General features: G+C 35.7%; 7 protein-coding genes and 4 pseudogenes across 10 annotated transcripts; 5 read left to right on the top strand and 6 right to left on the bottom strand.

Annotated features, from left to right (window-relative positions):
* Nucleotides 1-7,863: 7,863 nt before the first annotated feature.
* LOC142611280 (cytochrome P450 81Q32-like) lies at nt 7,864-10,153 on the bottom strand. Its single transcript, XM_075783370.1, has 2 exons — nt 9,260-10,153; nt 7,864-8,718 (listed from the first exon to the last, which is right to left on the bottom strand). The coding sequence occupies exons 1-2, from the start codon at nt 10,151-10,153 to the stop codon at nt 8,092-8,094; spliced, it is 1,521 nt and encodes a 506-aa protein (XP_075639485.1). The 3' UTR covers nt 7,864-8,091.
* A 1,965-nt stretch (nt 10,154-12,118) lies between these two features.
* LOC142609318 (uncharacterized) lies at nt 12,119-12,906 on the top strand. Its single transcript, XM_075780890.1, has 2 exons — nt 12,119-12,391; nt 12,517-12,906. Exons 1-2 carry the CDS (start codon nt 12,119-12,121, stop codon nt 12,904-12,906), a joined length of 663 nt encoding a protein of 220 aa, XP_075637005.1.
* A 1,138-nt stretch (nt 12,907-14,044) lies between these two features.
* LOC142609317 (uncharacterized) lies at nt 14,045-14,482 on the top strand. Its single transcript, XM_075780889.1, has one exon. It carries the CDS (start codon nt 14,045-14,047, stop codon nt 14,480-14,482), a length of 438 nt encoding a protein of 145 aa, XP_075637004.1.
* A 9,218-nt stretch (nt 14,483-23,700) lies between these two features.
* LOC142610776 (uncharacterized) lies at nt 23,701-28,264 on the bottom strand. Of its 4 annotated transcripts, none has more exons than XM_075782710.1 (9): nt 28,033-28,264; nt 27,402-27,583; nt 27,254-27,303; nt 27,078-27,147; nt 26,868-26,973; nt 26,021-26,087; nt 25,783-25,858; nt 24,654-24,949; nt 23,701-24,101 (listed from the first exon to the last, which is right to left on the bottom strand). In XM_075782710.1, the coding sequence occupies exons 2-9, from the start codon at nt 27,559-27,561 to the stop codon at nt 24,018-24,020; spliced, it is 909 nt and encodes a 302-aa protein (XP_075638825.1). In that variant the 5' UTR covers nt 27,562-27,583; nt 28,033-28,264; the 3' UTR covers nt 23,701-24,017. The 4 variants fall into 4 exon arrangements, with proteins under 4 accessions (XP_075638825.1, XP_075638824.1, XP_075638826.1 ...); XM_075782709.1 differs by having other exon boundaries at nt 27,402-27,589; nt 28,033-28,195; XM_075782711.1 differs by having other exon boundaries at nt 27,402-27,599; nt 28,033-28,172.
* A 1,721-nt stretch (nt 28,265-29,985) lies between these two features.
* Nucleotides 29,986-31,641, top strand: LOC142609997 (small ribosomal subunit protein mL103 (rPPR7)-like; annotated as a pseudogene).
* Nucleotides 31,642-57,150: 25,509 nt separating this feature from the next.
* On the bottom strand, nt 57,151-60,326 carry LOC142611281 (cytochrome P450 81E8-like). The gene is made up of 2 exons (XM_075783371.1): nt 59,403-60,326; nt 57,151-57,796 (listed from the first exon to the last, which is right to left on the bottom strand). The coding sequence occupies exons 1-2, from the start codon at nt 60,294-60,296 to the stop codon at nt 57,170-57,172; spliced, it is 1,521 nt and encodes a 506-aa protein (XP_075639486.1). The 5' UTR covers nt 60,297-60,326; the 3' UTR covers nt 57,151-57,169.
* Nucleotides 60,327-68,808: 8,482 nt separating this feature from the next.
* LOC142609316 (putative pentatricopeptide repeat-containing protein At5g36300) lies at nt 68,809-70,143 on the top strand (annotated as a pseudogene).
* Nucleotides 70,144-77,785: 7,642 nt separating this feature from the next.
* LOC142611022 (cytochrome P450 81Q32-like) lies at nt 77,786-81,989 on the bottom strand. Its single transcript, XM_075783020.1, has 2 exons — nt 81,017-81,989; nt 77,786-78,570 (listed from the first exon to the last, which is right to left on the bottom strand). Exons 1-2 carry the CDS (start codon nt 81,902-81,904, stop codon nt 77,944-77,946), a joined length of 1,515 nt encoding a protein of 504 aa, XP_075639135.1. The 5' UTR covers nt 81,905-81,989; the 3' UTR covers nt 77,786-77,943.
* Nucleotides 81,990-99,245: 17,256 nt separating this feature from the next.
* LOC142610900 (cytochrome P450 81E8-like) lies at nt 99,246-101,363 on the bottom strand (annotated as a pseudogene).
* A 5,618-nt stretch (nt 101,364-106,981) lies between these two features.
* LOC142609315 (uncharacterized) lies at nt 106,982-109,400 on the top strand (annotated as a pseudogene).
* Nucleotides 109,401-120,720: 11,320 nt separating this feature from the next.
* On the bottom strand, nt 120,721-125,305 carry LOC142609626 (cytochrome P450 81Q32-like). Its single transcript, XM_075781258.1, has 2 exons — nt 124,337-125,305; nt 120,721-121,557 (listed from the first exon to the last, which is right to left on the bottom strand). The coding sequence occupies exons 1-2, from the start codon at nt 125,222-125,224 to the stop codon at nt 120,931-120,933; spliced, it is 1,515 nt and encodes a 504-aa protein (XP_075637373.1). The 5' UTR covers nt 125,225-125,305; the 3' UTR covers nt 120,721-120,930.
* Nucleotides 125,306-125,676: the final 371 nt, after the last annotated feature.

Raw genomic sequence — 125,676 nt, 5'->3', positions numbered from 1 at the left:
ACTCGTGGGGATCAGAATTTGGAACTTCCACAAAATCTGCCTCCATATCAATATTTTCCTTATATGCTCTGTTCACTGTTTCTGTTGGTGGCACCGGGACGGGACCTGTCTTGTTAGCCTGTTGCTGTTGTGTCGAGATGTTTTCCTTCCTGTCATCTTAGAACCCCGATACATGGACAACATTTTTCCTTGGTGGACCAGTTAGGATCACCCGAATCCATGAACCAAATTGTTGGGATGTTACTTGGAGAGTACCTTTGCTCTGAATCTAAATATCACACTCCTTGTCTCCGTGGTCAAGACAACCACACCAATAACAGATATTAGGCAAGCGCTTATACTTGAAATTGACCCAAACCTTCTCACCTTCCTCTAGCTTAATAATCCTTCCTCGGCGGAGAGGTTGGAAAACGTCAAGAGTCACCCTTACACGAATGTAACTTCCACCCTCACTTTCCGAATTTGCAGTTGAACAATCTACCAAACCAATGGCTGCATAAACATCCTTTGCTACTGATCTGTTCCTATAACTTATGGGGATATTGTGCACTTGGACCCAGAAAGAGAATTTATTGAAACTTAGGTCTTTGAGGGGGGTATGTTTATCGTACCCTGGGATGCACGGACGCGGCACCGGAGGTGCTACACCCGCGTCCGACGCGGCGGGACTCGCCGACGCGCGAGGGACGCCGCCGCTCGCGCGTCGGTGCGGCGTTCGGCCGCGTCGGCCACGTGGCATCTGCCTTTTCGCGCCGACGTGGCATGGACTCGGCGCGATTCGCGCTGACTCGGGCGGAATCGCGCCGAATCGGTCAGTATCGGGCGAAACTGCCGAAATTTCCGGTTTAGCCCGATACAGCCGATTCAGGCTGAAATTCAAAAAAAAAAAAAAAAGGTGCGAAACGCACCGTATGAACTTAACCTAACCCTACTTCAACCAAAACAGAACACTTCATTCTCACTTCACCAAATAAAAAAAATTTCATCCATGCTCTTCATAGCTAAGCTCTCTGCCTCTCTGCTCTCAGCTGTGTGCTCTGCCCTCCATCTCTGCCTTCACTCTTTGGTCTTTGCCTTCGAGCTTCAGCCCTCCATCTCTGCCTTTACTCTCTCCATCTCCCCTGTTCAAGCTTCAGCCTTTCACTTTCAATCTCTCTCACGCATTCTCAACTCTCTCTCACGCATTCTCAAGTCTCAACTCAGGTATTGATATTAATAAAGCTTTCACTTTCAATCTTAGTTTGATTTAGTTTGTTTTGTGATTTGTGAATGCGATTTGTGAATCTTAGTTTGTGAATCTGTGAACTTGTGAATTTTCTCAAAGTATTCTCAACTCAAATTCTTAGTTTTATTTAGTTAATAGTTATCAAATAATAGTTTGAGTTGAGAATAATAGTTTGTGAATCTGTGAACTTGGTTAATATCATGAACTGTGAATCTATGAATCTGTGAATCTGTGAACTTGGTTTGATTTATTCTAAATTTATTTAGTTAATAGTTATTATTTGTAGGTTAAATTCAATCTATTAAATTTGCAATGGACGAAGTTACTAGCACAGAAACTTCACCTTCGTCTAATCAAGAAATGCCAAATGATGAATCTTCTCTTTGGCAGTATGTGACTAAAGTAGAAAAACCAAATTCGGTGCATCCGTTAAATCGTGGGAAACACATACTTTAAGTGCAATTATTGTGGTGTAGTTTATATGGGATCTTATTCTAGGGTTAAGGCTCATTTGTTAAAAATTCCTAATAAAGGAATTAAACCGTGCCCTAAGGTGACACCGAGTCATAGGCTAGAAATACAGCAAATGTATGATAAAATTGAGAATGATAAGTTAGAGAGAGAACGGAGAAGTCACCTCTTACCCCCACCTCCCAGGTGCCGTGGGCCTATACCTATTTCCCAACTTCGGAGACATGATAGGAGTGATAGTCCAAATCGGAGTGATGGTAAGACGAGGATGGTGGTCGGAATAATACTTTGGAGAAAGCATACCGAATAGTGCTAGACATGAGTTGGATAGTACAATTGCTAGGATGTTTTACACCGCCGGGCTTCCGTTTAACTTTGCAAGGAACCCATATTATCGTAATTCCTATGCATATCTTACTCATAAAGCATTAGGGTTATGTTCCTCCCGGATACAATGCTTTGAGAACAACACTTTTGCAAAAAGAAAGAGCTCATGTTGAAGGACTTTTTGAAACCAATTAAGGACTTTTGGCTTGAAAATAGTGTAAGTATAGTTTCGATGGATGGTCCGATCCACAAAGGAGGCCTCTTATTAATATTATGGTTGTATCGGATGGGGTCCAAAGGTGTTTATAAAGGCAATTGATGGGTCAGGTGAATTCAAAGACAAACATTATATTGCTGGGGTGTTGAAGGATGCTATAAAAGAGATTGGACATGAAAAAGTTGTCCAAGTCATCACTGATAATGCTAGTGTGATGAAGGCTGCTGGATCTCTTATTGAAAGTGAGTATCCTAAAATATTTTGGACACCCTGCGTTGTCCACACTCTCAATCTAGCTTTGAAGAATATTTGTGCAGCAAAAAACACTGAAAGCAGTAATATATCGGCACGAAGGCTTGGAAGATGATCAGCATTGCTCATTTTGGAGTGTGGTGTATGATATACTCATTGATTGATGGACTAAAAACTGTACACCACTACATTGCTTAGCTCATTCCTTAAATCCTAAGTAAGTACATTTATTTTTTATTTTCTTTAGTTCCCCTTTCTAGTAAAACACACCTTTTATTTATATTTGTTTTTTAATCTTTAACTCTAGGTATTACTCCATTGAATGGCTTTCGGAAAATCCAAAACGCGTTGCTCCACATCGAGATTATGAAATTTCTATGGAAAGGAGCAAGTGTTTAGATCGATACTTTGAAGATGGGAATGAATTAAGTGTGGTGAAGTTTGAGTTTGCAGCATTTTCAGGAGGGAGGTTTCCTTCACCAGCTGCCTTGACAGATAGGTGGATCTTACAACCTTTGGTTTGGTGGCAATACCATGGCACCGCATTTCCAGCTCTTCAAACCCTTGCCCTTAAGCTTCTTGGACAACCTTGTTCATCCTCATGTGCTGAGAGGAATTGGAGCACATACAATTTCATTCATTCCTTAAAAAGAAACAAAATGGCTCCTGCACGTGCTGATGATTTGGTATATGTGCATTCTAATCTTCGACTCTTGTCAAGGCGCAATGAGGAGTACATACATACAACAACAAAGATGTGGGACATTGGAGGAGACTCTTGGAATGAGAGCGACATACATGGAGGAGCTAGAATTCTTGAGAGTGCAACCCTTACTCTTGATGAGCCAGAGTTGGAGGCCATAGTTATTGGGAATGTTAGCACTAGTGCTACTACTAGTGAAAGTGAAGTTCGAAGTGAATCTATTGATCTTGATGATGAAGATGTTGGGATTTGATTGTCTTGTTGATTGTCTTTTATTTAGTTTTAGTTTCAAACTTATGAGTTGTATTCTAATTTCTGAACATCATGGAATGTTTTAGTTTCAATCTTGTGGGTTGTATTTAATTTATGAACATCATGTTTTAGTTATTATCTACTGTTGCTCTTAAATTTGGTATATATTTATATAATGTGAAAAAGTATGCTTAGTAATATATTAAAAATATAAATAAAAATATTTTTAATTGCCGAGTCCCGCCGCACCCGCACCCACCTTTTTCAAAAATTGCCGAGTCCCGCACCCGCATCCGCACCCGCACTCGTGCTTCATAGATCGTACCTCTGCAATACAATTAAGGATTTGTCAAAACTCCAAGGTTCACTAGCCAGAATTCTATCTACATCCTCTTTGTTATCAAAAACAAAAAGAACCTTGTGCTCACCTTCATTGCTGATTTTAAAACCATTTTGAGCTCGCCACAACGGTTTGAAAGTCCTGGCCACCGCATCCATATTGAGGGCATGTTGGGTTAAAAACATTGCTGCTATGACATGCTCTTTCGAATACCGATCTTTTCTGAAACAAATATCATCGCCTTCTCTTTTCGAAAGAGATAGACAGTTTCAGTGTTTTGTAAGATCATCCATGAAGTGCAATACTCGAAAGGAGCAGGAAAAAAGATCAACGTTTACTTGAAGAAAAAAGAAAAACAGGAGAAGAAAAAAGGAAAAAAACGGTTTCCCCAACCTCGAAAGAACAAAGAAAACCACTAGCCCTATAGATAACATTGTTACCTGAGGATAAAAAGCATTACTAGAAGGAACGACAGTTCTACAGCCTAAGAGAATGTGGAGGAGCACCTTTCTTAGTGACAAAGAAACTTTTTCAAAAAAAGTTTGGATTTAACAAATAAAAATAAAAATACCTCATTATGAATGCTCTAATTACCTAATTCTAAACTCAACTTTCAAAAGGCACAAATAAACAATTAATAAATGGCAGCCTTATAGTACTATATACAAACACTAAAACAGTGCAATACATTGCTGCATCCCAAAGTAGAATTTTTCCTTTATTTACCTTTTTCCTATGGAGGTAATGCAATTAAAAAGCAACATTTTGGTGTTAACCAAATAAAGAATAAATCATTTTGATGCAATTAAAAAAAGCATGTAAAAACCTGAACATGTTTTTTTTTGCCCTACACTTAAATTCTAGGGAATTAAAGAAAGTATTGAGATAAGGTAAGGCTAAAAATTTGAACTTTGTTTTATTTTCCTATCCTTTCTAGGCAATCAAACAAAGCATTAAGCATGAAATTTACATACCCTTAAATTAATTGATTTTTTTTAATGAAAACAATGGAAAGAAAGTAGTTGATCAGAAACAACAGCAGTTACCAAAGCAAAGAAGAGATGAGTTATTGTGGCAGCTGCAAATGCAAACGCAAAGGCAATAGCCATTGACAGTCGAAACGCACCGTATGTATGTATGTCTTTGGATCCACTCTTCTATTGCGCCTTGAAGCTTCATGCTTCTGACTTCATAGTTTATGAGCTAATGAAACACATTGTTTAAGCACCACAAGGAGACTGTGAGAGAGTTAGTTAATGTTCGATTTGGCCCACTACCCATGGGTCAATTTTTCCAAAATCTCAAACAAATTTTTTTTTTTGGGTTGCCAAATCAATCATACAAACAATGTTGTTTAAAAGAAAGCAAAAGCACTGCTGCCAGCTTCCAAAACGGTTTAGTTTTGCCTAAAATCAAAGTAGAAAACACAAAACATTTCCAATTCAACTCATTCCCAAAATCCTTAAAAAAAAATTTCACCAAAAACGCACACTGAGAGTTCCTTTGAAACATCTTCATTTTGTAGGGCAATTTCTCAAAGCATAAAAGAATGCGTCAACACATGAACGCATCACCTAACAACCTAAATTACCAAAATGTGTGGTTTGTAAACTGAACTAGCCCTTGTTTGGGAGGAGGGAATGAAATAAAATGGAAAGGAATAAAAAGAATAATTTTAGAATATTCTTTCCTTCCATTGTTTAGGAGTTTTAATGGAGGGAATGGAAAGTCCATTTCCTTATGTGGGAGTTTAAGTGGGAGGGAATGGAATATGTAGGAGGGAACACTCATTCCTCTTTATTTCTTTAAAATCTCAAATTTTTATTTCCCCGAAATTGGGAGGAATGGGAGGGAATGAAATTAGATTTAATGAATTTTTTACTAAAACTTCCAAAATACCTTATATATTCAACCCTTTATTTTAAAATAGGGGTCTAATAAAGTATTTTCATAAAATGATTTCATTCTATTCCCTCTAGGTTATTGTAGACACTCAATTTTGCATCCCATGATTTAATCCAGGAGAATAACTCGAATGACCATTCATGTACCAAAAAAAAAAAATCATAGTTGCATCACATGCATCATTCTATTCTTGCATTACATGCATCATGTCATTCATTACATATCATGAAAACGATCTTAAGATTCTAACAGTCGCAACGGTGTTTCTAATTTCTAAATCGGACCATCGGATCGAAAGATATCGCATGATCAAGTTCGCACGGTTCATATGCATTGTGTCTAGGAAAAGTTGACCACACACGATTAATTTAAATTAATTCTGATTGGTCAAACTATTAAAATTAATTAAATAATTTTGTGATTGGTTGATAATTAGTGTTTAAGATAGAGATGCATGCATAGGAATAAAAGGGATGATAAGATAATAATAAAATTGTGGATAATCTAAACTTTATAAAGATCTATTTTAAGGGATTTATCCACAAGATAATTGTTCAAGATAATGGTTTAAGATAATTGTTCTTAAAAAGCCTGAATTATTTAAAAAGGAGATAAAAAAATCATAGACGGAGGATGAAAACACGTCTAGATACAAGGATCAGCCAAAAAATCCTAGAAGATGAGTCCAAATGGCACCTGAACACAAAAGCACGTTTGGCCTCCAAGAGCCAATTCGGCACATTTGGAGTGCCGAATGACACTCTAAAATTGCCGAATTGCACTTGGATGGGCTTTGGCCCAACGGCCTTTGGGTGATGATAATGTACACCATTTTCTACCTTTTCGCAAAAGGATGTGTCCAAATTCAAACCCTAATCATCTGTTCCTATTTTTTAGAGTCTTTTGACCTCTATAAATAAAGGCTGAACCTCATACTTCAACACCTTTTTGTTTTAATGCTCTGAGGGCATACGTTTTGAGATTAAAAGAGTGTTGATATTCTTTGATCCTCTCTAAGAATTGCTACAAGAATTAGGGTTTTTAGGTTTCAAGAATAATTGAATAAGTTTCTTTGAACCCTAAAACATCCTCTTAAGAACAAAGAGTGCTCATGCAAGAGGTAGTTTCCTTTACCCTATCTTTTCTATGCTCCCTTTTATGTTGATGAATGTTTAATTCCATAACATAAATGATTCGTAATTGTTTCGTTTAGAGCATGATTGTTTTTTTTTGTATAATTGTTATAGTCTTTTTCTTAAATGTTAATAATTAGCATCTGAATAATACTTGTTCTTGAAAAAAAAAAAAAAAGATTTACATCTTTATAAGATGTAGATCTTACTTTTTTAATTAAAAAAAATGGATTTGCATCTTTCTAGATGTAGATCTGAATTTTTCTCAATATAAAAACAAATTTGCATATTTTCTAAATATAGATCTGATTTTTTCTCAATATAAAAATAGATCTACATCTTTTCTAAGATGTCGATCTGAACTTTTCTCAATATAAAAATAGATTTGCATCTTTTCTAGAGTTAGATCTAAGTTTTTCTCAATCGAATAATACTTGTTCTTGAAAAAAAAAAAAGATTTACATCTTTATAAGATGTAGATCTTACTTTTTTAATTAAAAAAAAATGGATTTGCATCTTTCTAGATGTAGATCTGAATTTTTCTCAATATAAAAACAAATTTGCATATTTTCTAAATATAGATTTGATTTTTTCTCAATATAAAAATAGATCTACATCTTTTCTAAGATGTCGATCTGAACTTTTCTTAATATAAAAATAGATCTGCATCTTTTCTAGAGTTAGATCTAAGTTTTTCTCAATCAAACTGATTTGTATCTTTCTTAAGATGCAAATCTCTAGCCTTCTTTAAAAAAGTTATTTCTCATTTATTTGCTTTTGGTAATATTGTTTTAAATAAGGAAAGATGTAACTGAATTTAATATTCAAGTAAAATCAATTTAAGAAGCAAATCATATATATATATATATATATATATATATATATATTATCTAAAAATATTTCTCAAATTTCTAGACATTCATCTTAAATAAACAAGTTTTTATTTTTTTCTTTTTTCAGACGACTTGATTTATTAATATCCTATAACAAAATATCCTAATTTAACATAAGAATTTGGAAATAAAAAGTAAAATTATCCAAATCCTTTCTTATTCCTTAAACACATATATAAATCACTATCTAGTACAAGCCAAAAAATACAACACCACACCAAAAAAAAAAACCCAAAAAAGGATACAACTTTATATAGATACAATAATTCAATTTTCAAATTGAATATGTAATTGTTTATTTTAGTTTATTAAATGATTAAAATTATTTGTGAATAACTAAGCAAGTCTCTAAAAAGTAACTCAAGGAGATTGTTCAAACATCATCCGTCGACTTAGAAAGAAGCTTATGCATGATTGGGCGTGCTTTGCACATGGCCTCCAATGGCATGGCTTTAGGCATAGTGATCCCACTACCTTCATTTATGTCAACTTCTTCTGTAGTAACCCTTTCCCACTCAAAACTTTGAATCAATGAACCCAAAGTCAGGCTCACCATACGTTGGGCGAGGCTCGCCCCAGGACAAGTCCTCCTCCCAATCCCAAATGGCATTAGCTTATGTCCATTAACCTCACTATTTTCAAACCTCTCAGGCTTAAAAGTAGTTGCATCATCCCACACCTTAGGATCTCTATGTATGGCCCATGCATTGACCAATAACATTGTGCCACTCGGTACATCATATCCTTCAATGGTGCAATCAGTGGAGGACATATGGGGTACTAACAATGGTGTTGCTGGATACAATCGAAGGGTTTCTGAGATAATACTTTGAAGGTAGTGTAATTTGGAAATATCTGATTCCTCAATCAATTTCTCTTCTCCAATTTGACTATCTATCTCATCTCTAGCCTTCTTCAATATATGAGGATGATTCAGTAGATTAGTCATTGCCCACTCTAATGTGGCTGCTGAAGTATCAGTCCCAGCCGATAACAATACCTGTGCATTATATGTGAGGTGTTTAGAATAGAACAATAATATATTAAATAAAAAAGGTTTGTTTATATATGTTATGGGACATTTAACGATGATGATATGTATGTAACTAGTTTTTATTTGATAAATTGTATGTGACTAGTTAGTCTAATGTTATTGTGGATTTTTCTTTCGGGACTAAGTGTCTGTTTGAGATTCACTTATTTTGTTGAAATTGAAATTTTTTAGTTGAAAATAGTGTAGATAAAGGTAAAAGTTAGCTGAAATAGTGTAATGGGACCCATAAATGGCACCAAAAAGTATAGTGAGACCCATAACTAATAGCAAAAATAAGTTGAATAGTGAAATAAACTGAGTTTTTAATTTGGAGCCAAACCATTCCTAAGAATGTCACCTTTTTGCACTAGACAACAATTTCGATGAAGCTACTAAAGAAAAATAAAATAGATAATTGCATGACTGCTTTTTAAGATGCCAGAATCAAACAAAACCTTGATTACCTAGTTTTCTCAATAGGAGATGAAGCACTATTGAGTGCACTTACCATTATAAGCCCCTTGATGAGTTGGTCTGTGTAGTAGTCTGGCTGCGATTTTTGCAAAGAAAGCATATGGTCAATCATAGTGTTACACTCTTCCTCCTTACGCCTTTGCTCATCAATAAGTGCTTGCAAGAGCTCATCCGCCCTCTTGGAGAGACTCTTCAACTTCTTCTCCAAACCTCCATAATCCATCCACCGCAAGAAGGGTACAAACTCTTCTGGATTTGATGCCCCTCCTAACCTTGTTATCTCTTTTATTATCCGCCTAAACTGTCTCGCTTCTTCCTCGTCCTTCACGTCCTCACCGTACCTGTAGTACCGTTTCCCTGCCACCATTCTCATTATGGTGTTAAATGTCATCTCCAAGAGCATTGATTGTAGCTCCACCTTGGCGAAACTGTGGCAAGAATTGCGTGACAAGCTTCGTAGCAAGTGCTTGATCTCGTCCCTTCGGATGTCTAAGAACTTGTTGAGGCGATAGTTTGAGAAGATTTCAAGGGTACTAATGCGACGGAGGTTGCGCCAGTGATCACCATATGGGGATTGGGATAAGGTGGTGTTGTTGTAGCCAAGGTACTTGCCTAATATGAAGGGAGGACGGTTGGCTAATATTATGTCATTCTTTGTAAAGCATTCTTCAACTGCTGATGGGGATGACACAATGACCACAAGTTGTGAACCAAATTTGAGTGAGAATATTTGACCATATTTTTGTGAGAGGGCAAGGAAAGTACGGTGGAGTGGTTTTTTAATGATATGCAGATGACCGATAATTGGAAGAGAAGGTGGGCTAGGTGGGAGGTGTTTTGGTCGAGTAGTTCTTGTTTTGACGATGAGCTTGATAGCAACAAGAAATACGAGAAGAGTGAGAGACAAATATACTAAAATGGCTACCATGTTTTTTGATACTGAAATGATTTCTAATGCACAGTGATTGACGATGCATGCATGTGATCGCCCATATTTATAGGCACTAGCTACTAGCTAGTTAGTCATTTGTATACGCCACTACTGAAGTCTGAAGATCACGTTTCACGTTTAAATGGAGTTTGGACAGATGTCCTTTGTGGCCCAAAACAAATATAATGAAACATCGATCCGATCCAGTGCCTCACGTTTCTCACGAGACGGTCTCACACATGATTGTTTTCTTTTCTCTCATTTGATTTGCGTCACCAATTACGTAAAACGTAATCGCATTCGGCTTTTTTTTGGTTAAATCGCATTTCGGCTTTGCATGCATGATTATGGTGGTTTTATTAAAATTTTCTTTTACAATTTAAACTAATTTAATAAAGAGTAATGTATTTTTTAATCATATTTTTATTTTTTATAGGAAAAATTATAATTGTAATATAGGAATAATTATAAATATAAATTTTTTCATACCAAAATAAAAACAATATAATTTTTCTCAGAAATTTAAAAGACAAGTTAATGAAAATTTTCATTTTTTAATAAAAGTTATTTATAACATTTTGTGAATTTTTAAAAAGAATATAAAATTTGGAAATTATTTTTTTAGTTTTAAATCTTTCTCAAACTTTTTTTTTTTTTGCCTACAATCCAAAATACTGAAAAATGTAACTAAGAAAATTAATAAAACTTAACAATGATTAATTGGACCAATTAGGAAAACAATTTTTTGTAATTTCATTCACTCAAAACATATTATCAAATAAAAAATTATTAGCAAAATCTAAGAATTAAATTTCTATATATGCATTTTTATAAATTATAAAATAATAATAATAAAAATAAAATTGCAAAAGCTAAAATTTGTCACCCATCGATTATTTTCGTTTGGTTAACCTTAGCTTTTCTCTAAATAAAGGACATTATAGTGTACTTCTAATACAACTATTAAGAGTACTTTGTCCACCATAAAGGATTAAAGAATAAACAAAAATTAGTAAGGTTTTATAGTTTAACATATAAATTGAGCACTATAAAAATCATGCTATGTAATAGAATAATATTATATTTTTATATGCTATATTTAATTCTTTATAACGCAAAAGGATAACATTTAATAATAAAAGAGAATAAAAAAGAAAATAGTTTAAAAAACAAAACTAAATCGCATTAACCCAAAGAAAAGTTTTAAAGAATATAAAAAATTATCAACCTAAAATAGATATGCAAGAAAAATAAAAAAATTCACCAAAAATTTGAGAGAGAGAGAGAGAGAGAGAGAGAGAGAGAGAGAAACAACCTTTTTGTTGTGATGGAAAATTATACATAGAATAGAAAAGATAGTGACAAATTTATAGTAAGAGGGTGTGAATAAGAAAAGAAAAAAATAAAGGAAGATGAAGGAAAATAGGATGAATGATATTAATTTAGAGGGTAGTGGGGAGATGAAAAGGCAAGGAAGGGAGAAAGGTTGGAGAAATAGTGGAGAGATGAAAATGTAAAGGAGGGAGAAAGGTTGGAGAAGTGTAAATATTAAAAAAATAAATGTTAAAAACAATTATAGGAAAATTGGAAAAAAAAAGAAAAAAAGAAAGAAAAAGATAATGATGTGGACGCTGATGTGGCTCAACTGGAGCGTAGCAACAATAAATGTTACGCTTCAGTTTTTTGAAATATATACATATGAAAAATGCTATGGACATAAAAAAATCTCACAATTATTGTCACAGCTTATCATATGACAAGTTGTGAATGGTGGAGGTCAAATAATGAGTCCACACCTCTACCACTCACAACTCACCACATGACGAGTTGTGACAAAAGTTATGAAACTTGAACACCTCTCCTCTACGTAGGAGTTCTCTTTCTCGTTCAATGAGTATTTTCTCTCCTTTAGGATATCCTAAGAGCTAGATTTTTCCTTTTTCCTTCCTTACACACACCATCATGGTAGACGATGTGATAAACAGTCTAGAGAACATGAAGTTGACCGCAGAAGAAGAAGAAGTGATCACAGTTTCAGATGAAGATCGAAAGGATGAGATAAAGAGTTGCAGCCTGAGTCTGATAGGGAAATTTCTTATGTGTAAACCTTTCAATAAGAGAGCGGCACAGATTACTTTGAGAAAAGCATGGGGCTTAGATGACAGGGTCCAAATTATGGAGGTTGGATCAAGTATGTTCCAATTCAAATTCCAAACTGGATTTGACTTAGAAAGGGTGATAGAAGAGGAGGGGGGGGGGGTCCCTGGACCTTTGACAATCAGGTGCTTATGTTGCATAAGTGGCAGAAAGGAATTACGGCAAATAATGTAAAGTTTGATTCAATGTCCTTATGGGGCCAGATTTGGGGAGCGCCCTTTGATATGTTCTCTTTTAAGGTGGCAACAAAAGTGGGAAGCAGGATGGGAGTAGTGGAAGTAGTTGAAAAAAGGCAAAAACAAGTGGCTCAAAGTCTTTTCATGCGAGTCAAAGTCTCTATTCCAATCTCAAAACCAATCAGGAGAGGGAGTTATATTGTAGGATCCGATAGGGGTCGTACTTGGGTTACATTCAAGTATGAGAGACTTCCTATGTTATGTCACTATTGCAGCTTACTAGGACATGATATTCGACATTGTGCAAACCATTACGCTGTGTCGAAGAATGGGAAAGAGGTGGTCTGTCAATATGGAGATTGGCTGAAAGCTTTGGGCACTCGTAATGGGTCATCTTCCAAGAGGAAGCCGAATTAGTCTACTCCAACTGATGAAGCCGTTAGGTAGAAGAAGAAGGGTACCAGCAACCCCACTCTGCTGTAAAGCCCAGCGGCGGCGGTGGTTGCTAACATTACAAACCTTATTGAAGGTGGAAGCCATGAGAAAGGAAAGTGCATTAATCAAGGAACCGTTACAAATCTCCAGGCGGTTACCAATCCGAGAGAAGGAGAAGATAGGCAATTGCGGAAAAAAAGCTACCTAATAATAAGGAATTTATTTCAGAGGATCCAGCTGCAAGTGAGGAATTGCTAACTGGAAGTGAACCAATTAAAACTAGGCTTATTGAGGGAACTTATACACCCAAGCCCAAGTGAACTAGGATACTTCAGATGGACTGTGGGCCTGAGGCTTCAAAGAAAGGTGAACTAAAGGAAATACTGGGGAAAAGGGCTTCATCGTAGATTAGTAAGGAGGAGGCAGTGGATGAAATGGAGGTGCATGTGGAGAAGAGAGGGCGAATCCAGGATGATTAACTTATCATTGAAGTGGTGGGGGTGTCTGAACACCCTTGCTGATCACAATAAGGCTGTTAAGTTGGAACTGCCAAGGGCTTGGGAACCCTTGGATAGTTCGAAACCTTTGCAATCTTGTGAAGGATCAAGCTACCATAGTGTGTTTTTTAATGGAAACGTGGTTGGACAAAAAGGGTTTTGAGAAGCACTGTAGAGAAATACCTTTTCTTAATAATTTTATTATTAAGAAGCTCGATTCAGGAGAAGGCTTGGCACTGTTATGGAAAGCGGAGGCAAAGGTAGATGTCATTAATTTTACAGAGAATCATATATTGGCAAAGGTATTTGAAGAAGACGGTTTTCAATGGTAGTTGACTTGCTTTTATGGATGGCCGAAACACAATCAAAAAGTTAAGTCCTGGGCTCTCTTACTCATCTTTCGACATTTGTCGACAGGTCGTGTCTATGTATAGGAGACTTTACTGCCATATTACACTCTATAGAGAAACAAAGTTTACGACCTCCCTTATATAATCAAATGGATGATTTCAGATTGCATTAGAGTGGTGCAACTTGGCTGACCTGGGTTTTTTGGCTACCCATTCACTTGGAACAATAAGCGACCTGGACAAGCAAACATAAGGCAGCGACTAGACTGGGCTATGACCAACACGGAGTGGAGTTTGAAATTCCCAGCTATCACGATCACGCACCTTTTCTCTCATGCCTCTTACCATTTGCCAATTATTCTTCAGACCAAGATTGATAGGCGCACAAACTCAAGGAGCAAAAAGGGATTTAAGTTTGAAGAAGCATGGCTACTTTGGGATGATTGTGAAGATGTGGTCCGTGAAGCGTGGAGTACACATGGAGATGCAACTTCGGCTCTATGTGATGTTAAGGAAAAAATCACATGGTGTGGGGCTGACTTGTATGCATGGGGTGCTGCTAGAATGACTCCTGAGATGGAAAGGATGAAAGTACTTCAAAAACAGGTGGAACTCTTCACCAAAAGTGAACTAATAGAAGCCACAAAAGCTGATTTTGTCTTAGTCAGTAAAGAGTTGGAGGACCTTTTGCTCAAACAGGAAATCTGTTAGGCACAACGCTCTCGCATTTCTTGGCTGACACATGGGGATAAGAATACCAAGTATTTCCATTCCAAAGCATCACAACGGTGGCGAAGAAATCTTATACAAGGGATCAAAAACCAAGAGAATATTTGGCTAGGGGAGATAGAAGATATTGCAAATGTGGCCATTCATTACTTTGAGAACTGTTCAAGTCAGGTGCATGTGACAGGTTGGAAGAATGCCTTGATGCAGTCCCTCACAAGGTGACTAACGATATGCAGACAACTTTTTCCAGGGAATATAGTGCATAAGAAATTAAAGAGGCATTGTTCCAAATGGGACCAACAAAGGCTCCAGGACCCGATGGTATGAGTGCTCTCTTTTACCAAAAATTTTGGCATATTGTTGGAAAAAATGTGATTAATGCAGTCCTGGAATTTTTGAATACTGGATATATGGAACCTGACCTCAACTACACTCATATTGTTCTTATCCCTAAAATAAAATCACTAGAGAAAATATCTGATTATAGACCCATAAGCCTTTGTAATGTTATCTACAAAATCATCTCTAAGGTCCTAGCAAACAAGCTAAACATATTCTCCCATAATTGATTGATCCATCCCAAAGTGCTTTTGTTCCAAGTCGTCTCATTACAGATAATGTACTTATTGCCTATGAAACTTCACATGCTATGCATTGCCGGAAAAAAGGTAAAAAAGGATCTCTTGCTTTGAAATTGGATATTGGTAAAGCCTACGACCGAGTTGAGTGAGATTTTCTTAGAGACATAATGGCCAAGATGGGTTTTCCTGAAATTTGGTTTGATTGAGTGATGTGTTGTGTATCTACTTCATCATTCTCGGTCTGTATCAATGGCAAAGCATATGGTAATATTAAACTTTCTAGAGGGCTTCGATAAGGAGACCCGTTATCCCCTTACTTGTTTCTTTTATGTGCAGAAGGTTTCACCTCCTTATTAGCAAGAGTGGAGGTAGAGGAGCAGTTACATGGAGTGTGTATATGCAGGAGAGCACTTAGCATCTCGCACTTATTATTTGCAGATGATTCCTTACTATTTTGTCAAGCAAGCAAAGAGGAAGTGCATGTGGTTAAGGAGATTTTGCAACTATATGCTACGGCATCAAAACAATGTATAAACTTTGAAAAGTCCTCCATTTACTTTAGTAGTAATATGGGGGCTGACCACAAGGAGTAGATAAAAAATTGCTTGGGAGTAAGGGAGATGGAGAGATTTGAGACATATTTGGGGTTACCTACATTAATTGGTTGCTCCAAAAATCAAGCTTTTTCTTTTCTTAAAGATAGGGTTTGGAAAATGCTATAGGATGGAAAGGAACAATGTTGTCAAGAGCGGGGAAGGAGGTACCTATTAAAGCTGTTGCTCAATCAATACCAACCTATACAATGGGAGTGTTTCAACTACCAGTGTAACTATGTGATGAACTTAATTCAATGTGTGCGAAATTCTGGTGGGGATAGGTGGGCAATGAAAGGAAAATATATTGGAAGAATTGGAGTTTTTTTTCTAGATCAAAGAAACAAGGGGGGTGTTTGAGACATCCGAAATTTTAATATTGCAATGTTAGCAAAGCAAGGTTGGCAGTTACTGAAAAATGAGGAATCTTTGGTTCACAAATGTTTCAAAGCCAAATACTTTCCCAGGTGTAGCTTTTTGGAAGCAAGAGATGTACCAAATAGTTCATATGTGTGGAAAAGCATACTTGTGGCTCAACCTATACTAAAACAGGGCTGTTGTTGGAGGGTGGGTAATGGGTCAGCAATTCGGGTTTTGAAAGACAAATGGATTCCCAATCATCCTACTAACAAGGTGCTTCATCCACCATTGGAGGAGGAGTGGGAATAGAGGGTCAGTGAGTTAATAGACTGGAATTACCACATATGAGATCGCAAAAAATTAAAAGGAGATTTCACAGAGAAGAGGCAGAGGCTATTATTCACATTCCTTTGAGCCACGACCATGCTACAGATATCCTCTTCTGGTTATACAATAAAAATGGAGAATATTCAATCAAGTCTGGTCATCAAACAGCCAGACATATTATGGGAGAGGAGAAGGAGCGAGGTGAGAGCTCCATGGCAGTTACTGGAGGTGCAGTGTGGAGGAAACTATGGAAATTGCACATTCCAAACAAAATAAAAGTCTTTGCGTGGCAAACTCTGCATGATATTCTTCCAACCTGTGAGAATCTAGTCGGTCAACGAATTGTTGAAGATGGTACTTGTGCACTCTATCAGAGAGAGAATGAATCAATCCTCCATGTTTTATGGGAATGTAGTGTGGCACAGGATGTGTGGGCTGGGTGCTTGAGGGGGTTACAGAAGCGTGTGGGTCGTCAAAAGGATCTCATGCAATTGATTGAAGAACTGTTGAACAAGCTGCCATTGGAAGTATTTGAGCTGTTTCATAGTGGAATGCAATTACTCATGGAGGTATTATCCAGGACCCATCTCGGCTAGGGTAGCAAGCTAGAGATTTCCTGGAGGAATATAGACAGGCGCAAACTTATTTGTCACTTCCAACACCAAACACTAGAAACCAACATTCATGGAGTCCACCACCCCGTTGTTACTTCAAACTAAACTTTGATGCTGCGGTCTTTAACGTCAATGCATCGGTAGTCGAGGTAGTAATTCGAAATGATTTGGGGGAGGTTATGGCGTCACTATCTACTAGAGGTCCACAAGTTTTCGACTGTGAGAAGGCATAGGTACTGGCTTACCGCAAAGCATTGGAGTTTGCTATTGACTCGAGGTTCTCAGAGCTGATAATTGAAGGAGACAATGAATCTATCATGAAGACCATTGCTGGATCACGACCAAGTTTATCTCGTCTGGGACACTTGTATGTGGACATTCATTGGATAGTCTCAGGTCTATATTCTGTGTTTATTACTTGCGTACACCGTGATGCAAATAGTGTTGCACACTCTCTAGCCCGACATGCTAGAAACACAGATGATGAAATTGTTTGGATGGAGGACTCCCCTCCACTTGCACTAGAAGCATTGTACTTGGATTCTTGTTAATTTAATCAATATATAAATGTTTCGGTTTTTTTTTTTATTTTTTTTATTTTTTATTTTTAAATGTGTGAATAAGGAGAAGTTATATCTGTATCGAGTATATGTTACCTCTCAGGCAGGTTAGAAATAGAAAAAAAGAGTACTTATTTTCTTGCCCAGTGTCTTAGGTGGCAATTGGGAAAGGCAATGTGTCAAACTCTCTAGTCTCTAAACTCTCAATAGCACTTCAAGCTAGGTATAGCATGCATCTAGTTCATGTATATTTACTAACATGTGTGAGATCTACCTCCATATGAGAGGGAGGAAATATACTTACACTCAATACATGATGTAATTTCTCCACTTTCTATAGGTATAAGTCTTTTGGACTATACATTTACTATGCATAAATTGTTTTACAAAGCCATTACAAGGTTGACATTTTATGTAAGAGTGAAGCTTATGGTTAATATAAATTTTATTATATATTTTTTATAAATTTATATGTTGAATTTCACATATAAAACTTAAAAAAATACATTAAAAAAAAATGTATTTATCATGTTATTGATGCATAACATCCATCAAATATATTTATTATCACCGCTATCTCTCTTCGTAGCCACCAACAGTCCACCACAAATCCTTCACTTCTCCATTGTTAGGTTTGAATTTCACTCTCGCTTCTTCTACCGGATTTGTTGCTGCAATTTGGGAGAGTTCAAACTCTGTGCTCTGAAGCAAATTCGTCCATTTATGGTTCAAACTTATCCTATTGGCTGTATCTTTTCATTTGTTTTCTATCACAAACCTATATGTCACACAATTATAGGAAGAGAGAGCCAATTTATATAATCATCACTATTTTCAGACCCGGACTAGACATGGAGGTCGGATTGTGAAAATCGAGAACCGAGATGAAAACCGGTTTTTTAAGCATAAAGAACCGGATTTTTTGTTAATTCCGTGAACCCCTAAAACCAGGGTTGGACTACACGAACCGGTGGCAAGAACCGTGCGGTCCAACCCTTTAGCAGTTATTTTTTTTATTCATAAAAACAGTTTAATACAATTTTATTCTACTTAATTAAATTATCCATCTCTTAGAAGGAATTAAAAAAAAAAAATTAAAATCCTTCAAAGATATTCAACTTTACTTCAAAAATTAATCATAAATTTTAATGTTTTCATGGTTATTAATTTATTTTATTAACTTTTTTGTTTAATTATTAAATATATGCTTGAAAATCATTAAATTTTCCTGACATATATAGATATATTAGTCAATTTTGCTATTTAATATCTATATCTATATTTAGGCTTTAATTAATTATTAAATTAATTATGACATCATTATGGTTCGACCCCAGTTCAACCTTGGTTCGACTTCAAAAACCTTGAACCTCTCATTTTTAGGGTTCAATGAACGGCCCGGGTTTCAAAACCATGATAATCATTCCTATACAAGTGAGACATATTTTTACAAATCTACCCAAAGAAATAAAAGAGTCATATTGACGAAGAGAAGTAATGATGCAGATTCCAAATTCCAGCGGGTCATTGAGAGAGAGAGAGCTTTAAATTTTATTGATGAAGATGAGTTCAAGAAGTAAAAAGTAGTCGTTTGATGAGAGATGAAAATCTGGGGATTTCCAGTGCGTAAAGAAGAGAGAGAGAAAAGTAATTGTGTTTTGTAATGTTAAATCCACTGACTATGTGTGGGTCTCATGGTATTTACAATATTACAATTGTGCCATTCAGAACTGTTATTTAAATGTTGAATACACCTCTTTAATGATTCTCTAAATACATGTTTTAAGCCACTTATATTGAGTATTGTTATCTAAATACCCATGAAATAGTATCCTTACCAAACAACGCACTCCAAAGTGGGACCCATTGTTTTGAGCATTTAAAATCATAGAAAACGCTCTTCAAAAGCCCTTATCAAATGGGCCTTGAGAATCATTGTTGGCTCCATGGGCTTTTGCTCTAAAGTTTTAGCTAGATGGGTAAAACGTGATTGACTTTGTTTTGAGCCGAAAGGAGAGTTTTATAGTAGCCTTTAGGTGTCCTTAATGACTGGTTTTTAGGCTAAAAGATGAGGCAATGGATATTTGATGTGCTAAATTGATCTTTAGTTTCTGATTTGATTTAATTAGGTAAACGAGTTAGCTTGTTTTTTGCATAAATTGGGAAAGATTTGACTAAGCCCTCATAGACTCCTCCTTTTTAGTTGTTTTAGACTCTTAATTGGGAGGCTCACCTAAAGTGAGGACTAGCAGCTGTAGTTGGCCAATAAGAGCTAACAATGTTTTAGAGACAAAAATGGGTTAGGGCCAAAACTTTGGGCCATAGATAGCGAGAGTATAAGACCTCTTTTGTGGTGAAAATTTTAGGTACAAGACCTTCTCCATGAGCTTGAGGTGCTACTAGCATCCCTTGACTACTTGATAGCACACTTGTATTAGGTATATGCAAAAGGTTTGAAAGGAACCAATCCATTACCTCCAAATCACACTTCTCAATTTCTCCAATATGTTCACATGAGCTTGAGCCATGCTTAAAAGAAAAAAATATAATACAATACAAAAATTAGGATTGTAAAAAATTGTGTCATGAAAATAGGTATCAACAGCTAGTAAACTTTAACTTTCACCTTTGAATTTATGTATTATTATTATTTCATCTCTCTCTCTCTCTCTCTCTCTCTCTCTCTCTCTCTCTCATAAATAAGTAAGTTTTATTGAGAAACAAAAATAACCTTATTTTCGTTTCTCTAATCTCTTATTTGTATTAAAAGAAAACAAAAAGAATATGCTCCTCATTTCTTTTATATTTCGTTATATTTGTCTGTGAAATAAAATATGAGTCATATTAGATTGATTCAACCTATCAAAGACTGGACAAAGATCATAAATATTTTACCACTTTTTTACCCAATCGAGTTGAATTCGCTTGATTTGACCTATTTTTCATGGTTACATGTGAAAATTTTTGAGTGTCGATTCAAATACTAGCCCATATGGGTATGAATCAAGTGCACTCAAGGAAATTGAGTAATGCTTTGTAGAGAGAGAAGAAAGGTGGTCAGCTTTGGAGGTTGGTAACGAAAATGGTGAAGATACTAAAGAAGCCATTTAAGAAAATTGAGTAAAGGGTTTCACTCTCAGTGTCTGTAAATGATAGTGGAGATAAAAGAGAAAGAGAGGAAGGGAGTGGTCTGTGTTTTAGTTTCGAATTCAGTGTTTCTTCCTCTTCTTTCTGTATTTTTTTTTTCTTTGGAAGGCTAAGGTCCTGGCTTTATATTTTTGTGTGTAAAGGTGTTGAGAAATGAAATAGTTGGTTTTTATGGTTAGTGGTGGAGTGAGGAACACGTGGCAAAATGGGTGGTGTAGGAGTCTATAGAGTGTGCGAGTTAATTTTGAGGTTGAGTTTGCTTTGCAGGATGTGAAGAGAGAGAGGCAATGCAATGGTGTGGTCTACTTGAATATCTATTAGTGCCTTTATGATGGAGTTTCCTGGATTTTGATTGGTTAGAGTGGATAACCCATGTACTGATGATAGAAGAGGAATTGGCAAGATTTTTCTTTCACTTCAACGGTGGGCCATTTCGGCCTTTGTTCGTAGAAAGATTCTTGTTTTTGAGTTTGTGCTTCTCATTGAAAAGGAATTTATATTTTTCTGTGATCCCATTGGGACCAGGTGCCTTGCTTTATGCCAAGCAATCTACGACCCTATAGATAGAGATATAATTATATAACACACTGTTTATGTTTCACTCTCTCTCTCTATCAGGGCCTCATACTCATAGAGATATAAAGAAGAGCATACTGTCATTGGGCTAAACAACAACATGGTACAGCCATGAGAAAGCCCACTAAAATTCGAGGCCGAAAAACAAACTACTAGCAAAATCTATGTGCCTTTTTCTGCTTGGACATTTCTCACATAGTTAGAACTTGGATCTTGCACGGATAGTTTGAATGCATGGCAGTGCGAGAACTTCCACAGACGGCCTCATTGACCAACAAATAAAAATATGGATTTTGTTAGCCAATGCACTAGGAGGAATCCATTGGTTTCACTGCATTGAAAAGTAAAACAAGCATCCAAAGCAAATAAGCATATACTATGCATCTTTAATTGACTTGTACCAGTTATTCTATGGACACAAATGTTGCAATACACTTTGACACAACTTGCATATTTGTCAATGTGTGATTGGATTACATTTTTTACATATGAAAATAAAACTGGTACTTGTGAAGATCAATCCAATCACCACTTAACATGTGTATTAGTTGTGATAAAGTGTGTGCAAGAGTGTCTCTAAATTTTTTGGACTTATATTATATGCAACCCAAAAAAAAAGCTAATTGATCACAATAAAAAATTCAACCTTAACCAATTTCTTAAGACACTTATTAACCAAACCCTTATAATTTCTTTAAATAAATGTTGTGAGACTCCAAAAAGAGCTAATCACTTACAATAAAAAATTTCAATCTTAACTAATGCATTAAGACACCCGTTAACCAAACCCCTTTATATATATTACTTGAAAAAAAGGGGTGAGAGGAGGCAAGGACTAAAAGTGAAAACACTTAAAAACACTTATGAAGAGGATATTAGAGCCCAAATTTTCTTCTATAATTCCGGGAAAGTGAAAAGGCTGTAACATGCATTTTTCGTAGGAACGAACATGCAATTTAACATTTTTAGAGACATGTTTTGCCTCATTAGGTTGCATCCATCCCTAGTCCCATTATCAGTCCAGCAAAAGAGGCATCAAACGTATAGTAGGCATTCTTCTTTCAATGAACTGCCAATTTGATAAGCTAAGAATATGAATCTCTACACACACAAAAAAGCAGAGCTAAAAACATTTTCTAACACATTATTCTATCACTTCTTTCTTCCAAATGCCTGGTAGGATAGCCAATGTCAAGATGTCCAAGCATGTGCCTACATGTTCGCCCAAAGACGTCCAAGATTTTAGTTTTATTTTCTTTCTTAGAATGTTTGCATTATGAGTGCATTTGATAAAAAAAAAAAAAAATTATTTAGGTTTTGTTTGGAAGTTCATAAGGGAATGAAATAGAATAATTATAAAGGAATGAAATGAAATGTATATAAATAGGAGAAATGAATGAAATAAAATAAAATTAAGTAACCTTGTTTGGATATTTAAAAGTAAATGAATGTAAATAAATGAAATGTAAGTAACTTTGTTTGAGAGTAACATAGAGAGAAATGAATAAAATCATTTTTTTTTATAATATTACTAGTAGACCCTTATTTTAAAATAAAAAGTTGAATATATCGGAATATCTTGAAAGTTTTAGTAAAAAATTCATTAAATCTAATTCCATTTCTTTTGATTCCTCTCATTCCCTCCCACTTAAACTCCCAAACAAGAAAATGGACTTTCTATTTCCTCTATTAAACTCACAAACAAGAAAAGAGAACAATACTCTAAAATTATTATTTTCATTTTATTCCATTCTCCCCTCCCAAACAGGAGCTTAAAGAACAAAAGACAAGAAAACAAGAATTTTGTGTGTGTGTGTGTGTGTTGTTTTTGTTGTTGTTGTTGTTGTTGAGAAAAAGGCGAACAAGAAGTTTAATCCCTTGGATATTTTATTTCTTATACTCTACATTTTTAAAATCATGTCTTACACATTAACTTATCAATTAATTCTTATATGCTACCATATCAATTAGTTCATAATTGCATCGGACATCAAGAAGTTTTAAATCATATTTAGACTGCAAACATTTCCATCTAGATCCAACAGTAAGAGATCTTTAACCTTATTGTTTTTTTCCTTTCTATGTTTTTTTTTTTAAATTTAATTTATTTAAGTTTTGACCCCAAGGCTGGAGGAAGAAGAGATTCAAATTAATATGATAATAAAAGGGAAGGAGCGCTAAATTTCACAACCCCAAAAAATAAGGTATCTATGGATTCTTTCATGGATTTCCAAGAGCCTTGAAGCTCAAGGGCTTTACTTGTTCTCTTTTATGAGAAGAAAGGTTTAAATCCCTCTTCTCCCACTTGCGAAAATTGAACTATAAAAAAAAAAAAAAAACCATTCAATTATGCAATTATTTATCGAGAGAGAGAGAGAGAGAGAGAGAGAGAGAGAGAGAGAGGAGAAGAAGAAGAAGAAGAAGAAGAAGAAGAAGAAGCCCTTAATGAAGTCGTTAACTCTAACATGGAAGTCAATGGCAATTAACTGAGTAGAATGGAAGAGATATTACAAGTGATAGGTGGACTTCTTTATGAAAGTCACATTTGATTTACCCTTCAGAATAAAAAAAATGTTACACGATATCTCTCAAAATGCAAAGAACAAACTCTTCCACTTGTGCAACCAAGATAAAAAAAATAAAGACACCTTTAAATTTTTTTTTTTTTTGCAATTTTATAAATTTAACAATGTCACTATAGAAAACAAAGAATAAATAGATATAGCAGCGAAAGAGAACAGCCAAACTCATTAACTACACTAATCAACCTCCATACCAGAATTGGCTTCATCTAAAATCTTTTGTAGTTCCTTCATTCTTTGCCTTGTCAATGCAACACAATCCTGAAACAACAGCAACTCTTCATCATCAGCATTCAGCTAATAACTTTCTTTGTATTTGCACAGGTCATTGTTGAAAGGGCATTGGCTAATATCTACTGATATATGCTCCTTAGAACAATTGTGCATAGATTGGATAAACCAGTATAAAAATGGTCCCCACTGAGTCTTTTCTCTTCTTTTTTTGGTAGGGGGGTGGGGGGTGATTAGTTCAGAATTTGATCAAGTATAACGCCATCATAACTTTTTTCCCAGCCATTTCAAAATTTTAATTCCTTTTCTGCACAAAGGTCTAATAATTCAAAATTTCCAACAACGTATCGAGTCCTGGGTTTTGATTCCACAAAAGGATGGAATCAACGTCAACCACTTTTTACAATCTTAGTTTCAGATATATTATGATCATATAACCAACAATCAAAAAGCATTCTGCTATAATTGTTATGGTTTAACTGAGTATATTGTAGGACCAAAGTTTGGAACATACTAAGATTGATCAACACATTGGCACTTTTGATGGATCCTTTAAATGTGTTTTTAAGGGTGAAATCTAACCTGGATAGCAGATGTATAGGCGAGAACTGGTCCACCTGGCTTGTAAAGAGAAACAAGTTGACTTGAAGAATCCAAAACCACAGTAACAATAGTTTCCATGATGGACTCTTCCTCTGCAGTGGGGTCTGCCAAGATATAATTCTTGTGAAGTACGCATGTTAGTGAGAAAGGAATGCTTTTCAGCGTCAGTTTCATCCTCTCTTTATTAACAGCATCCTTTTCCAGCTTTCCTCCATTTTCCTCAGACACAACAACTATTTTACCATCATCATTTAGGGAAACTGCAGGTATTTGTACTGCAAGGCATGGACAATTTTATATCAAATAAGGTACTGCAGGTATAGTTAAAGATTTGGAGTTATATCTGCATTCATATGTATGCAAACATATGAATTGACAAATTTATGTAGTTATAAAAACTTGAAACTGAGAAACAAATCTTTAACAAACACTCAATCTATCAGTGGAACTCCTAGTGAGAATCGAGCCCCGGATGTTTGGATTTACAGCTCATCCCAAGCTTCCAACCACTAGATTTTGATGGGGTAAAAATTTGTTCTTATAATGATAGTAGATAATATTTGAGCTGGAGCTCATTGGCTTGGACAATGAAAATATTTTTGGGAGATCATGTGACAGAAAATTCTCAAATTAAAATAGTCTAGAACTATCCAAAAATTTCAACCACTAAATTGGTGGAGGTCTAATACATGGTTGGCCTTGTGCCATACAATCAGAAGCTTTCTACAGTGCTTGTACGATAAGATAAATAAAAAAACTGATGTGCATTTACCCAGTTTCTCCAAGTAAACCAAAAAATAAAACACAACCAACAGAAACATTGTAAAACTTGCAACATATATTTGAATGGGGAAAAGAAGACGTAATTTCATATATATAACCTAGTATGACCAATGCTACATACATAGGGTAAGAACCAGAGTCATGCCTCTCTTCACCATCAAAACATCAAGAAAGGTAAGGAAACAGTATAATTGAGGTTCAAATTTTTGGGGTGAGTTGTGTTGTGTGCAAGTATGATGAATTTTCTAGGCTTCTGTTAGGCCCGTTGCTAGCATCTAAATAGGTCACAGACAATACCAAATGACAGAAAGAATGTAAATCTTACAATGAGAAAAGGCAGCAACAGCTGATAGTAAAGCAGCATCGAAGAGAGCACCATCAGCATCCAAACAGTATATGTCCTGCAAGATATGATTTTGAGTCCTTCTTTATTATCCAATAGAGAAAAAGGACCATTATAATTAACAATTTGTCCAAAAGAAAATGCTGAAAGCATCAAAAGGAAGACTTCTAAATTCAAACATATAAAGATGATAATGATGCAGACAATAAAAAACCATTACCAAGTATGCCATCCAAGCAGCTTTTCCACTGACCAAGGATAACTCTTTCAAGTTGATCATGCCAGAACTGCAACAGCACATATAACTAGTCACTACAGTAAAGTTACACTCAAGTGAAATAAGCTAAGAAAGTAACATTAGATAAGATAATTGACCACCAAATAGAAGTCTTGATCAACCCTACAAATAATCGTATAAAAAAAGGTGATGCTTCAGACTTCAAGGCACAACAAGTGCAAGATAAGGAACAAGTAAGTACCAAAGAGAAAGTTATGGAGATGTGCCTACATGTGTAATTTGATAACAAATTCTGAAGTTTTATTATTATTTTTTTTTTAATTCTATCTGAAACAATAAATTCATTGGGCATCATGATCCTATCCCAAATGACTAGACTAACTGGCATATGTGAACATATAATGCCCTGGTACAGACACAATAAAGGCCTCCAAATATGCATACTTATGGATGTAGACACAAGAAGAAGGTTGCCTCACCGGTGGCATTATGAATGAAGCCTGCTATTAGTTGGGCCTAAGGCCTAAACAATTAATGTCTAGGATTTATTTTATTTTATAATTAATTAAACCTTATTTTCTTTTCCTACTTGTTTCAGGAATTTAATTCCTTTTCTTCCTAGGTTAGTGGAGCCATTTTCTATTCCTACAATCCTACAAGGATAATAGGTTTGGAACTCTATATAAAGGAACCCTAGTTACAATTTTCTTGATCAATGAAATTTCTGTTGAAGTTTTGTCAAGGGTTTGGTGCTCATTGTTCCAACTTAAAAGGATTTCAGAAAGAAAATTCAGCCAGAAAGAAGTAGCCAGAGAATATAATTACATGCCTTGAAATAGTGTCAGACAATTTTTTTGACACAACTGGTGCTATCTCAGCTGGCCTGCCAGGCCTAACAATTGGAGAACAAATTGGAGGCATGTGGAAATCAATAGCTGAAATGACAAAGATTTACATATTGACATCCTGTATATAAAACATATAAAGGCAAGAGAAGTAAAAAAAAAAAGCATAAGAAAATATGCAGTTAATAGTCAACCTATGCAGCCTTCATCCGGTGAGTCCATGGAAGGAGTCATTACTTCCATTTTAATAGCAGCCAACATTGTCTGTCCAAGGAACAAGAATTTTTGAGTTAGATCACAAAATAAATTAAACAACTAGGCTTACAGAGCCCTAAACAAAATGTAGGGAGAGTAAGAGAAAGACACTAACAGTTGAACCAATCTTTGCCAATGCTGAACCCTCAGCAGACGCAACAGCTCCTTGATTTTGTTTTTGGAAAGAAAACAGGATTGAGCAATTCAGTTTTGAGTACAAACAATGATACAGTAATATCTATATGACAGAAGCCATAACTAACCAAGGGCTATAGTTGTATCTCTAGCTCTTCCAAGTGGCCTACCATCCGGCCTTATAGATTCAGTGAGATGACGCTCGTAAAATCGAAGAGGGAAGAGGCGTCTGAAAGCATCAACATCCACTTCTGATGACAAATCTCCCGGTGCATCTGGCAATCCCATTCTCTCTTCTCTCTCTAATTACCTAATACTAAACTCAACTTTCAAAAAGGCACCAAAAAATATATAAAAATATATATATATATATATATATATATATATATATATATATATATATGGCAGCCTTATAGTGCTATATACAAACACTAAAACAGTGCAATACATTGCTGCATCCCAAATCAGAATTTTGCCTTTAAAAAGCAACATTTTGGCGCTAACCAAACAAAGATTAAATCTTTTTAATGCAATTAAACAAAGCATGTAAAAACCTGATCATGTTTTTTTTTTTTTGCCCTACACTTAAATTCTAGGGAATTAAAGAAAGTATTGAGAAAAGGGTAAGGCTAAAAATTTGAACTTGTATTATTTTCCTACCCTTTCTAGGCAATCAAACAAAGCATTAAGCATGAAATTTAGATACCCTTGAATTAATTGAAAAACTTCTTTTAATGAAAACAATGGAAAGAAAGTTACCAAAGCAAAGAAGAGGTGAGTTACTGTGACGGCCGCAACAGCCACTGACAGTCGAAACGCACAGTATGTATGTCTTTGGATCCACTCTTCTATTGCGCCCTGAAGCTTCGTGCTTCAGACTTCATAGATTATGAGCCAACGAAACGTACCGTTTAAGCGCCACAAGGAGACTGTGACTGTAAGAGACATTTTATAATCAGTGAGGGATTTTTTTTTTTTAAAAACGACATACCGTTTATTTTGAAACTAGCGCAAATTAAATTAATGTCCGATTTGGCCCACTACCCATGGGTCGGTTTTGCCAAAATCTCAAAACGTTTTTTTTTGGCATTATTGTTTAATCCATAATTGAGTTTTTTGCACACCCATTTGTGCATTTGATTGTTTTGAATTTTTTGCTGATTGGGTTCAATTTTTATTCTGCACATTTTCTTTAGGATTTGGTTCCTCTTTTACAACTGTCTTTCAGGGTTTCTTCTTTTTTTTTTTTTTTTTTGGTTGTAAATCTTTACATAACCTCTTGTGAAATTTGTTTTAGAATAGATAATGACCTAGAAACTTGACAGGCTTTGAAGCTGGTTCTCTACAACTATAGCAGATCTTCAGTAACATGTTTCATTGAAGTTTCTATGTTTATATAAGCACACGTGCTAGGCGTTCGAAGAAATGACTAAACAGATTGGAGTTTAGATTTGTGTACATACACGTGCATGACACAGACATAGACACACAAAGGGTTATTTAAAACAGAAATATGTACTCATTTGGTACCTTCAGGTCTCTTTTTGTGGGAAACTATAATATTGACTAAAATTCAACGTGTTTGATTAAATGAAATTTTACTTGGGAGAATTTAAAATCAACTAATTGTGATGCTGGTGCAAACTGTGATTGCTGATATTATATACAGGGTTTTTCCGGTGCAAAAAATGTGAACTCTAATTAAAGTTTTAATAGGCTCTTTCTGTTTGTGGAGGATCCCTGTATCAGTTTTTGATCCTTGTTATTTGTTGCTAGGTTGTAGCTCTTGCTTTGTTGTTTTTGGATGTTTTCAGCTAGGTTTTGCTTCTTGTTACGTTGGTCTTTTAATTAAAAGTTTTCTTATTCATAAAAAAAAAGGGAAAAAAAAACCCAATTCTTTTTGGAGAGTGAGTGTGGACACAACGGATGTAAAGGGTACAAAATGCAGTGTCTACAGTGAGATGTTATGAATTTCTTGCATGCCCAATTTGTAATGTACCCTATGAGTTCTGGATTTATGATGGAGAGGGCCAAGGGGCCCCTTGTTATAATAACTTGGAGATAAACTCAGAAGAAACTTTTAGTCCCTACTCATGATCATATCTATTCGCATTCTTTGAGTTTATATATGTTGGTGGACGATTTCACCATTTTTCTATTCCCGTTTTAGATGGATTTCCAATGCACAATAGTATTGTTGTGAGAGACAGAGACAAAGAGAGTCAAGACCTCAAAAGTCCCTAACATATTACTTGTAAAAAAGAAGGTCCATAGTCATATTAGTTACTTAATAGTAAAATATTTATTTTGAATAAATTTAACAATTCTGCTTTGGAAGATGTAGTTTAGTAGATGCTATGTCAAATAATAGGAGAGTGATTTATACAATGTTTCCAAAATCACTGTGGTAAATCTATGACTTGATGCTTGAACTTAATGGCTTCAGCAGGTTTGTGTACAATTAAAGGAAAGAGCAACACTGTAGCGCATACTCTGTCTCACCATTGCTTGTTCATCCCAACAAAAATCAAACTTTGATGGTTTGATTATCTGTCAGTTTTTGCAGGATGCTGTGCATCTAAGTGGTGTTTGCCCAAGGTTAGATGACTATCCTGAGATTCACAATGTTAGAATGTACTAACCTATATGCTTTCTTGATTCCATTGGTAATATGCAGACACATAAAAAAATTGAATCCATGATAGCAAAATCATGCTTTCAGCGCATCAAATTATTCCTTCCTTGGTTTACATATCAGTCAAGAATTCCATTAGCCTATGTGTTCATAGTCCTCAATCAGTGGTAGCTAAATTCATTCATGGTGGTACAGAAGCTAACATTGATACAGTAGTTAGTTCCATATGTGATTCATTCAGGAAGGGCTATGATTGGGACATTCTAACTCAAAATTTTGATTCTGTTCTCTTAAATGATTGATTGTTGAGAAGGTACTGCTGGAATTGAAGGGGCCAACAGATGCAAAAAGGGCTCTGGCCTTTTTTCCATTGGTCAGCACAAAGGAAAAAGTTTGAACATGGGAATTGGTCTTACTGTATCACAATTCGTATTTTGGTTCAAGCACGACTGCTTATGGATGCTCGAGCATTGCTTGAATCAGTTTTGCAAAGAAAGGCATGGAGCCCTTTGAGATTTTCAGTTGTGGATTCTCTACTTAGAAGTTACAAGATTACTGTTTCAACTCCATTTTTGTATGATTTGTTAGTACAGGCTTATGCTAAACTCAGAACGTTTGAGATTGCTTTTGAAGTCTGCTGCTATTTGGAAGAAATATGGCTTCTCTTTCAAGCCTTATAAGTTTCAATACTTTGATTCATGTTGTTCAAAAATCTGATCAAGTCCCTCTAGTTTGGAAGATTTATGAGCATATGATTCTAAAAAAGAACATATCCAAATGAGGTAACAATCCAAACCATGATAAGTGCATTGTGCAAGGAAGGGCATTTGCTGAAATATGTCAACATATTGGACCAGATCCATGGTAAGAGATGCTCTCCTTCAGTGATTGTTAATACCAGTTTGATCTTCAAGATTTTAGAGGAGGGAAGAATTGAAGATTGTGTGGTATTATTGAAGAGAATGTTGCAAGAGTATGGTTCTTGATACAACTGCTTATTCACTAAATGTTCATGCTAAAGTAAAGCTTGGGAATTTGAAGTCAGCATGGAAAGTGTATGAAGAAATGCTTAATAGAGGTTTACAAGCAAATCCTTATATCTATACTTTGTTTATAGGAGTACATTGTAAAGAGGGAAGAATAGCAGAAGCACATTGCCTAATGAAGGAGAAGGAAGATCTGTGTTTGAAGTTTATAGCAAATGTTTTGATCTTATCATTGAGGGGTGTGCTAAAGCAGGAAAATTGGAAGAAAGTTTAATGCATTGTGAGAAAATGTTGGAGAGGAGACTTGTTCCTAGTTGTTGGGCTTTCAATGAGATGTTAGGAAAGCTCAGTGAAAATGGGAACGTGGAGCAGGCCAATGCAATGTTAACTATTTTGTTAGGAGAGGATTCCTGCCTGATGAGATTACATACTCTCATCTGATTGAGGGTTGTGGAAAAAAAAAAGGTGAGTTTCATGAAGTTCTCAAACTCTACTATGAAATTGAGAACAGATCACTGTCTCCTGGATTATTGGTCTGTGTGTCATTGATTAGGAGCCTTTGCTTGTGTGGGAAAGTAGAGGAAGCAGAAAAAACATTTGAGGATTATGAAAGAACGTTCACTGGCCCCAACTGCGTGCAGTTACGAGACGTTGATTGCAAGCCACTGTAAAAAAGGTGATAGAACAAGGGCTCTTCACCTTCAGGATGAAATGGTTTCACAAGGACTGAAGCCCAGTTGTTCGTAGCTTTCTGGTTAAAGTGCAGAGAACATTGAAGACTAGCTTCTTTGAGGAAGCATAGTTAGTGTCCACTTGGGATAAGGACTAGCTACTTTTGTTAACCATTTATTCTCTCTCTCTCTCTCTCTCATAACAAATGGAATAGGAGAATTCAAACCTAATTTTTCAGCAATGGCATAACTTCACAATACTATTGAACCACAGACTCTTATTAATTTATAATTTTCCTCCTTAATATAAACTGTGCCGAATTGAGGCTTTGGACTTTCTTTCTTGATTATTACAATATTGTAACGATTTGGTCCACTCAAAGTTCCGAACGAACTCAATTGATGGGATGCAATCATACAATGAGCTTATAAGTATTTTGGTACAAGACAATTTAGCAGTGTCCGATTTTTTATTTATTTTGGATTTACAAGAAAAAAACCTTTGATCCCATAAATTCCATGATAAAAGTCAACATTTCTATTTTGAAAGGGAAGAGAAGTACAATTAAACGAGTCTAAATTTTCTGTTCCACTTTTCCTACTCTATCCTATATTCCATCAATAAAAATTTGTCACATGTTCACCTAATTAATTAAATAGTACCACAGCACACCCTTGGTGCGATGGTCACTCCACAAGCATAAGTGCTTGTGGGGTGTAGGGGGTAAGGGCCGGAGTTCAAGTCTCCAGGAGGGAGACTCGCACACATATACACTTAGATTAGGCTAGAGTAAAATTCTATCTTGTATATATATAAAAAAATTAAATAGTAGTTAAAATAACGGTAGTATTTAATAATGGTAGTATTAAATTAATTAGGTGAATATGTGACAAGTTTTTATTAGTAGAGCTATAATAAATCCATTGATATTTTATTCAATTGACATGCATGTCCATAACAAATTCTATTATATTGCATTGGCCAATGGCCATTCATAAGAAATATATAATATTTGCCCCCCTCTCCCTCCCAAAAAAAAAGGCTTTTTTTTTTTGGAATAATCATGCACAAAAACATAAATAAATAATAATAAAAATAAGATGAATATGCATTTTTTTTCCTCTCCTTTTATTTATTTATTTTCTTTTTCTTGTTAGGATTTGGCTTACCTGTAGTACTTTTTTAACTAGGCATTTTTTTTATTTTAAATATACAATGACAAAAGGTAGTGAGTTTTAATCTCCATATTTTATTTAATAAGTGGATGATGTGACAGTTTCTCATAAAACAAAAATAGATTCTAGTTAAAAAAGTACTCGAGGTAAGTCAAACCTTTTTTATTGCATGTACATAGGTACATTCATAAACACTTTTCTCTCTTTTTTTTATATATTTTTATTTTTATTTATTTATATGATCAAGTACATTCATAAACACTATTACATCACAAGCTGCATTTTTTTTTTAATATTTTATTCCCGCTGAAAAACACTAACAAATTGCCGGGGACGTATGTGAGCTAGGTAAGGTTTCCATTTCTTAAAATGCAACTACAAAACTTAGAAAACATCTAGATTAAGCCAAAGCAAATCCTTGATGACATGACTTGTACTAAAGCGCTAAGATACGGGAAATTAAAGCGTCCGGCGACTCTATCGCTCAAGTGCAATATCAATGCAGAAATTATAAGAACTATTACAGATTTCATTAAAAAAAAATTACAAATTAATGTGACAAGAATATAATTAGTGTCACTTAAACAATATAATAAATAATTATTTGAATTATAAGTTTTCTGTGGTTGGTGGCATGTTAGTTTGTAAGATTTATGTTGTAAAATTTATAATATCTTTAACATTATCAACGCTGCATTGCAGTGACATAGAAGAATATTGAGCAGTGATGACCCAGCCTCAAGATATTGATTATAGAGAGGGCATCAACACTGACTCAGAGAATGCACATATGTATGGCACCTTCAGGAGATTTTTGCTTTAACGGTCATATGGTGCCATCATCAGATATGGGGCAGCATTAGAAACTGATGCCACACATCTTCCCTACTCCGCCCATTCCAAATAATTAAGGTGCATGATGCCACCACCCAGATCTCCATCTGGAAATTCATTGTGTGATGAAGAAGGTTAATTGAATTGGCATTAAGGGGTATGGAGAAGAGGACTAGAGCGAACTCTCTTGAAAATGGATTTTGATTTTGGTTTTGAAGTTGGTGGGAGAGTTGTGGCGTCTTGCTTTTTATATTGCTCTTCAAAGAGAATCTATTCCAAACCTCTACTTGTACATAAAGAAAAAATTAGAGCACAAAACATAGACGCAAAGTAGATTCCAAATTATTTTTGTAGGTAAAAGAAAACGTAGAGTAGGCAAAGAAAGAAGATTCCTACAAAAATTATAATAAAAGGAATGGAACCAGTTAAGTTGCTTCAAGAAAAGAGCCTGGAACTAATAACAATTTGTAATGCCAAATTTAGTATTTTATAGGTTAAAAAAATTAAACAGAAGGCTAATAATGTACATTCATATCAGATAAAATGAGAGTTTATTCCACCATTTTCACAGCCCATGTGGATGACTACTTGTCATCTTTCTTCAGAGAAATAAAAAAATCTCGTCATCTTTGACAACGTATATATAGAATGATGATTATGGATTTAGGTGAAAGATTTTGATAATCGGAGATACTAATAATTGATTTTATAGCGACTTATTACTAACTTTACGTGGTGTTCCCTCTATTCCCATTTTTATTTTATTTTTCATCTTTGAAAAATCAACTTTTTATGAAATGTGATTGCTTTAACATACAAATTGTGAAGATATATTATTTTTCAAACCAGCCCTCTTTTGTTTAGCTTGTTTTATTTTATTTTAAACAAAATTATATTTTTAACCCTTAAAGTTTAGAGGTTATTTTCATTGCATGTACTATGTAGTTTTTTAAAGGGTAAACTACGTATTTAGTTCATATTTTTATACCATATTTCAATTTAATCCCTAACTTTTCAATTGTGTCAATTTGGTCCTTAATCTTTCAGTTCTGTGTCAATTTAATCACTGACATTATTTTTTGGATGAAAATTGTTAATATGACTAACAGCCAAAATATAAAATTAGTTTCCGTTAACGTGGCAATAAACTAATTTTTTATATTTTGGCTATTTGCAACATCATCAATTTCCATCTAAAAGATAATAGCAGAGACTAAATTGACACGTCATAGAAAGATTAGGGACCAAATTAACACAATTGAAAGGTTGAGAATCAAATTGAAATACAATGTAAAGAATAGAGACCAAATACGTAGTTTACCATTTTTAAAATTTTTCCTCAAAAATAGTTCTTTAAATTTGAGATTTTTCATTTTGGTCCATTAAATTTTATTATGTTTTTAAGATGGTCTTTCCCTCAATATCCATGACTTTTTTTTATATTTATTTTAAGAGAAACATATTAATGGCTAATTTGACCCTTAAGAATAAAAGAATAAAAAAGAAATCATCGGTTTGTTAATCTTGATGGCTAGGTTAAGCACGGAGATGTAGATCACAAACTCCTCCTCTTATATCTGTTGATTATAGATATTTAGTCATAAAAGAATTTAAAAAATAAATCTAAAGAAAAGCTTTTGTAGTATGGCTAAGCAATAATTATTTCATGCATTGGATAATTATCATAAACTAAAATTTATTATAGATAAAAGAAGACACTACAATTGCATATCTTGTTCCACATTTATGAAAAGAACTTCTATTAACATACATATGTACATTATTATTATTTTGGATACATACATTAGAATTTAAACCTATAACATCTACTCTATGATAATTGCTTTTATTATCAAAGTAAAACTCCAATTAGTTTTTTGTGTAGGCAGGATTTCAACCTCAATCCCCTTTACTACTAGACATTTTTATGCATTATCATATTATTCTACCAAGTTATATATGTATCATTTTCCATGCAACGATCCAACTCAAGCAATATTATCTGCAGGAACCAATGGAAGGCAACGTTGTTGATTCACGGGGACTTGCCCATTTACCACATTATGCCAAATGAAATTCTTGAAGACAATAGTCCGAAAAATAAGTAACATTGCAAAAGCACCATAAAAAAGGTTCCTATTGAGCAGCAAGTCCAAGTTCAAGTGCATTGTCAAAGTAGTCGTGACTTCAAAGATGAAATAGTGGTGGCTAGGCTTCAGTAAATTGATTATAGAGAGGGCATCAAATGTGAAAAGTAAACTCGTTACAACACCTGCAATTTCAGAGAATTTGATCTTTTGGTGATAAGTTGGCCTCACTGGATATGGTGCCTCAAAGGGACTCATAAGCTTGCGCCCTGTTTCTGAAGTCAGAAAACATAGTCCAAACATAATTATGAAATCTCCAATTGATTTGAACATAAAATGTTTCCTATATCTCTCACATGCAGCATTAAAGAACCCAAATAATAAGAGACACTGGAGTGCAACTGTGTGCAAGATTGCCACCATGAAAACAACACTAACATGACCTCCAATCTTTAAAAGGTAAAATTGAGTTGCAGTGAAGGTGGAAAGAGCACAAAGAGAACTAATCAATCCTAGAAGGAACCAAAAGACTCGAACAGGGGTTACCCGGGGATGAACATTTATTGTGAACCACCTCTCTAGAGGGGTTGGGCGAACATGATCATGGAGGTGATCATCACCTTCAACTTGTGGAGCCTGTTGGTTCCAAAGATTTCTCCACCAATATTGTACTGCTTGCCAAAATGTAACTGTTGGCATGTCATCATGCACTTCATTTGGTACATTCCAAGATGGGTTATGTGCGTCACCTGGCTCAGGAGGTACATTCCTAGGCCTAATTGGTAATTGTGGATTCATGTGGAGAATAAAAATGGTCTGAATTCGCCACAATAGAGGAAATGAGAGGAGGGAAAGATTGAATTTTGGGATTTGGTTAGGGAGCTAATGGGGTAGAAAAGCAAAATTCTTTATCAGTCTTCAAGGCATTTGCTCCTATGAATGGGGATAATAAACAGGTGAACTCCTAACATTTTCATTTGGGAATTATTTATATGTACATTGAATAGGAAAAGGAAAGAATAAAAGAAGAATGAGAAGAAAGATTATTCCCAATGTTCAGTAAAAGAAAGGATACAAAAAGAATGAGAAGAAAGATTATTCCAATGTATAGTAAAAGAAAGGATAAAAGAAGAATGAGAAGAAAGATTATTCCAATGTTCACAGTAACTTCTAGTACTTGATCCAAAACGTAATAGTTTAAGCAAAGAAAGTAACATATATATCACACATCTTTCATTCACATTACCTGATCATGTAATTGCATGTGAAAAGGTATGATTAAGGGTTTCTACGTGTGAAATAAAGTCAAATAACCAACTGAAACTACATTTTTTAGGAGCCGGGTGGAAGTCTTATTTTCTTGCATATATGCTGCATCTAACTTTGTTTGCTTCACAGTTTCAGATTCTCAAATGCATGTTTCTTTATCTTATTATCACTTTCTCAAATTCTTGTCTTCACCCTCAAAAGTTTCTCCTTTTGATTCACACTTTCTTAAGGTCGATCTCCTTCTACCAACATCACAATTCATCTTCACCCCTTTGGTCTCGTACTCTCACTTAGCAGTCACCTATCTCCAATCTCCCCCCACTAGCTAGGACTGCCACCAAACCGTCGTCTATATTGTTGGTAAATATGGCTAAATAAACAAGTTTTGATTCAACAATGTAAACCCTAAAAAATTAGCAATAACAAAAATAATTAGATAGAGTTAGAAAGATGTTACAAACTATAAAATCACGTAAAATGCATCGTTCTTGAAGGTTGATTTGTGCCACCCAGAGTAAAACTTGGTGCGAATGACTCTCTTGTCGAACAACCCCCTAGGATTAAATTATAGTGATTTCTTCAAGTTGAACTCACACTCAAACAAAGAAACAGAGGAGCAGAAAAGGTGTGGAGTGCTGCTGGAAAAAGGAAATATGTTAAGAGGAAAAATAGGGTTGAAGGGTTTATAAGCCAAAGGAAAAGAAGGAATAGTGGGCTGGCTATATTAAATGCCCCCAACGGGCTGACAAAATTGGGCTAGATTGAAAAGAAAGGAAAAAAAGATACAGCCCAAGAATGATAGAGATAAGCCTAAACCCAATCCAAGGCCAACTCTAACACCTAACCCATTATCTTTCAAGCTACCACTTAAGGTGGATAGTGGCTTATAAACACATAACATGGTTCACTCCTAACCAATGTGAGACACAAAGCACAATGCTCTAAGTGTTTGAAACACAACCCACTCCAACATATATGTCATTGCATTCATTTGTCAACCTTGACGATAATTTTTTAATTCAAAAGCATGACGTTTTTATTACTTATGATGTTTCGATTGTCTCCACTCAACCTTATTATTATTTTTTTCTTACTTTTATTTTTTTAAGTTTGCCAACAAAATGAATGAAAATAAAAGTCTCTATAAACTTCAATTATTCATTTATTTTGTTTGTTTTCAATTTTTATTTTGAGTTTTATTTAGTCATCTATATTACATAATATGAAATTAAATATGGTGATGACCTATGGGATATAGTGACTTTTCAAGGTCAGAGGCTATGAGGACACCCCTTATTAGTTGAATGCACAATGAGTCACCTCAGAGACACGTGTACCAATCACAGTACTCCAGATGTCCCTCTCAATGTCCAAGACTTGTCTCTTAAACAGTGGAAAAGCTACCTACCTACAGGTCCTAGTGCCACGTTGGCGCAGTTTTTTTTTTTTAATTAGCAGATAATATCACAGCTGTGAAAAGGTCCAAAAAAGAAAATGATGACTTGACACATATCCTTGTACTTAGCCATATTCCTCAGAGTATAAGAGGAACATGCAGCTATGCTATTAGGGCAAGAACCCAAGTAGATATTTTGAGATGAAAGTGGAGAGTTGGTAGAGAAGAAAGACAACCTGATTGTAAACTGATTTCTTTTCACACATAATACAAGCTGAGTAGAGCAAGAATGTTGCATTCTTGCTCAAACCGTGGTTTTTTATCCTTTTTTTAGGGTTTTCCATGTACATCCTATGTTGCTTTAGTAATTAGTTTCTTCTTCTTGTTTAAATGTGCGTCTTTTTCATGTCATATCATCACTTTCTTTCTTTCTTGTTTAAGTGTCATGTCAACGCTTGCATCTTTTCGAAGTTTCTCATGTAGATGTATTGTTAAATAACTTATTTCACTTCTCTATATAAGCTCAAATCTAACTTGCATGTGCACCCCCTAAAATAAAATTTTGAACATCCTGAGTCCCTAACTCTAAATCTTTTCTAAGTCTAAGTACAACTAAAATAAACTTGAATATTATCTCCTTAATAATCTATTCTTGCAAATGCAATTACAATTAATTAAAACTTTTTGAATCTACAAGTGGAGTGGTTAAATTTAAATGTGTTTTTAATTTGTTATTTGTAAGTGGGCTTTGGGGTATGAGCCAATCAGTAAATTAGTAGTTAGTAAATGTTAACACTAAAAGACAATTAAACAATTAGACAAGAGATAATTTTAAAAAAGATTCAAAAAAATTAGACAAGGGTAATAGGACAGGGGAGTGATTGAGTGAAGACAAAAACAAATGTTAACATAATAAAAATTTTCTTAAAAGAATTTCAAAGACCAATAGTTGTCAAAGTTCGGTTGAATTTTTAAATAAAGTTAAAATTAATTTATACTTTTGATTGAATTTGTGAGTGGAGTGGTTGAATTTGAATGTGTTTTTAATTTTATTATTTTTAAAGTGGGGATTGGGACATGGGCCAGTCAGTCAATCAATAGTTAGTAAATGTTAACATTAAAAGATAATTAAACAATTAGACAAGGGATGATTCTAAAAAAATATTTTAAAAAAATTAGACAAAGGGCATGAGACATGAGAGCAATTGAGTGAAGAAAAAAATAAATGTTAACACAACAAAAATTTTCTTAATAGAATTACAATGACCAATAGTTGTCAAAATTGAGTTTAATTGTTAAATAAAGTTACAATTAATTTATACTTATGACCGAATCTGTGAGTGGAGGGTTTGAATTTGAATGTGTTTTTAATTTGTTATTTGTTAAGTGGAGATTAAGGCAAAGGCCAGTCAGTTAATCAGTGTTTGTAAATATTAACACTAAAAGACAATTAAACAATTAGAAAGTGGGTGATTCTAATTAAATAATAATAAAAAAATTAGAAAGGGGGTAGGACAAGGAAGTGATTGAGTGAAGACAAAAACAAATGTTAACATAACAAAAATTTTCTTAATAGAATTACAAATGTTGGATTAAGATAGCTTGACCCTGGTTAATTAGGTTCAATTGTATGCAAATCATGGAGACACCAACAAATCACCAAAAATACTAAATGCAACAGAAAATAAATTTGACACAGTGATTTGTTGATAAATGGGAAAACCTCGTAAGACAAAAACTCCACCGGGTGATTTTAAGGTCACCTCTCCTAAGAATCCACTAATCAACAATCAAGCGGTTACAAGTATAAGGAATCTTACCAACTACCCTAGCCTATCCCGAAATACCAAACTATAGTTGAACCTTTTCTCCATTACCCAGTTAGACTTGATCTTATAGTAGCCTTCTTTCCCTTGAAGCACAAACCTCCAATTTGTTTACTAATTCCTTTGCACGGATCGTAGTACGTGACTAACTTCAGCAACTTGAATGGTTGTTGTTGGCTGCAAAGTTCTCCATTTCATCAACAATGAAGATCGAGAAGTACTTGGTTACAAAACCCAACGGCGTACAAACGCAGTAGCTTCTTATAGAGAAATTATGCATTTGGTCACTGTATCCGTATATGACGACTTTTAAAAAAAACCTTATATATGTCTAGGGTTGTGAGAAAAGAAACCCTATAGATACATATAAGCTTAGGCCGGATTTCAAATTTGAAAATTTTGAAATCGTAATTCTCGATAGATCGTGTGGGTGTCAAGTTATCTATCGAGCTTCAAATTAAGTCTTGATGGCAGCTATCTGTTGAGCTATCTGTTGAGAATTAATGAGCAGCTTTTCTTCACTTATTTCTTACATCAATCTTCATGTCTTTAATACTTGACTTGAATAACATGTTCTTGAAGTACTAAACCCATCTTAGATATACCTAATTACAAGAAAAGTGCATTTTGTCAAAGGATTAGCCAATTATAGAAAAATATGACCCTAACAATCTCCCCCTTTGACAATCCGTGACAAAACCACAAACAAAAATTATGAGAGAAGTCTAACACAACTATCCCATAACTTACAAAAGTACATAAGTATAACCTTACCATGAACTCTTGAAAAACTTTGCAAGAAAAGAGATTATGGCATGGTAGACTTGTAACCTGTCTTAACTGAAACACTTAAACAAGATTCATCAAGGCATTAAGTGTGAAGTATAGACAAGTTGTATAAAAGAAGGAACATGTGTATAAAGAGAGAAAAGAAACAACACATGTGAGATAAGGTGAAAAACATACATCATCATATATATAGAAAGAATAATACAATGTATGTAAAAAATGGTCACAAGACCATGGTACATGAAGTGAGAACAGATACATTAAAACCTCACTACATCTCTCAAAGCACTCTCCCCTATCTAGTATATCCTATGCTAGCTCTCCCCTTAACATAATGACTACTCTCATATACAAAACTATTCCCCCTTTATGTCACAAGTGACAAAAGGTGCATCACTAAGAGGTCGTCATCTCATCATCACTAGAAGAGCTAGAACCATCAGCATCATCATCATCTCCACAAGAAAAGGACTCCTCAGCAGGCTCGGGTGAAGGTGAGGGCGCAAAACCACCAAGACAAGACTGGCGGCAAGCGATGCGATGCGATAGATTCTGGTGTTCATCTGACACATCTCATCAGACAGATGGTCAAGATGACTACCAAAATCAGCACGCATGTGTTGAAACTGATCCATGATGTTAGTAAGAGAGACATCTGCCCTAGAGGAGGAAGAAGGGGCAGATGAAGAAGAGGTTCGAGGGGTAAGAGCTGCATCTATCGTCTCCACACGAGGCCGCTTCGTAGCCAGCTGTGCTGCACTCCTCCGGATAGACTCCTTGCTAATGGCACCTATAACATAGAAGAGAGGAGAGGGAGGAATGGTGACATGCATATGTGTGAGGATACGTGTGATAGCTGAAGGAAAGATGAGCTTATCATGTGTAGCTGTGTCTCGATAGACCTCTAAAATAGACTTTATCATGTGTGATGGAGAATCTATAGAGAGATCCTCCTTGAGAGAAAGAAGAAAAGGAACACGAGGCTTAGTGATTGTGTTATAGCGTAACCGTGGAGTGAGAACAAAGGTCATCACCATATTAAGGATCCTTGGACCCTTAGCAAACTCGGTTATGGAGAAATTTAGGGAACCTGCCCATAATGTGGCCTTCTCACAAAATAGTAAGGCCAACTCGTCACTAGAGATAGAAGAGAGATGCTCATGACTAGGGTAATCCGAATGATCCACCTTAGGGACGCGTAGTACCTTGGAAATAAGCTCTAGGGTAACTACGATACATGTACCACATAATATCATAGTAAGCCGAGGCACAAAAGTATCAATGGCATGCATATTGGAGTAAAACTCCTATATGAACACGTTGGGACACCTTGAGGGTTTCTCACATAGAGAATCCCATCCTCGAGAGCGAAATGCATTGAGTAGAGGAGTGTCTAGAAAGTCAGACAAAATGATTTGGTGTTTCGAATAAATCACTCGGTCAGAGAAGTTCTAGTCAAAGTCCTGTCATGATTGACGAGTTTTAGTGGTGAAATAGTTATTTATGTCTTTCTCTTAGAATTTTTTAGTCATTCTCGTCAAAAAGAGTGATATGGATATGAATGATAAAAGATCAACCAATCATACCCATCACAAAAATGAGCCACAAAAGCATTGAGATGCTCATCTAAGTTACAAGTGATACAAAGTTGAGAAACTTTGTTTCAAAGGCCATCTAAGGTACACAAGTACCAATATACACAAATACACATTGTTTTTGTATTTTTCTGATTTTTCCCTTTTTTGTTTAAAAAAAAAAAAGAAAGCAAAGCAAGCATATAAAAAGAAAGCATAAAAACTAGATGCATATGCATGAAGAAGGGGGGGGGGAGAGAGAGAAAGATCAATCCATGGATATAACACCAATGATTTGGCACAAGAATTCAAAGCATCTACCATCTAGAGGCTTTGTGAACAAATCAGCCTTTGATCATTAGTGTGAATGAATTCAAGGGTGAGAGTACCATCTTCAACTAACTCACAAATGAGGTGATGTTAGATCTCAATGTCCTTAGTTCGAGAATGTTGAACAGGATGTTTAGAAATGTTGATGGCACTGGTATTGTCATAGTATATAGAGAGATGCTATTGACAATACCATAGTCAAGAAGGAGTTTTTGCATCCAAAAGAAGTTAGGTACAACAGCTACCAGCAGCAATGTATTCAGCCTTATCAGTGGAGAGAGAGATGGAGTTTTGTTTCTTTCTCATCCACGAAATAAGGTTATTACCTAAGTAAAAACACCCACCAGAAGTACTTTTCGTGTCATCAGCATTCCCAGCTAAGTCCATATCAAAATATCCAACTAAGACATCATTAGTATCTTTATCATACCATACTCCAAAGTTACTAGTGGTCTTAACATATTTGATAATACGTTTTACCACAGTAATGTGAGATTCATTGGGATTAGCTTAATATCTAGCACACTCTAACATTGTAGCTAATGTTAGGCCTACTGGCAGTAAGGTAAAGAAGACTTCCTGTCATGCTTCTATACAATGAGGGATTAACACTCTTTCCTAACAAGTCAACAATGAGTTTAACATTTGGACTCAAAGGTCTTCTGACAGAGTTAGCAAACTCTAAACCAAACATGTTCACAAGATTTTTAGCATATTTAGATTGAGAGATGAAAATACCTGAGTCACTTTGATGAATCTACAATCCAAGGAAGTAGTTCAATTCTCCAATCATGCTCATCTCAAATTTAGTTTGCATCATGCTTGAGAAGGAGTGAGCCAAGTCATCTTTTGCAGATCCAAAGATGTCATCTACATAAACTTGAGCTACGACCAGTTTTCCCTCAGCTTTCTTGATGAACAAGGTTCAATAAGCTTGTCCTTCTATGAAGCCATTTGACACCAAATATTTAGTGAGGTGATCATACTACGCTTTTGATGCCTGTTTTAATCCATCAAGTACCTTCTTAAGGTAAAGCAACTTCTTAAGGTAAAGCAAATGATCTGGAAAGTGTGGTTCAATGAACCCTTTGGGCTAAGCTACATAGACTTCCTCTTTGAGAAAACCATTTAGAAAAGCACTCTTCACATCCATTTGATATAACTTAAACTTCAAGTGATAGGCCAATGCAAGTAAGACTCTTATGGATTCAATGCAAGCAATAGGTGCAAAAGTTTCATCAAAGTCCACTCCTTCTACTTGAGTGTATCCTTGGGCCACAAGTCTAGCTTTGTTTCGAATGACATTTTCTTCCTCATTAGTCTTGTTGCGAAATATCCATTTGTGCCAATCACTCCCTCCGGCCAAGGTACCAGTATCCAGACATTATTCCTTTGAAATTGATGAAGCTCATCATGCATGGCTTCAACCCAGCTTTCATCTTGAAGAGCATCTTCAACCTTGGCAGGTTCTACCTTTATCATTCCGAGGTGTATGCCCTTGTAAAGGAACAATTTGAGACAGTCTAGTCTTCTTCTACTCACAAATAGACCTTTTTCAATAATCATCAAGAGAGCTTTCAAATATCTTTTAGACTTGCTTGTTCTGAAAAACTTACGCATATAAATGTTAGAAACGCAAGAGACATTTGAAGAAAAAGATCTTTTCATGAAATTTGATTCCATGATAACAGGGGTCAATGGATCACACATCAAATATTAAAACCAAAATAGAGTGTGCCACTCTAAGACCACTTGTTGGGTTAAGATAGTTTGACCCCGCTTAATTAATTCAATTACCCAAATTGATTAATTAGGTTTTATTGCATGCAAATCGTGGAGGCACCAAAAAATACCAAAAATACTAAATGCAGCCGAAAACAAATTTGATATGGTAATTTGTTGACAAATGGGAAAAACCTCACGAGGTAAAAACCCCATTGGGTGATTTTAAGGTCACCACTCCCAAGAATTCACTAATTAACAATTAAGCGGTTATAAATATAAGGAATCTTATCAACTACCCTGGCCTATCCCAAAATACCAACCTACAGTTGAACCTTCGCTCCAATACCCAATTGAACTTGATCTTGTAGTAGCCTTATTTTCCTTGATGCACAAACCTCCAACTTATGACTAACTCATTTGCACGAATCTCAGTACATGACTAATTCTAGCAACTTGAATGGTTGTTGTTGGCTGCAAAATTCTTCACTTCATCAACAATGAAAATCAAAAAGTATTTGGTTACAAAACCTAACAACGTACAAATGCAGTAGCTTCTTATAGAAAAATTAAGCACTTGGTCACTATATCTGTATATGGCAGCTTTTAAAATATATATATATATATATATATATATATATATATGTGTGTGTGTGTGTGTGTGTGTGTGTGTCTAGGGTTGTGAGAAAAGAAAACTCTACACATACACATAAGCTTGGGCTGAATTTCAGATCTGGAAATTCTAAAATCGTAATTCTCGATAGATCGAGTTGGTGTCGAGCTATCTATTGCGTTTCGAATTAAGTCTCGATAGCAGCTATTTGTCGAGCTATCTGTCGAGAATTGATGACTAGATTTTCTTCAATTGTTTCTTGAATTAATCTTCATGTCTTTAATACTTGACTTGAACAATATGTTTCTTGAAATACTAAACTCATCTTAGATCAACCCAATTACAAGTAAAGTGTATTTTGTCAAAAAATTAGCCAATTAAAAAAAATATGACCCTAACAACAAAGACTAATAGTTGTCAAAGTTGAGTTGAGTTGAGTTGACTTTTTAAAATAAAGTTACAATTAATTTATACTTTTGATTGAATTTGGGAGTGGAGTGACTAAATTTGAATGTGTTTTTGATTTTTTTATTTTTCAAGTGGGAATTGAGGCATGGGCTAGTTAGTCAATCGGTAATTAGTAAATGTTAACACTAAAAGACAATTAAACAATTAGATAAGGGGTGATTCTAAAAAAAAAAAAAATCTAAATTATACAAATGGTGTGGGACAGGGGAGTGATTGAGTTAAGACATAAATAAATGTTAACACAACAAAAATTTTCTTAATAGAATTACAAAGACCAATAGTTGTCAAAGTTGAGTTGAATTGTTAAATAAAATTACAATTAATTTATATTTTTGATCGAATCTATGAGTGGAGGAGTGGTTGAATTTCAATGTGTTTTTAATTTGTTATTTGTTAAGTGGGGATTGGGGCAAGGGCCAATCAATCAATCAATAGTTAGTAAATATTAACATTAAAAGACAATTAAACAATAAGACAATGGGTGATTCTAAATAAATAATAAATTAATTAGACAGGGGGTGGGACAAGGAGTGATTGAGTGAAGACAAAAACAAATGTTAACATAACAAAAATTTTCTTAATAGAATTACAAAGACCAATAGTTGTCAAAGTTGAGTTGAGTTGTTATATAAAAGAATTGTACAGAGTAAAGACATAAACTAATTGATAAAAATATTCTAAGCAATAATAATTAAAGTTTACTTAACAACAATATAATTAATATGTTTATTGTATTCTTATTTTTTAATCTGAGATAAAAATTTCACTCTAGCCTAATTTCTGTATATATGTATGTGAAAGTTCCCTTCTAGAGACTTGAACCCTAGTCCTTGCCCCCCTACCCTTACAAGAACTTGTACTTATAAAGTGACCATCACGCCAATGTTGCACAGTGATATTGTATTTAGAAACAATAGATTATTTCCAAGATTTAATTTTAGCAATCATAATCAGTATGTTCATTATATGAAAAAACAATATACCAAATTAATTTATAGTTTATCTTTTATTATCTTTTTAGTACTATAGACAAATTTGAGTAAAACCATGTAAACTCAAAATTCATCTCTTACTCAAGATTCATCTTCTTATTGACCCTCTAGAAATAATTCCTAGAGCTTTCACTGCAAGAAATCGAATGATAAGACAAACTAAGAGAGAAGCCCTTGACGCTTTGCTCTTAAGTAGAGAAATTAATAAAATATACCTGACCACCTAATGTTTTACGACTACGCAGATAGCTAGATAAACATAAGCAACATTTGGGACCGTCTCAGCCCCATGTGAAAGTGAATTTTCATGCATCCGTTAGCAAGAAGAAATCATGTGGAGTAGCAGTGGGAAAAAATTATAAAAGATAATCAATTTTTGCTTGTGATGAAGTCGAAAAAATCACTAGTAAGCTGCAAGCACTCTCCAAACCGAGACAATACCTACAAAGAGAAAATAAAAGACCTAAAAGAGAGCACCGGTGTGGTGCCGGCCAAAAACCCTCTGAAGGTCAAGTTAGAATCTTTTTTTTTTTACAACCCTAGAGTGCTAGAGTTGAATCAATTGTGCGTACCTTGATGCTAGGGTTTCTAGGGTATTTATATTGGTGTAGAATTTCCTTTCCTTTTAGGATTCAACTTCCTTCTTGAGCTCTTTGCCATATAGGAGTCTTCTTATTATGGTCAAACGTGTAACGCAAGAACTCCAGGTGTACACGCTTGTGTGGAGATAAAGCAAAGCCGAGTCAAATACATCGTGTGACAAACAACTAAGGATTTATAATCAATCAATTATCAGACGGATACTCAATGATCGACACCGTCCTATATGCACTCCCACTGTATCAATCCGTCTACTTCCACTCCATCAACCTAGGACGGAGGAAAGATCCGTCTCATATTTTTTATCCTCTTCAGTTGCCCCCTTCACTCCTTGGATCCATCTTTCAACACTGGACGGATTCATGGAGTGATGCATATGTCAATTTATTGAGATAGGACGGATCTGGCTTACTTATGACGAAGGACACGTGGCCCTTATTGATTAGCTGTTCCCCTGAAACAAGGCGACCCTTCGTATTCTGTGCCCTTCGTTCTATAAAAGCCTGCCTTCTCTTCCTTCATTCTTCTCTTCCTATAAAAAATTTGCAATCAGAGCGCCACCGTCATTTCTATTGTGCATTATTGTTGTCCCACTAGTCTATCCGTCATTTTGTATTTGCTCGATCTCGATCCGGTATGTACTCTAAACCTTTCTTCTGTCTTTCTCTTTATTTTATTATTTTATATATATGCACTTTCTTTAGATCCGTCAGTGTCTTAGGTCATACCGTCATAAATGTAGGTAATGTCTAGTGCGTCAAGTATCAATTTTTTGTCCGCGACAGGGCAGGCTACAATGAGAGATTCCCGTCAGGTCCAAGAGATCCTGACACTTCAAGTGAAGAAAGGAATCCATCCAGTACCTCTCCTTCCCTAGATGATGAAGGTCTGGAGATGGAGAGTTCAGAGTTGTCAAGAAGTAACTTAGATGGTGTGGATCCCCCCGTTCAATCTGTGATTGGTCCGGACGGTCTTAGAGTGTTCGTCATGCTACCCCTCTGGATGGTGAATGATTTTAGGTCCTCAATCACTGAATCCCACCTCAAAACACTTAGGGCCAAGTATCAAATACTCAATAACATCCGTCTACGTCTCCCCCACAAGTCCGAGAAATGTTACTACAGGGGGGTCGACGGTGTTGGGATCTATGAGCAAGCACTAAAGGTAGGGCTCAGATTCCCTTTGAGTTCTCTCCACCGTCGGCTGCTTCAATACCTTGGCCTATCCATCACTCAAATCTCCCCAAATGCTTGGAGAGTATTCATAGGTGTAGAAGTTTTATATGGGGCCATGTCTGACGGTGCTCGAAGGTTGACAGTGGAAGAATTCTTCCACTGTTACCATCCGACGGAGATCGTTAAGTCAAAAGGAATGTACAGTTTTGTAGCCAGGAGCTTGTTGTTGAGGCTCGTCAGTGATACACCGGACTCCAATAGGGACTGGAAGAGTAGGTATTTCTTTTTGGAAAGGGACGAATGGATGTGTCGTCCAGGGGATGACACGTATATGCCCGTCGACACTACATGGGGCATAATGCCTCCGTCGGGTATGCTATTGCTTTAGATTCTGTCTAATTGAACTTTGAAAGTTATTTTATTTTTTTAAAAGTCTAACCGTCTTTTTTGTAGCTCGGGACCGTCCACAAGTTACTTTAGAGGAGTGGAGTTTCCTGGAGAGAATTTTCAACAAGACGAAGCTTCAAGAGAGGACGTGGGCACAACTCGTCACCCTTGATACTCTCTGTTGGTATTGTGAAGGTCCCGAACCCACATCTGCCTGCTGTCGTTACGACAGCAGAGTTCGCAAATGTAAGTCTGTCGTAACTCTCTCCGTCTTTTATTATCGTTATTATTTTTTATTCTTGCCTTCAAAACTGCACATCCGTCTTTGATTTACAGAAATGGACGCTGCCAAGAGAAGAGCCTTCATCAAATAATAAGCAGCGAAGAAAAAACAAGAGGTCGGTCAACCTAAGGAGATGGTTCCATCTTTTCCGTCAACATGGACCCAACTAGAGAAGACAGACTGTCTGCCGAAGAAGCAGAAGACCACTCCAGAGCCCGTCGTAGCGCTGGAGGCCGAAAAGCCACCCGTCAGGCATGGAAAGGGTAAGGGTTTGATGAAAGGCCCAATGCATACTGGTGAGAAACCACCCGTTCTCTTTCGAGAAGACTCAAGTTACGCCCTGGAAAAACTCTCGTCCATCTTGACGGCTGACGATTATGAGGACCTTGGCAACCACGCGACGGAGGCGATGGGAGAGACGGACCTCTTTAATATTGCACAGGTATTTTTGAAGCCATCCTCTAGCTTTTGTAATCTTCCTTCTTATCCGTCGTTTACATAGTGTTGTATTTTGCTTTCAGGCCATGCTGATGATGAAAGGGCTAATGGGCCGTTGTCTCAATCACGAGACAACTATAGACCGTCTTAGGAAGAAGAATAAGACGATGGAGGATGAGCTTCACGACCTAAAGACCTGGAAGATCAACATGGATAGGAAGCTTAAGTGCTCGGAGTAGGTTAGAGGTGAGCTGGAGAAGGAGAATGAGCAGTTACGTCAGATTTTGAAAGACAAGGAGAAAGAGCTGACGGACACTAAGACTCAACTCCACGATGCAAAAGAAGTTGCAGTCCAGGAGTATCATGACTCCGACCTTCTTTTGGCAGAGCTTGGGAGCTCCTTTGCTGACGAATTCGACGACGCCATCCGTTAGGTGAAGTCTTCGTATCCCGATCTGGACATGTCCCATGTCTCCATAGACGCTCAAGGGCAAACACTCGTGCAATCCGTCCGTTCAGAGAGCACAGATGATGTGTTTGCTATCACTGCTCCAACTGGCGAAGGTCAAACTCTCCCTCCAAGTCAACCAAACAACGGTCAAAAGATTGAAAACACTTCCCCAAAGCATCAGTAGTAGTTTTTTTTTTTCAATCGCGGTCAAAACTTTAACCGTTGTAATTTATTTTGTCGAACCGTCGTTTTGTAATTGTGCACATTTCATCTTATCGAATCTTATTAGCTTATTTGCTTGCTTTTTATCCATCGAGTATTTTTAATTTATTGCTGCATGCAAGTCTAATCATGTCGCAGAGGTCCGTCCAATTGTGAGTTGAATGTAATGAAGACATCTTTCATTTATGATGTCAGTCCGTCTCACAATTGGTATGTTTCTCACTTTAGAGGTCATTCCGTCCATTTTATGGACCGTACCCTATGTGAAATAATATGATAACAATCTTTGTAGGTTGATCCGTCCACTATTTGGACAATTTTTATCCATTTGGGGGATCCGTCCACAATGTGGTCTTTGATAGATATCCGTCCCTTATGCTGACAAAATAGGTATCCGTCCATTATGTGGACCAAATTTTTATCCATTTGGATGACCCATCCACTATATGGACTTCGTAGATATTTATTAATTTTTGATAACCCGTCCACTCTATATGGACTTAGTAGGGGTCCGTCCACTATGTGGACTTGGTAGATTTTTATCTATTTTGGATAATCCCGTCCACTATGTAGACTTAGTAGATGTCCGTCCATTATGTAGACCTGGTAGATTTTTATCCATTTTGGATAATCCCGTCCACTTGTGTGGATTTAGTAGATGTCCGTCCACTATGTGGACTTGATAGATTTTTATCCATTTTGCATAATCCCGTCCACTGTGTGGACTTAGTAGATGTCTGTCCACTATGTGGACATTGTAGATTTTTATCCATTTTGGATAATCCGTCCACTGTGTGGACTTTGTAGATTTTGAGCACAGTACATTTTATATGTTTTAAATAAAAACTCTTCTCATTATGACATATCGGTAGACTATATTGTTCATAAAAAAAAAAACTTTGGTTATAATAAATAAAAACTAATGACTATTTTAAGATAAATTGGAAAGGAGGTAGATGTTGTCTACGCCCCTCAACTACTGGTAGTATTTCTTCAAATGCTCTGTGTTCCATGGATGACTCAGTTTTCTTCCGTCTAACGTCTCCAAGTAGTACGTTCCCTTCCTGTGCCATGAAATGATTCTGTACGGTCCTTCCCAGTTAGGACCCAGTTTTCCTTAGGAGGCATCCTTTGTAGCACCGAGTACTTTTCGTAAGACCAGATCTCCCACCTGGAAATCCTTGTGCCTGACCTTGGAATTGTAATGTTTTGCCATCATGTCTTGGTATCGCGCTAGTCTTTGCGCAGCTACTGCCCTGACCTCGTCTACAAGGCTAAGTTGTAAACGCAATGCTTCGTTATTCTTGCTCTCGTTGTAGCTTTCCACAAGATAGCTTGCAAATCCTAACTCTGCCGGTATGAGGGCCTCAGTACCATACGCCAATCGAAACGGTGTTTCTCCTGTTGGTGTTCTCGCCGTTGTCTTGTATGCCCATAAAACACTTGGTAGCTCGTCCAACCAGATGCCCTTTGCCCCCTCGAGCCGGGTCTTGATAATCTTTAACAAGGACCAGCTCGTGACTTCAACTTGTCCGTTGGCTTGTGGGTGGGCGGGCGATGAGTAGTGATTTTTGATTCCCAGCTGAGAACAAAAGTCTCTGAACGCGTCGTTGTCGAATTGCTTTCCGTTGTTTGAAACGAGCACGCTTGGAATTCCATATCTGCAAATAATACTTCTCCACACAAAGCTACGGATGTTTTTCTCCGTGATAGTAGCCAGAGCTTCTGCTTCCACCCATTTGGTGAAGTAATCAATACCAACCACCAAAAACTTCAGCTGTCTTATCGCTGTAGGGAATGGACCCATGATGTCCAACCCCCATTGTGCGAACGGCCATGGAGCCGTCATAGGGGTGAGTTCTTCCGTTGGCTGCCTAATGAGATTGCCAAAACGTTAACACTTGTCGCAAGCTCTAACGTACGTATGGGCATCCTTTTGCATTGTTGGCCAGTAGTATCCTGTTCGGAGTAGCTTGTGCATTAGAGACCTTGATCCAGAATGGTTCTTACAAATTCCTTCATGGATCTCCCTCATCACGTAGTCTGCTTCTTCACGACCGAGGCATCTTAGATATGGTCGGGAGAATCCTCTTTTGTACAAGACGTTTTTAATCAGGACGAATCGGGCAATTTTAACCTTTAGCTTCCTCGCGTCTTCTTTGTTATCTGGCAACTTGCCGTCTTTGAGGTACGCCATAATTGGAACCTTCCAATCGTTCTTAGTGCTTACCTCCTGCATTCTAACGTCATCTAATAATGATGAAAGTTGGACGAAGGACAATGCCTGTTCTAGGGCGATCATAGGTTTGGTTGAAGCAGCCTTTGCGAGTCGATCCGCTTCTTGGTTCTCCTCTCTTGGGATTTGAATTATCGTAAATTGGAGGTCATTCGTTCGACCCTTCACTTCCCCGAGGTACCTTCTCATCCTCTCATTCTTACAATCATAGCTCCCATTAACTTGACTTGCTACGATTTGAGAATTGGAATAGACAACCGCCTTCCTAGCTCCTGCTGCTATCGCAAACTCTAGTCCCGCAACTAGGGCCTCGTACTCCGCTTCGTTGTTAGTAGTGGTCAAGTCCAGACGGATCATGCACTCGATCTTGTCTCCTTCCGGGGTGTGGAGTACGACCCCGACACCCCCAGCGTGCTTATTGGAAGATCCATCTGTGTGAATTCTCCATGTGGGCGTCTCTTCTGCCCCCTGCTCCTCAGCGATAGTGAATTCCGCAATGAAGTCTGCCAGTATCTATCCTTTCACGGCCGTTCGTGGCTGATATTGGATATCGTACTCACTTAGCTCGATTGCCCACAAAGCCATCCGTCCAGCAGTTTCGGGATTGCTCATTGCTCTCCGTAAAGGCTGATTTGTCAGGACATTTATGGTATGTGCTTGAAAATAGGGTTAGAGCTTTCGAGCTGCGATTACAAGAGCGAATGCGAGTTTTTCCATCCGTGGGTATCTTTCTTCTGCTCCTCTTAGTGCCCGGTTTATAAAGTACACGGGCTTTTGTATCTTTCCTTCTTCTCTGACGAGAGCTACACTGACCGCGGTTGATGAGACTGCAAGGTACAGGAACAATTCTTCCCCCGGCGTAGATGGGCTAAGCAACGGCGGAGCAGAGAGATATGCCTTCAACTCTTCAAATGCCTTTTGGCACTCGTCCGTCCATTTGAAAGATCTCTTTAGTGTTCGGAAGAAGGGGAGGCATTTGTCCGTTGCTCTAGATACAAACCTGTTTAAGGCTGCTATCTTCCCGGTTAAGCTTTGCACTTCCTTTACCGTCCTTGGAGGAGATAGTTCGATAATTGCCTTCACTCTCTCTAGGTTGACTTCAATGCCTCTCTGGGATACCATGAATCCCAAGAACTTTCCTGCGGTTACTCTGAAGGCGCATTTGTTTGGATTCAGCTTCATTTTGTATGTCCGAAGGGTATTGAAAGTCTTCTGGAGGTCCCGCAGATGATCAGACACCTTTACACTTTTTACCAGCATATCGTCCACGTAAACCTGCACATATCTACCAATTTGGTGATCGAACATTTTGTTCATCAATCTCTGATACATGGCTCCCGCGTTCTTAAGCCCGAAAGGCATTACCTTGTAGCAAAACAGCCCCTGGCTTGCCACAAATGAGGTTTTTTCTTGATCAGTCTTATCCAATTTGATTTGATTGTACCCGGAGAAGGCGTCCATGAAGCTCAAAAGTTCATGTCTTGCAGTGGAGTCTACCAAGGTGTCTATGCGTGGGAGTGGGTAATTGTCTTTAGGGCATGCTCTATTCAAATCCGTGAAGTCGACACACATTCTCCACTTTCTGCTGGATTTCTTGACCATTACCGCATTCGCCAACCAATCACGATAGTACACCTCCCGTATGAAGTCTACTTCTTGTAGCTTCTGCACTTCTTCTGCTATGGCTCGATCCCGTTCGGGGGCGAACACGCACTTTTTCTGTCGAACTAGAGAGAAAGAGGGTGACACGTTCAATTTGTGAACAATGATTGTTGGATCTATTCCTGGCATGTCTTCGTGGCTCCATGCAAAAACATCTTGGTTTTCTTTAAGGAATAACGCGAGCGCTTGTCGGACCGTTTGGTCGACTAGGGTGCCGATTCTGGTGGTTCGGTCGGGCCTAAAATCATCCAGTCGTACTTCCTCCAACTCTTCCACCGCTTCTGCTACTGTTCTCTGTTCCTCGATGTTCATTGCCTGTAGGTGGTCATCCATTTCTATCATGGCAACGTAACATTCCCGCGCAGCCACCTGATTTCCCCGCAGTTCTCCGACTCCGTATTCGATGGGAAACTTGATCATCAAATGGTAGGTAGAGGTGACAGCCTTCCACGCATTGAGTGTGGGTCATCCAAGTATGTCATTATATGCTGAGGAGCAATCAACCACGAGAAAAGAAACATCCTTGGTTATTTGCTGCGGGTAATCTCCCACAGTCACCGCCAACATGACGGCGCCTAAAAGATAGACCCTTGTTCCTCCGAAGCCAACAAGAGGCGTGCTTGTTGGGATCAATCGTTCTTTAGCAATCCCTATTCGTCTGGCACGCCCTGAAGATGCATTAGGGTCTTGAAAGATTCCAAGTGATCCAAAGGGTCCTTGGATCCGTCATAGTTCTCGATTTGTGGCATGCGAAACTTTGGAGGAAGGGGGCATGAATTCACGAGCACTGTGAAAGGCGAATCTGTTCTATGGACTAGGTTGTCCAGGTCACTGGAGATTCGTCCCCTCAGGGCGCTCATCATCACGTCCATACGTTCCCTCATCTGCTGCATCTCAACTGCGATGTGAGGAGGTAAGGTGTCCGAGACAGACGGCAGGTTGGTCTCCTGCCGCTTCGGTCTAGTCGGGGCATTGCTACCCTCAGGCCCTACTGCGTTCCTCCCCTCCAGATTAGCACCTTCCTGGTCTTCGTCTGGTGCACTTTGGTGTGCGTTACTTTGTCGTAGTTGCTCTTCTAAATCATGATTCTACTTGGTAAGGCGCTCAACCGCCGCCGCGAGCGTTTGGACTTACCTCTCTAGCGCTGTGGCGTGCGGTTCTTCGCCTTGATTGTTGGTTGTTGCCATTGATCTAGTGAGCACCATGCAACTTTTTGTCTTGGGAATAGAGAAAAGGCTAAATAGTCTTCTCTACTCTCTCGTTTCCCACAGACGGTGCCAACTGATGAAGTCGAAAAAATCACCAGTAAGCTGCAAGCACTCTCCAAACCGAGACAATACCTGCAAAGAGAAAATAAAAGACCTAAAAGAGAGCACCGGTGTGGTGCCGGCCAAAAACCCTCCAAAGGTCAAGTTAGAATCTTTTTTTTTACAACCCTAGAGTGCCAGAGTTGAATCAATTATGCGTACCTTGATGCTAGGGTTTCTGGGGTATTTATATTGGCGTAGAATTTCCTTTCCTTTTAGGATTCAACTTCCTTCTTGAGCTCTTTTCCATATAGAAGTCTTCTTATTATGGTCAAACGTGTAACGCAAGAACTTCAGGTGTACACGTTTGTGTGGAGATAAAGCAAAGCCGAGTCAAACACATCGTGTGACAAACAACTAAGGATTTATAATCAATCAATTATCGGACGGATACTCAATGGTCGGCACCGTCCTATATACATTCCCACAGTATCAATCGGTCTACTTCCACTCCGTCCATCTAGGATGGAGGAAAGATCCGTCTCATGTTTTTTATCCTCTTCAGCTTGTAAAGCCTTACGCATGACATAAGGTGTACCAAGTCCAACAACAAAAATAATCACAAACCAATAAGTTGGTTACTATTTGGTCTTTTTTCTTTAGTTTTTAAAAATTCAAACTTCTTCGATATTATTTACAAATGTAAATAATTAAGGATTAAGGAAAATAATAAAGCCACTGAACATCCTTGTAATCTTTCTGCCTCTCCCTTTTATTTGAATAACATTGAGAGGTTTATTGCTCACATACCAAGGTCAAAAAGACATCCTTGCAATCTTTCGACCTCTCCCTATTATTTGAATAACATTGAGAGGTTTATTGCTCATATACCAAGGTCAAAAAGGTTTTGGATATCTGTTAAAACCACATAGCTTTCATCCTAATTTTCAAGTTTTTCTTTAAAAAGAAAAAATTATGAATAACCTATGTTTCCCAAGTGGGAGAGTCTAAGATTTTTAACTTATTGATTTGTGATTATTTTCGTCATTGGGCTTGGTACACCTCATTTCATGTGTATCGGTTACAGTCTTGTATATATGGAGCAAGGCTTTCTGTAATAACATAGTTTTTCTCCTTTTTCTATGCTTAGTAGTCACATAATCTCTCCATGAGAGAGAGAGAGAGAGAGAGCTTAACAAAAAAATTATTCAAGCAAAGATGCAACTGAATGTATTTCTAGAATAAGCTCGATTGATTGTTTTCTTCTTCTTCACCATTGTCTTTCCCTTTAAAAAAATTATTTCTCATTTATTTGCTTTTGAAAATATTGTTTTAAATAAGGAAAGATGCAACTGAATTTAATATTCAAGTAGAGTCAATTCAAGATGCAAATCATATTATATATATATATATATATATATATATATATATATATATATATATATATATTGTCTGAAAACATTTCTCAAATTTCTAGACATTCATCTCACCAATTTAATAAACAAAAGTGTTTTTTTTTTCAATTAACTTTCAAATTTTAGACAACTTGATTTATTTATATCCTATAACAAAATATCCTAATTTAACATATAAATTTGGAAATGAAAAGTAAAATTATCCAAATCCTTCCTTATTCCTTAAACACATATATAAATCACTATCCAGTACAAGCAAAAAAAAAAGAAAATAAAACGGAATCAACTTAATATAGATACAATAATTCCATTTTCAAATTGAATATGTAATTGTTTATTTTAGTTTATTAAATGATTAAAATTATCTATGAATAACTAAGCAAGTCTCTAAAATGTAACTCAAGGAGATCGTTCAAACATCATTTGTCAACTTAGCAAGAAGCTTATGCATGATTGGGCGTGCTTTGCACATGGCCTCCAATGGCATGGCTTTAGGCATAATGATCCCACTACCTTCATCTATGTCAACCTCTTTTGTAGTAACCCTTTCCCACTCAAAGCTTTGAATCAACGAACCCAAAGTCAAGCTCACTGTACGTTGGGCGAGGCCTGCCCCAGGACAAGTCCTCCTCCCCATCCCAAATGGCATTAACTTATGTCCTTCAACCTCACCATTTTCAAACCTCTCAGGCTTAAAACTAGTTGCATCATCCCACACCTTAGGATCTCTATGTATGGCCCATGCATTGACCAATAACATTGTGTCATGCGGTACATCATATCCTCCAATGGTGCAATTAGCGGAGGACATATGGGGTACTAATAATGGTGCTGCTGGATACAATCGAAGGGTTTCTGAGACAATACTTTGGAGGTAATGTAATTTGGAAACATCTGACTCCTCAATCAATTTCTCTTCTCCAATTTGATTATCTATTTCATCTCTAGCCTTCTTTAATATATTAGGATGATTCAGTAGATTAGTCATTGCCCACTCTAATGTGACTGCTGATGTATCAGTCCCAGCCAATAACAATACCTGCACATTATACATGAGGTGTTTAGAATGAACAATAATATATTAATGGCTAAAATCCAAAATTGATCCTTTAAGTTTTAACTTTTGTCATTTTAGTCCTCTAAGTTTTAGTGTTATCATTTCAGTTCATTAAGTTTTCAATTTTGTCATTTCAGTATTTCGTTACCTTTTAGTTAAGTGCTGCCATTAACTAAGCCAAAACGACGTTGTTTTGAGCTTCTTTTTTTTTTTTTTTTTTAATTTCGTAATTAAAACAAGATGGAAAATTGTTATTAAAAAAAAATTCAGGGAAACGACGTCATGTCCCTGCCCCTGAAAATCAAAACAAAAAACCCCACCCAACCGATACCCTAGCCTTACTGATTTCTAAGAAAACAATTGACCAAATAGTGAGAAATCAAGAGGGGAAAGGAAGAGGGAGAAGGATTATCCACAATTCTCTTGTCACAAAGTAAATTTATATCTTCGTTAGTTTTGATAAGTAAAACTAACATAGCAATGTAAGCAGTAAAAAATTGACCTCCGGCACAACTTGTTGGCTCAAATGCTATAATATTCTGAAATAGAGTTTCCCACAAATCAGATAATTCTACGGGTGGGATTTCCAACATATTGTTTTTGAATTCTAGGTCAACTAAGCGTTTACCAAACGAACCTGAAACTTCACTCCTGCCTCATCTAGTTGTGTTGCAGGGTACCGAAATTCTTCACAGCCATAGTCTATTGACGATAGGCTTTTTAATGGAGATAGCAGAAGGTTCTAAGCAGGTTTGTGATGTGTTCTATTTGCCATGCTTCATTAGGGTATATTCGCTGAATGTTAAGGTTTTCAAAGAAGTGAAAAGTAAGCTTTGTCAGACTTGGGTAGTTGCCACAGGTAATTACAATTTTGAATAGAATCTCAATAACAAAGAATGGAAGTTGATTCTCAACAATAAAAGTATTTCACCCTCTCCTCCGTTCTCTCCCTCTTCCTTTCCCTCTCTCGATCTCTCACTATTTTGTCAATTGTTTTCTTTGAAATCGATGAGGCTAGGGTATCGGTGGGGTGGGGTTTTTTGTTTTGATTTTCAGGGGCAAGGTAATGACGTCGTTCCCCCGATTTTTTTTTTTTAATAACAATTTTTCATTTTGTTTTAATTACAATTTTAAAAAAAAAAAAAAAAACCTCAAAACGACGTTGTTTTAGCTTAGTTAACGGTAGTACTTAACTGAAGAGTAATAGAATACTGAATTGATAAAGTTTAAAACTTAGAGGACTGAAATGAAAAAAGTTGAAACTTAAAAGATCAGTTTTAGATTTTAACCTATATTAAATAAAAACTGTTTGTTCATATGTTATGGGACATTTAACAATAATGATTTGAATGTAACTAATTTTTATTTGATAAACTGTATGTAACTAGTTAGTCAAATGTAATTGTGGATTTTATTTTTGGGGGACTAAATAATGTCACTTTTTCGCACTAGACAGCAATTCCAATGAAACTACTAAAGAAAACTAAAACATATAATTGCATGATTGCCTTTTAAGATGCAAGAATCAAACAAAACCTTGACTTCCTAGTTTTCTCAATATAAATGAAGCATTACTGAGTGCACTTACCAATATAAGCCCCTTGATGATTTGGTCTGTGTAGTACTCTGGCTGCGATTTTTGCAAAGAAAGCATATGGTCAATCATAGTGTTACCCTCTTCCTCCTTATGCCTTTTCTCATCAATAAGTGCTTGCATGAACTCATCCATCCTCTTTGAGAGACTCTTCAACTTCTTCTCCAAACCTCCATAATCCATCCATCGCAAGATGGGTACAAACTCCGCTGGATTTGATGCCCCTCCAAACCTTGTTATCTCTTTCATTATCCGCCTAAACTGTCTTGCTTCTTCCTCGTCCTTCATGTCCTCATCGTACTTGTAGTACCGTTTCCCTGCCACCATTCTCATAATGGTGTTAAATGTCATCTCCAAGACCATTGATTGTAGCTCCACCTTGGCGAACTTGTGGCAAGAATTGTGTGACAGTTTTCGTAGCAAGTGCTCGATCTCATCCCTTCGAATGCCTAAGAAATTGTTGAGGCGATTGTTTGAGAATATTTCAAGGGTACTAATGCGGCGGAGGTTGCGCCAGTGATCGCCATATGGGGATTGTACTAAGGTGGTGTTGTTGTAGGCAAGGTGCTTGCCTAGGAGGGTGGGAGGACGATTGGCTAATACTATGTCATTCTTTGTGAAGCATTCTTCAACTGCTGATGGGGATGACACAATGACCACAAGTTGTGAACCAAATTTGAGTGAGAATATTTGACCATATTTTTGTGAGAGGGCAAGGAAAGTACGGTGGAGTGGTTTTTTAATGATATGCAGATGGCCGATAATTGGAAGAGAAGGTGGGCTAGGTGGGAGGTGTTTTGGTCGAGTAGTTCTTGTTTTGACGATGAGCTTGATAGCAACAAGAAAGATGAGAAGAGTGAGAGACAAATATAGTAAGATGGCTACCATGTTTATTTTTTATGATAATTTGATATTGAAATGATTTCTGATGCTTTGTGTTTGAAGATGCATGCATGTGGTCACTACATATTTATAGGAACTAGCCAGTTAGTGTTTGAATATCATTTGTGTACACCACATTGATTGAAGATAACATTTCACGTTTGGGAGTTTGGACAGATGTGGTGCCTTTTTGTTTCTCTCATTTGATTTGCGTCACCGAGTACATAATCACATTATATATATATATATATAAATATAATAACGAAATATCTGAAATTCCCACAATTTTTCACGTTAGCATAATATTTAAATAAAATTATCATTTTATTTAAATAAATTATTTTTGTTTAGTTCAAACTTATCAAGGAGTGAAACTCTATCTCTCTAACAAGTCCAACTTAAACTCAAACTCATTATTTTTACCAAGGAGTGAAACTCTATACTCAAACTCATTATTTTTACCAAGGAGTGAAACTTTATCTCTCTAACAAGTTCATATTAAACTCAAACTCAAATGTTGATGAGCATTAGACCAATCAACATCCGAGTAAACATTAATAAGCCAAAGAAAAAAAATCCACTGGAAGAGGTCATGATGGATAGTATCGCTTTGATAGATTTAAAATTCATCAATTGGGTGAATTTTTGTCTTCATACCATTAGTCAATGACTCAACATGATAAATTTTGATAAATAAAAGGTATTTTAGTTATTTTAAACTTTGATGCACAAAATTGATAAATCCGGCATCCAATTAGGAAAAATTATATTGAATTTAGCATTTATTCATAGTTTGAGTATGAATAAGCCAAAAAAGAAAAAAAAAATCTTTGGAAGAGGTCATGGTGGATAGGATTGCCCAGATAGCTTTGAAATTCATCAATAGGGTGAATTTTTGTCTTCATTTTATTAGTCAATATGATCAAAGTTTGATAAATAAAAGGCATTTTGATTATGTTAAACATTGCTAATCAAAGGTAATGGCTTACAAATTTTTTGAAAGTCATTGCACGTTTAAGCAATGGCTTCTTCATCAAATTGTAACACAAATTAATGTCATACAAGAGCAAATCATGCAATTGTGTAGTTTTTTAATCAATTTAATTTTTTATAAAATTAATTTTAGTCTACCTCACAAATAGATAGGTTCCTGTGCATAGTACGGGTTAGCCACTAGTATACTATATAATAAAAGTTGAGTTTAGAAATCGTGGTTGCCCCAAGTGGCTTCACCAAATAGAAGATTTTTTTTTAATATATTTTAAAAATATGTATATAATTGTTTTTCTCCTATAACTTCTAAGTTGATAAAAAACTTAATTTGATTACAATCTAAATTCTTTATCTAATCCATCTACTATAATTTCTAAGTTGATAAAAATATTAATTTGATTACAATCTAAATTCTTCATCTAATCCATTTAATCCTTATTTTTTAAGTGTAGTGTATTATAATTTAAATTCTCCATCTAATCCATTTAATCCTTATTTTTTAAGTGTAGTGTATTATAATTTAAATTTTCCATCTAATCCTTATTTGTACCTATAGTGCATTATAAAAAAAAAGTTGTTTTAACAAGACACGCAACTTACATTAAAAAATAAGTGTTTTAACAAAACATGCTACCTACATTTAAAAAAATGTAAAATTTTAAAAAGAAATTAAATTTAGTTGGTTTTCTTCTTTGAAAAGTAAATTTAGTTGGTTGGTGTGTACAACTACAACCTACAACTGTGACTATCTAAATATTATCAACAAAACCTAAAATAATAGGATAGAAAGAAAAAAAATCCAAAAGATAAAATATTAAAATGTGTACCTAGAAGTATAGCTAATCCCATGAATTTATAAAAAAAAAAAAAAAAAAAAGACCACTTTCATTGGGAGGATATACACACGGGGATGAATCATATACTATATAATAAAAGTTGGGTTTAGAACTCGTGGTTGTGCCAAGTGGCTACACTAAATTGTAGAAATTATTTTAAAATTTTTAAAAAATAAATACTATAATTTTTTGGTACTTATCTTCTTCTCCTATAATTTCTAAACTAATAAAAATCTTAATTTAATTACAATCCAAACTCTTCATTTAATCCTTTTATTTTTATAATTTATAAGTTGATAAAAAATTTTAATTTGATTACAATTCAAACTCTTCATCTAATCATTTTTATTATTTAAAAAACAAAAAACAACAACAATCTTCATCTATTCCTTTTTTATAAAAAATTAAATTATATTACTTATTGTAAAAAAAAACATAATACCCCAAAAAAAAATAGCTACGTATTCAACAGCAAAATCTTCTTCTTTACACGTGACTTTGTTTTTAAATAATTATTGTTCATATTGACTTACGAAATTTTTTTTTAGATAAAGTTAAAAAAATTGTAAATAAGGTAATAAGTATTTGAGTTTAAAGTATACAACTTCTCTTTCTTCTAAAAAAAAAAGTACCTATTCTATATATAATAAATGTTTGTTCTTCTAAAAAAATCGTTTGTTTGTTTTTTTGGTTATAAAAGAAAAGTTTCCATTTTTCCATAAAAAAAATGTTTTCCTTTTTCTATCTCTTCATATGACCTTTTTTTTATTTCACTTTTTATGGGATTTATGAGATAACAACAAACAAATTGATTAAAAATCTTAATTCTAATAGGATTTAAATTCTATATCAAATGAAACTCTCTCTCTCTCTCTCTCTCTCTCTCTCTCTCTCTCTCTCTCTCTCTCTCTATATATATATATATATATCCTTTTTGAAGTGAAGTTTATTCCAATGTGTGAATGTATAAATCCCATGAAAAGTATGCATTCTTTCTTTATTATTATTTTTTCATTTTGTTTAAGCTATTTTTTTTTAACTTCAAAAATATTAATAAAAACTTCTCGCACACGTTTTAACCCAATTCATAATATTAAATTTTCATACTCATTTATTCTCTTCTACAATAATTGATTTAGGTTTTAGTTACATACTTACACTTTCATTTCTTAAAGTGATAGAGAAAACAAACAGGTTTATTCTTTCTTCTTTCTCTAAACTTATATCTTAATTTATAATTTGTGTTAAATTCTTAATTTGAAATCATGAATAAGTTTGATTATATTCTTTAGGCCTGTCCACGGGTCGGTCCAGGTAGGGTTTGTGCCCAACCCGGAACCGACCCGATCTTGTCGGGTTGCAGAACGGCAGACTTGCCGGCGACCGTGAAACACCACGATTCGAGTTGGATCGGACTCAGGTAGACGGCGGTCGGATCCAACTTCGACTGAAAAACTCAAATCAAGAACCAAACTTGATACAATTTTCACATATCTGAAAGAAAAAAATCTATACTAACGAACAAGTTTACAAAACCAAACACCAGTAGCCCACAAATCTAAAGAACACAAACAGATTTTCTAAAAACTACAACCTTGACTCGCAGATCGGAGATGTTGAGTGGCAGAGATTGTAGATCAACGATGGTGAATGGAAGAGAATCGCAGATCGGTGATGATGGAGGTAGAGAGATCAGCGCAGATCGGCGATGGAGGTTGAGATTTTGGCGCAGATCGGCGATGATGGAGGTTGACAGCGATGGCACAGATCGGCGATGATGAGGTTGACAGTGATGAGCTCAGCGATGTTGAGATATCAGTGTAGATCAGCAGCACATGTCGGAGATGTTGAGAGATTGAGAGAGCGAGAGAGAAGCTTGACTGAGAAAGAATGAGAACTGAGAACTATATGAGAGACCTGAGAACTAACAGGTTATATATCACAGTCGGGTCGGGTAGATTGGGTTTTGGAAGGGAAGACTCGTCACTCGACCCGCCGGAGTCGGTTTGGGATGGCAGGAACCCGCCACCGACCACCAAACAGTCGGGTTGGACGGCGGACAGGTCGGGTTTGGTCGGTTTGGCCGGGTGGGTCGGGTGCTCGGATTGGTTGGACAGGCCTAATATTCTTTATATTGAATGTAAATTGTTGTTTATAGGTTTTTGGTTGTGTTATATTCTTCGGAAAGAAAGAAATAAAATAAAATAAAATAAAAGAGTTTATATAAATTTGGCAACAAAGCTAAATAGATAAGTTTAAGAAATGTTTACTAATAATAGTTTTATCAGTAACTTTTTATTAACATGATTTAAAAAAAAAATTGAATAGAGAGATAATTTATTAACGTGATTTAAACTCTACTAAAACTCTTTAAGGGATTGGTTTAAAAATATTTCAAAGTAATTTTCTAATTATTAACTACTATGCGCTAACTTCTAACTACCAAAACCCACAATTGAAATACTAATCCGTATGAGATACCACTTCCAAAGATTAATATCTTAGTTATTATATATTATAAGCTAACCTTTTTTTTTTTTTTTTCAAAAGAAGCGTTTCTCTTTCTCCCTGCAAAACAAAAGGATTATAACAAGAATTAGCTAGACAGGGGTAAGACTACACTGCCTCTTTTCAACAATAAATGTTAAATTCTGATAATTTTTCAATGCATTTACACACTCTACACAAAGGGATTATAATAAGAATTAGCCAGATAGGGGTAAGACTACACTACCTCTTTTCTACAATAAATGTTAAAACAGATAATTTTTCATGCATATACACACACATGTAGCATGCAACACACGACTTAAACTTGGTAGGGTGAAACTCACTTAAGTTTCAGTGCCTTCTTTCATGCTTTTAAGGACAAAAATTGAATTCTCATGTGTCTCTCTCTACTTCAAATTTTTAAATATATAATAATTTAGATTGTTCTTAATTATTGAATTGAGGTTTCACTTAAACATGATTTCAATTATTGTTTTGGATAGTTTTTAACTATTAAATTAAGGAGTTTTCCATTTAAATATATGTGATTAATTGAGTCTTAAAGTTCAATGTATTATTGAAAATCATTATATATATATATGTATTTTATGATACATTAGTCTCACACAACATGCATTCATTATGTAACTTAAAAGTAAAATATTCGTTTATTTTTATTATTTATTTTAAGTAAATTAATAAAAAAACTATTTACATATAAATTTTTATTAAGTCGTGCATTGCACATGCATAATGCTAGTATATATATATAATCTGTGGATAAGGAGAAGCTATACCTTGTACCGGGTATATGTTAACTCTCAGGCAGGTTAGAAACAAGGGCGACACTATAGCCAACCTAAGGGGTTCAAATGAACCCCTTGAACTGGCCATTTTTTTAATATATATAATTTTTTTTTTTACCTCCAAAAAAAAAATTTTGAACACCGACTTTAAATTTTGTTTAAACCATACTAAAATAAGCTTAAATATGATCATCTTAGCACAATCTTCCCAATATTTTTCACAATAAACTTACGTCAAAGGTTAAGTGGTAAGTTGTAACTAGTTTTTATTTAGACCCACAATTTACATCATTTTTTTAAATACCTTTAACAACTTGCAACTTAAGTTTTGCTGTGAAAGTGTTGCGTTAGTAGCACTAGTTTTAAAACTGCTCATTCATTATAAATAAATAAATAGACATTCTCTCTAGAAAATAAATAATCACACTTCAAAAGCAAAAACTTATGTCAATTATTTTTTTTCTTAGTTTCATGTCTACTCCCAATTTTACTTCCAGGTGTTTTACTATTCTCTTTTATCATATATTTTTATATAATTGATATTAAATATAATAAATTATTATTAATTTGACAAAAATATATGATTAGTTAGTTAATTATATTTATTTATGCATTCACTGGTAGTTTTCTTACCAATCTTTAAATTATTAATAATTTTTTTAGACTATATTGTAAATAATATTTAGAATACTATTTTAAATTATTGTATATAATATGAAAGTTGTATATACAGAAAAAAAAATCAATATGTTTTTTACTCCCACCACAAATTTCTTATTCCAACACTATTGATCCCTCTAGAAAGTAATCTTGGAGCCGCCTCGGGTTAAAAATAGAAAAAAAGAGAAAGGAATTAAAAGAGAGAAGATTCAATTACGTTCTTATTTACTCACCCAGTGTCGTAGGTGGTAGTTGGGAAGGCAATGTGTCAAACTTTCTAGTCTTTAAACTCTCAATAGCACTTCAAGCTAGGTATATCATGCATCTAGTTCATGTATATTTACTAACATGTGTGAGATCTACTTCCATATGAAAGGGGGGAAATATACGTACACCCGGTACATGATGTATTTTCTCCACTTTCTTTAGGTATAAATCTTTTGGACTATATATTTACTATGCATAAATTGTTTTACAAAGCCATCACAAGGTTGACATTTTATGTAAGAGTGAAGCTTATGGTTAATATAAATTTTATTATATAAGTTTTATAAATTTATATGTTGAATTTCACACATAAAACTTAAAAAATACATTAAAAAAAAGTATTTTTATCATGTTATCGATGCATAACATCCATCAAATATATTCATTATCACCGATATCTCTCTTCGTAGCCGCCAATAGTCCACTACAAATCCTTCACTTCTTCATCGTTCGGTTTGAATTTCACTCTCACTTTTTCAACCCGATCTGTTGCTACCATCTTATCTGCCAACAACCCACTCTAATTCTATTGCTGCAATTTGGGAGAGTTCAAACTCTGTGCTCTAGAGCAAATTCATCCATTTATGGTTCAAACTTATCCTATTGGTTGTATCTTTTCATTTATTTTCTATCACAAACCTATACGTCACACGATTATAGGGAAAGAGAGCCAATATATAAATAAATAAATATATATATATATATATAGAATCATTCCTATACAAGTGAGACATATTTTTACAAATCTACCCAAAGAAATAAAAGAGTCATATTGAAGAAGAGAATGTAACGAGGCATATTCCAAATTCTAGTGAGTCATTGAGAGAGAGAAAAAAACAATTGTCTTTTGTTATATCAACAGACTATGTGTGGGTCCCACGATTTTCACAATATTACAATTGTGTCATTTAGAATTGTTATTTAAATGTTGAATCCACTTTTCTAATGGTTCTCTAAATACATGTTTTAAGCCACCTATACTGAGTACTACTATCTAAATACCCATGAAATGGTATCCTTACCAAACAACTCACTCTAAGGTGGAACCCACGATTTTGAACATTTAAATCATAGAAAACACTCTTCAAAAGCCCTTATCAAATGGGCACTGAGAATCATTGTTGGCTCCATGGGCTTTTGCTCTAAAGTTTCGGCTATATGGGTAAAACGTAATTGACTTTGTTTTGAGCCGAAGGGAGAATTTTATAGTAGCCTTTAGGTGTCCTTAATGATTATTTTTTAGGCTAACAGATGAGGCTATGGACCTTCAAGGTGCTGAATTGATCTATGGTTTCTGATTTGCTTTAATTGGGTAAACGAGTTAGCTTGATTTATGCATAATTTGGGAAAGATTTAACTAAGCACCCATTGGCTCCTCATTTTCAGCTGTTTTAGACTCTTAATTGGGAGGCTTACCTAAAGTGAGGGCTAGCAACTGTAGTTGGCCAATGAGAGCTAACTATGTTTTGGAGACAAAAATGGGTTAGGAAAAAAACTTTGGGCCACAAACAGTGAGAGTATAAGACCTCTTTTAGGGTGGAAATTTTGGATGCAAGACCTCCTACATGAGCTTCAGATGCTATCAGTATCTCTTACCCACTTGATAGCACACTTGGGTTGGGCTTATGCAAAAGGACTAAAAAGAACAAACCCATTTCTTCCAAATCACACTCCCTCAATTTCCCCAATATGTTCACATGAGCTTGAGCCATGCTTCAAAGGAAAAATATATAATACAATACATGAATTGGGTTTGTAAAAATATGTGTCATGAAAATAGGTATCAACAACTAGTAAACTTTGACTTTCACCTTTAAATTTATGTATTATTATTATTATTATTATTATTATTTTTTTTATTATTTCATCTCTCTCTCTCTCTTTCTCTCTCTCACACACATAAATAAGTAACAAGTTTTATTGAGAAAAAAAAAAATCTTATTTTCATTTCTCTAATCTCTTATTTGTATTAAAAGAAAACAAAAAGAATATGCTCTTCGTTTCTTTTATATTTCATTATGATGTGAATTCTAATTAAATTTTTAATAGGCTCTTTGCTGTTTGTGGAGGATAGCTGTATCAGTTTTTGATCCTTGTTATTTGTTGCTAGCTTGTAGCTCTTGCTTTGTTATTTTTGGATGTTTTCAGCTAGTTTCTGCTTCTTGTTACGTTGGCCTTTAATTAAAAGTTTTCTTATTCATAAAAAATAATTAATAATAATAATGAAAAAAACCAATTCTTTTTTCATGCTTTTTCATCCCAACAAAAATCAAACTTTGATGGGTTGATTAACTGTTAGTTTTTGCAGGATGCTGTGCATCTAAGTGGTTTTTGCCCAAGGTAAGATGACTATCTTGAGATTGACAATGTTAGAATGTACTTCCCTATATGCTTTCTTGATTTCATTGGTAATGTGCAGACACATAAAAAAATTGCCTCTTAATTGGGACATTCTGACTCAAAAATTTTGTTGGCTACTGCATCACAATTCATATTGTGGACGCTCGAGCATTGCTTGAATCAGTTTTTTTAAAAAAATGCAGGGAGGCCTTTTAGATTTTTCAGTTGTGGATTCTCTACTTTGAAGTTTCAAGATTACTGTTTCAACTCCATTTGTGTTTGATTTGTTAGTACAGGCTTATGCTAAACTCAGGATGTTTTGAGATTGCTTTTGAAGTCTGCTGCTATTTGGAAGAAAGCGGCTTCTCTTCAATCCTTATAAGTTTCAATACTTTGATTCATGTTGTTCAAAAATTTGATCAAGTCCCTCTAGTTTGGAATATTTATGAGCATACGATTCAAAAAAGAACATATCCAAATGAGGTAACAATCCAAACCATGGTAATTGCATTGTGCAAGGAAGGGAATTTGCAGAAATATGTCGAAATATTGGACCAGATCCATGGCAAGAGATGCTCTCCTTCAGTGATTTTTAATACCAGTTTGATCTTAAAGATTTTAGAGGAGGGAAGAATTGAAGATTTTATTGTTTATTGAAGAGAATGTTGTAAGTGTATGATTTTTGATACAGCTGCTTATTCACTAATTGTTCAAGCTAAAGTAAAGCTTGGGAATTTGGAGTCAGCGTGGAAAGTGTATGAAGAAATGCTTAATAGAGGTTTACAAGCAAATCCTTATATCTGTACTTTGTTTATAGGATTACATTGTAAATAGGGAAGAATAACAGAACCACATTGCCTAATGAAGGAGATGGAAGATCTGGGTGTGAAGTTTATAGCAAATGTTTTGATCTTATCATTGAGGGGTGTGCTAAAGCAGGAAAATTGGACGAAAGTTTAATACATTGTGAGAAAATGTTGGAGAGGAGACTTGTTCCTAGTTGTTGGGCTTTCAATGAGATGGTAGGAAAGCTCAGTGAAAATGGGAACGTGGAGCAGGCCAATGTAATGTTAACTATTTTGTTAGTAGAGGATTCCTGCCTGATGAGATTACATACTCTCATCTGATTGAGGGTTATGGAAAAAAAGGTGAGTTTCATGAAGTTCTCAAACTCTACTATGAAATTGAGAACAACTCACTGTCTCCTGGATTATTGGTCTGTGTGTCTTTGATTAGGAGCCTTTGCCTGTGTAGGAAAGTAGAGGAAGCAGAAAAAAATATTTGAGGATTATGAAAGAACGTTCACTGGCCCCAACTGCGCGCAGTTACGAGACGTTGATTGCAAGCCACTGTAAAAAAGGTGATAGAACAAGGGCTCTTCACCTTCAGGATGAAATGGTTTCACAAGGACTGAAGCCTAGTACCCACATACTCTTATTAATTTATAATTTTCCTCCTTAATATAAACTGTGCCAAATTGAAGCTTTGGACTTTCTTTCTTGATTATTACAATATTGTAACGATTTGGTCCACTCAAAGTTTCGGACGAACTCAACTGATGGGCAATCATACAATGAGCTTATAAGTGTTTTGGTACAAGACAATTTAGCAGTGTCCCATTTTTTTTTTTTTTTTTATTTACAAGAATAAACCTTTGATTCCATAAATTCCATGATAAAAGCCTACATTTCTATTTCGAAAGGGAAGAGAAGTACAATTAAACGAGTCTAAATTTTCTGTTCTACTTTTCCTACTCTACTCTATACACCATCAATAAAAACTTGTCACATGTTCACTTAATTAATTAAATAGTACCATTATTAAATAATAGTAGTATTTTAATTAGTATTTAATTAATTAGGTGAACATATGCAAGTTTTTATTAGTGGAGCTATAATAAATCCATTGCTATTTTATTCAATCGACATGCACGTCCATAACAAATTTATTATATTGCATTGGCCAATGGCCATTCATAAGAAATATATGATATTTACCCCCTCTCCCTCCCAAAAAAAAAAGTTTTTTTAATAATCATGCACACAAATACAAATAAATAATTATAAAAATAAGAGGAATATGCATTTTTTTTCCTCTCCTTTTATTTATTTTTTTTCTTTTTCTTGTTAGGATTTGGCTTACCTCCAGTACTTTTTTTAACTGGGTATGTCATTTTATTTTAAATATACAATTGCAAGAGGTAGTGAGTTTTGATCTCCACATTTTATTTAGTTAGTGGATGATGTAGCAATTTCTCATTAAAACAAAATGAGATTTTAATTCAAAAAGTATTCGAGGTAAGTCAAACATTTTCTGTTGTATATTTATGTACATAGATACATTCATAAACACTTTTTTATTTATTTATTTATTTTTATTTATGATCAAGTACATTCATAAACACTATTACATTACAAGCTGCCTTTTTTTTTATTCCGGCTGAAAAACACTAACAAGCTGCCGGAGACGTATGTGAGGTAAGGTTTCCATTTCTTAAAATGCAACTACACAACTTAGAGAACATCTAGATTAAACCAAAGCAAATCGATCCTTGATGACATTACTTGTGCAACTCTATAGCTCAAGTGCAATATCAATGCAGAAAATATAAGAACTATTACAAATTTCATTACAAATTTATGTGACAACAATATGATTGGTGTCACTTAAACAATATAATAAATAATATCAAATAATAAATCAGTTTCCTGTGATTGGTGGCAAGTCAGTCTGTAAGGTTTATGTTGTAAAATTTGTAGTTTCCCTAACATTTTCAATGCTGCATTGCAGTGACATAGAAGAATATTGAGCAGTGATGACCCAGCCTCAAGATATTGATTATAGAGAGGGCATCGACACTTACTCAGAGAATACCCATATGTATGGCATCTTCAGGAGACTTTTGCTTTAACGGTCATATGGTGCCATCATCAGATATGGGGCCGCATTAGAAACTGATGCCACACATGATCTTCCCTACTCCGCCCACTCCAAATAATTAAGGTGCATGATGCCACCACCCAGATCTCCATCTGGAAATTCATTGTGTGATGAAGAAGGTTAATTGAATTAGCATTAAGGGGTATGGAGAAGAGGACTAGAGCGAACTCTCTTGAAAATGGATTTTGATTTTGGTTTTGAATTTGGTGGGAGAGTGGTGGCGTCTTGCTTTTTATATTGGTCTTCAAAGAGCATCTATTCCAAACCTCTAAACATAAAGAAAAAATTAAAGCACAAAAGATAGACGCAAAGTAGATTCCAAATTATTTTTGTTGGTAAAAGAAAACGTAGAGTAGGCAAAGAAAGAAGATTCCTACAAAAATTATAATAAAAGGAATCGAACCAATTAAGTTGCTTCAAGAAAAGAGCCTGGAACCAATAACAAATTTGTAATGCCAAATTTAGTATTTTATAGGTTAAAAAAATTAAACAGAAGGCTAATAATGTAGATTCATATCAGATAAAATGTGAGTTTATTCCACCATTTTCACAGCCCATGTGGATGACTACTTGTCATCTTTCTTCTGAGAAAAAAAAAAAATTCGTCATCTTTGACAACATATAGAATAATGATTATGGATTTAGGTGAAAGATTTTGATAATCGGAGATACTAATAATTGATTTTATAGCGACTTATTACTAACTTTACGTGGTGTTCCCTCTATTCCCATTTTTATTTTATTTTCATCTTTGAAAATTCAAATTTTTATGAAATGCGATTGCTTTAACACATAAATTGTGAAGATATATTATTTTTCAAACCAGCCCTCTTTTGTTTAGTTTGTTTTATTTTATTTTAAACTAAATCATATTTTTTACCCTCAAAGTTTAGAGGTTATTTTAATTGTATGTACTATGTAGTTCTTTAAAGGGTAAACTACGTATTTAGTTCATATCTTTTATACCATATTTAAATTTGGTCCCCAACCTTTCAAATGTGTTAATTTAGTCCCTAACTTTTTAGTACCGTATCAATTTAGTCACTGACATTATTTTTTGGATGGAAATTGTTAATGTGATTAACAACCAAAATATAAAATTAGTTTCCGTTAATGTGGCAATAAACTAATTTTTTATATTTTGGTCGTTTGTAACATTATTAATTTCCATCTAAAAGATAATAACAGAGACTAAATTGACACGTTATAGAAGACTAGAGACCAAATTAACACAATTAAAAGGTTGAGAATCAAATTGAAATATAGTGTAAAGAATAGGGACCAAATACGTAGTTTACCATTTTTAAAAATTTTCCTCAAAAATAAATCTTTAAATTTGAGATTTTTCATTTTGGTCCATTAAATTTTATTATGTTTTCAAGATGGTCTTTCCCTCAATATCCATGACTTTTTTTTATATTTTATTTTGAAGAGAAACATATTAATGGCTAATTTGACCATTAAGAATAAAAGAATAAAAAAGAAACCATCGGTTTGTTAATCTTGACGGCTAGGTTAAGCACGGAGATGGAGATCACAAACTCCTCCTCTTATATCTGTTGATTATAGATATTTAGTCATAAAAAATAAAAAAAATAAATCTAAAGAAAAGCTTTTGTTGTATGGCTGAGCAATAATTATTTCATGCATTGGATATATACATCATTTTCCTCTTACCAACATAAACTAAAATTTATTATAGATAAAAGAAGACACTACAATTGCATATCTTGTTCCAAATTTATGGAAAGAACTTCTATTAACATACATGTGTACATTATTATTATTTTGGATATATATAGAAGAATTTAAACTTATAGCATCTACTCTATGATAATTGCTTTTATCATCAGAGTAAAACTCCAATTGATCTTTTGTGTAGACGGGATTTCAACCTCAATCCCCCTTATTGCTAGACATTTCTATATATTATCATATTATTCTACCAAGTTATACATGTATCATTTTCCATGCAACAATCCAACTCAAGCAATATTTTTTGCAGGAACCAATGGGAGGCGACGTTGTTGATTCAAGGGGACTTGCCCATTTACCACATTACGCCAAATGAAATTCTTGAAGACAAGAGTAAGAAAAATAAGTGACATTGCAAAAGCACCATAAAAAAGGTTCCTATTGAGCAGCAAGTCCAAGCTCAAGTGCATTGTCAACGTAGCCGTGACTTCGGAGATGAAATAGTGGTGGCCAGGCTTCAGTAAATTGATTATAGAGAGGGCATCAAATGTGAAAAGTAACCGTTGGCATGTCATCATGCACTTCATTTGGTACACTCCAAGATGCATTATGTGCGTCACCTGGCTCAAGAGGTACATTCCTAGGCCCAATTGGTAATTGTGGATTCATGTGGAGAATAAAAATGGTTTGAATTCGCCACTATAGAGGAAATGAGAGGAGGGAAAGATTGAATTTTGGGATTTGATTAGGGAGCTAATGGGGTAGAAAAGCAAAATTCTGTATCAGTCTTCAAGGCATTTGCTCCTATGAGTGGGGATAATAAACAGGTGAACTCCTTTTAACATTTTCATTTGGGAATCATTTATATGTACATTAAATAGGAAAAGGAAAGGATAAAAGAAGAATGAAAAGAAAGATTATTCCCAATGTTCAATAAAAAAAGGATACAAAAAGAATGAGAAGAAAGATTATTCTAATGTATAGTAAAAGAAAGGATAAAAGAAGAATGAGAAGAAAGATTATTCCAATGTTCACTGTAACTTCTAGTACTTGATTCAAAACGTAATAGTTTAAGCAAAGAAAGTAACATATATATCACACATCTTTCATTCACATTACCTGATCATGTAATTGCATGTGAAAAGGTATGATTAAGGGTTTCTACGTGTGAAATAAAGTCAAATAACCAACTGAAACTACATGTTTTAGGAGTCAGGTGGAAGTCTTATTTTCTTGCATATATGGTGCATCTAACTTTGTTTGCTTCACAGTTTCAGATTCTCAAATGCATGTTTCTTTATCTTATTATCACTTTCTCAAATTCTTGTCTTCACTCTCAAAATTTTCTCCCTTTGATTCACACTTTCTTAAGGTCAATCTCCTTCTACCAACACCACGACTCATCTTCACCCCTTTGGTCTCATACTCTCACTTAGCAGTCACCTATCTCCAATCTCCCCCCACTAGCTTAGACCGCCACCAAACCATCGTCTATATTGTTGGTAAATATGGCTAAACAAACAAGTTTGATTCAACAATGTAAACCCTAAAAAATTAGCAATGAGAAAAATAAATAAATAGAGTTAGAAAGATCTTACAAACTATAGAATCACGAAAAATGCGCTGTCCTTAAAAGTTGATTCGTGCCACCCGAAGTAAAACTCGGTGCAAATGACTCTCTTCGCAGAACAACCCCCTAGATTAGATTATAGTGATTTCTTCAAGTTGAATGCACACTCAAACAAAGAAACGGAGGAGCAGAAAAGCTGTGGAGTGCGGCTGGAAAAAGGAAAGATGTTAAGAAGTAAAATATGGTTGAAGGGTTTAAAAGCCAAAGGAAAAGAAGGAATAGTGGGCTGGCTCCAACGGTCATTGTGCATGCCCAACGGGCAGCACATTAAATGCCCCCAACGGGCTGCTTCGGTATTGCCCAACAGGCTGAACAGAATTGGGCTAGATTGAAAAGAAAGGAAAAAATGATACAGCCCAAAAATGATAGAGACAAATCTAAACCCAACCCAACCCATGCCCAACTTTAACATCTAGCCCATTATCTTTCAAGTTACCACTTAAGATGGATAATGGCTTATAAACACATAATATGGTTCACTCCTAATCAACGTGGGACACAAAGTACAATGCTAATTGCTAAGTGTTTGAAACACAACCCACTCCAAGATATATGTCATTGCTCCAAAAGCATGACGTTTCATTACTTATGATGTTCAAATTGTCTCCACTCAACCTTTTCTTTTTTCTTTTTCTTTTTTAAGTTTGATAACAAATTGAAAGAAAATAACAGTAGCTATAAACTTCAATTATTGATTTATTTTGTTTGTTTTTAATTTTTATATTGAGTTGTATTTAGTCATCCATATCACATAATATGGGATTAAAATTATTATGTAAATTAACTAGCTATAAAAATTATAAAATTTGAAGATAATTTAATAAAATTTATGTAGTATGTTTATAATGTTAATTATTTTTCTATTAGATATTATGATTGTTTTAACATTTTTAAATTACTTGGGGTAAATAAAAGTCCCATGCATCCTATTTTTTACTTGATTTATCTCTATTTCATGATTTAATATACAATTTTGGGGGTATCTGAGGTCAACTATTTGGCCCATGACATCTTTTTCTTTTTTCTTTTTTTTCTTTTTGAAATTATTAGACTAGTATCGGGGATGTTTTGATACAAAGGCCAAAAATGTAAGAACAGCCTAAATCTCCCCTTGGTTTGTTAGATTTGTTTGTTAGTGGAGAGTCAAACCCAAAATTCACAATTTATAGCAAACAAAGGCTAATGGTGCTTCGTGGAAAGAGAAATCAAAATAAGCTGAAATACAAGAAAATGCAAAAAAAAAAAAAACTCCAAAACTTTGACCCATAGTTAGCCAGAAGTGGAAATTGAGAGAGGTCGTGAGGAAGAGAGGGAAAGTTCCCCTATGCCCATATTTCCACCCCTAAGCTTTGGAATAGTCAGGGCCCGTTAGGTAGGAGTATTGTGGTTTTAGTTTTCAAAATAATGTGAAAACTTTGATTTAAAAAATGTACTAAAAAAACATCTTTTGAGTACTCATAATGAAAAAAAATGTGTTTGGTAACATGTTTTTATAACATTTTTTAAAAACTGAAAACACATAATTTAGTGTTTGTTATGAGTATGTATTTTTTAGAAAACGTGTGTAATTATCTGAGATGAATAGTGTAAAGTGTATTAATGATATTGAAGAGAGAGAAAAATCCATCATGGACCCAGCTACTTCTATTGTAACTTCTCTTTGCCCTTTGCTTCCTACTGGGCTCTCTTAATTTTAGAAAATTGATGACATGGCCTTAGCCCTCGTTTGGAAGAAGTGAATAGAATAATGTAAAAGAATGAAAATAATACTTTTAGAATATTCTTCGCTTCTCTTATTTGAGAGTTTTAATAGAGGGAATGGAAAGTCCATTATCTTATTTTGGAGTTTAAATAGGAGGGAATGAAATGGGCAGAAGGAAATACTCATTTCTCTCTATTTCCTTCAAATCTCAAATTTCATTCCCCCGAAATTGAGAGGAATGAGAGGGGATGAAATTAGATTTAATGAATTTTTTACTAAAACTCCCAAAATACCCTTATATATTCAACAATTTATTTTAAAATAGGGGTATAATAGTAATATTATCATAAAATGATTCAATTTCATTCCCTCGATGTTACTGTCAAATAAGATCACTTACATTCCATTCATTTTTATTCATTTTCATTCCTTTATTTTAAAACATCCAATCGAGGTTACTTAATTCCATTCTTTTTCATTCTTTTTCCTTGCTTAAATACATTCCATTCCATTCCCTTGTAATCCTATTTCATTCTCTTATGAACTCTCAAACAAAGACTTAGTATATTTTTAACCATTACAATTGTTAATAATTTATAGTGTAAAAATAATGTAACTCTTCTAAAATTACTCTAGATATAACTTAAACTAATCTCTTTTTTATTGTTATTATGCATGAGTTGATATTCATTTGGAATGACACAATATAGTGATCCAACTAAAATATTGCCAAGGTGAACTTTGAGTTGTTTATATTTGATTTTGTAGTACTTTATTAAAAGTTCAAGCTCGAGCTCAAACTTGGCTTAAGATAGCTCACTTTGAAAATGTGTATATATATATATGTGTGTGTGTGTGTATATGTATGTATGTATGTATGTATATATATAAGAGCAAATGAATATGTTTATCCCATAAAAAGATCAATTAAATGGCATCATTTCCCAAAAAATTTTATTTGAATACTCTATTAAATTAACAACTGTAAACCATAATGTCACATAAAATAGTAGGAAAGCAATATGCTAATCTTTCCAAAACCTTTCTTATTCCTTATGCCTATAAACTATAAAGTTAATACGAATTTTTATATAGGGCAAGCTAGAAAGAAAAAAAAAAAGAAGTTAAAAATGTACGAATACAATAATACAATACAAATACTAGCAATATACTTATTACAATACGTTTACTAATTAATGTTCATCAAAAAAAAAAAATGTTTACTAAGTAACTAATATTAAAGTAATCTCTGGAAATATAGCTAGGCTATTCTTGCAAACCTCAAGAACATTGTTCAAAACTCATCCTCAGACATAGAAAGAATCTTAGTTATAATCGGGCGTGCTCTGCACATGGCTTCCAATGCCACAGCTTTGGGCATGGTGAACCCATTACCTTCAACCATGTCAACTTCTTCTTTACTTATCCTTTCCCACTCAAAACACTGAATTAATGACCCCAATGTCAAGCCTACTGTGCGTTGGGCAAGGCCTTCCCCGGGACAAGCCCTCCTTCCTAGTCCAAATGGCATTAACTTGTTTACATCACTCTTTCCACTTTCAAATCTCTCAGGCTTAAAACTAGTTGCATCATCCCATATATTAGGATCTCTATGTATGGCCCATGCATTAACCAATAACATTGTCTCACGTGGAACATCATATCCTCCAATTGTACAATCTTCAGAGGACATATGGGGTAAAAGCAATGGGGCTGCAGGATACAATCTAAGAGTCTCCAAGATTATATTTTGTAGATAGTGCAATTTAGAGACATCCAGTTCACTGATTAATTTTTCTTGTCCAATTTGATTATCCAGCTCAACCCTAGCCTTGTTCAACACTTGAGAATGATTGAGTAAATTGGACATTGCCCACTCTAATGTGACTGCCGATGTTTTAGTCCCAGCAGATAACAAGCCCTGCTTATTATACATTCAATAAGTTCTTAAAATCACAACAATAATTTAAAAATAGAGTAAATTGCAAATTATACTCTTAAAATTTGGGAATATTTAGATTTTACATTCTGAAATTTCAAATTTTGGATTTTATCTCTTAAAGTTTGAGGGTGTTTGGATTTTACTCTCTAAAATTTATGGGTGTTTGAATTTTACACCCTGAAGTTTCATAATATGGGGCTGTAAAATCCAAATTTTGAGATATCAAAGTGTAAAATCCAAATACTCCAAACTTCATAAGATAAATTTCAAATTTTAAAATTTCAAGGTGTAAAATCACGCCAAGAATTTTATTGATAGCTCATATTTTTATTTTCAGCTAATATCGATAGCTAATATTTATTTTAGAGATTCTTAAAATCACGCCAAGAATTTTAAAGTAAAAATGGATTAATAGCTAGAAATTTAATTTTACGAATTGATTAATAGTATTCTGACAAAGGATATCCTAATAAAATATCCCTGAGTCAAAAGGTTGAGATATTGTTGGTGTTCATTCTAAATTTCTACGTTACTATCGACACAACAAATTGGACTCCAATGCAATAGATAGTCATGCTAGATAGCACAAGTAGGGTAATATGCATTGGCCTAGTGTTTCGTCTGGTGAATATGGAAGAGCACTGGACAAAAGAATTAACCCAACTTTAGCTTACCTCTAGATGGTAAAAAACAAAATTTATATTTGTGAAAAAGAACAATATAACATAAAATAATTAATAAGATATGATTAAAGATTAATAAGTATCACAAAATTTCATTCGGTAAATGACTTATAACTCTCTGTACTATTATATATAAAACTAGTCGCTGATTCGTGCGATAGAGGAAAAAGTTGAACAAAAGTTGTAAATTTTCACTTATAAAAGTTACATCAATAAGAGAAAAATACAAAGGCTAATAGTGATAACACTAACGCCAATACTGTTATATAGTCTCAACCTTCAGATGAATAAAGTGACTTTGTTAGAGTAAAGAAAAATAAATGTACCAAATATTAAGTAAAGGTTGCTTTAGTCATCTAGCTTAAATAGTAGAATTATTATAAAGAAAAATCCTTTGAACACTTTAAGCCAATAAATAAAACAAACCCTCGTCATGCACACAAATAAGAGAAATTTTGAAAGAATAGATTTTGAAATATCTAAATGTAAAAAAAGAATAAGAAGTACTAGTTGAACTTTGGCAATCATTCGTTGGATTGTGATGCCCTCGTTATCTATCTTCTCTTTTCCTACTTCCATTGCTTATTTGTCTCAATCAATTCAAGTTTTTTTTTTTTTTTTAAAGCATTTAAGAAAAGCAATTTTGCATAAATTAAAAAGTTACCAATTAACAATTCTAACTTTGTTTTAAACTTTTAACTTTACTAAAGCTGTTAGTAATCCAAATCCCGAAACCAACAATTCAATTTTTTTTTTTAATTTAATTTTTAATAAAGCATAATACAAAGAATACAAATTGAATTTGGAAATTATCACAAAAATTCAACCATAAAACGAAATATATGAGTATTTAGTCACCACCTATAGATTCAATACTACTATAAAGGTGTTATGATTTATGTCCTACTTCGGAGAAGAGAGAAAAACTCACCATAAAGTCCCCACCATGTATTATTTTGCTCGACCAATTTCCTTCTTTGTGGATCCATTAGTGAGAAGTAAATTTCTTCAAGCATGTTTAGCCGTTTAGGGTTTCTCACTAGAGAGAGAATAGACACCGTATGTTTAGCCATTAAAAGACTAAGATCAAGTTTTGATTTTGGAGAGAGAGAGTGTTTTATTTTTTATATTTTAACATTGTTGATATGCAAGCTCTTAGAAAGTCAAAAAAAAAAAAAAAAAAAAAAATCAAAGGCATATATATAGATAAAGCAAAGGCCTTCAAAGTCAAATAGGAAAAAAGAGATGACTTGTGTAGGGAAGAGTTCTTAGGTTTCATGTTTTAGTAGAAGTGTTTTTATTAATAATTATTATTATGTGGTAAAAAAATAATAATAATGTGGTAAGGAGAGGTCAATAAAAAGTCAAGGTTTCGGTTATATATATATATATATATATATATATATATATATTTTAGAGTCTCAAGTCTCAACCTTGCAAGAGAATGTTATTCTAAAAATATACAAAGATAGTGAGAAGAATATAATTACATAAACAACTTCCTGCTTAGAAATCAAGACTACGAGATTGATTTGCAGTTGACTTCAAATTTGTGCTATAAATGTTTAATTTAAACAATTGGGTCAGATTTGGTTGTTTGATTACAGAATTTCCAATATATATTTTCATCGTCTTTAACAATCTTGTTATTGATGTTATCAGCTTTTTAATTAACATCTATTTCCAACAACAAAAATAAGGAGGAGAAGAAGAAGAAGTAAAGAGAAATGACCTACACATACCTGTATAAGCCCTTTAATAATTTGATCCGTGTAGTATTCAGGCTGTGATTTTTGCAAAGAAAGCAGATGATCGATCATAGTGTTCCCCTTCTCTTCCTTACTCCTCTTCTCATCAATAAGACCTTGCAAGAATGCGTCTGCCCTGTTGGCTAGTTTCATCAATCTTTTTTCACAACTCCTACGATCAATCCACCGCAACAAGGGCACAAACTCTTTTGGATTTGAGGGCCCTCTTGACCTTGCTATCTCTTTCATTATCCCCCAAAATTGCCTTGCTTCTTCCTCGTCTTTCACGTCCTCCCCATAGTATCTCTTTCCTGCCACCATTCTTATTATGATGTTAAATGTCAGCTCTGAGAACATTGAATTCAATTCTACCTTAGCAAAACCTTGGCACGAGTTTCGTGACAGCTTGCATAGCAAGTGCTTGACTTCATCTCTTCGGATGCCAAGAAACATGTTGAGACGATTTGTTGAGAAGATTTCTAAGGCAGTGATGCGGCGAAGGTTGCGCCAATGGTCTCCATAAGAAGTTGCTGCCACGGTGTTGTGGCTGTAGGTAATGTGCTTGATGGCTAGGAAGCGAGGACGATTGGCTAAAATGATGTCGTTCTTGGTAAAGCATTCTTCAACTGCAGATGGAGATGATACAATGACCACGAGTTGGGACCCAAATCGTAGAGAGAAGATGTTACCATATTTTTGTGAAAAGTGGTATAAAGTACGATGGAGGGGTTTCTTAATGAGATGGAGATGGCCTACAATTGGTAGAGAAGGTGGGCTTGGTGGGTGGTGTTTGTGTTTTGTTCTTGTTTGGAGCAAGAACTTGAAAGCTATTGCAAGGAGGAGAAGAAGAGAGAGGGATGAGTATAGCAACATGTCTTCCATGTTTGATTTGTTGTTTTAGATATGATGCTTAACTACTCCTTACTCCTATGTCGTCCTAACTGGTCCTGAATTTTCATATTGTCTCCATTTTTCTATCCTCTCTCGCTTTCCACTGATACTCAATGGACTGGGTTTTATTAGCGCACACCTTCTTTGACTACGTTTTTCCTTTTCGTTTCTATCCGCTGATACTCAATGGTGGATACGGAGCCAAAACTTTGAGTTAATGTGATCGCTTTACTATTTGTTGTTGGTAGTAATTTCAACCTTTCACTTTATTACTATTTAGTTATTGAGATTTTTCTTTTAATATCAGTAAGAACAAAATTATTTTTGTTTATAATTTTTTTAAATAACAGGGTTGTTTATTTTAAATAAAATTGGTTAATTTAGCTTCCTCTTTTTCTTTTTTTTTAAGTTTTATTATTGATAATTTTTGTTATTGAGTTTTTTTTTTTTGGCTTGTATATTTTGTTTTAGATTTTAGATCTATAAATTTTTTTATAGTCACTAAAATGAAGAAAATGCCAGCACTACAAAATTTTTTATAAATTATTAATGTAATAAGTGATTATCAGTAAGTAAAAAAATGATGTGAATGGAAGGTCAATGTGTGAACTAATAAAAATTTGCTACCAAAATAGTTTGTAGAAATGTTGTAAAAAAGTTTAAGAGTATAGCATTATTCTTAAAAGAATTAATGATATTGTTTAAGGGAAAAAACTATAATTTTATAGAAGAAAATTGCTAAAATTATTACACATATATATAATAATATATTTTTTTTAAATTTAGGGGCGCCATTGCCCCAAATCCAAAGCTAGCTACATCCCTGCTCTATGGACTGGGTTTTATTAGTGCACACCTTCTTTGACCACGTTTTTCTTTTCCTTTCTAGTATAGCAGCAAGTTTGAATAATTCTAGTATCACATAAATAAATAAATAAATTCAATTTTTACTAAAATTATCTTATGTTATAGGTTGTAATTGGGAGTTTGTCATTTTTACTAGATTCACCACTGGTATTGAAATTGTGATTATTCTTTTTTATGTGCTTTTAGAATATTCGGTAGTAAGTTCAGTAATATAAAAAATTCCCATAAAAAAATGTAATACAAAAAATAAAAAATTTCACTACTTTATTTTACCATATTGATTGAAATGAGAGATTATAATTGATGTATAAGTCTATAAAAAAAATTGATGTATAATAAAAATAGTATATACTGTAAGTGCACAATTGCACCTGGCCCCAAGAACAGTTACGGGCTCAGGCCCAATGAGCCTTAAACAATATGAATTTGTAGAGTGTGGGCTTGAAACCCAGGTTAGAAATGACTGAGGATTCAATGACAAGCCAAAGATTGCAAACACTTGAAAACAACAAAGAATATTGTAAATCAACTTGCTCGGACGTAAGCCGAGAGCTGTTCTTATATTATCTCTTTCTCTTTTTTCTTTTTCTTTTTGATTACAAAAAAGAGAGGCCTCCATTCCTGTTCTAGGTTTTTCCTTAAATACTCCTCTTTTTGATACTTTGTACACGTGTTGCCTCAACTCCCCCTTAACCCAGATATTTCTTTTCTCAGTGCCTTTGAATAGTAACCAGAAGTTTCCCTTCCACTGTTCAGGTGTCACTTCCCCATTAATGCGGCCAGGGTGGTAGATGCAGGGTCTTTAATGTGGAGGTGGCAGCCTTTATCTTTGGTATTTCTCTAACATCGGTGCTTCTAGGACATTCAAGGGTTCACCCCCTTTAACCATTGGTCTTGACCGTGTCATTCCCTAACCTTTACCATGAAGTCCCGGGTTCTCCGGTGTCCGTCCGAAGGGAAATTCATCCTCGGCTGGATCCTCGGATCCTCGGTGTATGGGCCGACCCGTAGTACTAACAAGTTCTAAACCCAAGAGCAGGTCGGCCTTCCTTAGCATGGCCCAAAGGCCCACATCCCCATCAGGGTCTTTTTACTCCCCACATATACTATTTTTATTATACATAAATTTTTTTGTAAAAGTGATATAACAATAATTACATATTATTCTAAATATTAATTAATAATTTTGAGTTTCTAGTATAGTTTTTAGTATATAGGAGTAATGCTAATATCACAAACTATTTTATAACATCTTTACAAACTGTTGATGTGTCAAACTTCTTATTGGTTTTTGTCTTGAGTAAGACTTAGGTATAGTACTTAGGTACTGTTCCTTAAGTTCTCTTTTTAAGATTCTGCCATGTGAATTTTTTCTCATGGGAATGAAGTTTATTTTTTAGTTAAGTAGTCACTTGACTGAATCTTAAAAGAGGAACCTAAGGAACAGCATCTAAGATATTGTACTTAAGTTTTGTTCTTTCATCTAAGCTCACCATTAAAATCATTTTTTCATTTACCAATAACCATTTAACACATTAGCAGTTTATAAAAAAATTTTATCTCTAAGATTACTTGTATAAGAGATAAGCCTCTTCAACATTGATTAGTATAAAGTCAATTGAATTAATTGATATTTAAATATAAAAGATGAGAAATGATATGTCCACAATATTTTCACAACATTTTTACAACAAATCCTAAGTGGCAGGTTGTTACTAGTTGTTATCGTTGGGGCAAAAAAGTAATCTTCGTGTTAGGTTCAAATTTAAACCAATAACAATTAACCACCTATGATTTGTTGTAAAAATGTTGTAAAAATGTTGTGGACGTAGCATCTCTCATAAAAGATACTACTTAAGACCTCAGATTAGGATGCTTTTGTTTTTTATTGGTAAGAATCTTTTTTTCTTTTTTCTTTTTTAGTAGAAAGGGAAATTCATTCAAAACTAAGCAATAAACAAAGTATTTTTTCGTAGAATCAGTAAATGATTTTGGTCTGTTTGTCTTTTTTTCTTTTTTCTTTTTTGAAATTATTATAATGAAATGATGTTTTATAAGAAAAGTAGTTGGTGTGGGGACCATGTACACAGACTATTGTCGAATACATTTTATGTGGCCCAATTAATTGAAAAGCAAAGAATTAACGGAGGAAATTGTGGAAAGTCAAGATCCAAGGACATTTAAACTACTTCTTTGAAAGATAGCGTGGCTGCAGATAATCCCAACTAAACATATGTTCCAAAAGAGGGATGGAAACTTTAGTTCATCTTTTTATAGAATGTCCCTTTCACCTTGTGTAATTAGTAGAAACTAACTTCGACCGCCAAAAAAATCAGTAGAAACTAACTTGCAAGTACCAATAGAGGAAGAGAGAATTTATATTCTCCGCAACTATTTGTTATGGGGAAATATTGAAGACAAAATGCTCTAGGAGCATTGATTTAGAAATTATTTAAAAAAAATATTTTATGGGAAAGCGATATAATAATTAATTTTGTTAACAGTTTTTTAGATTTCTCACAAAAATGATATCAAAACTTTCTTAATATAGTTTATTAACAATTACCTTAAGGGCACCCATTAACATGACCCTTTGTTATAATATGATATAGATGACAAAAAATCAGGAGCAGCAAAAATTAGCAGCAACGGCATTTGCTTTGGTCCAGGGGATTCAAATGACCCCTGAGCTAGCATATATATATACACACATAATTTTATAATTTTTTTTTTTGTTTTGACCCCCTAAAATAAAAATTTGAACATCTTGAGTCCCTAACTCTAAATTTTTTCTAAGTCTAAGTCCAACCGAAATAAACTTGAATATTATCTCCTTAATAATCTATTCTTGCAAATAAAATTACAATTAACTAAAAATTTTCAAATCTATAAGTGGGGTGGCTAAATTTAAATGTGTTTTTAATTTGTTATTTGTAAGTGGGGTTTGGGGCATGAGCCAGTCAGTTAATCAGTAGTTAGTAAATGTTAACACTAAAAGACAATTAAACAATTAGACAAGAGGTGATTTTAAAAAAGATTTTTTAAAAAAATAGACAAGGGAAATTAGACAGGAGAGTGATTGAGTGAAGACAAAAACAAATGTTAATACAACAAAAATTTTCTTAATAGAATTACAAAGATCAATAGTTGTCAAAATTGAGTTTAATTGTTAAATAAAGTTACAATTAATTTATACTTTTGATCAAATATGTGAGTGGAGTGGTTGAATTTAAATGTGTTTTTAATTTGTTATTTGGTAAGTGGGGATTGAGGCAAGGGCCAGTCAGTCAATCAGTATTTGTAAATATTAACACTAAAATACAATTAAACAATTAGACAATGGGTGATTCTAAATAAATTTTTAAAAAAAAAATTGACTGGGGTGTAGGACAAGGAACTGATTGAGTGAAGATAAAAACAAATGTTAACATAACAAAAAATTTCTTAAAAGAACTACAAAGACCAATAGTTGTCAAGGTTGAGTTGACTTTTTAAATAAAATTACAATTAATTTATACTTTTGATCAAATCTGTGGGTGGAGGAGTGGTTGAATTTGAATGTGTTTTTAATTTGTTATTTGTTAAGTGGGGATTGAGGCAAGGGCCAGACAGTCAATCAATAGTTAATAAATGTTAACATTAAAAGACAATAGGTGATTCTAAATAAATAATTAATTAATTATACAAGGGGGTGGGACAAGGGAGTGATTGAGTGAAGACAAAAACAAATGTTAATATAATAAAAGTTTTCTTAATATAATTACAAAGACCAATAGTTGTCAAAGTTGAGTTGAATTGTTATATAAAAGAATTGTACAGAGTAAAGGCATAAGCTAATTGATAAAAATATTCTAAGCAATAATCATTAAAGTTTACTTAAAAACAATATAATTAAAATCTTTATTGTATTTTTGAGATAAAAATCTCACTCTTGCTTAATCTAAGTGCATATGTGTGTGAAGTTTCCTTTTAGAGACTTAAACCTCGGTCCTTGCCCCTCCCACCCCTACAAAAAACTTGTACTTATGAAGTGACCATCATGCCAATGTTGCAAAGTAATATTGTATTTAAAAACAATAGATTATTTCCAAGATTTTATCTTAACAATCATAATATTATGTTCATTATATGAAGAAACAATATATCAAATTAACTTATAATTTATCTTTTATTATCTTTTTAGTACTATGGACAAATTTGTAATAAAACCATGTAGTCATAAAATTAATCTCCTCCTCAAGATTCATCTTCTGATTAACTTCCTAGAAAAAATTCACGGAGCTTTCACGGCAAGAAATCGAACGATGAGACAAACTAAGAGAGAAGCTCTTGATAGTGACGTTATTACAAGGTGACGGCACATTAAGAAGCTGACGGAAGTTCACTTATTACATATTGAATGCACGTTAAGAAGCTGACGACAATACGCTATCCGTCAACTACTGTCATTAACACCTCTTTGACATTCAAGGCCACACCCCTTATGTGACGACGTTAAACTAAAGGGATCAAGATAGCGAAGTCAAGATTGACGGCCTAGGTTAGAAGGTCCTTAGCTGATGATATCTTTGGAGATGTACCTAGGCTGACGGCGGTATAGGAGGTGCACATTGGTTGACGACCTAGGCAGAAAATAGGCTGAAGGGGTAATCCAACCTCCATCCTTAATCTATCTTGACTTCTGCATACGTGAATATAAGGAAAGTTCTTTCGCTACACGTTTGGTCTTAGTCAAAAGGATCCCTATAAGGAAAAGAGCTCCATACGATATGCAAAGATCCGTGAATTGCTCTCCTAAAAGGAAAGTACTTCTTCGTCAAGGCGTTTATTTCGGCTCTACTCCACTATATAAACCCCAGAAACCCTCATGACAAAAGGTACGCACAATTATCTCAACTCTGGCACTCTAGGGTTGTTTCAAAGATTCTAACTTGATCGTCGAAGGGTTTTTGGCTGACACCACACCGGTGCTCTCTGTCGATCATCTACTTTCTCTTCGAAGGTGTTGCTTCAATCGGAGGAGTACTCGCAACTTACTGGTGATTTCTTAGGCAGCATCAGTTGGCGCCGTCTGTGGGAAAGAAGACATTCAGCCTTGCTCTATTCCTGAGACAAAAAGTTGTATGGTACTCACTCGATCGATGGCAACAATCAACAACCAAGGCGACGAACCGCATGCTACAGCGCTAGAAAGGTAAGTTTAGACGCTGGGTGCTGCCGTCGAGCGCCTTACTAAACAGAATCACGACTTAGAAGAGCAACTACGGCAGGTGACCGCACATCAAAGTGCACCAGGGGAGGACCAGGAAGTAGCAAGCCCGGAAGGGAGGAATGCCGCCAGGCCTGAAGGTAGCACCGCACCTACAAGGCTGTAGCGGCCGAAGACAAACCCGCCATCTGCCTCGGACTCCCTACCACCTCATATCACAGCTGAGATGCAGGAGATGAGGGAACGCATGGATGTGATGATGAACGCCCTCAGAGGACGGGTATCCAGCAATCTGGACGACCTAGTTCATAGAACGGATTCGCCTTTCACAGCGTTGGTGAATTCATGCCCCGTTCCTCCGAAGTTTCGCATGCCCCATGTTGAAAATTACGACGGATCCAAAGACCCGTTGGACCACCTGGAGTCTTTTAGAACCCTGATGCATCTTCAGGGTGTACCAGATGAAATCATGTGCAGGGCTTTTCTTACCACCTTGAAGGAGCCTGCGAGGGATTGGTACACCAAGCTGACGCCTAATTCTATCGGCACCTTTAAGGAACTGGGCGCACAGTTCGTGTCACACTTTATTGGAAGTCATCGACACAAGAGGTCTATTGCGTGTATACTGGGCATTAAGCAGCGAGAAGACGAGACGTTAAGGTCCTATATAGCCCGCTTTAACAAGGAATCCCTCTCGATAGATGACGCGGACGACAAGATACTTGTGGCAGCATTCACGAACGGGCTACAAGAAGGTAAGTTCTTGTTCTCTCTATGCAAGAATGACCCGAAGACTATGTCCGACGTATACTACAGGGCGACGAAGTATATGAAGGCGGAGGATGCCTTGCTGGCCAGAGACGACCATAAACCCAGAAAAAGGGAGAGACAGGAAGATACGAATCCCGATAATGGACGAAAAAGGGGGAGAACCAGAGAGGGACGAGATGATCGACGACCCAAGCCGCCTACAGGAAGGTACACAAACTTCACTCCCCTGAATGCGCCCATCGACCAGGTGTTGATGCAGATTAAAGACGAGGAAACTTTGGCCTTTCCTGGAAAGCTGAAGGGAGATCCCAACAGGAGACCAAGGGATAAGTACTGCCGATTTCATCAAGACCACGGCCATGACACCGCCGATTGCTACGACCTGAAACAGCAAATAGAAGCTCTCATTAGGCGAGGGAGGTTACAGAGGTTTGTCAACAAAGAGAGGGCAGACCCGCCACAAAATCAAGCCCCTCAGCGAGATAATGATCGCCCCAGGCAACCCGTAGGAGACATAAGGATGATTGTAGGAGGCACCACAAGGGCCAGATCTTCCAAGAAAGCCCGAAAGACATACATCAGAACGGTCCAGAACGTCCAATCGGCAAGTCCTGCGCTTGGAAGGTCACGGATTGGAAATCCCCCCATTGAATTCTCGGAAGTAGACGCCCAGCGCCTTCACCACCCCCACGACGACGCTTTGGTCGTCACCATACAGGCGGGAGACTACAACATACACCGAGTTCTCGTAGACAACGGTAGTTCAGCAGACATCCTTTACTATCCCGCTTTCCAACATATGCGAATTGAAAGGGAGCAACTAACTCTGGTTAATGCCTCACTCATTGGCTTTGGAGGGGCGAGGGTACATCCACTTGGCACTGTCACTTTAGCGGTAACCGTTGGAGACTACCCACAACAGGTCACCCGGAACGTAACATTCCTGGTAGTCGATTGCTCGTCGGCTTACAATGCCATCATAGGACGTCCAACCCTTAATTCATGGAGAGCCGTAACCTCGACATACCATTTGATGATAAAATTCCCTACTGATCATGGAATTGGAGAATTGAGAGGAAATCAGGTATCCGCGCGAGAATGTTACGTAGCCATGATGGAGATGGACAGTCACATTCAAGCCATGAACATAGAAGAACGTCGGGTGGCGACAGAGCCCGTCGAGAGGCTCGAAGACGTACATCTCGACGAAGCCCACCCGGAGCGAACGACAAAAGTCGGAACCCTGGCCTACCCGGCGGTACGTCAGAAACTCGCAACTTTCTTGAAAGAAAACAAAGATGTATTCGCATGGAGCCACGAAGACATGCCGGGAATCGACCCGTTGGTCATGGTGCACAGGTTGAACGTGTCGCCATCTTTTCCGCCCTTCCGACAGAAGAAAAGAACCTTTGCCCAAGAAAGAGACCAAGCAATAGCAGAAGAAGTCCGCAAACTGCAAGAAGCGGGATTTATCAGGGAAGTGTATTACCCCGATTGGTTGGCGAACGTCGTAATGGTCGAAAAGAACAACGGGAAATGGAGGATGTGCGTCGACTTCACGGACTTAAACAAAGCATGCCCCAAAGATAGCTACCCCCTCCCGTGGGTCGACGTCCTGGTGGATTCTACAGCCAAACATCAGTTGCTAAGCTTCATGGATGCATTTTCCGGGTATAACCAGATCCGAATGGATGAGGCTGGTCAAGAGAAGACTTCGTTCGTAACAAGCCAAGGCCTTTTTTACTACAGGGTCATGCCCTTCGGCCTGAAAAACGCTGGCGCAACCTATCAGAGGCTCATGAACAAGATGTTTGCACGACAGATTGGAAGGAACGTCCAGGTGTATGTCGACAACATGCTAGTCAAAAGCCAAGAGGAAGAAGCTCATCTAGAGGATCTTAAGGAAACGTTTGATACTCTTCGCTCCTACAACATGAAGCTCAACCCAAACAAGTGTGCCTTTGGAGTGACAGCATGAAAGTTCTTGGGGTACATGGTATCCCAAAGAGGGATCGAGGCCAACCCGGACAAGATTCAGGCCATTATGGGGATGGCCCCTCCTAAAAATACCAAGGAAGTACAAAGCCTCAATGGTAGGGTCGCCGCGCTTAGCAGATTTGTGTCGAAGGCTGCAGATAGATGTCTACCTTTTTTCCGAACATTGAAAAAATCATTTGAATGGACTGCCGAGTGTCAACAAGCGTTCGAAGATTTAAAGGTCTACCTCTCTTCCCCGCCATTGCTAAGCCCCTCGCAACCAGGAGAAGAATTGGTCCTCTATCTGGCCGTTTCCCCAGCAGCCGTCAGCGCGGCCTTAATTAGAGAAGACGATAAGGTCCAACGACCCGTGTACTACGCGAGCAAGGCATTGCACGGTGCAGAAGAGAGATATCCCCCCATGGAGAAACTTGCCTTCGCTTTGGTTACAGCGGCCCGTAAGCTCAAGCCATATTTTCAAGCCCATACAATAGTCGTTCTAACTGACAAACCTTTGCGGCGCGCAATGGGCAGCCCTTCGGCTGCCGGACGAATGGCTTTATGGTCCGTAGAACTAAGTGAATTTGATATACAATATCGCCCTCGCGTCGCCATCAAGGGATAAGCGGTAGCCGACTTCATCGCTGAGTTCACCAGCGCGGAAGGCGAAGAGTAGAAGAATCCCTAATGGGGCATTTTCACTGACGGGTCATCCAACAAGAAGGCTGGCGGGGTAGGGGTCGTGCTCAACTCTCTGGAAGGCTACGAGCTCAAATGCATGATTCGCCTCGACTTTCCTACAACTAACAATGAAGCTGAGTATGAAGCCCTAATAGCAGGTTTAGACCTTGCTCAAGTTGTAGGGGCCACGAACGTGGTTGTTCATTGCGACTCCCAAGTCGTCACAAGCCAGGTAAACGGCGAGTACGAGTGCAAGGGTGAAAGAATGAAGAGGTATTAGGAGCAAGCAAAAAAGAGGATGGACGGGCTGCAGGCCAAAATAGTCCAAATTCCAAGAGGAGAAAATGAACATGCCGACCGACTTTCCAAAGCCGCATCTGCGGAAACTATGACCCCCATCGACAAGGTACTTTCTTTCATTCAGTCCTCACCGCTAATTGACGTTGTCTGCATACAAGAAATTGGTTCCGAAAACAATTGGACCACGCCCTTGATCTCCTACCTAAAAGATGGCATGTTGCCCGATGAAAAGGAGGCTGCCAGGAAGCTGAAGGTCCGGTCTGCACGGTTTGTCTTGATAAAGGACGTTCTCTACAAAAGGGGCTTTTCTTGACCATACCTAAGGTGCGTGGACCCCAAAGAAGCAAGCTATATTATAAGAAAAGTACACGAGGGAATATGCGGCAACCATTCCGGGTCACGGTCATTGGTACAAAAGTTGATTCGGGCCGGATACTATTGGCCAACAATGCAAAATGACGCCCAGGTTTATGTGAGAGCTTGCGACAAGTGTCAAAGGTTCAGCAACATCATTCGGCAACCGGCGGAAGAATTGACCCCCATAACTGCCCCATGGCCATTCGCCCAATAGGGGTTGGACATCATGGGACCATTCCCGATGGCAAAGAAGGTTGAAGTTACTCGTTGTCGGCATCGATTACTTCACCAAATGGGTTGAAGCTGAAGCCCTAGCCACAATTACTGAAAAGAACATAAGGGGTTTTGTATGGAGAAACATTGTTTGCAGGTATGGAATTCCAAGAGTCTTAATCTCGGACAACGGTAAACAATTTGACAACGACTCCTTCCGAGCCTTCTGTTCAGAGTTAGGAATCAAGAACCATTATTCCTCCCCAGCCCATCCTCAGGCAAACGGACAAGTAGAAGTCACCAACCGATCCTTGCTTCGAATCATCAAGACTCGGCTCGAGGGGGCAAAGGGCGTATGGCCTGAGATGCTACCCAGCGTGTTATGGGCATACAGAACGACAGTGCGAACCCCTACAGGAGAAACCCCTTTCCAACTAACATACGGAAGTGAAGCGGTCATTCCAGCCGAGATAGGACTCACAAGTTATAGGGTGGCCAATCACGACGAGGGAAGAAATGATCAAGAGCTTCGTTTACAACTGGATCTAATTGACGAAGTAAGGGCGGTGGCTGAGCAGAGACTCGCGCGATACCAGGACCTCGTAAGCAAGCACTACAACTCCCGAGTCAAGCACCGAGACTTCAAAGTCGGAGATCTTGTTTTAAGGAAAGTAATGGGCGCAGCCAGAGATCTCACACAAGGAAAGCTCGGCCCGAACTGGGAAGGACCCTACAAGATCGTATCATGGCGAAGAAAGGGCACCTATCACCTAGAGACTCTTGACGGGCAGAAACTGCGACACCCATGGAACGCCGAGCACCTCAGAAAGTACTACCAGTAGAAGATAGCAAGCAGAACGTTACTCCTCATTACCAGTTTATGATCCTTAATTATTTGTCTTAGCTTATTCTTGTCTACAGTATATTTTAAGTCCAAAGGGCTGAAAACTTATCTTTCCTATTTTTGAACAAAATTTTACTTATGCATTCATCATAATAAGAGGAGGTTCATTCAGAAACGACTAGTGAATTTTTTATGTCTTGAAGAAAACAACAGGTCCTCTACATCTAAGTCCACAAAGTGGACGACCTGCTTATAAGTCCACAAAGTAGACGACCAACTTATAAGTCCACAAAGTGGACGGCCTACATCCAAGTCCACAAAGTGGACGACCTGCTTATAAGTCCACAAAGTGGACGGCCTACATCTAAGTCCACAAAGTGGACGGCCTACATCCAAGTCCACAAAGTGGACGACCTGCTTATAAGTCCACAAAGTGGACGACCTGCTTATAAGTCCGCAAAGTGGACGGCCTACATCTAAGTCCACAAAGTGGGCGGCCTACATCTAAGTCCACAAAGTGGACGGCCTACATCCAAGTCCACAAAGTGGACGACCTGCTTATAAGTCCACAAAATGGACGGCCTACATCTAAGTCCACAAAGTGGACGGCCTACATCCAAGTCCACAAAGTGGACGACTTGCTTATAAGTCCACAAAGTGGACGGCCTACATCTAAGTCCACAGAGTGGACGGCCTACATCCAAGTTCACAAAGTGAACGATCTGCTTATAAGTCCACAAAGTGGACGGCCTGCCTCTAAGTCCACAAAGTGGACGATCTACATCTAAGTCCACAAAATGGACGGCGTCATAAATAAGTCCACAAAGTGGACAATCTTACACCTAAAATCCACAAAGTGGACGATCCCAATCTAAGGACAACAAGGTGGACGACCTCATTACTAGAAGGCCTTACCACCAAACGCATAAGATGTACAAGGGCAATAAAATGCTGATATGTTCCCTCCTAAGCTCGTCACCTTGCCATGATGCAACAAGGTGACGGTGTTATGTTCAAAGTGACGGCCTAATAACGGTGTTATGTTCAAAGTTAGCTGACGGCATTGTTCGTAGAAATAATGGGCGTATTGCCAAATGGGTACGCCAAGCTAGATTAGCTGAAAGAAAAAGGTGACGCCGTTAAGAAACTAAGGCATACAATTAAGTTGTCCAACGACGTCGCCCATGAAACTGACGGAATGATAAAAAACGACCCTGAGTTTTCATGGAAAAGAAGCTGACGCCGTCATCAGTTCAAAAATTGAATTGAAAGAAAACAATCCCGTCACCCCTAAGCTGACGAAGCACATAAATAACATAATTCTGAATTGCAATAAAAAACACACACATACTTGAAGCATAAAATGACATTAAAATTAAAGTAAGCAATGTCTTTACAAAGGCCCAGAAAAATGGGCGTCAAGTACTATTCCGTCTACACTTCTCAAAAAAAAAAAAAAAAAAACACTTCTCAAAAAAGAAAAGAAAACTTTAAGTTCATAGGGGAGCATCAGTGTCCTCTGTCGTCTTCGGCAGTAAAAGGCTGGGCACAGGAGAGAGAAGGGCTGATGGCATTTGGGTCGCCATTGTGAGGATTTGGAGTCAGAGTGACGGAGTGATCCGCAGCTGGCTGGGCTAGGACGACGCTGTTGTCTCTCTGATTATTGTCGTCAGCTTCTTCATGAATGGCGTCCCCTGCAGGGGTTGACGGGATGGACTCATCCATTGAAATCCTTGACAAATCCAAGTCAGGATAGACAGATTTCACTTGCTTCAAGCAGTCCTCGAACCCGTCCTCGTAGTAGGCAGCGCAAGCGTCTATAAAGGCTAACGACTCCTTGAACTCCGCCACAGCGTCATTCCTAGCCGTCTCCACTTGGACTAGGATGGACCTCAACTCCTTCTCCACCGACACCTTGGCCTCCGTCTCCAGCTCCCATCGACGGGTTTCCTCCGTCAGCTTTTCCTTATAGTCCTTCAGCTCCGTGCCCAAAATTTTGTTCGCCTCCTTGAACTGCGCCTGACCGTCAGCTAGGTACTTGACGCGCTCGTTCAGACGGGTGATCACCCCCTCCTTGGCAGAGCACCTATTCGACAAGGCCTTCACGCGAACCATAGCCTACATTAAAAAAGATAGAACAACGTCAGGGTGATTAAGACTGATCGAACACCAAAGTAAAGTAAAAAGAGACACATACCCTAGTGAGGTCAAAAAGGGCTGACGCCCCTATCTCGTCGGTAGTTTGCTCCGCACAAGGATCCGTCTCCTCATCCTTTAAAATGGATTCCGTCACCTCTACAGCATAATCCTTGTGGGTCAGCAGACGACGTACGGATCCTTGGACAATGGGCCCTGACGAGGTCATCGGACCCTTGCCTGCCCCATGAGCAGACCTAGGAGGTGACGGCCTCCGAGAAGACTTGTCCCCGGGAGTGGGGGCAACCTTCTTCCCAAGACGGTCTTCCCTGCCGCCAGGTTTCCTCTTGGCCGCGACCTTCCCAATGGGCTTGAGGGCTAACGGTGGGGTTGACTCGCCCCCAGCATTCTCTTGCTGTTTCTTCTTGGCCGCAGCGGCAGCTCGAACCCGTTGTTTAGCTGACTCCATTTCTGCGAAGAATTAGTGTTAGAAAGAGACGGCGTCAGGATAAAGACAAGAAGTTGAAAGACACTTACGACGACGAGAATAAGCGTTCAATTTGCAAGCTTCCTCCGTCGGTTCAGGACCCCCACAATATAAGTGAAGAGTATCTAACGTGATTAGATCCCGACACTTCCTCTCGTCCAAAGGAATGGCCGTCACTCGACGAATGAACTCCTCTTACTCCTCGGTAATACGTGGACGATTGTTAGCTACAACGAAAAGTGACGGGTTAGGATAGCAAAAAGTAGACGAGGTGGGAAGGGTCGACGGGATTAACCTGAATCTCTAACATAAGCCCATGTGTTATCAAAACCATTGGGCATTGACTCCCACTCCTCTTAACGACATACCCAATTTGTTCCTTCTACAAAGAAGTATCTGCCCTTCCACCTCCTATTGGAGTTAGGCATGTCTGACACTAACTTCAACTCCTTATCCCGCACTGCAAAATGGTACACTCCCTTTGACGAGGAAATGTGCTGAGGGCGATAACACCAAAAGAACTCGTCCAAGGTCAGCTGACGGTTCCCACCACTCAGACGACCCCACAAGATCTCGGCATCAATGAAGGTTCGCAAAGCATTGGGGGCAATCTGGCTGACGGATATCCCGAGGAAGTTAGCCAGCTGACGGTGTAATGCCGTCAGCGGCAGCCTTAGCCCTGCCGCGAACATGGCATCATACATGCCGACGTCCGTGGTTCGTCCCGAGTAACACTTCTCACCCTCCTCAGGAAGACGGATGGGAATGTTGTCTGGTATTTGGTAACGGGACCGCAAACTTTTGAAGACATTCTTCGACATCGTCGGGAGAAAATTGTTGACGGACCACTCTGAGGGTAAGATGAAGGGACGGTCATCACCAGAGGATCCCGAGGTGCTCTCTAAGGCTTCCTCGTCGCCGTCATTCTCACCCCCGTCACTGATACTTGGCTTTCCACGAACCCCCTGGTCTTCATCGTCTACCCCTTCTTCATCACCACTCACCTCACTTTCTCTAGAACTCTCTACTTCACCGTCAGAAGGAGTTGACGAGTCTCTTTCTGATGACCAGGATAGGCCCTCCGTGGGCTCACGACCTGATGGGAAAACTTCGTCGTAACCCGCTCCGTCGCGGATTAACGATTGATCACTCGGCGTCTCCCTAGACATCTGACTACCTACAAACGACAGGTTTTTCTAAGATCCTAGGCAGACGACTTCACTAAAGGGCGTCACTAGAAAAAGTAAAAAGGTAAAGTAAAGAAAACTTACGTGTAGGAGGACGGTCTCAAGAAGGTGACAGTTGCACGATCGACGGTGTGGTAAAATTGGCAGTGACGAATTTTTTCTCTCAAGATGAACAAGGCGAAAAAAGTGGGAAAAAGGTAAATAGTGAGATATATATAGGAGAGAGGAGGCACGAAAGACGAAGCGACACACTCGTCCAGACGCGGAGCCAATCTGCTTATGACATGTGTCCCACCATTTAATGAACATGGCACAAATCACCATGCAAACACCATTTCCCCGGTAACACCAACTCCATGACCCGTCGCCCATAGCTGACGGGATAATGGAGTGGGGGGCAGCTGATAGTGATGTTATTACAAGGTGACAGCACATTAAGAAGCTGACGGAAGTTCACTTATTACATACTGAATGCACGTTAAGAAGCTGACGACAATACGCTATCCGTCAACTACTGTCATTGACACCTCTTTGACATTCAAGGCCACACCCCTTACGTGACGACGTTAAGCTAAAGGGATCAAGATAGCGAAGTCAAGATTGACGGCCTAGGTGAGAAGGTCCTTAGCTGACGATATCTTTGGAGATGTACCTAGGCTGACGGCGGTATAGGAGGTGCACATTGGTTGACGACCTAGGCAGAAAAAAGGCTGAAGGGGTGATCCAACCTCCATTCTTAATCTATCTTGACTTCTGCATACGTGAATATAAGGAAAGTTCTTTCGCTACACGTTTGGTCTTAGTCAAAAGGATCCCTATAAGGAAAAGAGCTCCATACGATATGCAAAGATCCGTGAATTGCTCTCCTAAAAGGAAAGTACTTCCTCGCCAAGGCATTTATTTCGGCTCTACTCCACTATATAAACCCCAGAAACCCTCATGACAAAAGGTACGCACAATTACCTCAACTCTGGCACTCTAGGGTTGTTTCAAATATTCTAACTTGATCGTCGGAGGGTCTTTGGCCGGCACCACACCGGTGCTCTCTGTCGATCATCTACTTTCTCTTCGCAGGTGTTGCTTCAATCGGAGGAGTACTCGAAGCTTACTGGTGATTTCTTAGGCAGCATCAGCTCTCGAACCTTTGCTCTTAAGTAAAGAAATTAATAAAATATACCTTGACCACCTATTGTTTTAGACTATGCAGATACTGAGATAAACATAAGCAACACCTAGGACCCTCTGAGCCCCATGCGAAAGTGAATTTTCATTCATCCGTTTGCAAGGAGAAATCATGTGGAGTAGCAGTGGGCAAAAATTATAAAAGATAATCAATTTTTGCTTGTAAAGCCTTACGCATGAAATAAGGTGTACCAAGTCCAACAACAAAAATAATCACAAACAAATAAGTGGGTTATTATTCAGTCTTTATCTTTAGTTTTTGAAAATTCAAACTTCTTTGATATTATTTTGCAAATGTAAATAATTAAAGACTAAGGTAAATAATAAAGCCATTAAACATCCCTGCAATCTTTCTACCTCTCCCATTGAATAACATTGAGAGGTTTATTGATCCATATACCAAGATCAAAAAGGTGTTGGATATCTGTTGAAACCACACAGCTTTCATCCGAATTTTCAAGTTTTTTTTTTAGAAAAAAAACTATGAATAACCTATGTTTCCCAAGTGGGAGAGTCTAAGATTTTTAACTTAATGTCAGGCAACATAATCCTTAATTATTTGCATTGCAAAATAATATCAGAGTTGTTTGAATGTTTAGAAGATTAAGAGAGAAGACTAAATAACCCACTTAATGATTTGTGATTATTTTCATCATTGAGCTTGGTACACCTCATTTCATGTGTATTAATTACAGTCTTGATATATAGAGCAAGGCTTTTTGTAATAACATAGTAGTCACATAATCTCTCCATGAGAGAGAGAGAGAGCTTAACAAAAAAAAAGGGCAGAAGAGAGAAGACAAACCCCACACATAAAAGCTAACTAGAATATGCTCGATTGATTGTTTTCTTCTTCTTCACCATTGTCTTTCCCTTTAAAAAAATTATTTCTCATTTATTTGCTTTTGATAATATTGTTTTAAATAAGGAAAGATGCAACTGAATTTAATATTCAAGTAAAGTCAATTCAAGATGCAAATCATATATATATTATCTGAAAATATTTCTCAAATTTCTAGACATTCATCTCACCAATTTAATAAATAAACAAGTGTTTTTTCAGTTAACTTTCAAATTTTAGACACCTTGATTTATTTATATCATATAACAAAATATACTAATTTAACATAAGAATTTGGAAATGCAAAGTAAAATTATCCAAATCCTTTCTTATTCCTTAAACACATATACAAATCACTATCCAGTACAAGCCAAAAAAAACACCACCACACCTAAATAAAAAAACAAAAAACAAAAAAGGATACAACTTTATATAGATACAATAATTCAACTTTCAAATTGAATATGTAATTGTTTATTTTAGTTTATTAAATGATTAATCTTTGAATAACTAAGCAAGTCTCTAAAAAGTAACTCAAGGAGCTCATTCAAACATCATCCGTCGACTTAAAAAGAAGTTTATGCATGATTGGGCGTGCTTTGCACATGGCCTCCAATGGCATGGCTTTAGGCATAGTGATCCCACTACCTTCATTTATGTCAACTTCTTCTATAGTAACCCTTTTCCACTCAAAGCTTTGAATCAACAAACCCAAAGTCAGGCTCACTGTACGTTGGGCGAGGCCCGCCCCAGGACAAGTCCTCCTCCCAATCCCAAATGGCATTAGCTTATGTCCTTCAACCTCACCATTTTCAAACCTCTCAGGCTTAAAACTAGTTGCATCATCCCACACTTTAGGATCTCTATGTATGGCCCATGCATTGACCAATAACATTGTGCCACTCGGTACATCATATCCTCCAATGGTACAATCAACGGAGGACATATGGGGTACTAACAATGGTGCTGCTGGATACAATCGAAGGGTTTCTGAGATAATACTTTGAAGGTAGTGTAATTTAGAAACATCTGATTCCTCAATCAATTTCTCTTCTCCAATTTGACTATCTATCTCATCTCTAGCCTTCTTCAATATATTAGGATAATTCAGTAGATTATTCATTGCCCACTCTAATATAACTGTTGATGTATCAGTCCCAGCAAATAACATATCCTGCGCATTCTACACGAGGTGTTAGAATAGGACAATAATATATTAAATAAAAATGGTTTGTTTCTATGTTCTGAGACATTTAACGATGATGATATGTATGTAACTAGTTTTTATTTGATAAACTGTATATTATTAGTTAGTCTAATGTTATTGTTGACTTTTTTTTGGGGGGGACTAAGAATGTCACTATTTCGCACTAGACAGCAATTCCGATGAAGTTACTAAAGAAAAATAAAACAAATAATTGCATGACTACTTTTTAAGATGCAAGAATCAAACAAAACCTTGATTTCCTCGTTCTCTGAATAAGAGATGAAGCACTATTGTGTGCACTTACCAATATAAGCCCCTTGATGATTTGGTCTGTGTAGTAGTCTAGCTGCAATTTTTGCAAAGAAAGCATATGGTCAATCATAGTGTTACCCTCTTCCTCCTTTGCTCATCAATAAGTGCTTGCAAGAACTCATCCGTCCTCTTGGAGAGATTCTTCAACTTCTTCTCCAAACCTCCATAATCCATCCACTGCAAGATGGGTACAAACTCCGCTGGATTTGATGTCCCTCCGAACCCTGTTAACTTTTTAATTATCTGCCTAAACTGTCTTGCTTCTTCCTCGTCCTTCACGTCCTCATCGTACTTGTAGTACCATTTCCCTGCCACCATTCTCATTATGGTGTTAAATGTCAACTCCAAGAGCATTGATTGTAGCTCCACCTTAGCGAAACCATGGCAAAAATTGTGTGACAGGTTTCATATCAAGTGCTTGATCTCATCCCTTCGGATGCCTAAGAACTTGTTGAGGCGATTGTTTGAGAAGATTTCAAGTGTACTAATGCGGCGGAGGTTGTGCCAATGATTGTCATATGGGGATTGTAATAAGGTGGTGTTGTTGTAGGCAAGGTGCTTGCCTAGTAGGAAGGGAGGACGGTTGGCTAACACTATGTCATTCTTTGTGAAGCATTCTTCAACTACTGATGGAGATGACACAATGACCACAAGTTGTGAACCAAATTTGAGTGAGAATATTTGACTATATTTTTGTGAGAGGGCATGGAAAGTACGGTAGAGTGGTTTTTTAATGATATGGAGATGCCCTATAATTGGAAGAGAAGGTGGGCTAGGTGGGAGGTGTTTTGGTCGAGTTGTTGTTGTTTTGACAATGAGCTTGATTGCAACAAGAAAGATGAGAAGAGTGAAAGACAAATATAGTAAGATGGCTAACATGTTTACTTTTTATGATAGGGTCCAGTTAATGTATGCCTTAAGGGCACACATTAAGCCTTCTATTTTTGGAAATATTTTCTCGAGAATTGTAAAAGATGTCAATACTTTTTCAATTCCTAAAAAAATATTTTCAAAAGTGATTTATTATTGTGTGCCCTTAGGGCACATATTAACAAAATCGTATATAATATTTTGATATTGAAATGATTTCTGATGCTCTGTGATTGATGATGCATGCACGTGGTCACTACATATTTATAGGGACTAGTTAGTTAGTGTTAAAATATCATTTGTGTACACCACATTGATTGAAGATCACGTTTCAAGTTTTAGAGTTTGGACCAAAACGGATATAATAATGATGCCTATCCAGTGCCTCACGTCACTAACTGCGTATATTTGTTTCTCTCATTTGGTTTGCGTTACCGAGTATGTAATTTATATATATATATATATATATATATATATATATATATATATATATATATATATACACACACACTGTAAGATGCCCATTAACAACACATTTTTGGGTAACTTTTTTAGTTTTTGATAGTTTTTCAGTTTTTGGTAATTTTTGTTTATCTCTTTTGGCAATTTTTTTAACAATTTTTTTTCCTCTTTTTAAGTAAAACACAAAAAAAGAAACCTTAACAAGCACCGGCCGGTACTTGTTAACATTTCCCATATATATAATATGTGTGGATATGGAGTTGTACCCTATGCCAGATATATGTGACCTCTCAGGCAGGAATAAGATAAAAAGAGAAGATTCAATTACCTATTTATTTTCTCGCCCAGAGTCTTAGGTGGCTGTTGGGAAGGTAACGTGTCAAACTCTCTAGTCTCTAAACTCTCAAGAGCACTTCAAAGCTAGGTATATATAATGCATCTAGTTCATATATATTTACTAATATGTGCGAGATTTACTTCCATATGAGAGGAAGGAAATATACGTGCACTCGATACATGATGTATTTTTTCTACTTTCTATAGGCATAAGTCTTTTGGATTGTACATTTACTCACTGGCGGAGCGAAAGAGGCCATGGCCCCACTAACTTTTTGAAATTTTCATTAGATTTGTCAAAAACAAACAAAAATCAATTACAACTTGCTTCTCGGCCCCCTTGAAATTTTAGATTTTGACCTCCCAAAATAAAAAAATTTAGAACTTTTTGTTATTAGCAAATAGATAGAGTAGAGTTTAGTCCTTAAAAACATTTATATTTGATCCTCAAATATTTAAGCTTATAAAAAGAAATGGAATAGAAAACCCAAAACATTAAATTGGAAAAGAAAAACCAAAAAAAAATTATTGCCTTGGCCCATTAATCAGCTGTGGGCGTGGCCTCTTTAAATATTTACACAACCCCAATTGTCTAAAATCCAAATGAACAGTTTTTCAAAAAAAAAAAATCCAAATCAAAAGTAAAAAAAAATGCAGATAAAATAAAACAGATCAGCTAATTGTGTGAAAACCTCATGCAACCATGCCGTCAATCGAATCATCTCACCGACGTGGTCCGCTCAGTTCATGCTCCAATCCAAGTTGATAGCAACTGGTTTCTTCCCCTCTCTCTCTGCTTTTTTTTATTTATTTTTTTTTTTTTTGCAATACCATGAGCTCTTTTAGTAGTTTTATTATTGTCTTGTAACTTTAAAGTTTAAACTGACTAACTCTAAACTTTGGCGAAAACACTCGTGTATGGCTGTATGTGTTTATTTATAACTTTATTTATTAATCTTTTTTTTTCTAAGAAGAATTATTCTTTAGTTTTTAGAATCAACTTATTCACTATTCATATACTAACATCTAATATATAATATGTATCTTTCTTTAGTTTATATATATTTTTTTAAATTAATTATATAACTAGTTTATAAATTTCAAATATTTAGCTTTTAAAGTGTGAGTTTTAAAGTTAATATATGGAACTAAGTATTAGTTTTGATGAATTTTTTTTCAAGAATTTTGTTATAATTAGTTGCCCCTAGATAAATTTCCTAGCTCTGCCACTGCATTTACTATGCATAAATTGTTTTACAAAGCCATTACAAGGTTGACATTTTATGTAAGAGTGTAGCTTATGGTTAGAATAAATTTTATTATATAAGCTTTATAAATTTATATGTTGAATTTCACATATAAAACTTTAAAAAGAAAATACATTAAAAAAATGTATTTATCATGTTATCGATGCATAACATCCGTCAAATATATTCATTATCACCGCTATCTCTCTTCATAGCCGCCAACAGTCCACTGCAAATCCTTCACTTCTTAAAGTCAGGTTTGAATTTCACTCTCACTTCTTCAACCCGATTTGTTGCTGCCATCTTATCTGCCAACAACTCACTGCAATTCTATTGTTGTAATTTGGGAGAGTTCAAACCTTGTGCTCTGAAGCAAATTCATCCATTTATGGTTCAAACTTATATCAACTGACTATGTGTGGGTCCCACAATTTTTACAATATTACAATTGTGCCATTCAGAACTATTATTTAAATATTGAATACACTTCTTTAATGGTTCTCTAAATACATGTTTTAAGGCACCTATACTGAGTACTGTTATCTAAATGCCCATGAAATAATATCCTTACCAAACAACTCGCTCCAAAGTGGGACCCACAGTTTTGAGCATTTAAATCATAGAAAACACTCTTCAAAAGGTCCTTACCAAACGGGCCCTAAGAATCATTGTTGGCTCCATGGGCTATTGCTGTACAGTTTTAGCTATATGGGTAAAACGTGATTGACTTTATTTTGAGCTGAAGGGAGAGTTTTATAATAGCCTTTAGGTATCCTTAATGACTGGTTTTTAGGCTAAAAGGTGAGGCTATGGACCTTCAAGGTGTTAAATTGATCTTTGGTTTCTGATTTGCTTTAATTAGGTAAACAAATTAGCTTGCTTTATGCATAATCTGGGAAAGATTTGACTAAGCCCCCATTAGCTCCTCCTTTTCAACTATGTTAGACTCTTAGTTGGGAGGCCCGCCAAAAGTGAGGGCTAGCAGCTGTAGTTAGCCAATGAGAGCTAACTATATTTTAGAGACAAAAATGGTTTAGGACAAAAACTTTAGGCCATAGACAATGAGAGTATAGGACCTCTTTTGGGGTAGAAATTTTGGGTACAAGACCTCTTCCATGAGCTTGAGGTGCTACTAGCGTCCCTTGCCTACTTGATAGCACACTTGGGTTGAGCTTAAGCAAAAAGTTCTAAAAGGAACCAGCTCATTCCCTCCAAATCACACTCTCTCAATTTCCCCAATATGTTCACATAAGCTTGAGCCATGCTTAAAAGAAAAATATATATATAATACAATACATGAATTAAGCTTGTAAAAAAATGTGTCATTAAAATAGGTATCAACAACTAGTAAACTTTGACTTTCACCTTTGAATTTATGTGTTATTATTATTTCATCTCTCTCTCTCTCTCTCTCTCTCTCTCTCTCTCTCTCTCTCACAAACACACACACACACACACATACACACACACACATAAATAAGTAAGTAACAAGTTTTATTGAGAAACAAAATTAACCTTATTTTCATTTCTCTAATCTCTTATTTGTATTAAAAGAAAACAAAAAGAATATGCTCTTCGTTTCTTTTATATTTCGTTATATTTGCATGTGAAAGAAAATATGAGTCATATTAGATTGATTCAACCTATCAAAGACTAGACAAAGATCATAAAATATTTTAGCCCAATTTTTACCCAATCAAGTTGAATTCACTTGATTTTACCTATTTGTCATGGTTACATGTGAAAATTTTTGAGTTTTGAATTAAATACTACCCCATATGGGTATGAATCAAGTGCACTCAAGGAAATTGACCCATAAAATACAGACCCCCCCCCCCCCTCCCTTTTTTTAAGAAATAAAAATTAGTTAAATTACACATTGCACCCTTTAACTTAATTTGTTCAAAATTTAATTAAGTCTTATAACTTCTAGTTTACTCATACTCCATTTTTTTTTTCAATGTAGTCCTTGCATCCACTTCAATTAGAGAGATATCAATTGTGTCCCAAAATGACGTAATTTTAGTATCTTTTTAATAAAAAAATTTACAAAACAACATCATTTTTAGGATACCTATATGCACAATGCGATGGAATTAGACAAATAACTACATTGAATAAAAGTAACTCATAGATCTGAAGTGAATAAATCTAAAGTTACAAGATTTTATTGAATTTTGAGTAAAATTAGAAAATCAATTTATAATTGAGCAATACTGTGGGGAGTAAAAAGACCCTGATGGGCCATGCTAAGGAAGGCCGACCTGCTCTTGGGTTTAGAACTTGTTATTACTACGGGTCGGCCCATACGTCGAGAATCCGAGGATCCAGCCGAGGGTGAATTTCCCTTCGGACGAACACCGGAGAACCCGGGACTTCATGGTAAAGGTTAGGGAATGATACGGTCAAGACCAATGGTTAAAGGGGGTGAACCCTTGAATGTCCTAGAAGCACTGATGTTAGAGAAATACCAAAGATAAAGGTTGCCACCTCCACATTAAAGACCCTGCACCTACCACCCTGGCCGCATTAATGGGTAAGTGACACCTGAACAGTGGAAGGGAAATTTCTGGTTACTATTCAGAGGCACTGAGAAAAGAAATATCTAGGTTAAGGGGGAGTTAGGGCAACACGTGTACAAAGGATCAAAAAGAGGAGTATTTAAGGAGCAACCTAGAACAGGAATAAGGGGCACCCTTTTTTGTAATCGAAAAGAAAAAGAAAAAAGAGAAAGAGAGAATATAAGAACAGCTCTCGGCTTACGTCCGAGCAGGTTGATTTACAATATTCCTTGTTGTTTTCAAGTGTTTGCAATCTTTGGCTTGTCATTTAATCCTCAGACACTTCTAACCTGGGTTTCAAGCCCACACTCTACAAATTCATATTGTTTAAAGCTCATTGGGCCTAAGCCCGTAACTGTTCTTGGGGCCAGGTGCAATTGTGCACTTACAAATACTATATTTATAATATTTTCACAATAACAAAGCTTAGATAACAATCTGTTGTTAATTAACATTTAGACTTACCACTAGCATTATTTTTTGTAATTTGTCGCCTAAGATTTGTTTTGAAATTATTGTGTCTTTGGCTCTCTGCATTTATTTTTTATTCTTTGATAAAATGTCTCTACCTTTATTGCGTTTGCTTCGATAGTCCGACTTCTCTCTCTCTCTCTCCGCCGCTCATCGGTGACACGGGTAAGTTAGTTTCTCTTTCTCTCACCCCTTCAATCATTTCTTTTCATGTTCTGCTTTTCTGTACTTGATAAGTAGGTGGGGCTGGAGTTTCATGTTTTTGCTGTGGATAACCATTTAATCTTAGTTTGAAATTGTTTCTGCTCGGTTCCCTACGAAAAACTAACTAAAAGTTTGTGTCTTTAACCCTTCCCACTCAAAATACTAATGACCCACTTTGTGTTTTAGAGAAAATCTTACTTATTTCACTTTGTCAAAGCTGAATGTGCGACAAAGTTTCTAACTTTCGTTGCAAACGACTCAATTATCTTGATTGTAAACAATTCTGATTGTGCGTTATGTATCTTGAAAATGCTACTGTTATCGGTAGGATTGAGTTTGGGCTTCAATGGCTCAATTTGATTGTGACTATGCTGTATCATGCTTATGTGGATGCCGAGAGCCTTGATTAATTTGTTTTGGATTGAGATGATGTTAGTCTATCTCTTTATGTAATAATGAGTTAGATGAAGTTATTTTCTCTTTTGATTCCTTTTATCTAAAGCTGTCAACCTGAAATGACATACCCATATTGACTAGTATTGAAATATATTTAGTTAACCTTTCCAAACTAAAACAGCTTCCAGTGGGTATTCACAAGAATGAATTATCGTATCGGCCGCTATACAGATTGGAGCTTATATTTGTGTACATACACGTGCATGACACCGACATAGACACACATAAGGCTTATTTAAAACAGAAATATGTACTCATTGGGTACCTGCAGGTCTTTTTTTGTGGGAAACTATAATATTGAATGAAATTCAACGTGTTTGATTAAAAGAAATTTTACTTGGGAGAATTTAAAATCAACTAATTTGTGATGCTAATGCAAACTGTGATTGCTGATATTATATACAGGGTTTTTCCGGCGCAAAAATGTGAATTCTAATTAAATTTTTAATAGGCTCTTAGCTGTTTGTGGAGGATCCCTGTAGCAGTTTTTTATCCTTGTTATTTGTTGCTAGGTTGTAGCTCTTGCTTTGTTGTTTTTGGATGTTTTCAGCTAGTTTCTGCTTCTTGTTACGTTGGTTTTAAATTAAAATTTTTCTTATTCATAAAATTTTTTTTAAAAAAATCTTCTTTCATGCTTTTTCATCCCAACAAAAATCAAATTTTGATGGTTTGATTATCTGTTAGTTTTTGCAGGATGTTGTGCATCTAAGTGGTGTTTGCCCAAGGTAAGATGACTATCCTGAGATTGAAAATGTTAGAATGTACTACCCTATATGCTTTCTTGATTTCATTGGTAATGTGCAGACACATAAAAAATTGCCTCTTAATTGAATCCATTCAGGAAGGGCTATAATTGGGACATTCTGACTCAAAATTTTGATTCTGTTCTCTTAAATGATTTGATGTTGAGAAGGTACCGCTGGAATTGAAGGAGCCAACTAATGCAAAACAGGCTCTGGCTTTTTTCCATTGGTCAGCACAAAGGAAAATGTTTGAACATGGGAATTGGTCTTACTGTATCACAATTCATATTATGGATGCTCGAGCATTGCTTGAATCAGTTTTGAAAAAAAATGCAGGGAGCCCTTTTAGATTTTTCAGTTGTGGATTCTCTACTTTGAAGTTTCAAGATTACTGTTTCAACTCTATTTGTATTTGATTTGTTAGTACAGGCTTATGCTAAACTCAGAATGTTTGAGATTGCTTTTGAAGTCTACTGCTATTTGGAAGAATGCGGCTTCTCTTCAAACCTTATAAGTTTCAATACTTTGATTCATGTTGTTCAAAAATTTGATCAAGTCCCTATAGTTTGGAATATTTATGAGCATATGATTCAAAAAAGAACATATCCAAATGAGGTAACAATCCAAACCTTGATAATTGCATTGTGCAAGGAAGGGAATTTGCAGAAATATGTCGAAATATTGGACCAGATCCATGGTAAGAGATGCTCTCCTTCAGTGAATGTTAATACCAGTTTGATCTTAAAGATTTTAGAGGAGGGAAGAATTGAAGATTGTATGGTATTATTGAAGAGAATATTGCAAGTGTATGATTCTTGATATAGCTGCTTATTCACTAATTGTTCATGCTAAAGTAAGGCTTGGTAATTTGGAGTCAGCATGGAAAGTGTGTGAAGAAATGCTTGATAGAGGTTTACAAGAAAATCCTTATATCTGTACTTTGTTTATAGGAGTACATTGTAAGTAGGGAAGAATAGCAGAAGCACATTGCCTAATGAAGGAGATGGAAGATCTGGGTTTGAGGTTTATAGCGAATGTCTTGATCTTATCATTGAGGGGTGTGCTAAAGCAGGAAAATTGGAAGAAAGTTTAATGCATTGTGAGAAAATGTTGGAGAGGAGACTTGTACCTAGTTGTTGGGCTTTCAATGAGATGGTAGGAAAGCTCAGTGAAATTGGGAACTTGGAGCAGGCCAATGCAGTGTTAATTGTTTTGTTAGATAGAGGATTCCTGCCTGATGAGATTACATACTCTCATTTGATTGAGGGTTATGGAAAAAAAAAGGTGAGTTTCATAAAGTTCTCAAATTCTACTATGAAATTGAGAATAGATCACTCTCTCCTGAATTATTGGTCTATGCGTCATTGATTAGGAGCCTTTGCCTGTGTGGGAAAGTAGAGGAAGCAGAAAAAATATTTGAGGATTATGAAAGAACGTTCACTGGCCCCAACTGCGTGCAGTTACGAGACATTGATTGCAAGCCACTGTAAAAAAGGTGATAGAACAAGGGCTCTTCACCTTCAGGGTGAAATGGTTTCACAAGGACTGAAGCCTAGTTGTTCGTAGCTTTCTGGTTAAAGTGCAGAGAACATTGAAGACTAGCTTCTTTTAGGAAGCATAGTTAGTGTCCACTTGGGATAAAGAGTAACTCCTATTAACTTTAAAAAGCTTGCTCTAGCAATTTGCCATACTATACTGCTGACCTGGACCCGAATTGCACCAACTCAAGTAAATAGGACAAGTAGAAAGGGTCCCATATATACACAAAGAGAAGGCCAACATACACAGGAAGGATGGTTTTGGTAGTTCCTTTCCACTTGTACTCGTTTTTTTTTTTTTTTGGTGTTGATAACTTTGCTGAAAGATGATACTTTCGTCAACCATTTATTCTCTCTCTCTCTCTCTCATAACAAATGGAATAGGAGAATTCAAACCTAATTTTTCAGCAATGGCATAACTTCACAATACTATTTTCGGGCAAAATGGGAAATTAGCAATAATTTCCAAACAATATAATTAGTAGTTACTATTTACAAATTATATTTTTTTACTAACATCTCGAGTCTAAAAGACTCGATTTTGGGCCTAAAAATCGAGTATTTGACCTGAAAATCAAGTATCTAAAACTCGATTTACAAGCCAAAAAAAAATTAAGTCCAAGTCTTTTACCATTCATTCCTAGAAATACACAACAACCGCCAAAACCCACCTTTTGCCTATCCCACATCAAAATCCATCCACCACCATGGGAAGATCATGACTAAGCAAAACCCACCACACACAAACAAACAAACCAACCAAAAAAAAAAAAAACCCAACGCGAGCAAGCCCAGCAAAAAAAAAAAAACCCATATCTATTAACATACATATGTACATTATTATTATTTTGGATATATACAGAATAATTTAAACCTACAGCATCTACTCTATGATAATTGCTTTTATCATCAGAGTAAAACTCCAATTGATCTTTTGTGTAGGCGGGATTTCAACCTCAATCCCCCTTATTGCTAGACATTTCTATATATTATCATATTATTCTACCAAGTTTTATATGTATCATTTTCCATTCAACAATCCAACTCAAGCAATATTTTCTGCAGGAACCAATGGAAGGCGACGTTGTTGATTCATGGGGACTTGCCCATTCACCTCATTACGCCAAATGAAATTCTTGAAGACAACAGTCAGAAAAATAAGTGACATTGCAAAAGCACCATAAAAAAGGTTCCTATTGAGCAGCAAGTCCAAGCTCAAGTGCATTGTCAAAGTAGCCGTGACTTCAAAGATGCAATAGTGGCGGCCAGGCTTCAGTAAATTGATTATAGAGAGGGCATCAAATGTGAAAAGTAAACTCCTTACAACACCTGCAATTTCAGAGAATTTTATCTTTTGGTGATAAGTTGGCCTCACTGGATATGGTGCCTTAAAGGGACTCATAAGCTTGTGCCCTGTTTCTGAAGTCAGAAAACATAGTCCAAACATAATTATAAAATCTCCAATTGATTTGAACATAAAATGTTTCCTAAATCTCTCACATGCAGCATTAAAGAACCCAAATAATAAGAGACACTGGAGTGCAACTGTGTGCAAGATTGCCACCAAGAAAATAACACCAACATGACCTCCAATCTTTAAAAGGTAAAATTGAGTTGCAGTGAAGGTGGAAAGAGCACAAAGAGAACTAATCAATCCTAGAAGGAACCAAAAGACTCGAACAGAGGTCACCCGGGGTTGAACATTTATTGTGAACCACCTTTCTAGGGGGGTTAGGCGAACATGATCGTGGAGGTGATCATCACCTTCAACTTGCGGAGCCTGTTGGTTCCAAAGATTTCTCCACCAATATTGTACTGCTTGCCAAAATGTAACTGTTGACATGTCATCATGCACTTCATTTGGTACATTCCAAGATGCGTTATGTGCATCACCTGGCTCAGGAGGTACATTCCTAGGCCCAATTGGTAATTGTGGATTCATGTGAAGAATAAAAATGGTCTGAATTCACCACTATAGAGGAAATGAGAGGAGGGAAAGATTGAATTTTGGGATTTGGTTAGGGAGCTAATGGGGTAGAAAAGCAAAATTCTTTATCAGTCTTCAAGGCATTTGCTCCTATGGATGGGGATAATAAACAGGTAAATTCCTTTTAACATTTTCATTTGGGAATCATTTATATGTACATTGAATAGGAAAAGGAAAGGATAAAAGAAGAATGAGAAGAAATATTATTCCCAATGTTCAGTAAAAGAAAGGATACAAAAAGAATGAGAAGAAAGATTATTCTATAGTAAAAGAAAGGATAAAAGAAGAATGAGAAGAAAGATTATTCCAATGTTCATAGTAACTTCTAGTACTTGATCCAAAACGTAATAGTTTAAGCAAAGAAAGTAACATATATATCACACATCTTTCATTCACATTACTGGAAATTCATTGTGTGATGAAGGTTAATTAAACTGGCAATCAAGGGGTATGGAGAAGAGGACTAGAGTGAACTCACTTGAAAATGGATTTTGATTTTGGTTTTGAAGTTGGTGGGAGAGTTGCGGTGTTTTGCTTTTTATATTGGTCTTCAAAGAGCATCTTTTCCAAACCTCTACTTGTACATAAATAAAAAATTAAAGCACAGAAGATAGACTCAAAGTAGATTCCAAATTATTTTTATAGGTAAAAGAAAACGTAGAGTAGGCAAAGAAAGAAAATTCCTACAAAAATTATAATAAAAGGAATGGAATCAGTTAAGTCGCTTCATGAAAAGAGCATGGAACCAATACCAATTTGTAATGCCAAATTTAGTATTTTATAGGTTAAAAAAAAATTAAACAAATAAGTAAATAATAAACAAAAGGCTAATAATGTACATTCATATCAGATAAAATGTGAGTTTATTCCACCATTTTCACAGCCCATGTGAATGAATACTAGTCATCTTTCTTTAGAGAAAAAAAAAATACAAAATCTCGTCATCTTGACAACATATAGAATGATGATTATGGATTTAGGTGAAAGATTTTGATAATCAGAGATATTAAGAGCATTAATATTGGTAGTGCTAAAAAGTTAAATTGCTATTTTTTGTACCACCATATATAAAAAGTGAGCAACATTGCTACAATGCACATCTATCTATAGATGTGCACTGTAGCTGAGAGCTTAAAAAATTAATTTTTTATTCCCAGCTCGATTAAAATATTATTTTTTCCTTTTTTTTTTTCTTTTCTTCTCAAAAATCTCACAATCTCTCAACTCTCTCTCTCAACTTTCAGACCTCTCACGCCGCCGACCCACGCCACCACAGACCCAATTCCGACCACGGCAACCCCCACCACCACCACCACCACATCTTCTCCCATCTCTCTCTTTCCTCTCTTCTTTGTCTCTATCTCTCCAACAACCACCATATGAGAAAGAGGAGCTCATCCACCCACCACCACACACACCCCAAAAATCACCAAAAAAAAAAAAAAATCAGCAACCTTTACACGGACCAATCTACACGGACCTAGACCCATCGATCTACATGGACCACTGATGAGCAAACCCACCACCACCACCAATCAACACGGACCTAGACCCATTCCACGGACCAAATCCACAGACCCAAACACACGAACCCAAACCACAGCACCTCTACAGACCCACCATGCTCAGCCATCGCCGATCTACTTGGAGCAAGTTCACCTCCATGGACCTACCATGCTCAACCATTGCTGATCTACACAAAGCAAGGTTTGAGAGAGCTAATATGAGAGAGGGAGAAAGAGAGAGCTGATTTGAGAAAGGAAGAAAGATTAAGAGTTGAGATCGGTGACTAAAGAGAGAGAGAGAGATAATAGAGACTGAGGAAAGAGAATAGGGTTTTTTTTATATTTATTTGGAGAGAGAGAGTGAGAATAAAATAGTAATTTTTTTTTTCTGTGTCCTCCGACTCACTATTCACAGTTGATAAATTTTTTGGGTAGCGATTGCGGCAGCGGTGGAAGAGTTGGTGGCGGCAACAGTAGTGGATTGTTTTTTACTGTAGTGGATATATTATTTTATTATAGTGGATATATTATTTTATTGTAGTAAATACATTATTTTATTGTGATGTTTATATTATTTTATTGTGTTGAAAACTAAACCAGATCCACTGCTGCAACATGTTTTGTAAAGTGAGTAGGTAAAAATTTGTGGAGCTAAAAAGCTAAATTTTTAACTCCACTGCTGTGGATGCTCTTATAGGTAAAAATTTTACCTGCTTAGTTACTGTGCACGGTCCCAAAGCTTAAATTAAATAATATTTTTTATTCCCACCTCTCATTAAAATAATATTTATTCCTTTCTTTTTTCTCTTTCTTTTTTTCTTCATTTCACCCGTTTCACTCATCCTTCTCATCCATCATCCTTACTGATTCATCATCCTCTTCACCGATTCATCATCTCTCTGTTCAATCAGCCATCGTCGACCCAATTCCGTTCATTCATCATCCTCCTCACCCATTCCGTGCCGCCTTTCCCTTCCCCATCGCCAATCTCCTTTCCCTTCTCTGTCGCTGTTCTCCTCTCCCTTTAATATTTTTTCTCTCTTCCTCCACCTCACCGGCCTGCCCAGCCACCAATCGAATGCCTCAAAAAGCTCTTCCCTGGAGTACTCTGTGTTGAGTTCGGCTCTGACTGTGACTTCAATCCGCCCCTCTCTCTCTGCTATCTTATTTTCTCTGTCGTGGGTGTGGTGGGTTTGTGTTTGTGTTGCTAGGTGTGGTGGGTTTGTGTTTGGTTGATTTAGTGTTGCTGGGTTTGTATTTGTGTTCGTGTTGTGGCTGATTTGGGATGGGGTTGCTAGCTTTTTTTTTTTTCTTCTTCCCATATGAGTTTCACACTGGTGGTGGTAGGGGTTTCATACTGGTGGGGGTGGTGGTGGTGGTGGTTAAAGATAGTGAAGTAAGTTAATAAATAAATGAATTGTTTATTATAGTATATATATTATTTTATTTTTCTATTTATGATATTTTATTGTGTTAAAAACTAAAATAAAACCATCGACGTGAGTGTTTTGTAAAAGTGAGGAGGTAAAATTAATAAAGTAATGTTTAATAGAGTCAACTAGTTAAAATTATGGCTCTACCGTTGTTGATGCTCTAATAATATATTTTATAACGACTTATTACTAACTTTACGTGGTGTTCCCTCTATTCCCATTTTTATTTTAATTTTCATCTTTGGAAATTCAACTTTTTGTGAAATGTGATTGCTTTAACCTGCAAATTATGAAGATATATTATTTTTCAAACTAGCCCTCTTTTGTTTAGCTTGTTTTATTTTATTTTAAACTAAATTATATTTTTAACCCTTAAAATTTAGAGGTTATTTTCATTGTATGTACTATGCTGTTCTTTAAAGGGTAAACGGCGTATTTATCCTTTACATCATATTTCAATTTGGTCTCTAACATTTTTAATTGTGTCAATTTAGTCCCTAACCTTTTAGTTCTGTGTCAATTTAGTCACTAGCATTATTTTTTAGATAGAAATTGCTAACATGGCTAACAGCCAAAATAAAAAATTAGTTTCTACTGATATGGCAATAAACTAATTTTTTATTTTGGCCATTTGCAACGTCTTTTGGATAATAGTAGGAACTAAATTGACACGTCACAGAAAGGTTAGGGACCAAATTAATACAATTGAAAGGTTGAGGATCAAATTGAAATATAGTGTAAAGAATAGGGATCAAATATGTAGTTTACCATTTTTTTAAATTTTTCCTCAAAAATAGTTCTTTAAATTTGAGATTTTTCATTTTTGTCCATTAAAATTTATTATGTTTTCAAGATGGTCTTTCCCTCTATATCCATGACTTTTTCTTTTTAAGAGAAACATATTAATGGCTAATTTGACCATTAAGAATAAAAGAATAAAAAATAAACAATCGGTTTGTTAATCTTGACAGCTAGGTTGAGCACGGAGATGGAGATCCCATACTCCTCTTATTTCTGATGATTATAGATATTTAGTAAAAAAAATTTCAAAAAATAAATCTAAAGAAAAGCTTTTGTAGTATGGCTGAGCAATAATTATTTTATGTATTGGATATATACGTCATTTTCCTCTCAATATGTGGGTTTTAACTTGAGGCTTGGGGGGAAAAATATAAAAGAGAAATATATAAATTTATAGTACAGATCTTCTTTCTCACCAACATAAACTATATTATAGAAAAAAGAAGACACTACAATTGCATATCTTGTTCCGCATTTATGAAAAAGAACTTCTATTAGCATACATATGTACATTATTATTATTTTGGATACATACAGTAGAATTTAAATCTATAGCATCTACACTATGATAATTGCTTTTAACATCAGAGTAAAACTAATTGGTTTTTTGTACCGGCCGGATTTCAACCTCAATCCCCTTTATTGCTAGACATTTCTATACATTATCATATTATTCTACCAAGTTATACATGTATCATTTTCCATGCAACGATGCAACTCAAGCAATATTTTCTGCAGGAACCAATGGAAGGCGACGTTGTTGATTCACAGAGACCTGCCCATTTACCGCATTATGCCAAATGAAATTCTTGAAGACAACAATCAGAAAAATAACTGACACTCCAAAAGCACCATAAAAAAGGTTCCTATTGAGCAGCAAGTCCAAGCTCAAGTGCATTGTCAACGTAGCCGTGACTTCAAAGATGAAATACTGGTGGCCAGGCTTCAGTAAATTGATTATAGAGAGGGCATCAACGGTGAGAATTAAACTCGTTACAACACCTGCAATTTCAGAGAATTTTATCTTTTGGCGATAATTTGGCTTCACTGGATATGGTGCCTCAAAGGGACTCATAAGCTTGCGCCCTGTTTCTGAAGTCAGAAAACATAGTCCAAACATAATTATAAAATCTCCAATTGATTTGAACATAAAATGTTTCCTATATCTCTCATATGCAGAATTAAAGAACCCAAATAATAAGAGACATAGGAGTGCAACTGTGTGCAAGATCGCCACCAAGAAAACAACACTAACATGACCTCCAATCTTTAAAATGTAAAATTGAGTTGCAATGAAGGTGGAAAGAGCACAAAGAGAACTAATCAATCCTAGAAGGAACCAAAAGACTCGAACAGGAGTCACCCGGGGATGAACTTTTATTGTGAACCACCTCTCTAAAGGGGTTGGGTGAACATGATCATGGAGGTGATCATCACCTTCAACTTGCGGAGCCTATTGGTTCCAAAGATTTCTCCACCAAGATTGTGCTGCTTGCCAAAATGTAACTGTTGGCAGGTCATCATGCACTTCATTTGGTACATTCCAAGATGCATTATGTGCGTCACCTGGCTCAGGAGGTACATTCCTAGGCCCAATTGGTAATTGTGGATTCATGTGGAGAATAAAAATGGTTTGAATTCGCCACTATAGAGGAAATGAGAGGAGGGAAAGATTGAATTTTGGGATTTAGATAGGGAGCAAATGGGGTAGAAAAGCAAAATTCTTTATCAATCTTCAAGACATTTGTTCCTATGAATGGGGATAATAAACAGGTGAACTCCTTTTAACATTTTCATTTAGGAATCATTATATGTACATTGAATAGGAAAAGGAAAGGATAAAAGACGAATGAGAAGAAAGATTATTCCCAATGTTCAGTAAAAGAAAGGATACAAAAAGAATGAGAAGAAAGATTATTCCAATGTATAGTAAAAGAAAGGAAGAAAGAAGAATGAGAAGAAAGATTATTCCAATGTTCAGTAAAAGAAAGGATAAGAGAAGAATGAGAAGAAAGATTATTCCAATGTTCAGTAACTTATAGTACTTGATACAAAACGTAATAGTTTAAGCAAAGAAAGTAACATATATATCACACATCTTTCATTCACATTACGTGATAATGTAATTGCATGTGAATAGGTATGATTAAGGGTTTCTACGTGTGAAATAAAGCAAATAACCAACTGAAACTACATGTTTTTTGGGGTCAAGTGGAAGTCTTATTTTCTTGCATATATGGTGCATCTAACTTTCTTTGCTTCATAGTTTCATATTCTCAAATGCATGTTTCTTTATCTTATTATCACTTTCTCAAATTCTTGTCTTCACTCTCAAAATTTTCTCCCTTTGATTCACACTTTCTTAAGCTCGATCTCCTTCTACCAACATCACGACTCATCTTCACCCCTTTGGTCTCGTACTCTCACTTAGCAGTCATCTATCTCCAATCTCCCCCCACTAGCTAGGACCGCCACCTAACCGTCGTCTATATTATTGGTAAATATGGCTAAATAAACAAGTTTTGATTCAACAATGTAAACCCTAAAAAATTAGCAATAACAAAAATAATTAGATAGAGTTAGAAAGATTTTACAAACTATAGAATCACATAAAATGAATTGTTCTTGAAGGTTGATTCGTGCCACCCAGAGTAAAACTCAGTGTGAATGGCTCTCTTGTCGAACAACCTTGCATGATGAAATTATAGTGATTTCTTCAAATTGAACGCACACTCAAACAAAGAAATAGAGGAGTAGAAAAGCTATAGAGTGCAGCTGTAAAAAGGAAAGATGTTAAGAGGAAAAATAGGGTTGAAGGGTTTATAAGCCAAGGAAAAGAAAGAATAGTAGGCTGGCTCCAACAGTCATTGTGCATGCCCAACGAGCAGCTCATTAAATGCCCCCAACAAGGTTCTTAGGGATTGCCCAACGGGCTGAATAGAATTGGGCTAGATTGAAAAGAAAGGAAAAAACAATACAGCCCAAGAATGATAAGGACAAGCCTAAACCCAATCCAAGCTCAACTCTAACACTTAGCCCATTATTTTTCAAGTTTCCACTTAAGATGGATAGTGGCTTATAAACACATAACATGGTTCACTCCTAAACAACGTGGGACACAAAGTACAATGGTAATTGCTAAGTGTTTGAGACACAACCCACTCCAACATATATTTCATTGCATTCATTTGTCAACCTTGGCGATAATTTTTTAATTCAAAAGCATGACATTTTTAGTACTTATGATGTTCAGATTGTCTCCACTCAACCTTATTTTTTTTTTCTTACTTTTATTTTTTTAAGTTTACTAACAAAATGAAAGAAAATAACAGTAGCTTCAATTATTCATTTATTTTGTTTGTTTTAATTTTTATATTGAGTTTTATTTAGTCATCCATATCACATAATATAGGATTAAAATTATTATGTAAATTCACTAGCAATAAAAATTATAAAATTTAGAGATAATTTAATAAAATTTATGTAGTATGTTTGTAGTGTTAATTATTTTTCTATTAGCTATTATTATTGTTTAAAATTTTTAAATTACTTGGGGTAAATAAAAGTCCAATGCATACTATGATTATGTCCCATGCATCCTATTTTTTACTTGATTTATCTCTATTTCATGATTTAATATACAATTTTAGGGGTATCTAATTTCAAATATTTGGTCCATGACATCTTTTCTTCTTTTTGAAATTATTAGACTAGTATCGGGATGTTTTGATACAAAGGCCAAAAATGTAAGAACGGCCTAAATCTCCCCTTGGTTTGTTAGTGGAGAGTCAAACCCAAAATTCACAATGTATAGCAAACAAAGGCTAATGGTGCTTTGTGGAAAGAGAAATCAAAATAAGCTGAAATGCAAGAAAATGCAACAACAACAACAACAACAACAAAACTCTGAAACTTTGACTCATAGTTAGCCAAAAGTGGAAATTGAAAGAGGTCATGAGGAAGAGAGGAAAAGTTCCCTTATACCCATATTTCCACTCCCAAACTTTGGAATAGTGAGGGCCCATTTGGTTGGAGTATTGTGGTTTTAGTTTTCAAAATAATGTGAAAACTGTGATTTAAAAAGTTTACTAAAAACGCATCTTTTGAGTACTCATAATGAAAAAGATGTGTTTGGTAACATGTTTTTATAACATTTTTTAAAAACTTAAAACACATAATTGAGTGTTTGTTATGAGTAAGTATTTTTTAGAAAACATGTGTAATTATCTGAGATGAATAGTGTAAAGTGTATTAATAATATTGAAGAGAGAGAAAAATCCCTCATGCACCCAACTACTTCTATTGTAACTTCTCTTTGCCCTTTGCTTCCTATTGGCGTCTCTTAAAAAGTAAAAAACATTAATTTTAGAAAATTGATGACATGGCCTTATCCCTCGTTTGGAAGAAGGGAATGGAATGGAATGTAAATGAATGAAAAGAGTACTTTTATAATATTCTTCCCTTCTCTTATTTGGGAGTTTTAATAGAGAGAATAAAAGTCCAATCTCTTATTTGGGAGTTTAAATGGGAGGGAATGGAATGAGTAAGAGGAAATACTCATTCCTCTGTATTCTCTTAAAACCTTAAATTTCATTCCCTTGAAATTGAGAGGAATGGGAGGGGATGAAATTAGATTTAATGATTTTTTTTACTAAAACTCCCAAAATACCATTATATATTCAACCATTTATTTTAAAATAGGGGTTTAATAGTAATATTGTCATAAAATGATTCAATTCAATTCTCTCTATGTTACTCTCAAACAAGATTACTTACATTCCATTCATTTTCATTCATTTCCATTCCTTTATTTTAAAACATCCAATCGAGGTTACTTAATTTAATTTCATTCTATTCTTTTCTATTTCTTTCTCTTGCTTAAATACATTTTATTTCATTTCATTCCTTTCCATTCCCTTATAATCCTATTTCCTTCCCTTATAAACTCCCAAACAAAGCCTTAGTATATTTTTAACCATTAGAATTGTTAAGAATTTACAATGTAAAAATAATGTAACTCTTCTAAAATTACTCCAGATATAACTTAAACTAATCTCTTTTTATTGTTATTATGCATGAGTTGATATTCATTTGAATGACACAATATAGTGATACAACTAAAATATTGCCAAGTTGAGCTTTGAGATGTTTATATTTGATTTTGTGGTACTTTATTAAAAGTTCAAGCTCAAGCTCAAACTTGACTTAAGATAGCTCACTTTGAAAAAAAAAAAAATGTGTATATATATATATATATGTATATATATATATATATATATATATATATATATATGTATGTATGTAAGAGCAAATGAATATGTTTGTCCCATAAAAAGATCAATTAAATGACATCATTTCCCAAAAAAATTTATTTGAATACTCTATTAAATTAACAACTGTAAACCATAATGTCACATAAAATAGTACGAAAGCAATATGCTAATCTTTCCAAAACCTTTCTTATTCCTTATGCCTATAAACTATTAAGTTAATACAAATTATTACCACCATAAACTCTTGGTGCGATGGTCACTCCACAAGTATAAATGTTTGTGAGATGTGGGAGGTAAGGGCCGGAATTCAAGTCTCCAGGAGGAAATTTCACACACATATATACTTAGATTAAGGTAGAGTAGAATTTTATCTTATATTAAAAAAAATACAAATTATTATATAGGGCAAGCTAGAAAAAAAAGTAAAAATGTACTAATACAATAATACAATATAAATACTAGCAATATACTTATTACAATAACGTTTACTAAGTAACTAATATTAAAGCAATCTCTGGAAATATAGCTTGGCTATTCTTGATAACCTCAAGAAAATTGTTCAAAACTCATCCTCAGACATAGAAAGAATCTTAGCTATAATCGGGCGTGCTCTGCACATGGCTTCCAATGCCACAGCTTTGGGCATGGTGAACCCATTACCTTCAACCATGTCAACTTCTTCTTTACTTATCCTTTCCCACTCAAAACACTGAATTAATGACCCCAATGTCAAGCCTACTGTGCGTTGGGCAAGGCCTGCCCCGGGACAAGCCCTCCTTCCTAGTCCAAATGGCATTAACTTGTTTACATCACTCTCTCCACTTTCAAATCTCTCAGGCTTAAAACTAGTTGCATCATCCCATATATTAGGGTCTCTATGTATGGCCCATGCATTAACCAATAACATTGTCTCACGTGGAACATCATATCCTCCAATTGTACAATCTTCAGAGGACATGTGGGGTAAAAGCAATGGGGTTGCAGGATACAATCTAAGAGTCTCCAAGATTATATTTTGTAGATAGTGCAACTTAGAGACATCCAGTTCACTGATTAATTTTTCTTGTCCAATTTGATTATCCAGCTCAACCCTAGCCTTGTTCAACACTTGAGAATGATTGAGTAAATTGGACATTGCCCACTCTAATGTCATTGCCGATGTTTTAGTCCCAGCAGATAACAAGCCCTGCTTATTATACATTCAATAAGTTGTTAAAATCACGACAATAATTTAAAAGTAGAGTAAATTGCAAATTATACTCTTAAAATTTGGAAATATTTAGAATTTACACTCTGAAATTTCAAATTTTGGATTTTATCTCTTAAAGTTTGAAGGTGTTTAAATTTTACTCTCTAAAATTTGTGGGTGTTTGAATTTTACACCCTGAAGTTTCATAATATGGGGGTGTAAAATTCAAATACCCCAGAACTTCAAGGCATAAAATCCAAATTTTGAGATATTAATGTATAAAATTCAAAAACCCAAACTTCATAAGGTAAATTTCAAATTTTGAAACTTCAGGGCGTGTAAAATCACACCAAGAATTTTATTGATAGTTAATATTTTTATTTTTAGCTAATATCGATAGCTAATATTTATTTTAGAGATTCTCAAAATCACGCCAAGATTTTTAAAGTAAAAATGGATTAATAGCTAATATTTATTTTTACGAATTGATTAATAGTATTCTGACAAAGGATATCCTAATAAAATATCCCTGAGTCAAAAGGTTGAGATATTGTTGGTGTTCATTCTAAATTTCTACGTTACTATCGACACAACAAATTGGGCTCCAATGTAATAGATAGTCATACTAGATAGCACAAGTAGGGTAATATGCATTGGCCTAGTGTTTCGTCTAGTGAATATAGAAGAGCACTGGACAAAAGAATTAACCCAACTTTAGCTTACCTCTAGATGGTAAAAAACAAAATTTATATTTGTGAAAAGAGCAATATAACATAAAATAATTAATAAGATATGATTAAAGATTAATAAGTACCACAAAATTTCATTCGGTAAATGACTTATAACTCTCTATACTATTATATATAAAACTAGTCGCTGATTCGTGGGATGCACGGAAAAGTTGAACAAAAGTTGTAAATTTTCACTTATTAAAGTTACATCAATAAGAGAAAAATACAAAGGCCAATAGTGATAACACTAACGCCAATACTGTTATATAGTCTCAACCTTTAGATGAATAAAGTGACTTGGTTAGAGTAAAGAAAAATAAATGTACCAAATATTAAGTAAAGGTTGCTTTTAGTCATCTAGCTTAAATAGTAGAATTATTATAAAGAAAAATCCTTTGAACACTTTAAGCCAATAAATAAAACAAACCCTCCTCACGCACACAATAAGAGAAATTTGGAAAGAATAGATTTTGAAATATATAAATGTAAAAAAAGAATAAGAAGCACTGGTTGAACTTTGGCAATCATTCGTTGGATTGTGATGCCCTCATTATCTATCTTCTCTTTTCCTACTCCCATTGCTTAATTGTCTCAATCAATTCAAATTTTTTTTTTTTTAAACATTTAAGAAAAGCAATTTTGCCTAAATTAAAAAGTTACCAATTAACAATTCTAACTTTGTTTTAAACTTTTAACTTTACTAAAGCTGTTAGTAATCCAAATCCCAATACCAACAATTCAAATTTTTTATTTCTTTAATTTTTAATAAAGCATAATACAAATAATACAAATTGAATTTGGAAATTATCACAAAAATTCAACCATAAAATGAAATATATGAGTATTTAGTTCCTAAAGTCCTTGGTTCCATTTTTTTTGTTTGGGAAGTACCGAAGAGATTAGATTATACCTCATATGTTCAAAATAGTGCATACAACTTAATTGGTGTTGTAAAAGGAATTTTCTGTAATCACACTCCAACGAGAATATTAATCCATAGAAAAAGAGAGGCAAAACTTCAGTCATGAAGGTATATTATTTCATTAGTTGCTGCACAAAACATGATAGTACAAGAGAAAAACATAATTATCTTTTGTCAAACTTCCTAGGCAACTTTGACCACTTGATTATTCATACCAAGATTGGAACAAAACCGGCTCTGAAGATTATATTGAAATTAATTAATGTTAGTCACCACCTATAAATTCAATACTACGGTAAAGAAGTTATGATTTACGTCCTACTTCGGAGAAGGGAGAAAAACTCACCATAAAGTCCCCACTATGTATTATTTTGCTCGACCAATTTCCTTCTTTGTGACTCCATTAGTGAGAAGCAAATTTCATTAAGCATGTTTAGCCATTTAGGGTTTCTCGCTAGAGAGAGAAAAGACGCCATATGTTTAGCCATTAAAAGACTAAGATCAAGTTTTGATTTTGGAGAGAGAGAAAGAGAGTTTTATTTTTTATATATTAACATTGTTGATATGCAAGCTCTTAGAAAGTCAAAAAAAAAAAAATCAAAGGCATATATATAGATAAAGCAAAGGCCTTCAAAGTCAAATAGGAAAACAGAGATAACTTGCGTAGGGAAGAGTTCTTAAGTTTTATGTTTTAGTAGAAGTGTTTTTATTAATAATTATTATTATGTGGTAAAAAAATAATAATAATGTGGCAAGGAGAGGTCAATAAATAGTCAAAATTTTGGTTATATATATATATATTAGAGTCTCAAGTCTCAACCTTGCAAGAGAATCTTATTCTAAAAAAATGCAAAGATAGTGAGAAGAATATAATTACATAAACAACTTCCTGCTTAGAAATCAAGACTACGAGATTGATTTGCAGTTGACTTCAAATTTGTGTTATAAATGTTTTATTTAAACAATTGGGTCAGATTTGGTTATTTGATTACAGAATATCCAATATATATTTTCATCGTCTTTAACAATCTTGTTATTGATGTTATCAGCTTTTTAAGCATCTATTTCCAACAACAAAAATAAGAAGAAGGAGAAGAAGTAAAGAGAAATGACCTACACGTACCTGTATAAGCCCTTTGATAATTTGATCCGTGTAGTATTCGGGCTGTGATTTTTGCAAAGAAAGCAGATGATCGATCATAGTATTCCCCTTCTCTTCTGTACTCCTCTTCTCATCAATAAGACCTTGCAAGAATGCATCTGCCCTGTTGGCCAGTTTCATCAATCTTTTCTCCCAACGCCTACGATCAATCCACCGCAACAAGGGCACAAACTCTTGTGGATTTGAGGGCCCTGCTGACCCTGATATCTCTTTCATTATCTCCCTGAATTGCCTTGCTTCTTCCTCATCTTTCACGTCCTCCCCGTAGTATCTCTTTCCTGCCACCATTCTCATTATGATGTTAAATGTCAGCTCTGAGAACATTGATTTCAATTCTACCTTAGCAAAACCTTGGCACGAGTTTCGTGACAGCTTGCGTAGCAAGTGCTTGACTTCATTTTTTCGGATTCCTAGAAACATGTTGAGACGATTTGTTGAGAAGATTTCTAAGGCACTGATGCGGCGAAGGTTGCGCCAATGGTCTCCATAAGAAGCTGTTGCCATGGTGGTGTGGTTGTAGGCAACGTGCTTGGTGACTAGGAACCGAGGACGGTTGGCTAAAATGATGTCGTTCTTGGTAAAGCATTCTTCAACTGCAGATGGGGATGATACAATGACTACGAGTTGGGACCCAAATCGTAGAGAGAAGATGTTACCATATTTTTGTGAAAAGTGGTATAAAGTACGATGGAGGGGTTTCTTAATGAGATGGAGATGGCCTAAAATTGGTAGAGAAGGTGGGCTTGGTGGGTGGTGTTTGTGTTTTGTTCTTGTTTGGAGCAAGAACTTGAAAGCTACTGCAAGGAGGAGAAGAAGAGAGAGGGATGAGCATAGCAACATGTCTTCCATGTTTAACGACTCCTTAACTCCTATGTCCTTACTGGCACTGAATTTTTATTTTGTTTCTTTTCTTTTTTCTTTTTTTATCCTCTCTCACTTTCCTCTGATACTCAATGGACTTTTATAAGCGCACACCTTCTTTGACCAAGTTCTTCTTTTCTTTTCTAATATATTAGCTTGAATAATTCTAATATCACGTAAATAAATTAAATAAAATCTCAATTTTTACCAAAATTATCTTATATTATACATCGTAATTAGGTGTTTGTCATTTTCACTAAATACACCACTAGTATTGAAATTGTGATTTTTTTTTTATGTGCTTTTAGAATATTTGGTAATAAGTTTAGTAATATAAAAAATTTCCATTAAAAAAATGTAATACAAAAAATAAAAAACTTCACTACTTTCTTTTACCATATTGATTGAATTGAGATATTATAATTGATGTATAATAAAAA

This window comes from Castanea sativa, chromosome 9, assembly GCF_040712315.1.
Source record: "Castanea sativa cultivar Marrone di Chiusa Pesio chromosome 9, ASM4071231v1".
Taxonomy (NCBI): Eukaryota; Viridiplantae; Streptophyta; class Magnoliopsida; order Fagales; family Fagaceae; genus Castanea; species Castanea sativa.
The sequence above is the reverse complement of the archived record's forward strand: the minus strand, read 5'-3'. Positions and strand labels throughout refer to the sequence as shown.

Bases quoted from the DNA above. Each gene is read 5' to 3' on its own strand.
- LOC142611280 (XM_075783370.1), bottom strand. From the start codon at position 10,153: ATGGTAGCCATTTTAGTATATTTGTCTCTCACTCTTCTCGTATTTCTT. The intron at 8,719-9,259 runs GTAAGTGCACTC...TATAATGCACAG, and splicing joins TCATCAAGGGGCTTATAATG to GTATTGTTATCGGCTGGGAC.
- LOC142609318 (XM_075780890.1), top strand. From the start codon at position 12,119: ATGGTAGACGATGTGATAAACAGTCTAGAGAACATGAAGTTGACCGCA. The intron at 12,392-12,516 runs GTGATAGAAGAG...TTATGGGGCCAG, and splicing joins CTGGATTTGACTTAGAAAGG to ATTTGGGGAGCGCCCTTTGA.
- LOC142609317 (XM_075780889.1), top strand. From the start codon at position 14,045: ATGACCAACACGGAGTGGAGTTTGAAATTCCCAGCTATCACGATCACG.
- LOC142610776 (XM_075782710.1), bottom strand. From the start codon at position 27,561: ATGGGATTGCCAGATGCACCGGGAGATTTGTCATCAGAAGTGGATGTT. The intron at 27,148-27,253 runs GTTAGTGTCTTT...TTCCTTGGACAG, and splicing joins TGGCAAAGATTGGTTCAACT to ACAATGTTGGCTGCTATTAA. The intron at 25,859-26,020 runs GTAATGGTTTTT...CATATCTTGCAG, and splicing joins CTGCTTGGATGGCATACTTG to GACATATACTGTTTGGATGC.
- LOC142611281 (XM_075783371.1), bottom strand. From the start codon at position 60,296: ATGGTAGCCATCTTACTATATTTGTCTCTCACTCTTCTCATCTTTCTT. The intron at 57,797-59,402 runs GTAAGTGCACTC...TATAATGTGCAG, and splicing joins TCATCAAGGGGCTTATATTG to GTATTGTTATTGGCTGGGAC.
- LOC142611022 (XM_075783020.1), bottom strand. From the start codon at position 81,904: ATGGAAGACATGTTGCTATACTCATCCCTCTCTCTTCTTCTCCTCCTT. The intron at 78,571-81,016 runs GTATGTGTAGGT...TATAATAAGCAG, and splicing joins TTATTAAAGGGCTTATACAG to GGCTTGTTATCTGCTGGGAC.
- LOC142609626 (XM_075781258.1), bottom strand. From the start codon at position 125,224: ATGGAAGACATGTTGCTATGCTCATCCCTCTCTCTTCTTCTCCTCCTT. The intron at 121,558-124,336 runs GTACGTGTAGGT...TATAATAAGCAG, and splicing joins TTATCAAAGGGCTTATACAG to GGCTTGTTATCTGCTGGGAC.